At 33.4% G+C, this 144,179-nt stretch overlaps 3 protein-coding genes, 1 long non-coding RNA gene and 1 pseudogene across 5 annotated transcripts; 4 read left to right on the top strand and 1 right to left on the bottom strand.

The window, feature by feature from the left end:
• The first annotated feature begins 42,394 nt into the window (after positions 1-42,394).
• On the top strand, positions 42,395-44,847 carry LOC136980576 (uncharacterized). Its single transcript, XR_010881576.1, has 3 exons — positions 42,395-42,601; positions 42,693-42,784; positions 44,590-44,847. It is a non-coding gene; the product is annotated as an uncharacterized lncRNA (long non-coding RNA).
• A 2,831-nt stretch (positions 44,848-47,678) lies between these two features.
• Positions 47,679-58,222, top strand: LOC136980567 (zinc finger protein ZFP2-like). Its single transcript, XM_067276699.1, has 5 exons — positions 47,679-47,817; positions 51,260-51,419; positions 53,734-53,879; positions 55,685-55,856; positions 56,441-58,222. Exons 1-5 carry the CDS (start codon positions 47,734-47,736, stop codon positions 58,069-58,071), a joined length of 2,193 nt encoding a protein of 730 aa, XP_067132800.1. The 5' UTR covers positions 47,679-47,733; the 3' UTR covers positions 58,072-58,222.
• A 3,028-nt stretch (positions 58,223-61,250) lies between these two features.
• Positions 61,251-100,302, top strand: LOC136980570 (putative zinc finger protein 66). Of its 2 annotated transcripts, XM_067276705.1 has the most exons (7): positions 61,251-61,728; positions 66,868-67,338; positions 72,444-72,595; positions 89,621-89,777; positions 98,061-98,215; positions 98,297-98,441; positions 98,791-100,302. In XM_067276705.1, the coding sequence occupies exons 1-7, from the start codon at positions 61,335-61,337 to the stop codon at positions 100,005-100,007; spliced, it is 2,691 nt and encodes an 896-aa protein (XP_067132806.1). In that variant the 5' UTR covers positions 61,251-61,334; the 3' UTR covers positions 100,008-100,302. The 2 variants fall into 2 exon arrangements, with proteins under 2 accessions (XP_067132806.1, XP_067132807.1); XM_067276706.1 differs by lacking the exon at positions 66,868-67,338 and having other exon boundaries at positions 61,252-61,728.
• Positions 100,303-108,901: 8,599 nt separating this feature from the next.
• On the top strand, positions 108,902-138,768 carry LOC136980561 (uncharacterized). Its single transcript, XM_067276693.1, has 8 exons — positions 108,902-109,127; positions 121,728-121,768; positions 121,942-122,005; positions 124,834-124,870; positions 137,630-137,707; positions 137,769-137,828; positions 137,894-138,622; positions 138,703-138,768. The coding sequence occupies exons 5-8, from the start codon at positions 137,701-137,703 to the stop codon at positions 138,726-138,728; spliced, it is 822 nt and encodes a 273-aa protein (XP_067132794.1). The 5' UTR covers positions 108,902-109,127; positions 121,728-121,768; positions 121,942-122,005; positions 124,834-124,870; positions 137,630-137,700; the 3' UTR covers positions 138,729-138,768.
• On the bottom strand, positions 115,327-116,097 carry LOC136980566 (uncharacterized; annotated as a pseudogene).
• Positions 138,769-144,179: the final 5,411 nt, after the last annotated feature.

Raw genomic sequence — 144,179 nt, 5'->3', positions numbered from 1 at the left:
AAAAGACTTCACGCCCGAATGAACTTTCTGATGCACCAATAATGATGATCTCCATTTAAATGATTTGGTGCATAATTTGCATTGAAATTCTCTTATGTTGCTATGAATCTTCTGATGTTGTTTTAAGTAATATCTAGTTTTACATTGTTTTCCACAGAGTTCACATGAATGACGCATTTTATAGGAATGATACTCTTTGTGAATTCTCAAACAACTCTTTGTCTTAAAACTTTTTCCACAGATTTTGCATTCAAACGGCCTTTCATCAGAATGATACCTTAAATGGGTCCCAAAATAACTTCGACAATGAAATGCTTTCCCACAAATCTCACACAGAAATAGTCTACTTTTGGGATACCTCAGTTTTTTTGGCTTAACTTCCTTTACAGAATGTTTGCATGGGTCGTGGCCGACTTTCGAGCGACATTTAACTTTGAAATGATATTTCCTGTGCTTCGCTAGTTCGGACAAAAGTTTAAATTGCTTCTTGCATTTTGAACAAGAAAACGGAGTCCCTTCTATATGTGATTTTTTGTGTTCCTCGAAATAACATTTGAAGAAAAACTGTTTTTTACAGACATTACAGGGGTAAGTTCTTTTATTGGAATGTTCAAACAGATGATTGCCGTATAGTATACTATATGAAAATGTCCTTTTGCAAATATGACACTCCAGCCTCTTTCTCGACGAAATGAATAAATGCCTTTTCAAAACCCGATTTCTGGCTAATTTCAATTTAATAATAAATTTTGGATTTGAGTTACTAATTCTTTTGTAATTTTTCTTGAGATTGAGGTTATTATGATTACAACATTTCTTCGTACGAGTCCCTTTGTTGAGGTTATCGGTAAGGACATTCTTTATTCTTTCTTCATTTCCTGAAATGAAATATTTAAGTTATCAAAAATATTTCATCCCTATTTATTGAAAAATAGAGTAAGCAAAAAAAATCAGTTATGTATTTGATTTTGACACGATTTAAAAAATATTTTTATTCTATTTTTATTGTTGTACAGGCTGGCGCATAATCAATTAGGAATATCCCCACAGTCACATTGCTGCATAATTTCTGCAAATTTAGTGTTTATTCCAGGGCTGCACAGTCTGAGCTGTGGAGTTTCGGTGTTTTAGTCGGAGTCGTCAAAATCCCCCGACTCTGACTCCTTTTTACTTTCCCAACTTGTTATGTATATGTTACAGTAAAAATGCATTTTAACTAGTTGAAACTAGTTTTTACCGGATGTCATTGTTAAAACTAGAATTTACTGCTAGTCGAAAATGAATTTGAGTTAAAACTAGTTTTAACTAGACAAAACGGGTTTTAACAAAATGGCTTAGTAAAAACTGTTTCAACCAAGGTCATTCAGCTAACACGTTCCTATAGTGTATGATGAATTTCGTATCGCTTTAACCCTTTTCCCCCCTAACATCTCGTTTACGTTTATTTTGCGATTTCTCCTAAGGCAATATAGGTCAGTCAGGCGATATTATTTTAAAAGTTCACCAAAAATCAAATTATATCTATATGAAAAAAAAATCACTTACATTTATTAATATCTTTAGTTTTAAATTCGATATTTTTCAATGCATTTTATTAGAAAAAATTTATAAGATAATAAATAATATATATCAGAACTGACACATGAACTCCATAATTTGTAACATTTTGTGAAAATTAACATTGTCTAGTTACATAGTTGTTTGCTGGCACTGAGCCAGAAAGACGTACAATTTGATATAACACTTATGCACGTATGTTTATTCCTTGTGAAATTATCGCACATTATATCAAACATTTGTTTGAAACCAAAATTTTATACTGCTATCAACTAATATAATGAATTATTATGCTTTATTCACTTCGTATCGAACGAGATTATATCTGTTGTTAATAAATTTTACAAAAATCGATATTTACCAAAGTAATGATGAATCGGTACCCTCGAAGTTTTGCTTAAAAAGCCAGGGTACCGATCGATCGGTGCCTTCGGGAACAAAGAGTTAATTAATGTTAATAACACAGATGTGTGACCAATATTTTCAATAAATATCGTATTAAATAATACAAATGTTTTAATCCCAATCATCACTTTATTTATTTCCCCCAAACATATTTATGTAGCTAAAATTAGTTTTAACTAATGTTAAAAGTTAAAACTAGTTTTATCTAAAATCAAAACATGTACAGCAGTAAATTCTAGTTTTAACTAGACAAAATGGGTTATAACAATGACATCCAGTAAAAACTAGTTTCAACTAGTTAAAACGCGTTTTCAATAAAAACGGGTTTTTACTGTAACATATACGAAGAAATATTTGAATCGTGTCACATTTGACTCTGAGTTTTTCCAAATCTGTACATTTGGAGATCTCTCGAACCCAAAAAATGTCAAATAAAAGGGAAAATTTCGTGTGCGCATATGTTGACATCTAATTTGGTTAATTTCTTTATTCTGTTCTGAAATATTACACAATATCTCAGAATGAATAAAGTTTAAGAAACAAAATTTGGCACGGTAGCGTGTGTATAAAGGGCATTAATGCTATTAATTTTTGGTTCTTAATTAAAGGTCGACAGGGTAGAGATAGAAGGGGTCACGTCTCGTATCTCCAGTGTGGTCGGACTTAATGAATATTTTACTCGTTATTAGCATTTACAATCTTATAATATAATTGAGATGGAAATAAGAATAATAAGCTCAGAGTTCAAACAATTAGGAGTTTAAAGTTGACATTTGGTTTTTTCAAAATGATTTAGTTAGGATATGTCATAAGAATGTACGCTAAGAAGGGATTTTTCAAAATTCCTCTCACGGGGGAGATGGAGAGGGTTAAGGATTACCCCGAAGACCTCCATTTCTACTGTACTATTTTAGATGCAGTTTTTTGCAAAAAAATCGAACATACTTTTAGACCCATCTAAAAATTCCCTAATTAGTCTCGAAACAGGGGGGGCAACCTAATTCTTGCACCCGGCGAAAACAGGTAAGATCGGCTCTAATCTAATAATCTTAATCTTCGTTGTCGTTACTTTTTGCCCAAGCAACATCTGGCTCATCTGCTAGTTTTTTTTTTATAAAACTCGTCTCTACCCTCAAAATTAAGCTTGAGTTCTAATACGAGTACAGACAGAAAAAGAAATCTTACATAATTTGAAGATGATGTTTACCATGCACTAGAAAAAATAAATCACATTGACCACTCTTCACGTTTGGATGTTAAAATGGCAATATTGACTAAACAGACATTATCCAAGATACAGCATTGATTGTCACAGCATTGATTGTCACAGCATTGACACTAACCAAGTTTCAGTAGAGCGTTTATTTTCCGCTCTTGAAATGATTAAATACGATTAAAGAGCTTCAATGAATGCTGACATAATAGAAGTGATTTTTATTTTGTAAGGAGTAATTCAGTTTATAACAGAGATGAAAAATAATAAATTAATCAACGTGGCAAAATAAGCAACCTCTTTTTTACCTGTCTAAATGTTATATTTCTCATTCTTGATTTAGTTTAGTGTATCTATATACTTATATATTACCCAATATACTCATATATTATGTATGACATTTTTATTAAACTAATTTGTTTGTGTATGAATGTATTTACTATTTTTATTAACAGAGGCTTACCAAATATCATTGCCATCATCAAACAAGTCAATAAATGTGAATTTATATATTCAGTAGACATAATAAATAAATGTATACTTGCTTACTGAAGAATCAATATGATAAAATAAAAAACCATTCAAACTTCAGCACAACTTCTTTAATATTAAGAACGTTTTCAAACGCATTAAGCGTCCATCATCGTTTACTTTCCTTAAATCGAACGTGAAATTCGAACAAAAAATTACGTAAACAAATTTTTAAATAAACGGTTATACAATAGAAATTAATAAAAGCAATAAATACAAAATATTAATAAATGCGATACACAAAAAAATTACCGACGGGCTTAAAGAAAACAAAACAAAACGGGTCAATTTTACAATTATGCCAACCTGTCACAAAAAGACTTCCAAGCGAGATTCTTTTCCAGATTTTTACTCTTTTGGACTCGAGAAGCCGTGAAATGTAGAAAAGCGCAAAAGCATTCGGAGTTTTTCTGTATGCACGGACGTTTGAATGTGTACCAACCGATTTAGTTCAACCATTTTAAAGATTAATAACTCCTGTGTTAAACCGTCTGACTCCGATTCAAAATTGTGCCTCCCATACAGTTTAACATTTCTTGTATGTGCAGTACATACAAGAAAAAAACCTGAATCTTTTGCATATCTCTACATTTCGAGGTATCCTGAGTCCAAAAATGCAAAAATTTGGGGTAGGATCATTTTTTGACAGATCGCTACACTTTTCCTCTGTTATATATAATAGCCAGAAAAGTAAAAATTATCAAATACATATTTGTATATTGACTATGTCATTACTCAGAGAAGTATTTTAGCTTTGGAATAAAAAAATTTTTACATACTGTCTTTAATAGAACTATATATATATTGAAGTGTATATTCTGAGGTCACATAATGACATCAGAATTTTTGGCCTACTTTGTTAACAAGTCTGCCCCTAGTGGGAGTCGGATGGTAAGAAAAAGTTGAAAGTGGAGTCGTGTAAAAATCTGCCGACTCCACAGCCCTGGTTTATTCACATAAACGTAATGAGTCTATTCCGAAAGTTATGGCCTTAAGTTGCAAAACACACTTATATAAAAATGTATAAAGTAATTTTTGTTATTTTACCTCTAATTTCATTATTTGATGAAGACAACCTTGTAAGTTCTGTAAAATCAGAAGAATTACATAATTTATTATTGTTGACTGGATAAGAGAAATTATGACCTTTGTGATTCTTGATATTTGATAAATCAATTTCTTTCTGCCGCGACTAGAATTAGAAACAAAATAATTACATTTACAGTATATTTATTTACTCTTCATTTCCAAATTTCATTTTAATGCTACTAACCTTTAAAGCTTGTGCTTTTTCACTTTCAAAATTCACTTTTTCACAAATAACTTTGCATTGTAATTTTAATTTTGGGTCCAGCAGAATATCAGGATTATTATTATTCCACTGCAACTCTTTTGTAACGAGATAGCTTTCTTCCTCTTGTAAGTTTTCTAGAAAAATGAACGAATCTTAGAATTAATTTTACATACAAGTGTAATATTTTATTAATAAAAATATTTTACAATATGCAAAAACCTATGTACAAATAATAAATATTGGATTTATGGAAGACTCAAACACTTGAAAAACTTGACAATAACTTAAAGATATTTAAATATAGATAATATTTTTCTTTTAATATAAAATGCAAATTCATTTAGAATACATTTCACCCCATCTGACAACAGTACGCTAATATCTTATTTGTTTTTTTCAGTGGCATCAAAACATTATCAGAAATGGTTGAAACTCAATACAGCATACAACCAAATAAATAAACATGAGTGCTGCAACTTCATGCAGCACTCTTTCAGAGTTCTTTCTACCTATTCTTCCTCCTGCAAATGCACCCACATACAGGCAACAGAATGATCCATAGTGGAATTCATTATTGCTTGTTGTAAGTGCAGTTTATAGCAACAGAATGTAACTTCAAGAACAAACCACTGGCATATATTAAACATGTTGAATGAGGCACATGGTAAGTCAGATATAAATAATTGATATGTATGAATATGTAGGCACTTTTGTGCAAAGTAGAAACATTCAAAACATTGAAAAAGCTAACCCATGCCAAGTGGAGGAAAATGGCTTCTAGAGGTGCTTCGAGATGATGTACAAGCACTAGCAAGTGTGTTCTTGCTCAAGAGAAATATTTTCAAGGACTTGCTTAAATCTCCTTAGGTCTGTCCATAAATTACATCTGCATTTTTCATAAAACTTTTATTCTCCCTCCCTCTCTTGTCCCAGTTCCCACCATAAAGCCCTCTCCTCTTCACATGTCCATGAAAACTCAACTCCCCTTAAAACCGTTATCACTTTATGAATGCCAGATACCATAAGTAAAAACAAGACAAAAAATTTGAAAATAAATATAATCTTCTTTTGTAACATTTATCCCTCATTGGTGCAGGGTCCACTTGTTTACATGCATTCTCCATTTTACCCGATCTAGTGCATCATTTGGTGAAATTCCCATTGTTTCCATATCTTCTGTGATTTGGTGAAGTCACCGTTTTTTGGAGCGTCCACGAGGTCTAATTTCCCCTGGGTCATAATAAAGAATACTTTTAGCCATTGAGTTGTTATTGCTGCGCATAATGTGTCCATACCAGCTTAATCAAGTTTCTCGCATCTTGTCCATAACTGGTCGAACTCCTGGTTGTTTTCTGAAGTTGTTATTCATTATGTGATAAAAGCACATAAGACCCAATAATGATCTTAACATTCTCATTTCCATGATGTGTAATGCCTGTTCGTGCTTCTTTGTGACAGTCCAGCATTCTAACTCATATATTGCTACTGGTTGGACAAATGACTTATAAATTTTAGCTTTAAGATGCATTGGCATCTTTTTATTGCAAAGCACTCTGTTTACCTCTCTCTATTTCATCCAGGCAGCATCGATTCCTGCACAAACATCTGGTGTTGCATTTTGTCATCAGATGAGATAAAAGAGCCTAAGTATTTGAATTTTGTAGTCTTTGTAATTTCTTGGTAATCAATTAAGATTTTTCTATTTGTCTGAGTGTGACATTCTAAATATTCAGTTTTCTAAATGTTTATCGCAAACATTTTTTGCTCAGGCAATCTTTCAAGTCTTGTGCTTATTTTTCAAGGTTTTTTAAATTCTGGTCTGCAATTAAAATTGCAGATCAAAATGGTTGAAACAAATATAATAAAATGCATAAACTGCATAAAATTTAATGTAATAAATGGACATGCACTAAACCTCAACCCCTCCTCTTTATCTGACTTGTAATCCTCTCCCTCCATTCGAATATGGATGTCGTTAATGGACAGTCCCAATTTCAAAAATAAAAATTTCCATAAACTCCAAACAATCTGATGAATTAACAGGCTATATTAAGACTAATTTAATAACCTTATATAAAGTAATTATATCTAAGTATTAAATAAGCCCAATAATTTGGCAGATCATTAGGCATTACTTAAAAATTGGGCTAGTGTATTACTGTTTATTTCTGAGAATCTTTTGACACTGTTTGTATAAAAATGTGTTATCAATAAAATACTTTCTCTTTGTTATTTCAACATACCTTTATTCTTGTTCCCATTCACAGTAAACGTGTCATTCGTACAGTTGGGTTCGTCGTCAAATTCTTTTTTTAATTCGTATTTGAAATCCGCATAAATGTAGTTCTCTTGAAAATATGCACTGTTACCTTTATGTATCATCTCTTCTCTATTTCTAAACTGTTTTGAAAAATATTTCATTAAAGTATTATAACAATTGCTTTATAAAGGAAAGTACAATTGCTAAAATTTGTAACACGAAGGATGATTATAACAAATAATAGCATTAACTATTATAACAATATTTAAGCAGTGTTATAATACGAATATATACTTAATATTAATACTACATATATTCAATATGTATATGTATTGATCAATGGTTTAATGCTACGAGAATAGAGATGATGCCAGTTTATTTGGAGTATGTAAGACTAGAGTGGTGTATGCTGTTTTAATAGAATGTTTCTACTGTTTGTGTGGACTACATTCCTTATTCTTCAGATATTCAACATGTTCTTCGGGCAACCATACAGTTCTTATGTTTTCTTGCACTATCAGCCTTAACATATGGCCAATGACACACAATTATTAGCAATTATTGTTAAGATGGCTTCGTGCAGAAAGAGAGCCCACATGCAAGAAGAGGCCCGATCTAAATTACCTTTTCTCAGCAACTAAAAATTTATTTTTGAATTAAAGATGACAGACTTTCCTGGTTCTCCTAATAATTTCCATGACTTGACTGATATGAAAATATTATTGACAAAATGATATCCCTTGTTCAGGTATGAATCTCAAGCAGTTTTTCACTACTGTATAATTGAGACCAAATTTCTCGACATTGGCTTTGTTTTCTACTGACTTGGCTCCTCTATATGTGTAAAATGCCAAAGACTAGTTAGACAATGCATCGCACAACATCTAAAATTTAATCCCCCAACAGTAATGATATTTATTAGGCAAATACATGAGATTAGTTTTATTTTTTGTACCTACTATGCTTTTGACGACACTAATTTACCAACGTGGACTATAATGCTGCCTAAGCACCTTGTTGTCATGCTCCATAAGAGATTTATATTTCCCACAGGGATCGCAACTTTGTCCATAATGATAGTTTGTAAGACGAAAAAAGCACAAGTGGAAAACTGTGATTAAACATTGTGCCAAACCACGGGGTTCTCTTGTAAATGGAAAGTGGACTAATATGACAACTGTTGGCTTTCTGATTAGGCTTGCATTTATCATGCAGTCAAAAAGCCTTTTGCTTCTGCTATAGTAATTTTAGTCTAATTGCATTAAGGTTAAATATGCAATCTACTGTAAAGAACTTTCTGCATATACATATTTGATTCTGTCATCACAAAGGAGAGAATATGGTTATTAAAGAAAAGACAGAAGTAGAAAATAGGAGAAGAATCAGTAGGAAACGTATGTTTAGGGCTAGAAGGTTCTTTAAAATGGAAAGGATGCTCAGATAATAAAATTTTTCTACATTCTTTGTCATCCATATCATCTTCACTACCTGGCATAGGATGAGAATTGATGAGATTGAGATGTTTGTATACACTATGCCAAGGTGAAGCGATAGCCGGCTGAGTGCCATATACGTTGTGGGCATTGAAGTAGTCAACAGTTGACACCACAATCAACCAAGGATGATCATATCTAAAATTTAATATGTATGGAAGTGATAAATTGGATGGAAGTCAAGTTCGGGTAGTATAACTGGCAGTGCCTCCATACAGAATGAGAAGCTGGCGATATTGAATGATGCACATTGTCCTCTTTGCTAGAATTATAGCTATCATTCTGAAGACATCCAAATATTACTCATAATCATTTAAGTGAGAAGCCATTATTAAACTATTTCAAATGTACAGTATAAATATCACTTACAACATAGATTATTATATGTAATATAATGACTATAAAAGTTTTAAAAATATTATAATATATTCCTGTATTACAAAAGCAAAGTACCAATACTAAATATGTATATAGCAGACATGGGCAAATGCGGCTCTTTTTGAGTTACGTGCGGCTCTTGCTGAAAGTGTTAATTTCTGTTTATTATTATTATTTTTACAATTTTATTTTTATAATTTTGTGAAAATATGTTTTTAAAAAAAATTGAATATTTGTTTTATATTATATAATAAAATCGCGTGCCTTACCATACTATCTGCCACGACAGTACAGAACTGCGGCTCCCGTGCATTTTGCAAAACCAACATTTCGGCTCCCACTGAACTCTTGCTGCCCACCCCTGGTATATAGTATAGTAATGTATTCTGAAGTTAGAACAGCTGCTGTTAGAGAAAGGCAGATCAGCAAAGTTCAGCATGAATTTTCTATAGTACTATTGCATTTATTTTAATATTACAAAATTATATTCAACGAAACTTCGTGAATTATATGATATATTCTGTAAATGTGCACATTAATATACAAAAATACATAAAATTTAAAAACTTATAACAATATGCTTGTTAAAATTGAAAAATCATCATCACAGCATGCATTATAACAGTGTTCCGCAACTGGTACGCCATGACATACTGGTGTGCCGTCACAAGGTGAAAGGCGTGATGTGAACTTTTACATATTCTATTAACTTCAAGTTTTATTTATATATTTTTTATCACAGTTGCTGTGTTTCTTATGCTTGTATTTCATTCTCTGCCACAGCACTGATTAAATAAAATGTTTATTTTTTATTAGAATACATAAAAATGCATGGTTTGTAAGATATTAAATGTAAAATAAATTTATTAACTTAAACTCACAGAGGCTAATGTCTGTTTATAAATAATAATAACAATAATATAATATTATTATTATTATTATTATATTAAGTTAGCGGCATTACGTAATTCTATTAACAGGATCATATCATACGTTTTTGAGGACAATAACATTTTGGTGTCATGTCAAGTCATAGTGTGCCGCAAGTAGATAAAGGTTGCAGAACACTGCATTATAACTTAAATATAAATAATAAATTCCTTTATTATAATAAAATGTTTAAGAAAACCAGAGAAATATATATAAAATGTGAGTAGCAAACAGAACAAGATGGCAGTAGACCAGAAAACAATAAACAAAGGAATTTCAAATGCTTAAGTAAAATATTTCTTGCAAACAAAATCTAGTTGTCTGAGTAAAAACATTGAAAACAGATCTTTAGGAATCAAACAGTCAGGTGCCACACATTGAAGAAATTACTTAAATGAAAGGACATCAATTGAAGGCAGTTGATGGATCAGCCATAAGTGTTTCAGCAGTTACTATAGTGAGCATTCTATCAGCTGCATGAGCTTCTAAGTGTTAGTTAAACATGTGTTCTCAAGTGGCAACATTTATCTTCCTTTCATTCAATCAATATAAAATCAATCATTTATTAAAATAGTTTTTAATCTTTCACTTAACCCCTTTCTGTCCGCAATCGAACTCAGTTCGATCGGTTTACATAGCGTTACACAGAAAATGGTGTTTTAGACCCTCGGAGAAAAAAAATCGGCGAAAAAAAAATGTTTTTTTGGACTTTCGGATGTATTTTCAGTCCCCAAATTTTTTGAAAAATTTTTTCCCGCGCGAAAAAATTTTATTGCGATTTTAATTAACCCTTAATGACGGGCAATTAACGCTTAATTGTTTTTTTATGGGATTTTTTTATAGAACTTTATTTATCCTTCTAAACTTCTAGCGCACCGATTTTACTTCGGTAAAGTTATTTAAAGCTATTTTCTGATGTAAAAAACAACATCCAATAGTTTTTTAATTTTTTTAATTAATAGATTTTTTTATAATTACGTTTAATTAAGTCGGGGGGGTCGGAAATTTCAATAAAAATCGTAATTAAAAAAAAAAGTTTTGAAATATCCAGCCATCTAGTATTCACCCTAGTTTTTACCCTTCTCCTCCCGAGAGTTTCATGAGAATGTCCCGCGAAACACGACACCAGCTGTTCTCAAGGTCATCCAGCTGTGTAAACAATGACTCATCAGTGTCAAGTTTCGCGCTAAGGCGAGAAAAAGGAAATTGTACTTTGAAGTGTTTTCTTCAAAATTAACACATTTCTTTGGTTTTTTTTTAGTTTTGACTATTTTTAATTATAATTTAATTATTAATTATGATTTTTTTTAAAATTCGCGCGGACAAGAAGGGGTTAATGTATTCAGTTAGTCTAGTGAGATATTTTTCTTGATATCTTTTCATTCAACTAACTTGTTTATAAAATTACACAAAATAATGTGGGATTTTTATGAACACAGTTACTTATGTCAAAAATTCCAATCTCCATTGTATATCCATTTTAACTGAACATAAAAGACACATTCAACAGAAAACCAGAAAAGTGCCGTTGAAAGTTATGAGGATAAGCAATAGTGTAGTAATTCCGGCAAACAAAACTTTCAAATCATAGGCAATATTAACTGCAACTAAAAACAGTGTTGATGTGCAAGAATAGAAGACAACAGACTGATAAAATGGTGGCACCTCTTCAGCAGTGCACAAAGTAAAAGCGATGTAGTGTTGTCCGATTTTGAAAAACCAATCGACATCCATCGGCATGTGCAAATACTGTACAGTAAGGAGATGATTATGAGTTGTAGACAGATGTACAAGTAGTTCTAAGGTTCCAAAATCATCCACAGTTCCATGGACAATTCTCCATGGCCCTCACTGCAGTCAATAGCCACATTTTTGGCTATTGTTCTGGTATCAAGGAACCAGAACAGTCAAAAATGTATCTAATTAATTATAATTTTTAATTTCCTCATGAAAACACTATTTAATTTTTAATTACGTTTGATAATTATTTCTTGATTCAAATAACTTTTAAAATTTGATAAGCACAACTGATTATTAAAGTTATATTAATACTGTTTTATGAAAGAGAATAAATTCACAAAATTAGACTACTACAAAATAATAAATGTACTTACAGGCACATCATTCTCCATAGTGGTACTATTGTGCTCGGCTTTAATACTCGAGCTTTCAATTTCAAATTGCAAACAAGACAAATGATCAATGTTGGCATCAACATCCCATTCTGGTTCCTTTTTGATGACAATTTCGTCTTCGTTCACGATACCTAATAAAATAAAAATATATAAATTCCAAATATTATTTCCATCTTATTGACTAAAATCTTATTCAGATTGAACTAAATTAATATTTTTAAACATTTTTCATCCTGCAAACATGAAAAGAGCCTTTGTTCATATCTATTGTACACTTGACTCATCCTCGACCACCTTACCATTGCCACGGTGAAGCCAACAGTGGCAATGGTAAGGTGATCAGAGATGAGATCCGACATATCTGAGTCATATTATTTATAAAAAATTTCTGTTCGTAGTTACCCTAGATATCTCAGATCTTGGGTATCTGGTTGTCAAATGGAGAAAGCCAGTATGTCGTCATTGAATACTGGCTCTCATTGTGACATCTGTCCCTTTTGTCTTCAGTAAAGATGAATCTGAATTACATCAGTGACTATTCTTTAATTATGTGTACATGATTAAAGAATGAACCATTTTGACTCTTTCTGTTGTTTACAATAATATAGTATTGGCAAATCACCTCCCCACCAGTGGCCAAGTGGTTCCATTCCCTGAACATTGGTAGTTTGGTTGTGGGTCCATGCCTCACCAGGACAGGCTGGACGAGTAGATTTTTCCAGGTTTTCTCTACATCTTTAATGTGTAAATAAGAGCCAGTTACTCTTAAAAGACTCCAGAAGGCATCTTCACCTAGGCAGATTGCCCAAATGTTGCATTGCCGTAACTAACAAATCAGAAAGCAAATCACTTCCTTTTAATTTACATCTACAATAGTTCACAGATTGAAATATTGAAGAAATGACTTTAAAAAGCTGGTCCCTATTTAAGCATTAGACACAAGAAAAATCTTGGTAAACTCCATCGACTAGCCTATCAGTTTGGTTCAAACTCGTAATTAACTAAAGTTCAGTGGTTTTATCCAATTGGCCACTGACGGACCAGGGGAAGAACAGAAGGAGAACAATAACTGCATTTTCTCCAAATTCATTCCATCCTTAAGTACTTTATTTAACTAAAAACATAGAAATTTGTAAATATCCAGAAATTTATAGAAAATTCAAACGTTTCTAAATTATTCTGAATGAATAGAATGAATGAATCATTGGTAAATCAAATATTTTTCTAGTATTAATACCAGTACTCATGTTTCTGGTAAACAATAGAATTTAATAGTAAACAATAAAAAGCATACAACACATACCAAAACTTCAAAATGAAATAGATATAACCATAAATAGACTGTTTGATTGAAATACTGAGGGAGAAAAACAAATAGTAAATATTTGATGGTGTCAATTAATGGATACAGCAATGCAAAGCATTGATTTTCTGTCAAGGCAGACAACACCTGGACATTGTATGGAAAACTGACCTCTGTTTAGGTGGTAATTTGTTCAGTATAACTTGTTCAGTATAACTTGTTCAGTACAAAAAAAAAAAATAATAATTAAATGTAATGATATAACATTATATGCAGACTCACAGCTACCAACACTATATGACCTCGAATAAACACATCTTTTGCCAGCATATTAATGTTTCTTCTAGATAAAGCTAGATAGGGTTCTTTGAGTAAAAGAGTTATAATTGTAAGCAAGGATGGTGATAACATTCTTCTTTAATAACACAGACAGCAGGGATTGTTATTCATTATACAAATGGCAATTAATTGTGGTCCCACACCAATGTAATTAAGGCAACTGTTAATATGTACGAAGTCAAAAAGTTCCCTATTTTTTTTAATAGCATGCCTCCCCAGTTGGTTATTTTTTAATCTGCTTGGAAGAAACCTCTTAAGTAACCTCCTTCAATCTATTTGTTGATATCTTGTTTTGGTGATTAGGTATGGTCATTAATGAGAAGGGATGTTTGTGGGGTTTGGCAAAAAATCAGATTTGCAGTAACGAGCTTTTGAAGGAGCAGCGTTGTTCTGTGAAATTCTGTGTGAAACTTGGATATTCTTACACGGAAACTTTTGAGTTGATTATCAAGGCTTATGGTGAGGGTAGATAAAACATCCCACACCCCAAAAAAGCTCGACAAGTTCGCTCAAATGTTAAGGTGATGTTGACTGTTTTTTTTTATGCAAAGGGGATTGTGCATCACAAATACCTACCTACAGGTCAAACAGGGTTACGAAATGCCTAAGAGACAGAATCAGGCAAAAATGGACCGAAATTTGGAGAAACAGAAAATGGTTTTTTACCACAACAACACACCAGCTCATTCATCTCTCAGAACGCGTGAGTGTTTGGCCAAAAACAAGACTGCTGTGCTTTCCCACCCACCCTATTCACCTGACCTGGCCCAATGTGACTTTTTCCTGTTCCCCAAACTAAAAAACCCACTCAAGAAGAAAGATTTGCCACCATTCCAAAGATAAAGAAAATTTGACGGAGGAGCATATGAGCATTCCAAAAGAAGAGCTCAAGGACTGTTTTAAAAAGTGGAAACACCATTGGGATAAGTGTATACGTTGGAAAAGAGACTGCTTTCAAGGAGACCCGACAAATAAATTGTAAGTGAAGTATTTTTTTTGTAATAAATAAAGTTCGGAAACTTTTTGAACAGACCTCGTATACAGCAGAACCTTGTAACAAAGCTTACCAGCAAATAAACAAAAGATATGCATAGTAGCTAGCATAAAAATATGTTCTCTCCTGATCCATTATGCCAAAGGTAATGACATTTCTTTAACTGTTAAACATCTCCCCTCCATCATGCAATTACTACATACTGACAAAGAGAAGGTAAAACAAATAGATTTGGCAGGTATATGTATATAATCAAGGTTAATAAAGGAAAAGAGGATTTTCACCACATAGGATCAACATACTGTGGCAGCATCTTAAGGAGCATTAGGACTCTATACAGAATAATAAACAAAGTGCTGTGCATTGATGCAACAGACGCTAGGTAAGAAAGTCCAGGATTTTTGGAAAAGCCCTATAATTCACCAAAAGCTGGACTGATAAATATATGATCCAACTAATAGTGCAGTGCTACATATATCTTTTTGCATGCAAAATTAGAATAATTAGTGCCTTGACTTCTTTGTATTAGATAGTAGATGGCCTGCCATTCTAGACCCTTATGATTATAACATTTGTATTTACAAAATCCTTTCTTCCTTTATCTAGAAGAGGCATTAATATGTAGAGATGAGATGTTTGTTCAAAGTCAGAGTGTCAAAGAATAGGACTATGATTACTAATCAATTCAACTAGAGGTAGGCAGTAAAGCCATGTCTACCTCTAATTAATTTGACTAATCACATAGTCCAATAGCAGCCCAATAATTTTGGCAAGATAGTTTACAAATGAAGAGATATTTGTTTGAATGTATTTGTTCTCAAGCACTTCCCAGCTGTTCTTCCATGTCACAGCCTTGTGTACATTTTGTTTTTGTTGGTCAGTTGGTTTTGCGGTTCTTGGTAGGCAAAAGAATACCGAGTTTAGCCAGTTATGCATCTGTATGCCTTTTAGGTCTTATAATAAGCCATAAATCTTTCTGTTAGGTCATCTTAGAGTTCTGCATATAAATTTATTGCTTGCAGATATGCCAAAATAGGTGAATTTATCCATTGTCATCTAATAGTCTATGGAGCTTTGTCATCTGAGAGTATTTGTTGTTGAAGATAGTCTTCTCATGCTGTTTTGTATTGAGGAAAGGTAGTAGTGTGTCAGACTGTAAGTGAAATATGACAAGTTGAGCATACTAGTTGGATATCCCATTATTAGATAGTTACATTGTGAGTCGTGTGTGATGAGTTCTCAGTCGGGCAAGTATAATTTCTTCTCTCCAGTTTTTCTATTGGCTTAGCTGTCCATTTTATTAAATCTGGTTTTATAGTAGGTAGATTATTACTAAGCTGTTTGTCCCATTCCTCTTACCATTCACTGCATATATACCCTATTTACAGTTATACAAACCTTTATTGTATGGTTAGAATACTGTTGCTTGGCTTTTCTTTTTGTAATATAATTTTAAGTATGTTTTGAAATTTATAAAAAAATGACTCCAGAATAAATTGTGCAACTGGATATTTTCAGCCAAATCTATGATATAATATTTTAAAGCAATGTAGAAAAATTTAACAATAAATGTGAAAAACTGACTTCAGATACTATCTTGGTATAAACTCGTAGAAATAATAATACAAATATTTAAGTAGTTAATGGACTAAATATAGATGCTAAATAAATATGACATGAAAAATTCAAAGAGTTTACATATTTAATATGCTCCTTCTGCAGGTTATTCACATTTACCTGTTCTCCAGTACCTACAGGCTCCTCCCACTGGTCCTGTCTCTCGACAGCTTCTTTCAATTTCGCATCCAGATCCCAGTGTGGCAATTTCAACCTGTTCTACAGCCTCTGCAATGTCTTCGATGTATTTTTTTCGCGTGGCATTGTACTTCCTATTATTCTCCTTTTCTTTCTGAGAATAGTCTTTTTTGGCTCGATTACGTCTAACATAATTGCAATCTCGGGTACGCTTTCCAGTAACGATAAGGCATCTTTTTCTCCGCTTTCTTTGCCGTAAAGTATCCATGCCTAAAGCTTCTTTGTGCTCGATTTCTGGAACTATCTCAGATTCGATGTTGTTCACATGCCTTTGAGCTAGAATAAGTTCCATTTCGGTTGGCTGTCTAGACGTCGAGGGCTGCGGACTGTTGCTTCTTTTGTTCTTGTTCCTCGAAGCTAAATAAGAAAGCGAATGGTTAAATTAAAACTGGGTTGATTTTAATCTAATTAATATGTTAATTAACATAATTAGCTTAGTTTAAGGTAATTGTTGAAGTAAGTGTTAAAAATATTTAAAATTATTGATTATACAAGGAGATTAAATCAATACTTTGAATTTAAAAAAATATAAAAAATTTAAAGCATGCAAAAGATTAACTAAATTGACTGTTTATAACAGTCAACAATGTTGTTATACACTCTTAACACTAAGTCTATAGAAAAGCAAAAGTGATTCTTTCTACTGTATCTTAATACAGTAGAGCAGGGGTGGCGAACCTATGGCTCGCGTGCCCAAAGTGGCACGTAAGGAGAAATCATCTGGCACGAAATATATCATACGATTTCTGTCTTTTTCAATCATCCTTTCAGTTTTATCATCTGATCATATTTTTTTTCAATCAGCTTTGTTACAGTTATTCTAATTAAAGCGTATTCGTTTAATTTCTTTAAATATCGTTATTTGAAGTCTGAAACTTTGGCACACATTAACATCTTTAAAGTAAGTACGCTTACAGTATCGCATGCGAACACAAAAAGGTTCGCCATCCCTGTAGTAAAGCATCCATTTTCCGAAATAATTTGGAAATGGGGTTGTTTGGATAATCGATTTCTCAGATAACCGATTATGTACAAAAGATATATTAACCTATCCCATGTTAAAATTCGTTCAAATCCTGGCACATCATTAAGTACGCTCTCATGATCATGCCAGTGCTGCCAGCTAAAACACACACATCGACAAAAATAATATTGGAGTAGCCCAAGACATTGCCAAATATTGCACCGCCACAGCACTAGTAGAAATTTAAATTTGCTCGACTGGAACACTTTCGGTTAACTGATGTTTCGGTTCATCGATATTCGGATAACAATGCTCTACTATATATGTCGACCAGCGGAAGGGAAAAAACCATGCATAATTTTGCTCAATGTCCCAAACAACATTGTAAAGGAGGAAATAGTTGATGCTCTCTATGATCAAAACAACATCTGGGGTAATATCGACAAAGAAGAAGTACAACAGGAATGTAATGTGAGAACCATCTTAAGCAGAAATGCAAGAGAGAATTGTGGTCACGTGATCCTGTCGGTCTCCCCACGGGTTCGCAATATATTAATTACCCAAAAAGTCATTTCCCTAAGCTGGACCAACGTGAGAATTGATGATTATGTACCACTGTTACGATGTTACAAGTGCTGCGGTTATAGTCATCTGGCTAAAGATTGCTCTAACAGATTGAACTGCAGTCACTGCGGAAAGGAACACCGTTACGCGGACTGCACTAGAAGAGACAGGACATCCTCCTGCGTCAATTGCAGAGAACATAACAGACAACAACCAAGTGACAGGCAGTTACCAAAAAACCACAATGCTTTCAACGCTCAATGTCCGATAACACAGAGGCTTAAACGCCAAAATATACAGCAAACCGACTATGGCATTTAATCATCAAAATCATACACACTCTGAAACCCCTAATAACCCGGACCACAGCCAACAGGAGAAAAATACTCTAAATATGATCCAAATCAACTTACAAAGAAGTAAAGCTGCTTCCTCTCTGTTACTTAAAACGGTCAAGGACTGGAAGGCAGAGATCATTCTGATTCAAGAACCCTACCTGGTCAACAATAACATCACTAGGTTCGGACGTTGGAAGACCTACCCACCAAAGGATTATACCACAAACATCAAAACCGGTATCTTAGTCAGCAATAAAACCTTAAATGTTCAATTCAGCTCTGCAAATAGTACTGACAGAGCAACAACAGTGCTACTAACCTTGGGAAACTCCCGCATATATCTCACCTCGGTTTACTGCTCCCCCAATGAACCGATAGACAACCTGTTAAAAGATCTGGACAACATCAGTAACAACACTCAAGGAACCCCATGGATTCTAGGCGGAGATTTTAACTCTAAATCCCCCACGTGGCACAGTCCTGTAGGAGATCCAAGGGGCCACAAGGTGGAAGAGTTTCTGGCAAGAAATCATCTGACGTCACGAAATACCAGTAGCCTCCCCACCTACTTCACAACTCGTGGAGAGAGCTGGTTGGACTTAGGCATCATAAATGCCCAGGTTCAATCTTTGATAACATTTTGTGAGACCTCCTACATAATTACAGCAAGCGATCATAGGTATATTCGCTGGAAACTGCTCACCCCCCAAAATAATAATACCAAAAGTGAATACATAAAATCTACAAATTGGGACGTTTTCAAAGAATCCTTCAGTGTTAACTGGCTGGCTGCAGATCCATACAGGAAAGAGATAAACGATCTGGTGAACACCTTTTCGGATACAATAATGCAAGCATACCACACAGCTACAACCCATAAGGAATGCAAACGGAAAAATGCTCCCTGGTGGAACAGCGATTTAGAAAAACAACGCAAACAGGTTCGAAGGCTGCTTAAAAAATTCCAAAGAGAAAAAAACCCCACCCGAAAAATAGACAGAAAGAACGAATATCAACAACATTTTAATAGTTATAAAATATCAATCAATAAAGCTCGCACGGAAGGATGGAAATCTTATTGCACCCAGATGGGTAAACGTTCAGCTTGGACTGATCCCTATTACACGGTCTGTAAACCACGTAAGCATATCAGTATTCCAATCAATTTATACACTGATAATGGCGATTACACTAGAACCTACCAAGAAGCAATCAACCATTTAATGGACACCCACTTTCCAATTGATGACATCAGGACTGACTCCAACAAACACAGAAACATCCGGAACGACTCTACCACCTCCACTGAAGAAGACGACGACAAAGTCTTCACTTACCATGAAATTCATAAGGCAATCAAGTCCCTTAAAAACAAAAAAGCTCCCGGTTTAGATGGAATCTCACCTCTAATGTTAAAAAAGGCCTTCGAAGCTGTGCCTACAGCTCTCGTCATCATATACAATAAATGCCTAAAGCAGGGAATATTCCCAAAAAAGTGAAAGATAGCTAATATCAAATTTATCCCGAAAGGAGGGGTGGAAAACATCCAGACGGCTGAACAGCTACGTCCTATCAGCTTGCTGTCGGTCCCGGGTAAAGTGCTTGACGGCCTCATAATAAATAGAGTAAATCACTACCTTTATAGTAAAAACCTTCTACACAAGAATCAGTACGGCTTTATAAAAAATAAGTCAACTTATCATGCCATTCAAAGTGTCACAAATTATATCAATAATACTTGGAGTAAAGACGAACATGCTTTGCTCATTTCAATCGACTTTAAGAACGCCTTTAATACACTGTGGTGGCCTGCCCTGAGGCACCAGCTGAAGAAATTTAGATGCCCAGGGAACCTATTCAAGATTCTTAACAGTTATCTTTCTGAGCGGATCGCGGGAGTATACAGCAACAACGACTGTATCTCCCGCCCTATCTCAAGAGGTTGCCCTCAGGGATCTCATTCAGGGCCGGGTTTATGGAATATTGCGTATGATGGTCTTCTACAACTGAACAACAATGATAATCATCCCAGCTCATGGATGTTACAGGGATACGCTGACGATACCCTGCTGATGCTTGCAAATAAGAACAACGAAACACTCCAAAAACACGCAAATGAAATATTGGGAAAAATCAACGAGTGGTGCGATGAAAACAAGCTTCAGATAAATTATAAAAAATGCGAGTGTATGACATTTAGTAAAGGAAACCAACTCAAGAAACCCTTAAAGATCGTTATCAACAACAATAGGATTAAAAACACCACAAATCTAAAGTATTTAGGCATTATCTTTGATCAAAATATGAAGTGGACCACCCACATAAACAACATAATGAATCGGGCTTTAAAAATTTCTAATGCCCTTCAATGCATTTGCCACAAAGATTGGGGCCTTAACGATAAAGCGACAAAAATAATTTACACGGCCTGCATTGAAACTATTATCCTTTATGGTGCCCCGTTTTGGGCAGAAGTCGCAGATATTATAAGGACTAAAAAGAAACTAAACAAGGTCCAAAGGCTAACTCTTCTACGCCTTAGTAAAGCATACAAAACAGCCCCTACCTCTGCCCTCCAGGTTCTCCTAGGTATCCTTCCAATCCACATTAATGCAAAGGAAGAGATGTGGAAGTGGCATATTCTGAAAAATGGCTACATAGAAAATAACTGTGGTAACATCTACAAATATATTGATATAGGCTTCTTCCCAAACCTGGATAAAAAGTTCATGCACCAACTTACCTCCAGCATCAACATCATTAGGCAAATTAGAAATTACCATCCAAGCTACAAGAATAACATAACTATCCTGGACCTTAACGATCAACCAAACCCTTCCATTCAAATTTTTACCGACGGGTCAAAGTGCAACGATAAAGTGGGCTCCTCCTTCATCGTCAGGGACTGTAATACCAACGATTTTACTCATCATGCAAGCTTCCGCCTTGCTGGCCAGTGTACAATTACTCAAGCGGAACAATACGCCATTTATAAAGCTTTAAACTTCATCAACAAAAACAAAATTAAAAACCGTCATATAAGGATCTGCACCGACAGCCAAACGGCAATTAAAAAAGTCCATAATCATAGCGGCTCTATCTCTGAACTTATTTACGACGAGATCAACAAAAGCTACAACAACCTTATAGCTTTCTCTTGGGTACGTGGACACACGGGAGTTGAAGGTAACGAGAGGGCGGACAGCCTCGCAAAACAGGCGGCTGCCTCCTCTGCTACTGTCTGCTACTCAGAAATGTCTGACACCAGTGTGAAATCCGTTATCCATAACACTGCCATTCAGCTATGGCAGCAGGAATGGGAAAATAACAACACCGGTAGAACTACGTATCTGTTTTTCCCAGACATTCTTTCTAGACTGAACAATAAGTTCTTCCACACAGATTATTATATTACCCAGATTACGACAGGACATGGCAACCTCCGTCAATACCTTCATCGTTTCAAGCATAGTGACCAGCCATTTTGTGATTGCGACGATAACTCAATACAAGACATTACACATTTTATTTTTCATTGCCCAAATTTTGACAACTTCAGGGTAAATCTTGAACGGACTGTTCTCATTAAAGGACACAATTGGCCATGCCAACTAAACAAGCTCGTAGAAGATAAAGACATCTTCAGTGCCCTCGAAAATTTTATTATGATCACCAAAGCCTTGGAGCCATCATACCACTAAAATATTAACTGTCTTGCCTCTACGTGCCCGGAATGTGAAGAAACTGTGCAAGTTTTGTTAAAGATCTACTACAAGCTACCAACGGTTTTGCGCGCAATTGTAGTCATTGTATAATTGTTAATTGTAAACTAATAACGCATTTATTTATTTGTTTTTATTACCTATCTTATTGTAACCACAACGGGCAACTTTTCTTTTTTATTTGTTAATACCGTCCAATTCTAGTAATTGTCAACTGTAAAATTACAACGCATGTTACCATGGCAGTCAACATGATCCTGTTTCTTTGTAAACCGTCCAACTGTAGACATCTCATTGTATATTGTAATTATATAACGCGTTTTTCTGTTTAATCCTCTAAACTCTGCTGTAACCAAGACGGTAAATATTTTTGTACATTTGTCTTATGCGTTTTGTAATTCATGTTGTACTATGCTGTTCTGTATTTGTTTATTTGTCAATAAATGCGATGCGGACGCTCATGCTCTTTCCCCTTTTCCGGCCTTTCCTATCTCGCTTTACACTTCCCCTTAACCTCTTCTCTTATTTCTTTTACACCTCCTCATTTCCACACTCTGGCAATACCTCTGAGTGGTCCAGAGTTTTCATCTACTTTAATGCTACCAGTGTATTATTTAAATAGCGTAAGCATTTAAAATTATTAATGTTAAAAAATAATGCAAAAGTCTTTTAATTAATGCATAATTAACAAGAAGTTCAGAAATTCAGAGTACAGATGAGCAACAGATTGTTTTAATAGTTGAAAATGGAATTGCTAGATGGTTCACAAGAAGCTGACAAGTTTGTTTATTGCCTTCCAGTAGGCTTAACATTGTATCTTTGCCACTCCACCACACCTAACAGTTGTACCTTTCTCAAATCTCTCTTCAACAGCATCATGTACAGGGTAAGAGCTTTAATCTGATACCTGAACTATATTTTTAGTCCCAGCCATTTAATCAAACTACATCAGGCAAATCAAAACCCTCTTTCAATTAATTTATAGATTACAAGTGACAACTCAACACTTCATGTGCAATTACCTGCAATAAGATGGCAAACAAATTGCACCAAGGAGAATTAGCATCTCGACACACAACGGCAGCTATAATCTATCCACACTTCTATCTGGACTGTCCACATAGTGGTTTTGACAGTTTCGTCTTCTCCTCCAATCCGGCTATTCCCTACATAGAAACACTCATTGCATAAGAGAAAACCGTGATCTATAAATAACAGTATGGTCATGCCACTATGCTTTAAAATTGATAACGCGCCATTTTCTGGCAATAGATGACACTTTGATCCTGTTTAGTCCATTTTTCTCCTATCATGCCCTATTAATAAAGAACTGTATCTCTTTTTTTCAGAAAAGCAAAAGCAATTAACTACAAGAATTTATGAATTATTTGTTACTATTTTATCTTGTAGAATAAATGACAAAACAAAAATTATTATAAATAAAAACATAACAAACTTAATAATATTTAAACAAAATATCAAAGTATTATTATTTTGGGTGTAGTGGTTTATACTTTGTTGACACCAGTTGCTCTGTACTATGCAAGACCAGAGTCAAAGCATAATAACAAAAACAAGACAAAAATTAAATAAGTGTGTCAGTGTGTGTGTCTGTATTCAGGAATTTCCTAACAATATGAAATTTATTCAATATAATGGCCTTCTGTAATGTGATGCATGTGTTTGTATTCAATTGTAATGTTCCCAGGCTTTTGTATAGTGTGTGTGACACTTGTAGACAAGAGGACAACAGGAGTACAATAAGAACCTTATCCATCCTTCACAAATGCCTGATTTCCTGGGCAAGTTCTGTGTACTTGCCGATTTTTTCAGTGTGTGCGTTTTGTACATTGTGAGTGTTTGGAAAAGATATGTCTATAATTTTATTATTATTTTTATTAAACCAATGGCTTGGTTGATATAGGTGTTAGTTAAGAACAAAATAGCAAAAACAATAATTTTTAAATAAATTAATAACAAATAAAATAAAAGCACTTATTTTAAAATAACCTAACTCCAAAGATACAATTGAAAATGGTGCATATGTATTATTTGACAATCAAGCTTAATTGAGCCTTCAATTACACTAGCTGCAACTGTCCAACAATAGCTGTTTCCTGTTCCAATGCATACGTCACTCATCGTTCAGCAAATGTAACTACGTAACAGCTATCGATTGAAACAACTTTGCTCAGTTACAACTGTTGACTCTGCCGAATGCAACCAATAGCTCTATTGCTACACAACCGTGGCCTGCTTAAGCCACGATGAAAGTGGCATATTTCTACCTCTTCAAGCACTGCAATCGTTTTGCGGCATAAGTTTGGCTCAAGCATAGCCAGTCAGCTGTAAACATTCAAAAGTCTTTTTAAAGATAAAATTTTGAACATTATTTACACATAAATGTTGACATCATCACAGAATTCTATTAACCGTCACTTTCACAATTTTAGACTAATTTGATTCGTCAATTTGTTATATTTGTTGTTAACTTAGTTAACAAGAATCAAGCACGACATGGTTTCAAGTCATTAATTTGTTTTATTCTTCAATTTGTCAAAAATACAAAATAATGTGTAAGACATCTCAAATACTGTTTATCACTACTGAATCAAATAAAACTGTGTACTTTATGTAGTATTACAATTAATAAACTATTTGAAAAAAATACAGTTTGCTTTTATCTGAGTTAAATTTCTATGACTGCTTAAATACATTAGAGAATAAGCTATGGTTTTCCCAATTGTCATAGAGATACAATGAAAAATATAATATAGAATAATACAAATGCACAATTTAATAAACAGATACATTGTACAGAAACAGAAAATTATGTACAAAAGTTGAATATACAATATACAGCAATATAATTATCTCAGTTCTCAGCAATATTATTAAATTGAGATTAAAAAATTATCTCAATTTAAAACTGTAAATAAAAATTTTTAAATGTTAAAAATTACTAGGATATTATATAAACCATTTTATTTTAAATTATATTTATCCACATCTAAAAAGTTAGTATATGTTATATGTTATATATATGTATATGTATGATATAGTTGATTATGATAGTTGCATTTTTCATACTCATTTGAACAAGCAAGCTCAGAATTTCTAGCCCATACAAAAATGCAACCTACATACCACATAGAAATGTAAAAGAGTAGAAATTAAAGTACAGTTACGATTATTTTCAGTACATCAAGCAGTAAAGACTTAATTCATTCAAGAGTAATATTTCATCAACAATCAAAATAGGAAATTTTTATAATATTCAAGAACTTTTGATTTACAATTTTTTCTGCCTTTATACATTTAAGAGTTTGACTTTAAGGACTACGCAGCCTGCTATGTATTATATTCACAAATATACCTTTTGCAGTACAAATCATGGTCTCTAAGATCAGAGGTTAAATCACAAATATCAACATTTTCTTCAGGTTGTGATAATACTTTTTCAAGTGTAGCACTGAACTGCTGTTTCACAGTGCAGTTCTAGCAAAATCTTTTGAGATAATATCAGGTTCAACAGCACTTGTGATCCATCTTTGTTATAACAAGCAGAGGCATGTTTTGATGGATGCAGTAAACAACAGACACTCACCATTCGATATAAGTACAATAACTAAACGTTGGTTGGGTGTTTGTTGTGCCACTGCCTTGTCAGATCAAACCAAAGAAATGCTAAAATAATATATCAATGTTAATAAGAAGTTCCTACTGAACAAAAATGTTTCTGCTAAGAAAAATGAAACAAAGGTAAGTAAAAGGTTAATGTTAATTCTACAGGAAGACCACAAAAGCTTAACTTATGAAATCAGTATATTTACATTACGGTTGTATAAGTTTATATAAACTTATGCAATTGTTGCCTAGATATATAACTCCAGTGGATGTTGATTAAAAGATCAGTTAAAACATAATAAAAATTCTGTGACAAAAGCCTTTTGGACAGTTCCAGAATGCTGAACAATGTTAACCTCAGACTTTCATATGTCTGATTATTAAGAAAGCTTCCATTCTTTTTTCTTATATTGTTTTCAACAGCTGTTACATCTTCCCACTGATCAAGCCATTTAATTGCATCTTCCATCACTTTCGTAGAGAAATTTCATCAAAAAATTAGAAAATTATGACATTTCTTCTCAGGCATATCACTTAATTTTTCTTTTAATTACTTAGTCTCGATAATAAATCAGAATCAAATCCAAATTTAGCACCCAATTTACATATATATTTTCCTACAGTACTTGGGTGTGACAATGACAAAAACTTGTTTCTTTGAAGGAATTCATAGGCAGATGATGATCTTATCATCAAAAGCAACAAATCCAAAATCCACTTAGTGCCACAGGCATAGCTACCACAGCTGGAGCAGTTGGAGCAAACTGCTCCAGTGCACGAATCACGAGGGCGCCAAGATAGAAAGGACCACATAAAAACTTGTAAGAACATTTGTAAAAAAATTTTCGGATTTCATAATTAATCAATTAACTATTAGATTTGAATTTGTTCAACAATTATGTACACTTTTTAAGTGTTATCACCTGCATATCTTGTCGCACCATCTGATAAAAATATTCTGGAAGGATCAAAATTGTTACAATCGGCATATCTCTCCGACATTTCGCCTAGTTTTGGAACTCAACTGCTTCGGTTTAAAATGTGTTTTTATACTCAGTTAAAAGAAATTACTTATATACTGAAAGTTGCTGAACTACTATTTGTTCACACCGCAGCATCAAGAAGCTTCTCTAAAATTATTGCAGCATGCCACCTTTTTTTAACTTTACCTGCGACGACAGCGATAGCAGAATGAAGTTTTTGAAAACTAAAATTAATCGAAACTTATTTAAGAAGCAGCATGTCACAACACCGTTTTAGCTCTGACTACTATATCAATTGAAAAAACAATAGCTTGTCGACTCGATCTGGAGAGTGATTGAAAAATTTGCAAATGAAAACGCAAGAAAACAACAATCTAGAAGCGTTCTAATCTATTATTATGTATTTGTTATTAAACTAAACTTACATACAATTTGTCAATACAGTTTATATACTAAGTAGTAAATATTATTAAATATTCTGTACTTAAAAAATCTTTTTGTTTTATTATTATATTGGTATTTATTAAATCTTATTGTTGAAATACCTTAAATCTTAAATAAATTATCAAGTAAGGTTATAAGTGAGAAACAATGCTTGAAACGTCATCACCTCTTCTCGCTCGCTCATGTCTACATAGTTCAGTGGTGTAGTGAGGGGGGTGCAAGAGGATGTATCATGCACCAGGCACCCCTCTGTGAGTGGCACCCAAATGGTCTCCAAGACAAACTATATGTGTTTCTGGATGGAGAGGGATGCCAATAAAGTGTCGGGCGCCAGTTATGTTCGCTACGCCACTGACATAGTTGCACCTTACAACGACTGTACGAGAATAAGAAAAGACTCAAGAAATTACATTTTTTTCTGTATAATCTTCTAATTCTTCAATTTATTAACATATTTAAACAAAATTACCGCAAAGACATTTTACTTACTTGATAATACCTTTGCAACTTTTGAATTCTTACTTATGTTGGCAGTAGTTTTTCTATTCCTTGGAGACTGACGTAATTTAGGAACTTTAACTGATAAATATAACGGGCAATTGGAAAATTTCGTAGGATAAGCATCATGTGTCAGTTGCCATTTTCCACGTGGCATCTCGACTCTCTTACCCTCAATTATATGAACGTAATTCTTAATTATAAATCTTTCATCAAAATGCAAGTCACATATTTTCGATTTTGTCGAGAATTCTAAATCTTTTCTTCGAGGAATCAAACGTCTCCACTTATCTAACACGTTCGGATATGGCGTGAAAAAATGCCGCTTCTCGCGAGATTTGCGCTTTCCAGACTTACACCAGGACACAAAACACTTATTCGGCATGCTGCTGTTTCTCTTTCTCGTAGAAAAAGTATTACGAAAATGCCCGAAAACGACAAAATTGCTTAATAACCGATTGCATAAACCGACTTCTTCTTGCCGCAAAGCTACTGGAGCGCCAGCTATCGGCGACCTGACACATTGGGGTGTTCGTTAATATCCGTCCGATGACTACTGCCGGAGTATACGAACGTGTTCCGTAGGACTCGGAGGAATAAAAAAACGCACCTATAACTCTAGAACATAGCTGAGAGAACGCTCTGGTTGTATTTAAATTTATTTACAAATAAATTATTTTGTTTGTTTTAAAAAAGTATTTAAAATTTTAAAAAGAAAATTAAAATAAATTTATTTTATTTATTTATACATTTAACTACTTTTAAAAATGCAATTAAATTTATAAAATTGATAACGAATTGCATCCATGGTTACTAGATAGTCAAGTAACCAGTTATAATTTAGTAATTATGATTACAGCATATCGTTGGGAGAAATCCGGGATCGTATTCGGAATGGTCAAATAAACCTCGACATTTTTTTTTTTTTTTTTTTTTTTGAGTGATCTATCATAACATGCCGGGCTTTTAGGCCGGATGGCCGAGCGATAAAGGCGGCAGGCGCTGGCGGACACGGGATCAAATTTCTACGGGTCAAAAAGCCCTAAGTGTTTTTCAGGTGGTGTCCGTCTGGATATGTCAGGCCCTGTCCCTCACTATACGGCCGCCCCATTGTGGGCCTGGCCGAACCCATAATGAGCTTGCTACAAGAGACGCAAAAAGCAGAGAATTAAAAATGATGTGTATATGTATATATATATATGGTTCTATCCTTCATCAGTTGGCTTAGCAAAACTCATTATGGGCATCAGAAAAGAACCCTTTGTGCCCATGGAATTTGGTTTATTTTGTTACAACGTAACACATGGGACATCTTTCGAGGAGATGGCTCACGGGACTATCTAAGTTTGAATAAGTTTTATTATTATATAAACATATTTCCCTTTATTTTTCATATTAGCGAGGTTGAGGCCGAAGTTTTAAATTAAACGCGAAAACGTGTACGTCTGACGTTCAGCGCCGCTTTTCTGTAAGCGTAGATGTTTGACAATGGTGTTTGGAAAGTCAGTAAAATCACGCTCGACATTCCAAACGCCATTGCCAAACTTCTAGGCTTACAGGAAAGCGACGCCGAACGTCAGAAGTACACGTTTTCGCGTTTAAAACTTCGGCCTCAACCTCGCTATTATTTCTTAGATGTATTTTGAAGTTAATATATTTTTATTTTAAAATAAACTTTAAAATATCATAAAAACGTGGCTGTTTTTTCAAGAAGAGAAAAACATTTATGGAAAAGGTAAATTTTTTATTTACTCTTTCCGTCCTGCGGGCACTAAAAGGAACTAATTTAGTAAGCCCATTATGGGTTCGGCCATGCCCACAATGCGGTTGGTGAGCCACAGGGACTCACACATTCGAACGGATTACCCCCAATAAAAATCTCAATAATAAAAAGAAAGACAGAATTGTACATTTCTTAAATAATTTTTTAGAAAATATTGAAAAAAGAACAATGCAAAATTTCTTTGGTCGTAAAGAAATTTTGCGTTTTCGAAAGTTAAAAAGTCCATAAACCCCTAATATTGTTTTTTTTTTTTTTTGCGTCAAAGTGCAGAATTTTTGTATACAATAGGCCTGTTTCATTATTCGTATGATTAAATCTTAACTTTTTCGAACTACGTAGTAATAATAGAACAACATTTCCAACGGATTAATATTGCGCGCATTAATGCCCGACAATTTACGGGAAAATTTTGAGTCTTAAAGATATTCTGCAGCCATGATCATGGCTACGGTCCTTATTTAGATATTGGCTTTGTTTAGTTTGTTTATTTGGTTTCGGTAAGGCGACACGTGGGTCATCTTCTAGGGTAATGCCTCCCGAGAGGACTTTTATGGTCAACTGGCTTTTTGGGTGCTACAATCATAAAGTAAACCCCCGGAAACTCCGCGTGGCCAGCCCGTTGGCGAATCCACAACCAACTACCTATCAGGTTCAGTGGTTTTATTTGCTTCACCATAGGTATACTTCAGGTATTGGCTGACTTATTGATGGTTAGCAGGGCTTAAGTGAGTATTTAACGGAATAATAGCTGCTTCCATTAACTGATTTAATAACGATAATTTCCAAGTACGCAATGGTCATGCAGATGTCTAGCGTTATTGTTATCAAAACACGATATCATCTTTGCTATAATCTTAAATATTTGTATTTAAGAATACCTTACGAGGAAATACAGGCGAGGACCATTAATCGTGATCGTTGATGGTCCAAAAAGAGCCGGGATCAAGTAGACCCCAATGGTACCAGATCAAGGTTTAAAATGTTAACCTTTTAAAATATTTATCTGAACTGAATTTTAAACAGCGGTAAGTAAAAATTATTTAGTCCACCAGTGCCCGAGTGCATAAAACCATCGAACACTGATAGTTGGTCGTGAGTTCGCACCTCGCCAACGAACTGGCCACTTAGAGTTATCCGGGTTTTCTACGTTCGTAACACCTAAATAGAGGACTAGTTTCCCTTAGAAAGTACTTCCGAAAGTTATCGCCGACTTATTGCGTTGCCTCAAACAAACAATCAAATAGTGTTAAATATTAAAGTAATATGAGAGACAAGAAAAAGTATCAATACTTCAATCAAACTTAACAATTTTGTTATTTTAGTAATGTATGAAAAAATCATATCTTTAAAGTTTTTCTACCTGAGAGGTTACCTAGTTCGCCAATATGGCAGAGCCGGCCCTAAATGCTGACAGTTTCACTTTTAGAAATCTAGAAAGGAGAGTACAGCTTCACTTAAACTGGCGTCCGCTGGGATAAGCCGGTTTTTACCATACAGAAATACCTGATTTCATGATCTCCCTGGATAGACGGGCATGCCGATTATTCCGCAAAAATACGGTAATGTTATGGAGAATTGTTGAATATTAGCAAGAATCTACTCTATTCCAATAGGGGAAAAAAGTGATCACGTGACATAGGTGTCGCGCATATCGATACGGTTGTAAACAAGCTGTTCCGTTCGAAGGATAGCTTACTTTATAATAATGGAAGAACGAAGATATTTTTAGGAAGGTTAACAACGGTGCAATTAAAGGAAGAATTAAAAAAGTACAATGCCAAGTTAGCTGGTAGAAAAGCCGATTTAATAGAAAGGTAAGTTAAAATAATCTACATCTACATTTTTCTCGTTAATTATTACATTTATAATTTCAAGTCATTATAACTATTACATGATACGGTAACTTACCAGTAGATGAAAGTTTTAAGGATAAGATTTCACAAAATGCACATTTTTCGTCGATAAAAACATTTAAAGATCAGTAAAGTTGTTATTGATTCCTTTCACATTTGCCTAACCAATACATAAGGTCAAAACTTTAATTAAAATAAATTTTTTTTCCTTTGGAATATGGTCATGTACCGAGCCTGATATATTATAACCAATTTATACCAGTATCTGAAATGTTAACTGTACCAATAGGTTATCACTGTAATTTAGAACAACAATCAACACAAACAAAACTATTTTCTATGAAGTTCTAAGACAATATAAGAGATATATATCTTAATCTTTTACCAAGAGAAAACAATATTTGGAGTATTTAAAATAAATATAATCAAAATGTCTTTTTTATTGGTCACAAGTCTTCTTGTTTCAATAATTTAATGCAATAAGACTAATTTCTTCACCAGTAAACTTTATGTACAAGTGAATTTTTGCCCATTTTCTTTTACTAAATCTGTCATACACTATATATATGTCATATTTAGGTGCTTGTCAATACTGTTCAGTTACCTTATACTGTTTATTTTTATATTATATGTAATATATTAAAGTAAGAATATAATATATAATAATAATTTTTGCCTTTCCTGTCAATGAGACAGAAAAAACTAAATAAAATATTGGTGATCATATGTTAACTAGTTATTAAACTTGTTTACAATAATTTTCAGGTTACTGGCATATGAGAGGAATCAGGAAACTCATAATTTTTCTATATCCTGTGATAGCTCTCCTGAACTCAAACTTCCTGATTCATCTGAATATAAGGATCTCTCTCCAAGTTTACAAATACCAGTTTTGACTATAGAGACAAGTGATGCCTACATGGAGATGTCAGATCAAAGAATGCCACTGTCTGCTGTGCAGATGTATTTTAATGAATTCTTATTAATAATAAGAGGAACAAAAGAGAAACATTTTTTATATTTTAAAGGTAATGTAAAATCTGAATTAACCAAGGGGAACAGATTTACACAGATTTAGTAATTACAGACGATGGGGTTATAGAAAATGCAATATGTGAATGTACAGCAGGTAAAGGGCCTAAAGCGTATTGCAAACATGTATGTGTAACACTATTGGCAATAGAAGAATATGGAAGAACAGGCACATATAAGTGTCACAAAACATGCACACAGGTTCTGCAAACATTCCATCAGCCTACCTGCCAACATAAAGGTTCCCCAGTTAAGGCTAGTGAGCTTCCATTTCATTTATTTAAGAAGAAAGGAATGAAAAGAAAATGATTGGAAGACATAAAATTTGACCCCAGTCCATCTGGCAGTACAATCCCTGATTATACAAACTTTGTTATTAATTTGGCAATGAACATGCAAAGTGGTTGTGCAATACCGATATTGTAATTAAGGCAACCAGCAAACATGAGGGCTTTAGAGTCAGATCATGATTGCAAAAGCACAATGTCTGAAATGTGTTTAAGTGCTTTACATGTAACTGAAGCAAGTAGGGAGTACATAAAAAATTTGGAAAAAGAAACCAGATTACAATGAAAAAGTGCAGTTTGGAAGAAGGAACATTTGTTGCATTTGACATCTTCAAACTTTGGAAAAGTTTGTAAATTAAAATCAACAGACAGAGTAAAATTGTGTGGCTCATTACTGTCAAGTAGGCCAATAAAAAGTAAGGCAATTTCTCACGGCTTAAGGTATGAAAAAGAAGCAATTGAAACATATTCTTTTGTAAATACTCCTGTGAAAGAATGTGGCATGTTTCTTCATTCAAAATACCCATTCTTAGCTGCAAGTCCAGATGGGCTAGTGGATGATGATAAAATATTAGAAGTTAAATGTCCTTACTCCAGTTTTAAACTTCCTGTGAATGTGCTAAAGATACCATACTTGGAATGTACTGATGACAAAATTACTTTAAAATGGAATCATGATTATTTTCATCAAATCCAAGGACGATTAGCAGTGACAAATAGACAAGTTGCTCATCTGTTTATTTACACAAAAAGTGACTTCAAAGTTTGTATCATTCCAATAGATAATAAATTCATTGCAGACATGATTGAAACACTAATTATGTTTTTCCATGAGCATATTAAGCCAGTTCTTTTTTTAAAAAAAATGTTTTATAAACATTAAGTTTATAGAATAATTGAGCTAATTGTTATTTTACAATTTGAGTTTATGTAAAATTTTTCTAGATGGTGTATAGTGTGAATTTTTTTAAATAATAAAAAGAGATTTTGTTTTAAAGATTAAAATTCTTTTATTAGCTTACAAGTATTTATTCAACTATAGTACAAATTTTAAAACCACTATATTACTTTGAATTGAAGTTCCACAATGAAGACCTTACTGTGTATGATAGTATACATTCTTAATCTTAGAATTTATAAACAGACAAAAATTTAAAAATACTATAGATGGAAAACTTAAATTAGGCTAGGGTCTAGAATGGAAAAAAAAATTATATACGGTATTAATAGAGAGCTAGACTAACAGTGAAACAAATTAAGAATCTCTGCCAAAAATGCATGGTCTAAAATTGCATAACATAAAACATATAAATATAATTTCACTGCCAAGTTTGGTTACTGTCGGATGCATGTGTTGCTTCAAAATTTTATATGTACAGTACGAGCCATTCCTATAATACGTTCAATATGTATTCTTTTACTAGATATTTTTCTGTCTCGAGATGACAAACTGCTGCTCAGCTGTGCTTTTCCTCTCATAAAAGTGGGTATATTTACCACAACATCTTTAGTAATTAGTTATTCCTGAATGTTAAAACCTCTATCAGCCATTACCCAGTCTTAAAATAATTATTGGATTTTTGTTTAAAGAATTAACAAATCGTACTTTAGAACCGACAACGTATCGCTTAGTCTGTTTACAACCTCGTCGATACTAGCGCCGCGTGCGGAGTAGATTTCACTTTTTTCCCCTATTATATTAATTCGAAAATAATGACACGGCAATTTGGGGACTAACTTCAGCAGTTGTATTTACTGAGAATTCGCTGATTTGCCCAACAATTCTTCTTTTATATACTGAACAATAAAAGCCATAACCTATTTCCCGTTAGAATTTTTGCCTTGTATTTTCATTTCAGTGGGGAAACAGCAAAAAATGTTACGACAGCGATTAGCCAGTTTTAAGCAATTTAGTCTACTTTGTAATTACCATCTTATCCTGCTGTGACGTTTTCTGACTGCATCGCACAAAGTACGTAACACCTATCCACGACCCCCTTAATTGCACTAATACCCAACACTGTATATTGTACTTTACATCATTTTATTAACTACACGTTTAACGAACAAAACAGCGAATAACCCGTACCATTCGACACTCCAGAAGCATAAATTAATCACTTTTTTTGAACGAGTTCTAAATATTACGTAAAGTTCTTTTAAATACACCTTAACCTAGTAACAATTACTTGCACAACGACACACAACCCGTTACGTAATTTACGTGCAATTTCTTATTTTGATCGCTTGTTCTCGGAACTTAATTTTTTTTATTGATTTACTATTTTTAAAACGGAAATAATTAAACCTAAACTAAATGCGTTGTGACGTTTTCTGTGACAGTGAGATCTTTAAACAGTGACGTCACATATTCGATCGCTGTAATGAATTTCTCTGATCAATTAAACGACATTAATTGACTTTCGTAAATATTTCTTGAAATTCGATGTAACAAAATCGAAGGAAAATATGTAAATAAGAACAAATTTTCTCGAAAATATATTCAGAGAAGAAAATACTAAATTCTATTCGCTTGTGCCAACGATAGATCTGACACCTAGAGGTATTAGCGCGAACTACATAATGGCGGCTGCTATGGGTATAAAGTAGTTTGTTAGAATAGAAAGTGTTCACCCTTGCTAATATAGGCCAACGTCAGGTTTAATATTATAAATGTTCCAAAATGGAACGTACCGTTTTCGAATATTTTACATACTTAAAATTCAAAAAAGTAATTTAACTTTAAAATAAATTGAAAGAAGTGTGTATATTAAATAAATAAATAAACAAATAAAATATAGAAAACAAAGCTAAGTAGAAAGAAATGATTTAATTAAGGGTTTTTAAATGCCATTCTTTTTTCTATTATATATTTCCTCGCTGTTGGAAGCGCATTAGCATCCATAGCATTTAGGCAACGGTTTTTCATTTTACTTCTATAAATTTCCACCTTTTCCATCTCCAACGCAATGGATGGAGAGTGCACCGTTTAAATGACTTTAGCCTCTTCCCATTTTACAATCGCTCCTTCAGTCTGTGCCATAATTGATAATATTGTGTTGTGTCGTTTGTCAACATTGTATCAAATGCTCTTTTTTTTTTTTTATAAAAATCGAGAATGATCTATAAAAGAGCACCTAATATCTGTAGCTTGCTACGGAACGATAAACACAGCGTAAAAAAGGAAGGTAAAGCTGGGGTATATAAAATTCCATTTGAAAATCAACAGTTAGGAATCGAAAAAGATTATGTGGGTGTGACTAGAAAAAACCTGGCGGTACGTCTGCGAGAACATACATACAATTTTGACAAAGGACACAACACTATTAGCAATTATGGCACAGACTGAAGGAGCGATTGTAAAATGGGAAGAGGCTAAAGTCATTTAAACGGTGCACTCTCCATCCATTGCGTTGGAGATGGAAAAGATGGAAATTTATAGAAGTAAAATGAAAAACCGTTGCCTAAATGCTATGGATGCTAATGCGCTTCCAACAGCGAGGAAATATATAATAGAAAAAAAAATGGCATTTAAAAACCCTTAAATCATTTCTTTCTACTTAGCTTTGTTTTCTATATTTTATTTGTTTATTTATTTATTTAATATACACACTTCTTTCAATTTATTTTAAAGTTAAATTACTTTTTTGAATTTTAAATATGTAAAATATTCGAAAACGGTACGTTCCATTTTGGAACATTTATAATATTAAACCTGACGATGGCCTATATTAGATAGGGTGAAAACATTTGTATAAAAGAATTTTAAGCTCAGCAAAATTAGCTGTGGTGAAACTGCAAGTGAATTGTTTGCTGAGAAAGAGCTGGATAGATGCGGAGTTATCAGTTTTAGTATTTCCTCTCCTTCTGTAAGACATCTTTTTCGATCAGCCACATATTCTAAAATGTCACAAAGTGTAATCATCGTGACATAAACAACTACGAAATCAACTAGGATTAATGTCGGATACAAATGCGAATAAAACGTTTTGACTACAGAGAGAAAAGTTATTAAAAAGATAACACACAAGTAACTCTCGTACGTTGTCAAGCACGTTATACCCTTTGTGTCAGCCATTTTGGTCGACTCATACGCCCACCTATATTTACTGGCACAAGCGAATTGCAACACGGCAACAAACGAATGTTACATATTTTCTTCATAAGATTTAAAGTTTCTAACGAGAGAAAGTACTATTCTGAATAATTAAATATGTTTGCCATTACATAAATAAACTCATATTCTAACTAGCAGATGAGACTGGCGTTACTCGTGAAAAAGTAACGATAGCGAAGGTTAAGATTGTTACATTATAGCTAATCTTACCCGTTTTCACAGAATGCAAGAATTAGGTCCCCCTGTTTCCAGACTAATTAGAGAACTTTTAGATGGGTCTTTAACCCTTTCCGGGCGGCGATCTACAGAACATTTTTGAGTGGAATTCGTCTTACGGCGCATTTTTTTGCATTTTTTGGATAATTTTTAAATCGCGATATTTCGCTTCAAAATCGCTCTATGTTTAATCTGTTTTTTGTGTTTGATTAAAAACATACTACAGTTTACGATTGTTTAATTTATAGTTTAATACAAATTTAAAATAAAATTAAAATTTGAAGTTTACGACCAAAAGAAAAAAAAATTAAATTTACAGAGAATCGCTGAACTTTGTGCATCTATAGAAAGGTTTCATGTCATGTCGACATCACGAGTGACGTCATGAGCATGCGCAATTGTCCAGCGCCATCTTTGTGACTCTTTGTGACTTGTTTACGTTTTGTGTGTTCACGTGCGCTTTAACTGGAGTTCTTGTGTTATTTTTTTTCTTCGCGAATATCACTATGGTGATTTGTTGTGTAATTGGTGTAATGCTAGTTCACTCAAAAACAAAGGAACATCATTTTTTAAAATTCCCGGCATTATTTGTCATCAAGGATCCCAAACTGAGGAGCTTTCACGACGAAGGCAAACTGCATGGCTCTCGAGAATTAACCGGAAAAATTTCGTTACGAATAAAGTGAATATCAATACAAGAGTTTGTCAGAAACATTTCATTTCAATATTTACGTTAATAAACACTAAGTTATATTTTAAAACCTAAAAGAGTTTACTGATTTGCTTATATTAATTTAGTTAGGTATAGTGCATTTATAAACAGGGCCGGCCATCGGGGGGGTGCGGCGGATGCTACGCACCGGGGCCCCGCGATTGAGGGGGCCCCAACATTATCAAGAATGCAGTATTTTTAGTAATTTTTCTGAAGTAATTAATGTATTAGCAAGAACAAAATCACGCTTTAAATAAACATGCATTAATATATGTTCGTGTTTGTAAATTTTTTTATTTTAGAAAAACATTTGGGCCCAAATAGTTTCTTGCACCCGGGCCCCTTTATCGAGAAGGCCGGCCTTGTTTATAAACGAATAACTAATGTAATTTCAGGCTTTAGCTAGTGCAAACTTATAAACATTACACGTTAAAACTAAAAGCAAGTAGGCTTATTATATGCTAGTTTTAACTGGAAAATAAAGGTACTGAACAATTTGAATTAAAAAATTTCCACAGCTGTTTTTAATTAGACTTTTACTTTCAGACAAAAATTCTTAGTTAAGAAATACATAAAAACACGAGTTTAAACAAACAAAAGAAAACATATCTTTCCAAGCAATATTACTTCGCTGTTATTCATTACTTTTACATCAGGAGAAACCCAGCCACTTGTTAAATAGTTATGGGCCTCTAAAGATTTATAAGCTTTCATTTGTGACAGGGTGTAGAAATTTGTTGTCAAAACCGAATAGTTTATAATCTCACCAAATTCTACTTTCGGCCACAACTCTTGATCTACGACAAAGTCTGATAAACTGGCTTCGTATGGATCGCCTTGACATAACGAAATTCTCTCTTCGTACAGAGCTGCATCTCGTCCTGTTAGACTGCTAAAATAGCCCGCAAGAAAAGAATCTTTTTTAACTTAATCCATGATAATAGAATTGCAGTATTTTTGTACGTTTAAACTAAAAAATGACGTCGAATAACAGACCATGTGCAAGCTAAGCGAGCGAAAACTACCACAAAAATGGCGAATGGGCGGAGCAAACGTGTGTTTTATCACGTGACATGCGACCTCGAAACCTCTCTATTAAGTAGACACATCTGTCTTCTTTTAAACAAAACAAACCCCATCTCTAGCTAGAGCGGGGAAGAAGTTATTGCCATTATTTACACTATGTCTCTAATTACTTAGCAGGAAGAGGAGTCCATTGTTATCGTAAAGCGACAGATTCAAGTTTATCATCGTATATTTCTGCTTAAAATAGTGAATATTTGACACTTTTTATGTATTTTTCAATGTTTTATACAATAATACACTAAAATAAGCGATTAGTTAATTTTTCCTGCAATTACGCAATATTCGAAAGTAATTAGTTTCTCGGTAAATTTTTCAGCTAGACGCTTTTGATAAGAAATCTTCTTGTCTAAGTAGTCAAATAACATGAAAACTAGTAGAATTACGGCTCTAAAATGAAGAATACGGCTATTTTTTAACGTTTGTTTACATTCTGACTTTAATCACGTGGACTGGATCTTCGCGGGAAAATCCCGACCAGACGGTTCTAAAAAAAAACTCTCATTCGTTGAAGTTGATTCAGTCGTAATATAAATTACCGATTAGAGCGTAATAGGCGTAGAAACAAAAATTTTAAAGCCAATTAACAGCAAGAAGATCTTCCATAGACTTACTATAGGGAGGTGGAGTTTCCCGGTAATATTTATTGCTAGAAAGTTTTAAAAATATATTTATTCGCTTAAATATTGTCGAATTAGCTAATTTAATGTCTAAGTTCATTAAATTAGTTAATTAGATCTAAAAAACGATTTAAAAAGCGAATTTATTGCGATTGTTTACATTTTACTTGGAAGGTTGGAGGCGGGGCTTTACGCGGCAATTTTTTCCTTTCACAAGTCTGTAATTAGTTTAAAGTAATGTCAACAAAGACAGAAGATACCCATTTAAACTTTATTTATAAGGAGTTTCCCTTTGATTGTTTTCAGTCAACTGTGTAGTTAACCGCGAAGATTTGCTGTAGAATGGTAGGGGATCTTTTGTACCGAAATATTTATGGCCAGGGGTGGTAACGAAACACTTATTGGCTTAAACAAAGTCAATCGATCTAGCAAGGAAACAGTTGGACGCACGTTCTAACCTAACCTATTCTAATAATTTGGTTGCTAATAATTATGGTAATTTATTAGAATAAGTTAGGTTAGGTTAGAATGTGCATCCCACTGTTTCCTCGCTGGAATCAGAGATGAGCCGCCATTTTGTATACCTAGGGTAACATCAACCAAAAAGGTTAACCACTTCTGTCTCAGTACTTCATTCGATGGTATTTCATGAAATGTAAGTTTTAACCCTTTAGGAAAAGTTTTAGATCCAGCATACGATGTGCGAAAAGAACGCAACAATTTTCAGACATAATGTGTCTTTTCTATTATAACTATATAATAAACGTATTTATATCTATACACCAAGCTGCTGTTGAAGAGAAAGTCCCGTCAACCTTATATAACCCGCGAATAAGTATAACTATATACGACTATAACTTTACGTAACTATTACAGTTTCATAAAATAGTTACGACTCAACACGTGATTCTCACCGATAACTAGCGCCAAAATCTTTTGCAGCGGCGAAAAATGGAAACAGTGTGAACACGGCAATTTTCCTTACGGGGGGACGGCCTTACTAGCACTTCGATCAAGCGGCCTTTGCCGAAACATGGCGCTCAGTTTCTATATAGGGTGAAAATTATTGAAAATTACAGCTATATTAAGTAAACGAGAAGCCTAATTAGATAGCTTTATTATGTACCTTAAGCTAACTAATTAAAATACTAATTAATTAGGTGGTGATTAAATATCTTGTTTCGTGTTTTTACAGCAGCTCTACAGTTTTTTTTTCTTTTTTTTTTAACTGGGCCTTTAATTATATCTCAAGAGATAAAATGTTAGATATTGATTCACGAAATTTAGCTTGAAATCAAAAACACAACTTTAATTAATTATGATTTAATTAACAACCTCAATTCAGCGCAGTGAAGCAAAAACCTCTTTATAACACGACGTGACTCGCCTTTATTGCTTTCACTTCTATCAAACAGAACGGTTAGAAAATAATATAAATGTAATTAATAATTTTCGAAATATTAAATTAGCATACATTTAATTATCGAATGACCCGCTTAACAGTTAATGAAGCAAATTTCTTTAAAAAAAGAAAGAAAAATAAACATAGAAAGTGACGTTGTCGGTGCCAGAAATGGTGCATTTCAACAAAAATATGCCCTAAAAATTGGCTAATAACTTCTATAGAAGCGCAAGTTCATTAATGGGAGAGTGTCTGCATACTAAATCGATGATGCCCAATCTAATAAGGACCCTCCCAATGACCTTGACCTAATTTTGGGGATTGATCGGTCGATAATTTTTAACCGTTGAATATAGGGAAGAAATTCAAATCACAAAGTTATAGGGAAAGGTCGATTATACGTGAAACTCGTCTCTTGTCAGAGTTTTGAATTTTAAACAAAAGACATATGGCCGTCTAATTATCTGCGATGTATGCGACGACGACGCCGGCGGTCGCGCCTGTCGCAGTCTTTCACCAAGAGCAGCAATCGGAAACAGACCGACGCGCCTATTGCTGTTCTTCTTCCTGGTTTACGAAAGGAAATTGTTTTAAAAGTTACACTTGTAAGTAAGGATTAGAAAATATAGGGAACATAATAAGCTTTTTTTTAAAAAAATCTCTACAAAAAAAATAAATAAATAAAAGAAACCTAACAGTGGCTACCCCACTTCCTTTCATACATCATCCAACAGAGACAGGAACTGCGACACGTCTCCTGTAAATAGAGCGTCGCGACGCGTTAGACGCGTTGGCGTCAACTTGTCGCAGAAGTAAAAGCAGAGGTCATTCTCACAGATTTTCGTTCCTAATAGGGCGAGAGTTGTCTTAATGCATAATGAACTTCAATACACAATTTATTTTGGATTTCATTTTTGCTGTAACTCTAAAATCTCAGATGAGAGAAAGTCGTTATTATTGGATAAGGTATCGTCGATTTAGTGCTTAAAAACGCTTTTAATTCTCAATATTCACGTCTCTAGAAAATTTCGGACTCCCAGGACAGTTTATAGATAATGTTGAAACCGTTATAAGATTCAACAGATTAATAAAAATTTAAAAAAGCAGAAGTAATAATAATGTATGAAGCGAACTAGACGGCTAGCGTCGCGTCGCGTCGCGCCGTTAGTCGGCATACCGCACTAAAGCCACGCCCCGTCTCGACGCGCCTCGTCGGACGTGCGTGACGATTAGATTGTGCCCGGACGTGAAGTCGCTGGAACGTGAACGATTTTAGGAGGGGAAATCACTCACCATCCGCCTGTGACGTCAGTAGCGGGGTTGTGCCTTGCAGAGACGGATACGAGCGCGTCTCGGTTGCGTGGCTCTAAAAATGGATGCCGACGGTCACGTGACGCGGCTGCACCAATCGTCGATTGTCGATTTCGAAAAAACACGCCAATTCAATGGCCGAATTCGAAATCAATGGCATTTAAATCAATTAAAAGAATCAAAACACACGTCTCGTATGTATGTGCATGTATGTACGACTCGTGTATGTCGCGGCTGCGTGCTTTTTATGCATGCTGAATATGTTTTTTTCTGTTGCAGCTATGAATAATGAATGAATCAATAACCAGATCCTCCAGCATCTTAAAGAAACTCATGCTTTAAAAAAAGTTAAGAAAGAAAAAAAGAAGAGGTTTATCACGTTATGGAAAAAGCGAAAGGTTTGTCAGTTTAATCTTAAAGTTTCCATTCAAATCTAATAGAAATTTAATTAATTTACTCTTTAAATTGTATCCTCATCCATTCTTCCAGAGCATCTTCAGCTCCTGCAAGGCATGCTACACTCTTCATTCTGCAGTTAAAAATTAATTTTTCTGCAGAAATTATTTATTTTTTATTGAAAGGTAAGCAAAAAATAATTTAAATGTCAAAAATTTAAATCTTACAGTTAAAGTAAGGAGAGAAAAATTTATTCTAAAATTTCTAGAGCTCCTTTTTTGACAGAAACTTTCTTATATGAGGCTTTATAAACATTTATTACACATTCAAAAAATATATATATATTCTTTATTATCTTATAATTTTTTAATATTAATATACCGACAACCTCGGAAAAGTAAATGACCTGGGTAGGGCGGAACCGATAGATTAGGCAGAGAGACGACCGTATCGAGTGCCAAATTGGAAAGGATACTAAAAAAATAGCGTCGTAATGTTTATAGAGATATAAGATGTCGGTACCATTCTTAGATTACCTTGGACACAGGAATTATTTGGAATGGTCCCGCGCTCCGGCTTCTCTCGACCCGCAATCGGAGCAAAAGTCTTGGAATTTTTTAAATCCATATTCTTATATCCGAATTTAGTTAAGAATGTGGAGGTTTTTAAGTATTGTTATTATAATTAGTGCTTCTGAGAGCTTGTAAGGACCTGAGGTAGAGCAGGCCCCGTGTTTGTCTTAATGTGCCTCTTTTGCCACTTGTTTCGAACAAACGAATTATGTAGAATGTGTTTTTATTAATTAAAAGCAATCTTAAATATTTTATATTTTGTTAGTAAAGATAATAGAGGTTAAAATTGCTACAGGACCATAAGTTTACTCTGGGCCTGGAGAAAAATCCCCAGCACTCTCTCTCACAATCCTGATTATAATTATTAAGTATAGTGTAATATAATATATAGTTTTCTATTATACATGATGAATCTTCTAATTAGTGACAAGACCAAGAAGAGCACCTTCCTTTGTAAATAAATAAATAAATTGTTAAGTACAGGAAAAAAGATTTGAATATGATAAATGCTGCTGTACACATGTATATACAATATGTAAGGGTTTACTCTTTATCCACAGAGTTAGTGGTTATATACCCAATGGTGTTAGGGTGAATGTAAATTTGTACAATTATTATCCCAGATTGTCAGAGAAAGCTGGGATAATGACAATGAAAATTAACTCTTATACATACTGTTTTGAGAAACAAAAAATTGCATTACGGCTAATATTTTTCAGTGATGATACATTCATTATCAGAATACATTAGTGTATGACAAAGACTGTAAATGTACTTGAAAATATTAAATAGAATAAACTGTTGTCTTCCCAAAAGAAGTATTTCTGCCTTTTACTTATTTATTTATAATATAAGAAACAGAAATAACAATTTTCTGTATAATTTCATTGCTTTACTAACTATTCATTTGTTGTTTTCATTCAATAACTTATGTCTTGCCTGTCACGCTAGTGGCTGAGTGAATAAAGCCACCGAACACTTGTAGTTGGTTGTGGGCTTGTACCTCACTGACAGACTGGCCAGTTAGAGTTTTCCAGGTTTTCTTTGTGTATTTAACATCTAAATAAAGCCAATTTTCTGTAAAAAATTGTCTTGGGAGGCACTTCTCTGGTAGATTGCCGATGCATTGCTTTGCCTAATCCTACAATCCTCATGTCTTACCTAATTCTTTTCTTATTTATCACTCTCTTACCATTGGATTTACATTGGCTTTGGTTATTGTTAAAGCTACAACAACTCTTAAGGAGTGGAAAATTTAATTCTCTACATATGATAAACCCCAAAAAAGACATTATAATTAATATTAAATAAAAAAACAGAATTAAATTTTATCACTTTTATTAATTATAAGCTGTTTTTCTTTTTTAATTTTGTATAACTTGTTTGATTCTGAAGATAAGGAGATGTGTTTATTTCAGAACAAAAAAAAATTACCAGGTGTTTTACATTTATACTGCAAGTGGTTGATTAGACACGCTTCAAGAGCTGCAGTTCAGGAATCAACAATGGTAAGAACCTGTGATGTGTTAACGCAACATAATACTGTGATGTTAAGTGTATCATGACAAGGCTGTATCTTGATTATTATCAGTTGAGTTAAGTTTATTTACTTCCTGGACATTGATTTAATATGATTCATCCCTTTTAACAATACTTTCTATCATTTTTAAAAGTGTATAGTGATGTTATCTAAACTTCTCACTCAATCTCTGCGTGATATTTTCTGCATGAACTGCACTGCGTAAGCTGTGCTGCTAATGTCACTTGAATGTTGATAGCTGTTAATCCCATCAGACATGCAAACAATAACTCTCTACATTTATCTGTCGGTCTGGTTGATTTATTGATTTTATTGATCATTATTAATCATATTGTTGAATGACTTCTTTGTTGTATTACCTGTAATTGTGACGAAGAACATAAAGTCAGCTTACTTGCAGATTTCAGGAGGAATAGTACATTAGTAGATTAAATTTGGAATATAACATTACAAATATTGGATGAAATTTGTGCCACTATCATTCAATCTAATTCTATATTAGTATAATTTTATTATAAGGATCAACAGAGTGCTAAATATTTTATACAAACATAAAATTAATGCGTAAATCATTTGCGTATTCTGTAAACAAACAGTGGAAGAAAAGAGTTTTGAAGAAATTTTATCATTATAAGAATAACACTGTAACTTTCTTGGACTTCATTTAACAAATTTCAAAGCGAAATATGTTTCAAATTTGAAGATTTTATTAATATAGAGTGAGGTAGAAAATTGGAAAGAATTAAATTGAAAATAGTAATAGAAGTATTATGCTATTTTTATGCTAGTTTAGTCATTAGAGCACGAAAAGGGTCAAAAGTTTGTGCACCACGTCGAATAGAATTACATGTAATTAAAGACTGAAAAACTCAGGGAATTATATCAGGCAAATTCACAATAACAATACGTAAATACAGGATATATTGATCATTATAAATAATAAACATTCCACTAATATTAACTGTTTTAAAAAAGGGATCTAGAATCAAATTTTAGATAAAACTTTTACAACTTCATTATAGGAATTGGTGCACAAAATATTAAAATTTTCTTATATTTAAGATGGAATCACCTCATTGCTAACTTTTTGAAGTTGGATATAAATTATGCAAAAAGATAAAAATATTAAAATTTAATTAACTGTAAATGTTTTTAAAACATTTTATTTCTTCTTCAGTTACAAAAGCAAAATGGATTTAAATGACACTTAAACTGAAAGAAAAGACGAAGCTGAGATGTTTCAAAAATATTGAATGCAAGGTGTTCCCCTTGAACCTCCGTAGTTTTAAACTGCCGCAAAAAATCCATCCAATAATGTGACATCATCTTTTGAAGTATTTTCTTTGTGGGCATGCATGGACGTAGCCAGAAAGGGCATGGGTGGGCACGCCCCCCAGTTAACCTGGTGCCCCTCCCCAGAAAATTACAGCCTCTACTAGGCTCCCCATAACAAAACCCTGGCTACGCCAATGTGGGCATGTCAAGGATTGCAGGTATGCTATGAAAGTGCCAGAGATGAGAACACCATGTGGAAGAATCACAGATGCCATTAACAGTGTGATTTCTTCATGGCTTTGACATTGCCTGAAATCAAGTAAAGAACCGCATATTGTCATGTCAGGAGCATATGCGGAAATGTACTGATTTAATGCACTTTTCTCCCAAATTTAATCCACTAGATCAGAGATATTCGAGATGAACGCTGTAATTCCAACTACTATTATATCGAGGAAAATCCGATGCTCCATAATATTTTTTTTGGCAAGTAATACTTTCAAAATCTGAAACTATTTTTGTATCACTTTCTAACTGAAAGTGATACAAAAATAGTTTCAGATTTTGGATTAATTGTATTGAGAAGTAATAAAATTAAAGTGATAAACATGGTAAAAGTGTCCTAACTTAGTGTGATGATATACATGACCGTCCAAAAAAATTCTACCATTTTAAATTACTGTAATTACGTTAATTATTATCCGAGTAATAGGCAACATACACTAATCAATAGAGTAACTGTCTGAATTTCATCTCCCATCAGCATTCGACTATCTTATCATCTATTGTTTCTAGGAAGTGCCGTAAATGAAAATGGCAACTTTCAACAGAAAAGGCATTTTATGTTCTTCAGAGTGAAAGGTCAGAATCACTCGTCACTGCGCAACACACATAGTCTGCAAGAGGTGTAGAAATGTTGCTGCCATGGGAGGAGTGACATAGGAAGAAGTTGAGTATTGGCTGGATGTATTTTGCGTGGCATGAAGAGCACAAATTAACAAACTGTACCAGGCAAATTTGAAACTTCGACAGTTTTCTAATGTTTTAATGTGCATTACAACATTCTAGGATAATAATTAACGTAATTGCAACCATTTTAATTTATTGTATTCTTTTTGGATTACGGTGTATATCTATTCCAGATTTTCTCTGCTAGAACATTCTTAGGTAATTAATGATTAAAAATATAAAAATTAACTCATTAAAGTTGTAGTTAAACTGATTTTAAAAGCATATTGAATATTACTATGCCTGAAGATGGTTATACACTAATTCTAAATAGATATAATATTTATGAACATTAAATACTAATAGCTAAAATTACCAAAGGCCTTTCGGGTCTTTTTTTCGTGATTTTGGGGCCCCATGGGCCTATCGTTTTCCAGGGGCCCTGTGCGGACCGCACCTACCGCACCTCCTAGCTATGCCACTGGCCTGAAGACTATGTGCAATTAATAGACAGCCCCAATTAATGTGTCAGACCCCAAAATTACTATAATTCTAGTAATTAAAGAATCCATTGACCTATTATTCTGGTATTTTCTCATTAATACCTGAAGTTAGGAATGATATTACTTGGCGCGGAACGTCAATAAATCGCAGGATGTCTTAACGAATGAATTTTTAAAGAATAACACTTTATATATTATTTTAACAGAATTATTTTTATATTTCAGAATCATAAAGCAGAGTGAAATCCTGTTACACCTTCATATTTAGAAATGATTTTGAATCCGATTTATTAAATATGCAAGCAGACAGAATTGAAGTCTCTTCAAATATGTTAGATTCAAGTTATTTGAACTTTAATAATTCAAGAAATTTACAAAATGTAAGCAATTCTTATTTACGACAAAATAGTTTAGTTATTCTGTATGAAAGGATTGCGTAGTTTCTATCCTCAATGCTTAGTCTTCGTTAAGCATTGGGGATTGTGCTAACTTGAAAAACTATCTTTGTACCCTCAATGTGAACATGATGTGGGTATTACTTGAAGATGGCTCATATCACATGACAGATCAAACATGTTTGTGTTAAGATGAGGTATTAGATACAATACTTTTGAGCAGTGGGCACTCAGAATTTAATCTCTAGGAGCTGAGTCAAACAGATTAAAAAGATTTTTAATTCAAATTCAATAAAATTCCCACCTTATGTGACCATTAATTCATAAGTAGATATAACACAATGCAAATAAAACATTAATTTTAATTTAAAAAAGGTTTTTGGAAAATTTTCTAGTATTTGTTTTCCTTTCTCTTTGGAGGGTGCCAGGGTGTACCACTGCTCTTAAGTCATTTGTATTGCTACCGAAGCCACATTAATTTGTGGGAATTTCAGGATATGGCTTTACCATTTTAAAGCTGATCTCACTGCTCATTAATATATTTTTGTTCTGTATCCATATAATACCTTTAAGAAATTAGGTTGAGGACCAAAGATATATAAAACAGTCTCTGTTTTTACTTGTATAAATTGAGACTAAGTATCTCTTATTTTCTGTTCTAACTGCAGAAAATTATGAAGTAACAACATAGCATTAAAATGTGTATGTGTGAGAAAAATTAAACAAAAAGTTATTTATAAATACCATATATGTTTTGATACACCCAAAGCCACCTTACTTAAGTATTTAATGTGAAAATACTTACATGTAATTTGGCAAAAGCTGGATGGACATGTGATTAACATGGCAATCTACGATAATACTGTGGTGAATCTGGAATGGAATGTGGATGGGTCAAGAAACCCGGGATTTTTGGGAGCGTTCTGTCCAGATGTATCAGACCCCCATCTCTCATTACCTAGCCACTCCCATTTTGGGCCTGGTTGAACCCATAATTGGTTCCTAAAAATGCCCTCTTAGTGTCCACAAGAATGAGAGTTTAAAAAATGTAATTTGGCTCTAATTTTATGCTTAGATGCTTTCATATATATATATATATATATATTGTTATTTTTTAATATATCTCAATCGGATTGAATTTGCTGACTCAAACCTCTGGTGTATTATGAGTCTATGACAGATTTTTGTTTGACTGTCAAAGATGAGCTTGATGCATGTTGGATTCAGTCAAAATGAATGAGAAATTTTCTAAAAAGTCATGTTAATTATTCCTTCACTTTTATTTATGATGCTGCATGTTATTAATCTAGTCTAGATCATCATCTACAATGTAAGGCAATCAATAATTAGGTTAAAGTGTTCTTAATTTTATTAGACTTTATACAGAGTGCCTGAAAAGTTACTGTGCAGTGAAAAGTTAGTAATGACATTAAAATTATATGCAAGGCATTGTAAAAGACACCCATAAGTTATACCTTCCACATTTCTACTTTACGATAGATGGCATTATTGCTCACTCACTGATATTTCAGTTTTTGGCTTACGGTTTTTAAAGATTTCATTGCCAATCACAATCTCCCGAAGAACTGGTCCTCTGGGTCTCCAGACCTCAACCCCCCCCCAGATTTTGGGCCTCTGAAGGGCATTTCTGGCATTTCATATATGAGAAACTTCAATATCATATGTAAAACTTCACTTTTATTAAACATTTTCCACTGCACAGTAACTTTTCAGACACCCTGTAAAAGCAGTGTTAAAAACAAACATACCACTGAGCCTGTTACTGGTGTGCATCTTCTAATAAACAGACCATTACAAATGTTTAACTGCTGTAGATCTACAGCGGTTAAAGGGGTGCATGCCCGAATGACATTATCGATATCCACGTGATAGAGTTCTGACTGGTGTTCCAATTGAATTTAATTTGAATTGCATTCGTTTAGGAGTTATTTGTTACCTGAAGAAGTACCTGGGAGTTTGAAAACGTTTGCAATGGTCTGTTTATTAGAAGACGCACACCAGTAACAGGCTCAGTGATATGTTTGTTTTTACTTTATTCCGGTGTAGTATCACTGCTGTTGTTTGAGCAGTGTTAAAGGTATTGTCTTTCTTTCAGTTAAACTGGAACAATGTAAATGGTAATCACATCAGTAACCTTTGTTTTATTCCAGTATTTCTTAAAAACAACAAATGTCTTTGAACAGCTTGACCATCCTTCTTCAGGTCTGTTGTATGTTTCATTTAGATTGCTCATTCTATTATGGTCTACATTCAAACCTCATAGAAGAAACTAAACTTATCAAGATGTTGGAGATATTTAAAACAGCCTTGAAGAGAAAGTGCATTAATATACAAGGTGCAGATTCGTTATTATGCGCTTGGAAAGCTTTTTATGATAACTGCAAAAATAGATTATAATAATAACTCAATTAAACTATGAGGTGTTAATATAAAATTAAACAGAATACGTTACTTTTAAAATTTAATTCAGTAAATTTAAATTTCATAAATTTCAAATATAATTGAAATTTGGATTTGGTTTCAATGTAGAACATGATAGAATGAGCATTCTAAATGGAATGTGTACAATGGACCTGAAGCAGGGCGTTCAAGCTGTTCGAAAACATTTGTCATTTTAAGGAAATATTGGAATAAAACAAAGGTTACCGATGTGATTCTTTGTTTCTTTCAGTTGTATCTTTTGTAGATAAGATGATGATGAAAGTACATAGGGTGCATCAGAAATAGTAGGTCAATATTTGAAATACTGTGATATTACAAGCATTACTTTTATTGCAAAAGGGTTTTTTATATAAATTAGTTATCAACTTTGAACAGTTCCATCTCTTTGTCAATCTTTATTCCCAACAATGTTGATGCTTGCTTGGAGCTATGTTTGAGGCACTGTAGAGTGATTCAAACATTGTCCTACTACTACTAATCCTCCATTCTCTATATCAAAAAGAAAATAAGAATACAGTAGAGCATCGATTATCCGACTTAATTGGGGACTGGGGTTGGTCGGATAACCGAAAAGTATGAAAAAATACATTATTAGTATAGTGTATTAGGCCTGGTTTAAATACTAGCCTCCCTTTCATGGTCAAGCAGGTGCTGCCAGCTAAAAAATGCAAAAATTTAACAAAAATAATATTAAAGTAGCCAGGACATAACCAAATATTGTAATGCCACATCACTAGCGGACATTTGAATTTGCCAACTAGGACGCGGTCGGTTAATCGGGGGTCGGATAATCAATGCTCTACTGTAATTGAAGTTAGCAAAATTGTTATTGTGTTTTAATTTAAGTGAATTTTTAGAGATATTTTCTTCTGTTCAGAAAGATTGTAACATTATTTACTGAAATTATAGGAAAGTTCTTTAGAAATGTTGTAAAAATAATATAATATATATTTCATTTAAATAGTTTCATAATGCCAGGATTCATTATATGAATGATATTGACGATGATAGTGATGATGATGCCAATATTCTGTCTGCTCCAAATAAAAACAATACATTATCCATTCATTATAAAGGAAATGAAGCTTATGGTTTCCAAACAAGTTTTCCTGATTTCATTCAAAGTATGTAACAATACATTTTTATTCTTTTTTTTTTAAATAGTAGCACTTATACGTCTCAAACGATTGGCCCATGATTACTTTAAAGCTATAATAAGACTAATTAATAAATGATAAAACAATGTAATTTTGCTTAAAGGTGGTCTGTCAACCATCATCTTGTTCTAAGTTTACCTATTATAAATTGAATTTGAAAGTCTGGATATTTTAGGTCAAATGAAGCTGTTTATTCATCTATTAATTAGCTTATTATAGGCCAAATGTAATCTGGCTTTAGTTTGAATAATTAAAAGTTTCAGTTGGTTTAAATCTTCTGAACAGCTAAATGTAATTTGCTATAAATTTTAAGGACTTATTACACCACAGTTTTCAATTGGAAAGCTCACTGAGATTTTATTAAACTAATATGTATATTATAGACCATATACCCTACTTCAGTGGATTATAATTCAGGTATTTTTGTATTTTCCAATTAGCATTTAACATTAAATTTTAATTTACAATTGGTATCCAATGCAGATGATATCAATGCAGATTTTCACAAGTAGTTTATTTCACGTAGTACATATACAAGTTCTTAATAAGGATTTCAACGTCACATTGCCGTACAGAAATGCACCAAACATTACAGTACGATCACTGCCTTAACCACTCTAAACCGACATATATTACTCGCAACAATGTCTTTGGTATGGGTCTTAAAACTAATCCTATAAACTAAATTACAACTAAAAATATAAAAAGGATAGGTCATTAGGAAGTAAAGAGTAAGTTTTAGCAAAGATAAGAATACCTGGGATTTGTTCTGTATATATAATGGGTGAGATTCTACTTGAGACTTTTCACCAGGATTGATAAGTTCAGTTTTCCTATATCAAATTCTTCTCTTACTTTCTCTTCACAATCCTCAATTCTGTACTGACTTGTCGTCACCATGATAGGACAGGATTCCTTCCTCAGACTACATGATGATCTCCGGTCGTTGCTAATCTTGACTCGGAGTACTCAAATTCACGTCTGTGCACTTCCAGGTCTCCAAAAAGAATGATGTGCCTATCATCCTTTTTGCCACAGGATCTTACTCTCCCCTTTGTTTACACTAGTTCCTGGGACTGGTCATCTTACCCAAGGGAAAAGAGTTAGGGAGGAAAGTTCTGGAAGGAAGGAGAACAAAGGGCTACTATACTAAACTGATATTGATATATATAATACAATATGACTTGTAGCCACAACATAGTTTAATAAAATCTCAGTGAGTTTTCCAATTAAAAACTGTGGTGTGATAAGTTCTTAAAATTTATAGCAAATTACATATAGCTAGCTGTTCAGAAGATTTATTACAATATTGGACAAAAAGCAAATAATTATAATTTCAGTTGGTTGTTTGAATATATATACAGTATACTCTTGCTAATCCAGCTCTTAATAATCTGGCTTTCCAATTAGCCTGCATATCCAGCATTGTGATTGCCTAAGTACTTCTGTTTCCATGGAAATGTTAGTTATGTTACAAATCCTGTTCTCCTATTTACTCAAGATTCATCTTTGTGTATAGTATTGCATGTGAGCACACTATTATTTGCCCTCCTGCCTCTGAAAGGAATCAGTACTGAAGCACAATGGTTTTTATCATTGACTTTATACATTGGTGTAGCCAGGGTTTGTTATGGGGGGCCTAGTAGACGCTGTAATTTTCTAGAGAGGGGCACCAGGTTAACTGGAGGGCGGCCGTGCCCACCCATGCCCCTTCCTGGCTACGTCCATGACTATACAGGCTGTGGCAGCAGGCAACATGATACTGACCACCATTCAACTCATAGTGATGTCAAGCTAAGTCAATCTCATTCTCATCTGCAAGCTGTGTCATGTCCCCACTTCATGACACAATATATTTGTTATATGTGTTTTGTATATTCTACATAATTAGCAGATTTGAAGTAATAAATATCTGTGATTTTCTCAAAGAATATACTTAACCATTTCCCTGTTTTCCTATGACTACAACTACACACATGGACGAGAATATATTAATTATTGTGTACAGCTTAGCAGAGCCTCTGCTAATAATTAATATTTAATGACTGAGGCCTATACACTTCATAATCTGGCACACTCACTAATCTTGGCATCCCTCTGTTCCTGAAATGGCTGGATTAGCAAGTGTATTTGTCTAATCTCAGAAATTAGAGTTTAATGCAATGTTTAGAAGCTTATTATCACACCACAGAGTGTCATAGCAAGCTTTTAAAGGTGTCAATTTAATTACTTCACAGAAATGACACAAATGTAATTGGAATTTTTTAAATGGTTTTTCTAGAATCCTACTCAAAAATAAAAAGTATTGAAAAAGAATTGAAATTGAATGAGGAATTTAAAATCCGGCAAGATCCAAAATTGAAATTTGAATGCAAAGTTGTTTGTGAAAGATTGAACATTAAACTCGACGATGGGAAATGCACAAAGGTTAGTCAATGATGATAAAAATCTGTATTTTGTAAATGTATTTATTTTTGGTAACTTTCATAAATTTATTAAATTAAAATAACATAAATATAAGAAATCAAGCTATATCATATTTGCTAATCAAATAATGAAGCCAAATTTTTATTATAAGGCTACATTTTTGGCTGATCGAATATACAAATGCTATGTTATTTGGACTAAAGGAAAGTGATTAAGTCACCATCTTGTATTACATTCATTAATTAAAATTAAATAATTAATTTAGGAACTTCTGGAAAAAAAGAATAATCCAGAGCAGGACTTAAACCTTCAGTTTTCAGACTCATTTAGTCTGGAAATGAAAATTAGCATCCATCAGAATAATTGGCAAACACAGCCATAATAAGCAGAAGTCGAAGATGCTCCAGATTGGTCTTTTCTTCCAGAATATTCTAAATAGTTTATTTGATTTAAGATACTGATCTAGTTGACTACTTATAGTCCAAATTACATAGTTTTGTAACACAATAAACGACTTCTTCTAATAACACTGTAGTGCGTAACACAGAGACACAGACTAAAACCTTTCACAGTGTTGTATACAATAGAGAACCGACTAATGTTTTCGGCCTCCACCGAGGTCTTCTTCAGGTTGAGAACTAAAAGTCATCCCCATCAGACCGCCAGAATGGTGTTGCCCATAAAATAAACAACATACGTGTCGAGTTTCACCCCTCTGCCCAGCACCGTTCGAATTCTTCAAACAGGTACCTCCATGCATGTGCAACCGAGTCCCCATCCTTAAAGCCAGCATGCAGGTGCCTTTGATGCTGGCTTTAAGGATGGGGACTCGGTTGCACATGCATGGAGGTACCTGTTCGAAGAATTCGAACAGTACCAGGTGGAGGAGTGAAATGCGACACATATGTTGTTTATTTTACTGGCAACACCGTTCTGGCGGTCTGGTGGGGATGACTTTTAGTTCTCAACCTGAAGAAGGCCTCGGTGGAGGCCGAAAACATTAGTTGGTTCTCTATCGCATACAACACTGTGAAAGGTTTTAGTCTGTGTCTCTGTGTTACATAGCTTTGTATATTTAATTTGCCAAAAATGTATACTGATAATAAAAATTAGGCTCAATTATTTGATTAGTAATATGGTAATAAATTATTAATATCAGTATACCTAGTGCTTACCTTCACACTAAATTAATTTCTATTGATAATTGTTAATTAATCATGATAGAATCACAGTAGTCTGGTATTTGGAGATTTGATTACTGTATTTTATTCTAATATTGAAGATTTTGTAAGATTCTAACAAAATATAATATTTCTCACTCAAAAACTGGTCCAGAGAATTGTATCATGGGTCTAATTATTTGTAACAGGATTATATTGGATTAATGGGAGAAAGCAATGCAATGCATGGTGATTTACCAAGGCAATGCCTCCCAAGAAGACTTTATATGGAAAATTGGCCCATTCTTGAAGTTTCTAACACCTATTTAGTTATTATAAATGTGACAAAAACCTAGAAACTCTAAACCTTTTGTATTTTGTGCCATGTATTGTTCTTAATACAATTAAATGGTGGATTGAGGATGTGTGTTATGTAATTTTGAGAGGGTGTGTGTGAAGTTATTATGGAGCATTTTAGGGTAGGATTGTAGTTAAAAAGTATAAAAACAGCATTATATAATTTATGAACAATCCCTGATTTGGAAAGGGACTTCAATCTATCACTATTGCATAATCTGGATTATGTTTAATACTGATTTAACTCCTAGTTTATAACTATATTTACATACATCTGTTTTATTATAGATTCAAAGAAAAGAAGGAAATTTCATTTCAAATGAAGAGAATTACAGTACAGACAAAAACTTTTTTATTGGGCAGACTCTACCCGACATGAGTCACCTTTGGAATATAACGCATGCAATTACACAAATAGATTCACAGTTTTTGTTGAACAATAAAAACATCAATAATAAAGGTATTTATATTCGAAATTTGAATTTCAAATTGAAACAGATTGCAGCACTAAGAGGGTCTTTTTAATCATATCCATCAAAGGTTTGACCAGGCCCACAATGGGGCTGACTGAATAGTGAAGGGGAAGGTCTTACATATCTGGGACAGATGTAATTTGTTGTAATCTAATATGTTAAGCCTTGTCCTGGATGTATTGGGCCTTGTCTCTCATCACCTTGCAGCTTCCATTGTTGGTGTAGCTTGGCTCACAATAGCACTGGTGTAGCGAACATAAATGGCACCCGGAGCAAGATACTTTATTGGCGCCTCGTCCCCCCTTCAGAAACACATATAGTTTGTCTTGTCATTTGGGCGCCCCTCTGTGAGTGGCGCCTGGTGCATAATAGACCCCCTTGCACCTCCATCATTACGCCACTGCACAATAGTTATAGATAAAAAGAGTTCTTTTAGTGCCCACAAGACAAAAAGAATTAACTTTGATTTATTTTTTATGGGTAGTTGATAAATACTTTCTCATATAATTAAATAGTTGATGAAATCATATATACTGGCATTTTAAATTTTTTATTTTAATTTATTTTGTAGATTGTGAAAGAAGAATTGAAGCAGTAAATGGTGATTATAATATTAATGAAGCATTTAGAGGTGAGAGTAACATTGAGAACAATAGTGAAAGATCTAAGTACCTATCTATACTTAGATTTAGAAAAGAATGTGTGATTTGTAGAACTAATATGGTAAGGAAAAGTTTCGTTAGAAAGTACTTATTAACTCTTACTAAAAAGAGATATCACTGCAAGCTATGCAATAAGTATTTTTTCAGCAAATTTGTTTATGTGAATCATCTTTTTCTACACGTTGGAAAGAAAGCATTTGCTTGTAGTCTGTGCAAAGAAAATTCTTTCATACAATTCTATTTACAAAATCATGAAATTGCACATTTAAGAAAAATCCCTTTTCATTGCAAAGCATGCAGAAGGGAGTTTAAATTAGATTCAAATATCATATTTCAACAACGGAGTTACTCCAGAGCCAAACCTTATCAATGCAAACGTTGCGGAATGAAATATAAGATGAGAAAATACTTATTTTGGCACCAGAAATATCACGCCGAAGAAAAACTCTTCCAGTGTGAACTGTGTGAAAAGAGTTTCAAGATGAAATTGGCTTTGACGCTTCATCTGAAATCTCACTCTGGCAAAAAAGCTTATCAGTGTGAACTATGCAAAAAATATTTTGTGACTAAGTTAAGATTGATAATTCACTTGAAAAGTCACCCAATAGAAAGTGGGTTTAAATGCGAATTTTGTGAAAAACGCTTCTTGAGGAACGTACATTTAATGCTTCATCAGAAATGCCACTTTGAAGATAAACTTTATCAATGCGAGCTCTGCAAAGAGAGCTTTGGAATGAAATTAGCTTTAAGGCTCCATCAGAAATGCCACTCAGAAGAGAAATCTTATCAATGTGAAGTCTGTGAAAAGAGTTTTCACAAGAAACTAAATTTGATATTTCATCAAAGGAATCATTACGAAGAGAATTCTTTTCATTGTGAATTTTGCGGAGAAGGTTTCAAAGTGAAGAGCGTCTTACTGATTCACCAACAGATCTATCACAAAACTATAGATTTGCGTTGCAAATTTTGTGGTAGGATTTTTCATGTGAAAAGGATTTTAGAACATCACGAGAGGTATTATTGCAAGAACAAAACCTTTCAATGTGAATTATGCAATGAGAATTTCAAGAAGATTTCGACTTTGCGTTGGCATAAAAAGTTTTGTGGGCGTACGCCTATTCAATCTGACCTGTTCAAGATGTTCGAAAAGAATCTGAAATACATGACATGCGCAGAGAATAGTTACAAGGACACAATTTGCAAAATTTGCAATCAAAATTTCTTATCGAAAATAGGGTTAATAACCCACCAAAGGTCACATTTTCGTGAATCTTTGTTAAAAAGTGATGCAAAAGAGAACACTGTGAAAGAATATCATAAACTTGGGCATTACGAATGCAATTTATGCCAAATTAGTTACTCATCCAAGAAAGATTTTATGGAACATCAAAAATTTCATCAGTTGCAAAACTCCAATATGGCGTTATTTCTTCTACCCTTCGGCCAGATGAATTATAATTTATTATGGAACGGGTCGCGTGGTCTGATTCTTCCTCCGCCATGTTATGCAGACACTAATTTAGATCAAAATACATCATGAAAAGCATTGTTAAATATGCTTATAAGCTCTGTATATGGCAATAAATATTCCTATTGATAAAGTGTAAAACACTAAACATTCTCGTTGTATAATTTATAAAGTTTGATATAGAAACATCTTTAGTAAAGTTGTAAATAAATTTGATTTAAAATTATTTATATTTTTTGTCGCAAATATTTCGTCCCCTGAATTTCGATCTAACGAGGATTTCCTGTATTTATATCACGAGTGTGCCTAGCCCATAATGTGGTGTCCCGATGGGTTACAACCTGAACGCTATCATTACTGAAATAGAATCCTAGGCGTTAGAATTGATACCAAGAGAGTATTAAATACAAATATTTAAGATTATAGCAATGATGATCTCGTGTTTTGATAACAATAACACTAAACACCTGCATAACCAGTGGGTACTTGGAAATTATCGTTATTAAAGGCGGGCGGGAAACAGGTGTCGACCAGCCATTTTTAAATGCGTGTATTTTTTTAATTTATTAAATGCTGAAAAATAATGTCCTCAGTACCTTCCTTCAAAGTACTGAAGATCGTACTGAAAAAATTTGAAATTTGTACGAAATTTAATTTTTACACAAAACCACACCGAAGTTTCAGGGTAACTGTGGTACCCCGCGCGACTAACCGAGGGGGTGGAGCTGAGTTATGGTACTGAAAGAACGCTCATTGCTTGATATCGAGTCAGTCATGATAAAAGTAATGAGAGCATAGAAGGCGCAAAACGGGTTTTTTTAAAGCCAATTAACGGCAAGGTCTCCCATGGACTGTACTATTGAAAAGTTGAAAGGTGGAGTTTCTGGGGAGTATTTATTGCTAAACGGTTTTTTTTTTTTTTTTTTTGTAACTCTTTCCGCCCACTGGGCACTAAGAGGGCCTCTTATAGCAAGCCCATTATGGGTTCGGCCAGGCCCACAATGGGGCGGCCGGGTGGTGAGGGACGGGGACCGACATATCCGGACGGACCACCCCCCGAAAAATTCCTGGGGATTTCTCGACCCGTCCGGATTCGATCCGGGTCCCCCAGGGCGGTAGGCTGCTAACCTTGACCGCTCGGCCATCCGGCCTCGTTAAAAAAAAAAAATAAAACTAAAAAAAAATAAAAATATATTAACTTCAAAATACATGTAATAAGAAATAATATGAAAAAATGAAGGGAAATATGTTTATAAAATAGTAATAATAATAAAATTTATTTATCTGTTTAATCGAGACAATTCAAAAACTGATTTTAAACGCAATTTATTAATTTGTAAATTTCTCGTGTGGGAACAAGTGAATTATATATGTTTTATGGTGTCCTCCTTCCCCTGGTTCCTTCCCACCCGTAAACCAAATAAACATAAAGAAATGCAGAATTTAATCATAATCTGCGTGCACTATAGTTACGGCCATGTCATCTCCCATCTCCAATCTCGAAAAACATGACCAACAAAAGCGTTTTTCTTTTAAAATTTTTAAATATATATTAGAATAATTTGTTTCCTTTTAAAGTTCCATTCACTCCTCAGGACGCGTTTTTTAATGCAGCGCTCGAGAAGAGCTTTACAGTTAATCTTCTGAAACCCGTTTCTAAATGGCCAACGCTGCTCGTGACGTCATTTCGTTACACTTTCGCTGCATAAAAAAAACGCGCCCTCACCATCGGGCTGGCCACGTGAAAATTTTCTTCAGTTTCCCGTATATAGTCTCCGTGAGCCATCTCTTCGGCAGATCGTCCACGTTTTACGTTGTTGTAACAAAATAAACAAGTTTTATGGGCACAAAGGGGTCTTTACTAATGCCCATAGATAGTTGTGCAAGTCAAGTGATGAAGGATAGAGACATACACATATATTTTTTTAAATTTTCCGTCCTGTAAGCCTCTTTTAGCAAGTCCATTTTGGGTTCAGTCAGGCCCACAATGAGGCGGACGGGTGGTGAGAAATTCCCCCGAACGGTATGCTGTAATTGTTGTTACTAAATCATAACTGGTTACTTGATTATCTAATAACCATGTCTGTTTGAGGTCGGATGGCCTAGAGCAGGGATGGCGAACCTTTTTGAGTCCGCGTGCCATATTGAAAGCATACTTAGCTTTAAAGATGTTAATGCGTGCCAATGTATTAGACTTCGAATAATGAATGATATTTAAAGAAATTAAACGAATACGCTTTAATTCGAATAAATGTAAAAAATCTGATTGAAAAAAAGATGATTGGGTAATAAACAGAAAGGATGATTGAAAAAGACAGAAATCATATGATACATTACGTGCCAGATGATTTCTCTTACGTGCCACTTTGGGTACGCGTGCCATAGGTTCGCCACCCCCTGGCCTAGAGTACCTAGATATCAGAGTAGCGACATACGAGTCATCTCCGCCATGTTCTGTCGACTGTCATCACGTGGTCTATGGGTTTACATTAAAAAATGGCAATTTTTTAGTTTAATAAAGCATTTTATTCGTAAAAATCCTTTATTAAACTAAAAAAAAATCGTCATTTCTTAATGTAAACCCATAGACCACGTGATGACAGTCGACAGAACATGGCGGCGATGACTCGTTTGTCGCTACTTTGATATCTAGGTACTCTAGAATGGCCGAGCGGTGAACGGTACCACTCTGAGGGACCCGGGATCGAATCCGGACGGGTCGAAAAATCCCCAAGAATTTTTGGGGGGTGGTCCGTTCGGATATGTCGGACCCCTTCCCTCGCCATCCGGCCGCCTCCTTTTGCGCCTCGCCGAACCCATAATGGGCTTGCTTAAAACAGGCCCTCTTAGTGCCCAAGGGGTAAAAAAAGTTTAAAAAAAACCATAGCTGTAATTTGTTAATGTACCTTCCGATATGACGTCATCGCTTCAATTTTAAGAATGATAAATAAATAAATAAAAATTATTCTAATTTTCTATTTAAAATTTTAAATATATATTTTTTAAAACATCCATTACGAAATAATTTATTTGTAAATAAATTTAAATACAACCAGAGTCCGTTGTCTCAGCTATGTTCTAGAGTTAACAGATGCGTTCGTTTATTCCTCCGAGTAACTCCGCGCGTTCAAAAATTTCCGCGGAAAGCGTTCATATATTCCGGCAGCCGTCATCGGCGGTTATTTTAACTAACGCGCTCAATGTGTCATGTTGCCGATAGCCGGCGCTCCGGTAGCATTGCGGCAAGAAGTCGCTCTGGGCAGTCGGTTATTAAGCGGTTTTGTCGATTTCGAGCATTTTCCTAACATATTTCTACGTGAAAAAGAAACAGCAGCATGCCGTATAGGTGTTTTGTGACTTGGTGTAAGTCTGGCAAGTGCAAATCTCGTGAGAAGCGGCATTTTTTCACGGCACATCCGAACCTGTTAGATAAATGGAGACGTTTAATTCCTCGAAGAAAAAATTTAGAATTCTCGGCAAAATCGCGAATATGTGACTTGCATTTCGATGAAAGATTTATACTTAAGAATTATGTGCATATAATTGAGGGTAAGAGAGTCGAGATACCACGTGGAATATGGCACCTAACACGTGGTGCTTATCCTACGAAATTTTTCAATTGCCCGTCATGTTTGTCGGTTAAAGTTCCTAAATTACGTCAGTCTCCAAGGAATAGGAAAACTACTGCCAACATAAGTAAGAATTCAAAAGTTGCAAAGGTATTATCAAGTAAGTAAAATGTCTTTGTGGTAATTTTGTTTAAATATGTTAATAAATTGAAGAATTAGAAGATTATACAGAAAAAAATGTAATTTCTTGAGTCTTTTCTTATTCTTGTACAGATGCCAGTGAGCGAGAATATGTGACGAGGAGAGGGAACGTCGTGTTACGCTCTGTTTCTCACTCTTGTTTATTACAATCACACGGATGAGAGTGAGAAACAGAGAGCGTGAAACTTTGCCATCGTTTCTTGCCACGTATTCTCGTTTGCTCGTGTCTGCGTAGTCGCGCTCTTAGAGTTGATGGCAAAAAACGGCTCGAAGATGTAACAAAATCTTCGTAAACAATCAACAACCTTTGAAATCCGGTAACAAAATTTTAATACAAACATCTAAAGAATGTTTTCGACCTTCACCGAAGTCTGTTTCGGGTTTAGAAACCTACAAATAACTATGAATACTCGAAAGAACCGTCTGAGGGTTTCGAGCAGTAAAATTTAGAATCTATAAAGTACGTCGATGAGACACGGTAGATATCGTGAAAAATTTTTATTAAATGTTTTTATTGTGAAAGTGCCGAATCCTATGATAAAAGGTTGGTGTTTTGATCATTTTTAACTTGTGTCATTTTTTAATAATCTACAGTTTGTGTTTTTAATGAAGACTTTGTTATAATTTTTATATTATTTGATATTTCTAAATAACATTAACCGACGGTGAAGATCCGTCAAATTTGTTTTTCGATGTGTCGTCGTTAGGTATAGTGTGTGTTATGTATAAATAGCGTAAATAAGTAGTAATTGTTTCAGATATTGTGCTGCAGTCATGCTGTACAGGGAGAAATCTATTAAGTGATCGACAAATTTCACAAAGTAATGTTGCTTATTGTATTAATGATGCACAAGAGTTAAGATCAACAAGATGGCAACTGCGTAGGTTACAGACTGCTAAGTACTGTACATATATATCAGAAAATTGTAAACTGAAGAAGATTGCAGCTCTTGAAAATAAAGATATAGCAAATGAAAAGAATATAAAAAATCTTTCTGAAAGGGAAAAGACAGTTATTGAACGTATCTTGCAGTCAAACAAATCTCAGTCAGCAAAACGGTATAGTGGTAAGTGGATTTTGGATTCATTTGCCTATAAATTCCTTGAAAGAAACAAGTTCTTGTGATTACCCCATTACCACATCCAAGTACTGTAGGATAATATATATGTAAATTTGATGCTAAATTTGGATTTTATTCTGAGTAATTAAGATAAATTAATTAAAAGAAAAATTAAGTGATATGCCTGAGAAGAAATGTCATGATTGTCTAATTTTTGATGAAATCTCTCTAAAAAAGTGATGGAAGATGCAATTAAATGGCTTGACCAGTGGGAAAATGTAACAGCTGTTAAAAACAATATAAGAAAAAGAATGGAAGCTTTCTTAATAAGCAGACATTTGAAAGTTTGAGGTTAACATTGTTCAGCATTCTGGAATTGTCCAAGTGGCTTTTGTCACAGAACATTTATTGTGTTTTAACTGATCTTTTAATCAACATCCACTGGAGTTATATATCTAGGCAACAATTGCATAAGTTTATATAAACTTATACAACCTTAATGTAAATATATTGATTTCATAAGTTAAGCTTTTATGGTCTTCCTCTAGAGTTAACATTAACCTTTTACTTATCTCTGTTTCATTTTTCTTAGCAGAAACAGTTTTGTGCAGTAGGAACTTCTTATTAACATTGATATATTATTTTAGCATTTCTTTGGTTTGATCTGACAAGGCAGTGGCACAACAAACACCCAACCAACGTTTAGTTATTGTACTTATATCGAATGGTGAGTGTCTGTTGTTTACTGCATCCATCAAAACATGCCTCTGCTTGTTATAACAAAGATGGATCACAAGTGCTGTTGAACCTGATATTATCTCAAAAGATTTTGCTAGAACTGCACTGTGAAACAGCAGTTCAGTGCTACACTTGAAAAAGTATTATCACAACCTGAAGAAAATGTTGATATTTGTGATTTAACCTCTGATCTTAGAGACCATGATTTGTACTGCAAAAGGTATATTTGTGAATATAATACATAGCAGGCTGCGTAGTCCTTAAAGTCAAACTCTTAAATGTATAAAGGCAGAAAAAATTGTAAATCAAAAGTTCTTGAATATTACAAAAATTTCCTATTTTGATTGTTGATGAAATATTACTCTTGAATGAATTAAGTCTTTACTGCTTGATGTACTGAAAATAATCGTAAATGTACTTTAATTTCTACTCTTTTACATTTCTATGTGGTATGTAGGCTGCATTTTTGTATGGGCTAGAAATTCTGAGCTTGCTTGTTCAAATGAGTATGAAAAATGCAACTATCATAATCAACTATATCATGCATATACATATATATAACATATAACATATACTAACTTTTTAGATGTGGATAAATATAATTTAAAATAAAATGGTTTATATAATATCCTAGTAATTTTTAACATTTAAAAATTTTTATTTACAGTTTTAAATTGAGATAATTTTTTAATCTCAATTTAATAATATTGCTGAGAACTGAAATAATTATATTGCTGTATATTGTATATTCAACTTTTGTACATAATTTTCTGTTTCTGTACAGTGTATCTGTTTATTAAATTGTGCATTTGTATTATTCTATATTATATTTTTCATTGTATCTCTATGACAATTGGGAAAACCATAGCTTATTCTCTAATGTATTTAAGCAGTCATAGAAATTTAACTCAGATAAAAGCAAACTGTATTTTTTTCAAATAGTTTATTAATTGTAATACTACATAAAGTACACAGTTTTATTTGATTCAGTAGTGATAAACAGTATTTGAGATGTCTTACACATTATTTTGTATTTTTGACAAACTGAAGAATATAGCAAATTGACGAATCAAATTAGTCTAAAATTGTGAAAGTGACGGTTAATAGAATTCTGTGATGATATTGACATTTATGTGTAAATAATGTTCAAAATTTTATTTTTAAAAAGACTTTTGAATGTTTACAGCTGACTGGCTATGCTTGAGCGAAACTTATGCCGCAAAACGATTGCAGTGCTTGAAGAGGTAGAAATATGCCACTTTCATTGTGGCTTAAGCAGGCCACGGTTTTGTAGCAATAGAGCTATTGGTTGCATTCGGCAGAGTCAACAGTTGTAACTGAGCAAAGTTGTTTCAATCGATAGCTGTTACGTAGTTACATTTGCTGAACGATGAGTGACGTATGCATTGAAACAGGAAACAGCTATTGTTGGACAGTTGCAGCTAGTGTAATTGAAGGCTCAATTAAGCTTGATTGTCAAATAATACATATGCACCATTTTCAATTGTATCTTTGGAGTTAGGTTATTTTAAAATAAGTGCTTTTATTTTATTTGTTATTAATTTATTTAAAAATTATTGTTTTTGCTATTTTGTTCTTAACTAACACCTATATCAACCAAGCCATTGGTTTAATAAAAATAATAATAAAATTATAGACATATCTTTTCCAAACACTCACAATGTACAAAACGCACACACTGAAAAAATCGGCAAGTACACAGAACTTGCTCAGGAAATCAGGCATTTGTGAAGGATGGATAAGGTTCTTATTGTACTCCTGTTGTCCTCTTGTCTACAAGTGTCACACACACTATACAAAAGCCTGGGAACATTACAATTGAATACAAACACATGCATCACATTACAGAAGGCCATTATATTGAATAAATTTCATATTGTTAGGAAATTCCTGAATACAGACACACACACTGACACACTTATTTAATTTTTGTCTTGTTTTTGTTGTTATGCTTTGACTCTGGTCTTGCATAGTACAGAGCAACTGGTGTCAACAAAGTATAAACCACTACACCCAAAATAATAATACTTTGATATTTTGTTTAAATATTATTAAGTTTGTTATGTTTTTATTTATAATAATTTTTGTTTTGTCATTTATTCTACAAGATAAAATAGTAACAAATAATTCATAAATTCTTGTAGTTAATTGCTTTTGCTTTTCTGAAAAAAAGAGATACAGCTCTTTATTAATAGGGCATGATAGGAGAAAAATGGACTAAACAGGATCAAAGTGTCATCTATTGCCAGAAAATGGCGCGTTATCAATTTTAAAGCATAGTGGCATGACCATACTGTTATTTATAGATCACGGTTTTTTCTTATGCAATGAGAGTGTTTCTATGTAGGGAATAGCCGGATTGGAGGAGAAGACGAAACTGTCAAAACCACCATGTGGACAGTCCAGATAGAAGTGTGGATAGATTATAGCTGCCGTTGTGTGTCGAGATGCTAATTCTCCTTGGTGCAATTTGTTTGCCATCTTATTGCAGGTAATTGCACATGAAGTGTTGAGTTGTCACTTGTAATCTATAAATTAATTGAAAGAGGGTTTTGATTTGCCTGATGTAGTTTGATTAAATGGCTGGGACTAAAAATATAGTTCAGGTATCAGATTAAAGCTCTTACCCTGTACATGATGCTGTTGAAGAGAGATTTGAGAAAGGTACAACTGTTAGGTGTGGTGGAGTGGCAAAGATACAATGTTAAGCCTACTGGAAGGCAATAAACAAACTTGTCAGCTTCTTGTGAACCATCTAGCAATTCCGTTTTCAACTATTAAAACAATCTGATGCTCATCTGTACTCTGAATTTCTGAACTTTTTGTTAATTATGCATTAATTAAAAGACTTTTGCATTATTTTTTAACATTAATAAATTTAAATGCTTATCTCTTCTTTGAAACTAAATAAAGATGGAAATAAAGCCAAGTGTTTATTTTAAAACTCAATTTAGGGTCCATAGTCCATTAAATGTTTATGCTAACTATTTAAATAATATTAAGAATCACTTTTACTTTTCTATAGACTTGGTGTTAGGGTTGTATAACATTGTTGACTGTTGTAAACAGTCAATTTAGTTAATCTTTTCCATGATTTATAATTTTTCTACTTTTTTAATTTAAACTATTGATTTAATCTTGTCATATAATCAAAAATTTTAAATATTTTTAATGTTTACTTTAACAGTTATCTTAAATTAAGCTAATTATGTTAATAAACATACTAAATAGACTAAAATCAGCCTATTTTTAATTTAACCATTCGTTTTCTTATTTAGCGTCGAGGAACAAGAACAAAAGAAGCAACAGTTTGCAGCCCTCGACGTCTAGACAGCCAACTGAATTGGAACTTATTCTTGCTCAAAGGCATGTGAACAGCATCGTATCTGAGATAGTTCCAGAAATCGAGCACAAGGAAGCTTCAGGCATGGATACTTCGCGGCAAAGAAAGCGGAGAAAAACAAGCCTTATCGTTACTAGAGAATGCACCCCAGATCGCAACTATGTTACACGTAACCGAGCCAAAAAAGACTATTCTCAGAAAGAAAAAGAGAATAATAGGAAGTACAAAGCCATGCGAAGAAAATGCATCAAAGAAGTCGTTGATTCTTCTCGAGAAATTCAAATTCTTGATAGTGGAGAGGCTGTAGAACTGGTCGAAATTGCCACACTGGGATCTGGATGCGAAATTGAAAGAAGCTGTCAAGAAAGAGGAGCAGTGGGAGGAGCCTCTTGGTACTGGAGAACAGGTAGAAATGTTGCTCAACTTTTCTTTTTATAAAATAACATTCTAACCATACTATAAAGATATGTATAGCTTTAAAAATAAGTATGAATGCAGCAAATGGCAAAAAGAATGGGACAAAAAGCTTAATAATAATCTACCTACTATAAAACCAGATTTAATAAAATGGACAGCTAAGCCAATAGAAAAACTGGAGAGAAGAAATTATACTTGCCCAACTGAGAACTCATCACACACGACTCACAATGTAACTATCTAATAATGGGATATCCAACTAGTATGCTCAACTTGTCATATTTCACTTACAGTCTGACATATTACTACCTTTTCCTCAATACGAAACAGCATGAGAAGACTAACTTCGACAACAAATACTCTCAGACGACAAAGCTCCATAGATTATATTAGATGACAATGGATAAATTCACCTATTTTGGCATATCTGCAAGCAATAAATTTATGTGCAGAACTCTAAGATGACCTAACAGAAAGATTTATGGCTTATTATAAGACCTAAAGGGCATACAGATACATAACTGGCTAAACTCGACATAAATAGACATAACTGGCTAAACTCTGGCTAAACTTTTGCCTACCAAGAACCCCAAAATAACCAACCAACAAAAACAAAATGAACACAAGGCTGTGCACATGAAGATTTAACAGAAATAACATTTGGAATTTTTACCAGGTTTAAAATGATGAGAAAAAATGCTAAATTAATTCAGTGTGAAGATCACGAATGTGGTACACAAAGAAACTGGTATAAATATTTACAACAGGATCTTTTATTCGCGTATATAGATACAGGAAGGGTTGTGGGATGCCAGCTATAATATCTCTATCTCCAACACAGGTAGTATTAGTACGGAACCCGACAAAAATATAATGATATAAGCCTCAGGTCTCGTGACGACTATTCCGATACATAGATAATTATTTTACAAAGGGCGATTACAAACGTATATAGACCTTAATTCTAAACTTATAATTAATTACAACTAATGAAGAATGATAGAAGAATTTATGACAATAAAATAACTGATAGGAGAAGAAAAAAAAAGGAATGGGTACCCAACTATTTTGGTGCTAATGCAATGAGGTGCACATAACGGTACATATAACGGTGTAGATGACGAATCTCTTCTTAATCACGAGAAAAAAAAACAGTCAACACTTTCACTACACATAAAGTTCTCTTTGTCTTCACCCACATGGTCTCGAAGACGTATTCGGGAGCTTTCTCGTTCTCGTCTTTTCTCCTTCAGCTCTGACTCAAAAGTGACTCTTTGTCTTGGTTCTACCCCTGAGGGCTGCATACAGTCCTATTGTCCATAATGGGGTCACCTATTGTTAAGCCGTTAAGCACCGGTCAGGGAAGGGTTCCAGGAAGTAAAGATAATATGAATAGGAAAGAGAAGGAAAAATATATTCTAAGTTAAAATAAAATATAACTATATATTACACAAATGGCATTTAGCCACATCAGAAAACAAATTTTCTTTTTATTCAGAGCATTTCCATTCTTTTAAGAGAACAACAACAGCTGGGAAGTGGTTGAGAAGAAATATCTTTTGAACTTTTAAAAATTTTAAATTACAAGAAAATTATAATTATACAAAAATTAAATAATAATAATAAAAAAATTAAGTAAGATCAAAATAAAACAGAAAATAAACAAAAGGGGAAAAATTATAACAATATAATGTTATGTGCATACTCATGGCTATATATACGCACACGCTATATGACCATACAAACAACTCGTAATCCAATTTTAATTAAAACCTAAATTATCTTGCCAAAATCATCAGACTACTATTGTACAATGTAATTAGTCAAATTAATTAGTAATTAATTAGAGGTACATATGGCTTTACTGCCTATCTTTAGTTGAATTGATTATCATAAGGGTCTAGAATGGCAGGCCATCTACTATCTAATACAAAGTCGAGGCACTAATTATTCTAATTTTTCATGCGAAAAGATATATGTAGCATACAGTATTAGTTTGATCATATATTTATCAGTCCAGCTTTTAATGATTATAGGGCTTTTTCAAAAATCCCTATCTAGCGTCTGTTGCATCTGTCACAGCAGTTTGCTTATTATTCTGTATAGAGTCGTAATGCTCCTTAAGATGCTGCCACAATATGTCAAGCCTACGTGGTGAAAATCCTCTTTTCCTTTATTAAACTTGATTATATATATACCTGCCAAATCCATTTGTTTTACCTTCTCTTTGTCAGTATGTAGTAATTGCATGATGGAGGGAGATGTTTAACAGTTAAAACATTGTGATTGTCCCTGGCATAACGGATCATGAGAGAACATATCTTTATGCTAGCTACTATATATATCTTCTGTTTAGTTGCTGGTCAGCTTTGTTACCATCTTCTCTAGGTCCTGCTGTATACATATTAACAGTTGCCTTAATTACTTTGGTGTGGGAGCCACGATTATTTGCCATTTGTATAATGAATAACAATCCCTGCTGTCTGTGTTATTAAAGAAGAATGTTATCACCGTCCTTACAATTATAACTCTTTTACTCAAAGTACCTTTTCTAGCTTTATCTGGAAGAAATATTGATATGCAAGCAAGAGATGTTCATGATCATATAATGTTGGTAGCTGTGATTCTACATATAATGTTATATCAGTATATTTAATTCTTTTTTTCTTTTTTGTACTGAACATGTTTTGTATTTTAATAAAAAAAATGTTAATGCAAAGCTATAGGAATGAGTCAAGCTGAGACTGGACCACTGTTTTTTTCTTCTCTATGGACTTGTAAAGTGTTTAAACAGAGTTAACTGTTTAAAAATCAGTTTCTTTAAAAAAAATTTTTCTTTTTTAAAGAAATTGATTTTTAAACAATATAAAGAAGCCGCACCATCGATATAATACATATCTGTTACTTATAGTAGAGTTAACTGTTTTAGTACACCAAAAGTAATCTGATAGAATGTATAGGATTTCACTTAATCACAATAGTAACGTAAGATAAAACTATAATTAAATTACGATTATTTTTATTTAATATAAACATCAATAAATTGCTTACTGTAAGGGTACGACTATGCAGATGTGAATTTAGAAGTGAGCGAAAGTTTTCGAGCGATATAGTTCTTGTAAAGGAAAACCATGCACAAGCGAGAAATATGGCTGGCCAGATCAAATTTCTGGTTCTCGCATATATCTGAGAGGATTTGATATTTATCGTGTCTCGCCTCTTCTCGCCACGTATTCTCGTTCTCTCAGAAAATTCGCTCGCTTGCGTCTGCATAGTTGCATCCTAAATGTAGATAGATAGAAATAAGAAACTGCAAAAATTTTTGGCTTGTCAATTAATTGCAGTCCTCTTGAAAAAATGCAAAGATCATTGGTGAGCCAGAAAGATTTCTGTGATCAAGTGGATAAAACCAGTGAACAATAGTTAGTTGTTGGTTCACATATCATTGATAGACTGGTCATAAACATGTAAAGAAAACTTCATAACACCTAAACAGGGCCAGTTCCCATACAAGGTCCAGGAGTTGTCTCCGTTGGCAGATCATATATGCTTTGCATTGCCATATCCATTAAACAACACCATCAAATATTTACTTTGTTTTTCCCCCGTAGTATTTTAAGTAAACAGTCTAATTCTGGTTATATCTATTTCATTTTTGAAGCCTTGGTATATGTTATATGCTATTTATTGTTTACTATTAAATTTTATTATTTACCAGAAAAATATATAGAAAAATATTTATGATTTACCAATGAGAAATTTGGAGAAAATGTGGATGCTGCTGTTTTTCCTTTGGTCCACCAGTGGCCAATTGGATAAAATCACTGAACTTTAATTAATTATAGGTTTGTGTCTAACCAATGGGCTTGTCAATGGAGTTTACAGAGCTTTTTCTTGTGTCTAATGCTTAAATAGGGACCAGTTTCCCATATTAAACCCTCCTCTTGGAAGATTGCATATGTGTTGCATTGCCATATCCCATGAAACCATATCTATCTTACTCTAGTAGAAGAAAAACATTTTATTTTTTAAATTATTTAAGGCAAATGTTGTCTTTTGATAAGTTGCAATGTATTTAATATAACCATGATTTTCAAAGCACGTTTGCAAAACAAGACTAAAACTTTCTAATGAGAGACCATCCATTTATTACTTATACAGTTTGTGGAAATTATATCATTGTACACTGTGAGAAGGGTCTGTGGTATTGTTTACATGGATTTCTTATAGTGGTATTAGTGGCTTAGGAATATGTTTTTATAAGTCAACTTACTAGTCATGTGAATAAACTATCAGTCAGAAAGTATTTGCAAAATTTTTTAAAGTCATTCCTTCAATATTGCAATCTGTGAAATATTGTAAGTGTAAATTAAAAGGAGGTGATTTGCTTGTTGATTTGTTAGATACGGCAATGTAACACGTGGGCAATCTGTCTAGGTGGATGCCTTCTGGAGTCTTTTAAGTGTAATTGGATCCTATTTAGGCATTAAAGATGTAGAGAAAACCTGGAAAACTTCACTTGTCCAGCCTGTCCTGGTGAGGCACGAACCCAAAACCAAACTACCAGTGTTCAGGGAATGGAACTGCTTGGCCACTGATGGGGAGGTGATTTGCCAATACTATATTATTGTACTCAACAGATAGAAGTCAAAATGGTTCAAAAAATGTACACATAATTAAAGAATGGTCACTAATATAATTTAGATTTCTCTTTACTGAAGACAAAAGGGACAGAAGTCACAATGAGAGCCAGTATTCAATCACAACATAGTGGCTTTCTCCAATTGACAACCAGATATCCAACATCTGAGATATGTAGGGTAACTATGAACCAGCTTTTCAGAAATTTTTCATAAATAATATGACTTGGATATGTCAGATCTTATTTCTGACCACCTTACCATTGCCACTGTTGGCATTCACTGTGGCAATCATATGGTGGTCGAGGATGTATGATAGATATGAAGAAAAACTCCTTTCATGTTTGCAGGATGAAAAATATTTAAAAATATTACAGTTTAATTCAATTTGAGTAAGATTTTAGTAAATAAGATGGAAATAATATTTGGAATTTATATATTTCTATTTTATTAGGTATCAAGAATGAAGATGAAACTGTCATCAAAAAGGAACCAGAATGGAATGTTGATGCCAACATTGATCATTTGTCTTGTTTGCAATTTGAAATCGAAAGCTTGAGTATTAAAGCCGAGCACAATAGTACCACTGTGGAGAATGATGTGCCTGTAAGTACATTTATTATTTTGTAGTAGTCTAATTTTGTGAATTTATTCTCTTCTAAAGTAAAACATCAACCGCACACCGTGATAAATAAACGATAATGTCCACAAAAAACCAAAAACAGTGCATTATCTCATATAAATAAAATTGTTACAAATGTTTTCGAATATAAAAGTTCTTCATCAGGTGAAAAATGGACAAATTGCAAAAAACGTTTGATGGAACAGTTTTTGAAAGAGCTGTGCAAAAGATTTGAAACAAAACTCATGTGGATGTTGTCATCGTTGCGCATGGGCGGAAGTAGAAACTTTTCTGTAATGTCATCCATCGTACATGAGCATTTGCCATGCGACGGATATCGATAACTCCTCTTTGCTGTTAATACATTTCTTATCTCAAGTGGTTTTGTGTATATAAATAGCCTCCATTCATCTCAAATAGTGTGTAAGGGGTGTGGTGTGGATGATCTTGGCCTGGTCAAACATTGACTGGATATCCGGATCTGTGGTGTAACATGCCAAAGAGGTAGTAAATCTCTGGTGGCGGATGTCCGCTTCATGTTCTTTAATTCTTGCTCCTAAAGATCGCTTTGTGGAGCCGATGTACAATAAATCTTCCTCACATCTATAATCTTTCAGTGGGATGGCATACACTCCAGATAGCTTGTCTTGGTTGGGGCATCCTTCGCATTATGTAGCAGCTGATATATATTAGGGCATCTTTTATAGGTGATGCTGATTTGCCTCTTCCTGGCAATCTCCAAATAAAGCTTCCTTAAAAGTTTCTACTTCCGCCCATGCGCAACGATGACGACATCCGCATGAGTTTCGTTTCAAATCTTTCGCACAGCTCTTTCGAAAACTGTTCCATCGAATGTTTTTTGCATTTTGTCCGTTTTTCACCTGATGAAGAACTTTTATGTTCGAAAACATTTGTGACAATTTTATTTATATGAGATAACGCAGTGTTTTTGGTTTTTTGTGGACATTATCGTTTATTTATCACGGTGTGTGGTTGATGTTTTACTTTGGTAGTGATGCCGGCTACTCCTTATTATAGAATGCTCATAAAGCTAGTTAAAGCTAGGGCAAAATTTGATTTTTTGAAAGAGTATAATGATTTGGGAGTACTCCCGATGTCGTTCTATCACATTCGACTCCCACCAGGAAGTCAGCCTCTCCTCGATAAAGTGAAGCAAATGTGCCTAAACAGAGCTATTCATGCCACACGGAAAAGAGTTTATTCCATTTTAACGGAGCTGGTAAATGTCTAAACAGAACTGTTCAGTATACATCCCAGTGTTTTAACACAAGAAAACGCCAAGCTTGTTCCGTATTATGATTTTATAAATGGTAAATGCAAAGAGCGGTACCACAAAAAGCTCCAATGGATATTGAGATTCCAAACACCAAAGGGTCGAGTACACCCTACCTTCCCCTTTATCTTGTGGGATGATAGTCAATTGCCGGATTTTGTCACTGAGGTTTTACAATACGGTCCGAAGTTCGCACCACCACCTCCAACTGGGAATTTAGGCTTCGTCCCGGATTTAGAATTCCTACTGCAAGGTTTTCCAGATAGGACTAAGGAATATTACAGATGGATGGCAGTAAACAAAATTTTAAGGGCTAAAACCAATTTGGAATCAAAGCGTTTACAAACGAAGTTAACATGGGCCAGCAGATGGATGAGGAACAATGGACTCATGTTCGTCAGGGCTGACAAGGCGAAAACTATGGTACTTATGAAACAGCAGACTTATGACCAATTATTATTGGATTATATCAATCTTACCCAATGTGAAAAGGTAGATACTAACACTGTGGAAAGATTACATGCAAGGCTCAAGCGATTCTCCAACACTAAATTGGCTAAGAGGTTAGCAATTAAGAACATTGTAATGGACTCGCCTGACACACCCAGGCTATTCGGTTTTGCCAAAACACATAAACAAGACCAACAGATTCACCCAGTAGTTGATAAGGTAAGAGCACCAACACATAAATTAGAGAAACTCACGCACTGTCTGATCACTCCACACTTAGAAGACTACCAGTTCACGGTAACCAACAGTGAATGCCTCATAGAACTACTCAAGCAGATTGGCACCTTCCCGCAATTCCTTACAGTACTCGACTTTAAATCATTGTACTCGTCGATACTGCTACCACCAGCATTTTCTGCCATCAGAGATCTACTGTTCAAAATAGTCGGTGATGCTAACCTCCACCAGCAAATATTAGAGATGGTGCACTTACTATGCTACAACTCATTCTTTCAGATCAGAGGCACAGTCTACAAGCGAGGAAGGGGTGTACCAATGGGGAGCCCGGTAGTGGGAGATTTGTGCGAACTGGTAATACGGCAACTAGAAGATAAAATCCTTCCTACCCACCTCCACAATATAATTTTCTATAAGAGATATGTGGATGATATACTCATCTTATGGAAGACTAAGCTAGACATTGCAGCATTCGTTGACTCATTCAATAACAACAGCTACAGTGTAACTCTGGCCCTCGAACAGGCGAGTGACACTCATGCTCATTTCCTTGATGTTAATATCATAGTTAAAGGAATGTCGATCATCACAGAGGTATACAGGAAACCACTTGCAGACCAATTGTACATACCCATAGGCTCTTGTGACCCTGTACAGTACAAACTAGCAGCATTCAACATCTTAGTAAAACGGGCGTATACCCAATCCTCAACAAGGCATGCTCTTAAAAACGAGATTAACACTTTATCCAATATTGCTCAATGCCATGGTTACTATAACCTTATAACTAAATTATCCAAAAGATTGCGTCATCCCCAACTGTCAACGCAAACCAATCCGCAGGAGCAAGTAACAACGGATCATAAAGACACTATTCCACTCACCTATAATCCGTATTTAAGGAAGCTTTATTTGGAGATTGCCAGGAAGAGGCAAATCAGCATCACCTATAAAAGATGCCCTAATATATATCAGCTGCTACGTAATGCGAAGGATGCCCCCAACCAAGACAAGCTATCTGGAGTGTATGCCATCCCACTGAAAGATTATAGATGCGAGGAAGATTTATTGTACATCGGCTCCACAAAGCGATCTTTAGGAGTGAGAATTAAAGAACATAAAGCGGACATCTGCCACCAGAGATTTACTACTGCTTTGGCACGTTACGCCACAGATCCGGATATCCAGCCAACGTTTGACCAGGCCAAGATCATCCACACCACACCCCTTACACACCATTTGAGATGGATGGAGGCTATTTATATACACAAAACCGCCTGAGATAAGAAATGTATTAACAGCAAAGAGGAGTTATCGATATCCGTCGCATGGCAAATGCTCATATACGATGGATGACATTACAGAAAAGTTTCTACTTCTGCCCAGGTGCAATGATGACGACATCCACAGGAGTTTCGTTTTGAATCTTTTGCACAGCTCTTTCGAAAACTGTTCCCTTGAACGTTCTTTGCAATTTGTCCGTTTTTCACCTGATGAAGAACTTTTATGTTTGAAAACGTTTGTGACAATTTTATTTATGAGATAACGTGCCGTTTTTGGTTTTTTGTGGACAATATCATTTATTCTCTTCCATAAAACAGTATTAATATAACTAATAATCAGTTGTGTTTATCGAATTTTAAAACTTACTTGAATCAAGAAATAATTATCAAATGTAATTAAAAATTAAATAGCATTTACATGAGGAAATTAAAAATTATAATTAATTAGACACATTTTTGACTGTTGTTCTGATTCCTTGATACCAGAACAATAGCCAAAAATGTGGCTATTGACTGCAGTGAGTGCCATGAAGAATCTTCCATGGAACTGTGGATGATTTTAGAACCTTAGAACTACTTGTACATCTGTGTACAACTCATAATCATCTCCTTACTGTACAGTATTTGCACATGCTGATGGATGTCGATTGGTTTTTCAAAATCGGACAACACTACGTCGCTTTTACTTTGTGCACTGCTGAAGTAGTGCCACCATTTTATCAGTCTGTTATCTTCTATTCTTGCACATCAACAATGCTTCCAGTTGCAGTTAATAATGCCTATGATTTGGAAGTTTTGTTTGCCGGAATTACTACACTATTGCTTATCCTCCTAACTTTCAATGGCACTTTTCTGTTTTTTACTGAATGTGCCTTGTATGGTTAATTAGAATGGATATATGATGGAGATTGGAATTTTTAACATAAGTAAAACTGTGTTCATAAAAATCCCACATTATTTTGTGTAATTTTATAAACAAGTTAGTTGAATGAAAAGATATCAAGAAAAATATCTCACTAGACTAACTGAATACATTAACCCCTTCTTGTCCGCGCGAATTTTAAAAAAAATCATAATTAATAATTAAATTATTATATTGATTGAATGAAAGTGTGAACTCCGCAAGCACGTGGTTTGCGGGTTTGAAAGAAAGTGGAAATGAATAGTCGGTAGAAGCGTATAGATGAACAAAGGTTTATTAATTACACACACAAAAAAAAAAGAGGGGATTGATTGCCTGATTTAAACAGGCAAACAGCATTCTTATCAAAAATAATGATGACAATAATTCTATGATTACACTAGTAGTTATTCACGAGACTAAAACTAATACGCGATTAAAACTTAAAAAACTATACAAACATTTACAAGTTGGTAGATACAGTTGCCGTATTTCGTGGGACACGTTGTTACAAATGAGATTCCTCTTGTTAGTAACACGTGGCTCTTCACTCGTCCCGAATTGTAAATACGTTGAATCTTAAAGTAATAACTAGCTTACTCATGAACAAGGTGCTCGTATGCTCTTCTTCAATATTTGTCTAATCTGGAGGGCAGAACAGATCGCTGGATGAAATTGGATTCCCTCTCACTGGTTCTTGTTCCCTCTCTTCCTGATCGGCTGCTCCGCTTCGAATCCTTTCTCTAGTCTCTTCACCGCTCCAGATCTCCGATCCAAAAAAAGTCTCGACACGTGGAAGTCACCCGTTTTTATGTCCCGCCATCCGGGAGCTTTTTCTTTTCCTCACATGTGGTCCTTCACATAGCCAATCAAAAACCGCGGCACAGCAATGACAACAACAGGCGGTACGGTACACGACAAATGGCTGTGCGTTACAACTAAAACCCAATACAAAGACATATACGCGACGCGACATAAACGAAAAACAAACATATAAAATAAAACAAATGCACAAAAAAAATACAAAAATATATACATATAGTTAATAGTGGCGAAGCGCTACAAAAGGAAGATAAATTTTACCACTTGAGAACACATGTTTAACTAACACTTAGAAGCTCATGCAGCTGATAGAATGTTCACTATACTAGCTGCTGAAACACTTTTGGCTGATCCATCAATGGCCTTTATATGATGCTGTTGATTATCCGATGGATCTAAGTCCACGGATGTAATAAGGATGTATGTTAAGGACTCAAGTAATGACCAATTACACGTGCACGAATTTGGCGAAACAACAGTAATTTATTCTAACAGTACAATAACCGCGAGATGCTTCCTAACCCTCAAGTTTACACGATACACGACTTAAAACTAACGAAATTTACAATACTCTATATACATATATACATACACATTTTCCTTCTATACAATAATTGCATATATTAGCCTTCGACGAATCACGGTATTATGTTAAGTAAATGCAACACGATCTCGAGTTCCAAGCGTTCCTTTTCTTTACGTTAATTCACAAAACTAATAGTTCTTTCCGATACCTGAACGTAATTTACGTCACCAGAAGTACGTCCCTCGTTGATACTTCTCAATTACACTACGATGGAAACGGATTGTGCTTCCCGACTGAAAGTGGTCGCCCTTTCTAGACTCCTGTTCTCCCGGTCTAACTCCGACGTCCTTGCTGACCCTTCCTCGGCAACCTTCCTCGACGAATCCAAAAGCAGCCAAAAAGTGTCCTCAATCGTGAGAGTCCCTCAATTTATATTTCCCGCTCTCCGGAAGTCCGCTTCACTTATTGTCCCACTCTGGACCAATCAGAAAGCTTCTCACGTATCCTAAGGTGACATCATAAGAAAATTCCACGCGACACGGTACAAACCAAGAAAACCCGATACATACAAAAAGGAAACCGAGAAAATAATTAATAATAATAATAATAACAATAATACATAGTTGCGTAGCACTACATATCTCCCCCCCCAAGCGACTCACTTCCCGTAGTGCAAACTACGGAAATCAATTTTGCGTTCACGTAGGTTATAAGGTTTCTTACGCACCTCAAGGTCAGTGCACTTCTGCACACCACTTGTGTCAACACCTTGCGTGTTAGTGACCACCCCACGTCTCCTCACCAACCGATCATCCAGGACTTCATCATCATCCTCCAGTACAATTCCTCTATCCTCCCTCTTTTTTTTCTTATTACAAATCGGATAGCCATAGCAAGGTTTTAGGCGATCGACATGGACAGTCTCCTGATCCTTCATATTGCAACCCTCCACACGATACGTAGTTGGGTTTATCACCTTGGTGATCCGAAAGGGTCCTTTATAATTATAAGAAAACTTATTCCCTTTAACACCTTTCTTTCTCACCCAAACCCTCTGCCCTTCCGAAAAACTTACTAATGTTCTCCCTTTGCTTCGATAATCCCTTCCTTTCTTGTTGTAATTTCGCGCATGGATACTCGCATTTTCCCGTAATGCACGGAGTTTCGTGACCAGGAATGCCCTACGCTCATCGGTAGACATATCATCAGGCAGGTATTCGATATTAGGGGTACGGGGATCAACACCATACAAGAGGAAGGCAGGTGACTCATTTATGGCAGTGTGGTGCGAATTGTTATAGGCAAAACATGCAGAAGGTATCATTTCATCCCATTCGACTCTCCCATCGTCAGAGGATTTAGTTATCATTTCGACTAACGATCTGTTCACCCGTTCGCACGTGCCATTCGCACAAGGTCGATAAGCGGTAGTAATGTTCCTCCTAATTCCTAACCACTTGCAACAGTCCGAGAATAAAGATGATAGAAAGTTGGTACCTCTATCGGAAATAATTACTTCTGGGGCACCGTACCTACAAACGATTTCATTAAATATTGTATTACTCACAGACCATGCAGTTTGGTCCTTCAAAGGGTGTGCTTCGACGAAACGAGTGAAAATATCTACTATTACAAGGATGAATCGGTTACCGCTGCTCGATGTGCGGATAGGTCCTACTATATCCACAGCAATCTTTTGGAAAGGTGCCTCAGCCGTCTCGTTTTCTTGGAAAGGAGCCTTTCCTTTGTGTACATTATGCCTCTGGCACCTTTCACACGTCTTAATGACACCTTCGACCTTCTCTCTCAAATTCCGAATATAATAGTGTTTCTCAATGTTAATTATAGTTTTTCGCACGCCCCAATGCCCCGACAGATTGTTTTCGTGAACAGCCTTAATCACTTCCCTAGCAAGATCCTCCCCTACGCATAATTGGCTAACATACTTGTCACGGGACTTCAAGAGGCTTCTTCTATACAGGCATTCGCTTATTACTACATACTGGTGCATATAGCTCCCAATATTTCTATTCCCGGGGCTTCTCAGTAAATCCCTTTTTATGGGGCCAAAAGTTTCATCGCGATCCTGTGATAAACCAATCTCGTATCTATTAGGGATTACAGCCCTTGTAGATTCAACATCGAAGTGATGAACCCCGTTAACGTTCCTCGAAAGGAAGTCCGCTACTTTATTGTCAACGCCTTTCACATGTTGGACTTCTATATGGTAGTCCATAATCTCCATTATCCAACGAGTCAGACGCTTGCTCCCATTTTGAATGTTGCTAAGGAACACAAGGGGTTTATGGTCAGAGAGTATTATCGTTTTTTGGCCTAGAATTAAAAATTTGAAGTGTCTTAAGGCTAAAACAATTGCTAGACATTCTTTCTCAATTGTGGAATAATTGATTTCTGCCCCTTGAAATCTCCTACTAAAATAGCCTATCGGAGCCAGTCCCTTTTCGTGCCGTTGTTCGAGCACCGCAGCTGCCGCGTTGTCAGATGCGTCAGTGTGCAAATAGAATGGTCTATCAAAATCCGGGTGAGCTAGAATTGGTGGGCTTGCTATTGCCTCTTTTAACTTTTCAAAACCTCTCTGACATTCTGGGCTCCATAAAAATCTCTTCCCTTTCTTGGTGAGTTCTGTTAATGGAGCAGCGATATCGGAAAACGACGGGATAAAATTCCGAAAAAATCCAACCACACCGAGAAAACTGCGGACCTCTTTTACACTACGAGGTGTTTCCACTTTCTTGATCGACTCAACATTGTTGGGATCAGGTCGCACACCCTCGCTATTAATAATATGTCCTAAATATCTCACCTCCTTTGCTAATATTTGGCATTTACTCGGATTTAATTTTAGGCCCTCATCCCTTAATGTACTAATTACTCGATCGACAAGCTCAAGATGATCCTCCAAACTTTGTGAAAATAATACAATATCATCTTGAAACACAAAGCAGCTATTTCCGACAAATTTTGCTAAGATCTTCGTCATAATGTATTGGAAAAACCTCCCACTATTCTTCCCACCCTGAGGCATCCTACAAAGTTGGTATTTTCCCCATGGTGTGGAGAACGCAAATATGTGTCTTACCTTGGGATCTAGAGGAATCTGGAAATACCCTGCTTTTAAGTCCAATACCGAGAAATATCTGTTCCCATTAAGTTGGGATAAGATGTCGTCTATTCGAGCCATCGGGAATATTTGGGGTTCTGTTATATCATTAATTTTTCGCAGGTCCAAAGTGATACGAATCTCACCAGAGCTTTTAGGAACAACATGTATAGGAGAGTTCCACTCCGATGAGCTCTCCTCACATATACCTGCTTTTATCAGCTCACTAACTTGCTTCTTAAGGCCAGGTAAGTAACTGTACGGAATTCGGTACTGTCTAACGTTGACCGGACGTTCCGACGTCAGGCTAACAGAGTGCATATGTCTGCTAGTGCCAGATAACTCGGCAATTTCGCTAGCAATAGCGTCCGGATACTTTCTCAAAATATTTATTATTTTCCTCTTAACCGGTTCATCTAGGTGATCCAATCTCCACACCTCTCTTTCTACCTCTGCCACCCCTACCTCACTATTTATATTAATACAAAATCTCCCTTCACGACCTTGCTTATCTGCCTTAACCACTGATTCGATCCCCACCAACAGCCCAGGGTGCTGGCAAATAATGTCCATCCCGATGATCATCTCGTAACCTGCCCTTTCAGGAAACCCAACACTTGGTGTTGTCGTGCATACCTTTTTCCCATCGTGGAAACAGCACTCGATTGCTACGGCCTCATCACTGTTTATGAGTGCTCCCGACATCCCACTAATACATGAATTGTTTGGGACCACCCAATTCCTATTTTCACGCCTGATATATTCAGTCAATTCATTCTTAATTACGGTCCTTTCTGCACCTGTATCTACTAGACCAGCAATTTCACGTCCTAGGATTACACCTCTTACAATCGGTAACCCCCGGTCTGACAAGTGGATCTTTCTGGTCAGTTCTAATTTAACTAACCGGTCATTCGCCTGACCTTTCAAATGACCTCTGACTAGTTTAAACCTCTTCTCTTGTTGCATTTTCTCGAAATATGGCCTATTTCACCACACGTGTAACAACGGCGCTCTTTTCCCCACCTCTCGCGGTTATTGTTCCCCTTCATGTGCTCGAGTAAAGATGCCATGGACTCGGTCAAACTCCTTATTTGAGTCTCCAACTCCTCTACACGCTTACCCAATTGTACTTCCCTTCTCTCCAACCCCCTTTCATGCTCAACATTTGCGCATACCTCACTTATCCCACCTCGTTTGTTGCAGGCCGATTCGATTTCCTCTTCTTCTTCGGCCTTTACTATCGCCTCATCCAAGGTGTCCGGCCGCCTCTGCATCACCTGCCTCCTAATCTCCGCTAGTAGTCCTTTTATAAAGCATTCCTTAACAGCATTGTCGCGAAGCGTCGCTAAATTAGAATTGCGCGTCACCGCTCGTGAAAACAACGACTTAATCCTAATCCCGTATTCGCAAACCCTCTCCCCTCTTCTCTGGGAGATCTTTAATACCTGATCAAACGGGTCCTGTTCTTTTTCTTTACGACCAAAGCACTTTATAAGAGCCCTCCTTATTTCATCATAGCTCATGACGCCCTGGTCCCTTAAATCGAAAAATAAAGACAAGGGCTCACCTTTTAGGCGGGCTTGAACTACGGTGACCTTCACAGTCTCATCCCAGCTTGCCAACGACGCGACGTTCTCGACGGTTTGGAAAAACCTACTCACATCTAAAATATCTCCGGGCAGGTTCGAAAAACATGGGATCATGCCCATAAATCCCGTTACAATAGGCACATTGCCCAATTCCCCTGCCCCTGAAGATCCGCTGGTAATTTGTTCATCCATAGTTTACCGAAACCTTTTGGTTTTACAATAATATAATTTACAATTCCAATGGCTATAATTACAGATATAAGCGGCAGTAGGATGAGGGGTTAATACAAGATGCACGTTTGGTCGGTCCTTTTACAACAAACAACCCGATCAATATCCTGTCGCGGACGCCAATGTTGATTATCCGATGGATCTAAGTCCACGGATGTAATAAGGATGTATGTTAAGGACTCAAGTAATGACCAATTACACGTGCACGAATTTGGCGAAACAACAGTAATTTATTCTAACAGTACAATAACCGCGAGATGCTTCCTAACCCTCAAGTTTACACGATACACGACTTAAAACTAACGAAATTTACAATACTCTATATACATATATACATACACATTTTCCTTCTATACAATAATTGCATATATTAGCCTTCGACGAATCACGGTATTATGTTAAGTAAATGCAACACGATCTCGAGTTCCAAGCGTTCCTTTTCTTTACGTTAATTCACAAAACTAATAGTTCTTTCCGATACCTGAACGTAATTTACGTCACCAGAAGTACGTCCCTCGTTGATACTTCTCAATTACACTACGATGGAAACGGATTGTGCTTCCCGACTGAAAGTGGTCGCCCTTTCTAGACTCCTGTTCTCCCGGTCTAACTCCGACGTCCTTGCTGACCCTTCCTCGGCAACCTTCCTCGACGAATCCAAAAGCAGCCAAAAAGTGTCCTCAATCGTGAGAGTCCCTCAATTTATATTTCCCGCTCTCCGGAAGTCCGCTTCACTTATTGTCCCACTCTGGACCAATCAGAAAGCTTCTCACGTATCCTAAGGTGACATCATAAGAAAATTCCACGCGACACGGTACAAACCAAGAAAACCCGATACATACAAAAAGGAAACCGAGAAAATAATTAATAATAATAATAATAACAATAATACATAGTTGCGTAGCACTACAATGCCCTTTCATTCAAATAATTTCTTCAGTGTGGAGGCACCTGATTGTGTTTGATTCCTAAAGATCTATTTTCAATGTTTTTACTCAGACAACTAGATTTTGTTGCAAGAAATATTTTATTTAAGCATTTGAAATTCCATTGTTTGTTCATTGTTTTCTGGTTTATTGCCATCTTGGTCTGATTACTACTCACTTTTTATATACCTTTCTATGATTTTCTTAAACGTTTTGTCATTATAACAAAGGAATGTATTATTTATATCAATATACTTAATCTATGATTCAACTACTTATAATGCATGCTGTGATAATGATTTTTCAATTTTACATTGACATATTGTTATAAATTTTTAAATTTTATGTATTTTTGTATATTAATGTGCACCTTTACAGTATATATCATGTAATTTGAGAATTTTTGTTGAATATAATTTTGCTGTATGAAAATAAATGTGATAGTACTATAGAAAATTTCATGCTGAACTTTGCTGATCTGCCTTTCTATACATCCACAAGAGCCGAATTATCGGGCTAGAGTCGGCTATAATAAATAAATAATTAATAAGACAATTTGGCACTAGAGCTTGGCGTTAGGCGCCATCTCTTACTAAACTTAATAATTATAATTAAATTAAATAAATAATTTTAATAATTTGGAACTGGAGGAAAAGAAATTGGCCCGAAGCGGGACTCGAACCCGCAACTTCTGCTATCTGTGCAGACACGTTACCAGTTACGCTACCCGGACCTTCAGTCCAATCGCCTCCTCCAGTATATATAACAGTGGCGTGCCGTCATTGAAGCGATGGAAGCGCCGATTCCACCTTCCAATGACCTTCCCTTGTATTTTATAAAATATAAATTTTCATATATTTAACGTACTTTGAATTAATTAAAATGAATATTTTATTATAACTGCATTATGTATCTTTTACAAATTTCTATACTACGTGTGAAAAAAAAACGATAAGATTGCTATTGTATATTCGAATAATTCGTTGGCGAAAGAGTGTCGAAACCGGGTCAGTTTCTAATCAGCCAGATTATATAGGCATTAGCACATGCGGTTTACAGTGCACCAACCTCACCCGGTTTAGCTGGTAGAAGCGAGCACAGCGCGTACGGAGTCCAACTTTATAACCCGGACCGGTTCTGAGCTGTTAGCCAGCCCTGCCTGTCAACTTCCAAGCAGCCAGATTATAGGCATTGGCGCATGCGTTTTACAGAGCACCAACGTCACGGTTTAGCTGGTAGAAGCGACACACGCGTAAAGAGTACGCGATTATATATCCCGGAGCGGTTGTGGGCTGTTAGCCGCCTGCTAGATATTCGGGCCCACCCTCGCCCGATTATGTGAATCAACGAGCAGACTAGATCGACGGCGGGCCAACCTGCGGGCCAGCTACGGCTGGCGAAAAGTTTCTATCCGGCCCGCGAGATCTTTAATAGATTATTAAATTGGAAAAATAAACTAATTAATAGTTATTTTTCCAATTCTTTGTAATTTTCGAAAACGATAAGAGAAATAAATGTAGTAATAACTTTTTATTTATTTATTTCATATTTGCAGACTAAAAAAATTACGAGTCACAAAGGCATCATTTACAACCAAATTTAATGAATGAGACGTACAGTACATACAATGGTACATAAAAAATAGCTCTAGAATTTATTTTCCTTAAATTTACGATTTATATATCCGTTGTCATAAAAAATTTGTCTTTCCACTGTTTTCCCAAGACTACAGATATTCAGGTACAAAGTAACTGGTTTCGACTTATTTCTACTTAAGAAGTGACTAAATAATTAAGAGATTAGGGAATGGGGACATAAATAAAACCCTGTTGAAAGAGCCAGAATTTTACTTCAACAAAAGCTTAACAGAACCAATCACTCGCTCAGTACAGTGGGAAAACTGATTTCCGTGTATAACCTGGTATTAAAACGAATTAGTTAGATTTTTACAGCTACGGTGAAAAATGTTTTAAAATTTACAACAGCCCTGTGGCGTCCTTTGAGATATACTAGTGATGCGACAAAAGAGGCATTTGACATTGACCGGTATCGGCACCTCGGGATTGGCACGCACACACTCACTACACACCTACCTGGACCGTCACTAGTTCCATCCATTAGCTACTCGTATCAAGATATTTGACTAAGTGGATTGTTTTAAGATTTAAAAAGTAAAGAATATTTTATGTTATTTTTATGTACGTTTCTTTACAAAGCTATATTTTAATTATAATTTTCTTTAAAAGTATATTAATACAATCGAACAATACATTGTACCAGGTATGTATATCCACCACACATTTTATTTCACCGAGTAAGTTTTTATAATTTATTTTTAATTTTAGCCCTTATATCGTGGCTAGCGATTCAGAATGTAATTGTGATATTAAAAATACATTTAGAGAAGTCTACAGTTTTTACTGGCTTATCGAACAAATGAATACGAATGGACCCTAGACCAGTGATTCTTAACAGGGGGGCCGCGGCCCCTGGGGGTCCGTAAGAAGTTTGCCGGGGGCCGCCAAATTATGCAAAATTTCCTTCGGAATATAATAAAAAGAAAATTGATGTATAATCGAATATCGTATTGAAAAGTGAAATAAGAAAGATAAAGTTTAACTAATTAGATTTTATTTATTTATTTTGTATTTCTTCCTACATACAACTTTGTTAGTACAGAAGAAATAAATGTAAATATGCTACTTACACCGCAGTATTTACTTCTTTTATTCCAAAGCAATTTTAAGAAACTATTAATGCTTGGAATTTTAAAAATAATTAGGAAAAATAGTAGGCTTTGAAAATTTAAAATATTTTTTGCAAAAGTTATGCAAAATCCTTACCACAATTGGGCGTTTTAGTTTAGTTTTAGCATCGACATTGGATCGATTTATCGACATGTTTCTTATTTTATTTTCTGTTAAAAATTAATGAGTTTTCGTGTTTAATTGTGAAGTTTGAATGTTATTTAAATAGATAATGAAATAATAAAATTATGATTTACATTTATTATATAAAAAATAAAGCAATAATAAAACAAATCAATTTATTATAGATAAATTATCAAATATAAATTATTATTAAAAAATGGAGGTCACAAAAAATTATGAAATATTTGGTGGGCGGAGAGTATAAAAAGGTTAAGAAACCACTGCCCTAGACCATCACTGACGCGCATTTAACTGATTGCCCCTGGAAGTCGGCTTCTTACAGAAACACAGCTTCCCTGTCATCAAATGTCACGGCACGCCACTGATATATAAGCTAACACGACGACCATCATACTGGAGGAGGCAAATCGACTGAAGGTCCGGGTAGCGTAACTGGTAACGTGTCTGCACGGATAGCAGAAGTTGCGGGTTAGAGTCCCGCTTTCGGGCCGATTTCTTTTCTTCCAGTTCCAAATTATTAAAATTATTTATTTAATTTAATTATAATTATCAAGTTTAGTAAGAGATGGCGCCTAACGCCAAGCTCTAGTGCCAAATTGTCTTATTAATTATTTATTTATTATAGCCAACTCTAGCCTGATAGTTGAGTGCCTTTGGGAGGACGTGGGCAATTAATGTGTCCCCAGCCGGCATTGTAATGACCGTCGATGGTCATACGGTAATGTTCTAGCCCGATAATTCGGCTCTTGTGGATGTATAGCTTTGTAACAGGTTAGTCGTTGTTTGTTGATCTGCCTTTCTCTAACAGCACCTGTTCTAACTTCAAAATACATTACTATACTATATACATACTTAGTATTGGTATTTTGCTTCTGTAATACAGGCTTACATTATAATATTTTTAAAACTTTTATAGTCATTATATTACATATAATAATCTACATTGTAATTGATATTTATAATGTACATTTTAAATAGTTTTAATAATGGCTTCTCACTTGAATGATTATGAGTAACATATTTCGATGCTCTTCAGAACGACAGCTATAATTCTAGCAAAGAGGACAGTGTGCATCATTCAATACCGCTAGCTTCTCATTCTGTATGGATGCATTGCCAGTTATACTACCTGGACTTGACTTCCATCCAATCTATCACTTCCATACATATTAAATTTTAGATACAACCATCCTCGGTTACTTAGGTGTCGACTGGAGACAACTTCAGTGCCCACGGCCTGTAATCATCCACTACAGCACTCAGCCAGCCATTACTTCACCCTGGCATAGCATATATATATGCATATGAACATCTCAATCTCATCAATTCTCATCCTATGTCAGGTAGTGAAGATGATATGGATGACAAAAAATATAGAAAAATTTTATTATCTGAGAATCCTTTTCCTCTTCCTTTCCATTTTAAAGAACTTTCTAGCTCTAAACATATGCATCCTACTGATTATTCTATTTCCTACTGCTATCTTTTCTTCACTAATCATCTCCCCTTCATGATGACAGAATCAAATATGTATTCACAGAAAGTCCGTCACAGTACATTGCATAATATTTCACCTCTATGGAGAAATTAGACTAAAATTACTGTAGCAGAAACAAAAGGCTTTTTGGCTACATGATAAATGCAGGCCTGATCAGAAAGCCAACAGTTGTCATATTGGTTACTTTCTGTTCACAAGAGACCTCTGTGATTTGGGAAAATGTTTAATCGCAGTTTCCCACCTGTGCTTTTTTTGTCTTGTTGATAATGCACGTTTTAATGGATAGTTTGTAAAGTCCAAGACAACCTGGTTGTGATCCCTGTATAAAATATAAACCTCTTCTGGAGCATGCTAACAAGGTGCTTAGGCAACATTATACTCTATGTTGGTAAATTAGTGTCATCAAAAGCATAGTTACAAAAAATAAAACTAATCTCGTGTATTTGCCTAATAAACATCGTTACTGTTGGGGGATTAAATTTTAGATGTTGTGCGATGCATTGTCTAACTAGTCTTTGGCATTTTACACATATAGAGGAGCCAAGTCAGTAGAAAACAAAGCCAATGTCCAGAAATTTGGTCTCAATTATACAGTAGTGAAAAACTGCTTGAGATTGGTACCTGAACAAGGGATATCATTTTTTTGTCAAAAATTTCTTCATATCTGTGCTGTTTGATGTCATTGTCACCAAATAAGCACATAGATCATGGAAACAATCAGGACTACAAGGAAATTATGGCATTTTTAATTCAAAAATAGATTTTTAGTTGCTGAGAAAGTTGCTGGGCCTCTTCTTGCATGGGCTTTCTGCAAGAAGAAGCCATCTTAACAATAATTGCTAATAACTGTATGTCATTGGCAACATGTTGGGGCTGATAGTGCAAGAAAACATAAGAAATGTATGTTTGTCCAGAGAACATGTTGAATATCTGAAGAATAAGGAATGTAATCCACACAAACAGTAGGAACATTCTTAAAAACAGCATACACCACTCTAGTCTTACATACTCCAAATAAACTGGCATCATCTCTATTCTCGTAGCATTAAACCATTGATCAATACATATACATATTGAATATATGTAGTATTAATAGTTATAACACTGCTTAAATATTGTTATAATAGTTAATGCTATCATTTGTTATAATCATCCTTCGTGTTACAAATTTTAGCAATTCTACTTTCCTTTATAAATCAATTGTTATAATACTTTAATGAAATTTTTTCCAAAACAGTTGAAAAATGGAGAAGAGATGATACATAAAGGTAACAGTGCATATTTTCAAGAGAACTACATTTATGCGGATTTCAAATACGAAATAAAAAAAGAATTTGACGACGAACCCAACTGTACGAATGACACGTTTACTGTGAATGTGAACGAGAATAAAGGTATGTTGAAATAACAAAGAGAAAGTATTTTATTCCTAACAGATTTTTATAAAAATAGTGTCAAAAGGTTCTTAGAAATAAACAGTAATACACTAGCCCAATTTTTAAGTAATGCCTAATGATCTGCCAAATTATTGGGCTTATTTAATAATTAGATATAATTACTTTATATAAGGTTATTAAATTCATCTTAATATAGCCTGTTAATTCATCAGATTGTTTGGAGTTCATGGAAATTTTTATTTTTGAAATTGGGACTGTCCATTAACGACATCCATATTCGAATGGAGGGAGAGGATTACAAGTCAGATAAAGAGGAGGGGTTGAGGTTTAGTGCATGTCCATTTATTACATTAAATTTTATGCAGTTTATGCATTTTATTATATTTGTTTCAACCATTTTGATCTGCAATTTTAATTGCAGACCAGAATTTAAAAAACCTTGAAAAATAAGCACAAGACTTGAAAGATTGCCTGAGCAAAAAATGTTTGCGATAAACATTTAGAAAACTGAATATTTAGAATGTAGCACTCAGATAAATAGAAAAATTTTAATATATTACTAAGAAATTATAAAAACTACAAATTCAAATACTTAGGCTCCTTTATCTTGGAAATCTCGAATGTGATACAAACTGCCAGGATGAAATAGAGAGAGGTAACTGGAGTGCTTTGCAATAAAAAGATGCCAATGCATCTTAAAGCCCTGGTCACACTATGTGATTTCCAGTCGCGTGAGCGACTACAACCGCAACTAGAAACAAAAAGTTTGTTCTACTTGCGACGGTTGCGAACACGCATCCAATCAGAAAACGTCTTTGTGACATGTCATACTTTGTGTTGTGTATTTGTAAACATATCTTGATTATATCATTTGTATTAACTCAGTTTCAGTACATTTAAATGCTATATTTGATATAAATCCAGTGGTGATATTCGAAATAGTTAACAAAGGGTTTCTAGTAGAAAATTTTTCCCTGACAATCACCGACAAACGAAATGGAAGTTTTGGCTAGAAATAAATACAATACCTTTTCTTGTGATATATCTAATAATCAGTGGCGTATTTGGAACGTAAGGGCCTCTGGGCGAAGACCAGGTAACAATAGTATATTACTGCTGTCAAACTTTTTTTTTCTTTTTTTTTTTTTAGGCAGAGAAATTTTTCACTCCGAATGGCACTGCTGATAATAGACAGATGTCATCATCTCTCGAAATGCAATATCCTTTTTATTTTGCTGTCCATAGCCCAACACGTGTTCCACAGCCATCTTGTATTATCTCGCACGCGTGAGATTGTGGGATCTCTCTTATGACTGGATCTAGTTTCAAGAACTCTCGAGTTGATCGCGATTAAACCTTGTTTCGGTCGAGATTGAAACGGTCGAAAGAGATCGCGCCAAGACATAGTCCCCGACTTTGCTCACAATCTAGATTGAAATGCTTGGTGTGAACAGGGTATAAGGGTCTAGTTTAGTAGTATTACACATTATAATACGTATATTTTAATATATTTTTTAAAAAAAAACAAAACTACTGAGAAATGTTCTGTGTGTTTAACAAGGTTTGGAAAACTGAAAATTTTAACAACGGGTTCGGCCGAACCCGTTGTTAAAATTTTCGGCCGAACCCGTGCGAACCCGCTGAATATCACCACTGTATAAATCAAATCTGAATTTATAAAAGTTATTGTTAGATTTATTTTAAAAAGTTTGAATACTTTTAATAATACTGTATACAATTGAATAAAATAAATGCTTATCCCTTTCCCGGCCAGGGTACCGATCTATCGTTACCCTGTTAAAAATCGATTTTTATAAAATCTATCGACAACAGATGTCAGCACTTGACGGTATCGTCTTGTTTATCGTCTGTTTCACATATTTTTGTCCAGGTGGTGTTTTGTCGATGTAAAAAATTTTAATTATCGATGTTTTTTCCTTAATTTTTCATTTTCTGATAATTTTTTATTTCATTTTTAGCATATTCATGCAATAATATTACTATAATAAGTTCATTCGGCTATAACATGTTAATGCATCATAAATATTCAAGTTATGACCTTCAGTTCCAATATTTTATATATTTTTTTAATTTTTAATTATTTTTTAAATCAGCGAATGTTACATCTATTGCTACTGGTAATCATATGTTTATTACGAAAATAAATAATCTTGTTTGATATAAAATGAATAAAGTATATTAGTTCATTCACAGCCTACAATAAGAAACAGCCTAGTCATTTGCTCCGAACACGTGTGTCGTTTCCTGAGGCGGTTTGCACATAGTCCTCACTAGGAGCGCTGATGACCGGACTATTCGATCAAGTGATCAATGCTAATTCTGTTGTAAAGACGTGGTTATAATATATTTAAAAAATTCAAAATTTTGAAAATATTTTACATCAAGATATTGGTAAATTTTTATAAAGTTTGATTTAAAATGGTTCATTGCTCTGTGCCGTTTTGTACATCAAATAAATCAAAAAAAGATGGAACAAGTTTTCACGAATATCCAGCGGAAGAGAGTTTACGTTTAAAAAGGATAAAAGCTGTCAGTAGAAAAGGTAAGATTTATTTAATACTCCATAATTAAATAATGTAGGAAAAACGAATAATTTTATAACATCTATGCTACTTGCCATTGATGCTACACTTTTGCAATTATTTTATTATATGCTGTAAGGGTTCGTGCAAAAACCGACGTGTCCCATATTTCCAAATCTTACTTCCCTTCCATTCTCTCTCAATCCTGCCCGAAACGACGACCTCTCTCGCAGAAAGGATGTTTTATTTGTAATGCTAAAGGCCACCAAGTGATAAATTGTCCTAACAAAATCAGATCACAAATAACATGCAAAATATGTAAAAAAGGTAACCACACTGACAAAGACTGTTACTTCAGGGCAAGATCTAAGTGGTGTGGTGTGTGTAAGAAGAACAACCATGCTGAAGAGGACTGTTATTTTAGACCTAAAATTGACCATAATACATTCAACAGAAGAAGTAGCCAAGAGAAAGTGTCCTTCTTAGCACAGTCAAATAGAATCCTAAGAGATAAAGAATTTGTGGTTGATTCAGGTTGTACAACACACATGACAAATGACATCTCTTTGTTGAAAGGTTTTTCCAAAAATACACAAAGTGTGATGGTAGCAAAGGACTGTGAATCAATGAAGGCATATGGAGTAGGAAGAATTGAAGGTGAAGACTTTATACTCGAAAAGACATTATATGTGCCTGATTTATGTACAGACTTGTTGTCAGTTAATGCTGTCACTGAAAATGATGGTGAAGTCACATTTACCAAAGATAAAGTTATTATCACAAAAGATGATGATATTATCTGTGAAGGTGTAAAGCAGGAAAATGGACTTTACACAGTTGCCCTAAAAACGACAAGTAAGGATAGCTCTATGATAGTCCAAAGCAAGACTAAAGCAAACAGTAACAGAAGTATACCAAAAAAAACTGAAGCTCAACTTTGGCATGCAAGATTGGGACATCCTGGAATTAGCAGCATAAAGAAAACGATTAACCTAGTCAATGGAATGAACATATCAGGGAGAGATTGCGAGGAACTGGATCATACATGCCAAACTTGCATCAAAGCCAAACAAACGCGACTACCTTTTGTTAAGGAAAGACAAAGGGCAGAACGAGCTCTGCAAATCCTGCATACTGATGTGTGTGGCCCTGTAGAACCTGAAACATGGGATGAAAAGAAATACTTCTTAACAATTATGGATGACTACACCCATTATGCAGTGATATATCTACTAAAAAACAAATTTGAAGCCTCTGAATACATTAAAGAATTTGTACTGGAAGCAGAAGCTCTTCAAAATCTAAAAGTGTCAAAATTGAGATGTGACAATGGAGGAGAATACTCCAGTAATGAGTTTAAGAATTGGTGCAAAAACAAAGGAATTGTCCTTGACTATAGCATTCCCCATACACCTCAACAGAATGGAAAATCGGAAAGGCTCAATCGAACAATTATGGAGAAAGCCAGAGCACTACTGTATGAATCAGGGGCTGAAGAGAGGCTCTGGGGAGAGGCTGTTAGAAGCTCAGCTTATCTTCTTAATCGTTGCCATTCAGACACAGTAGAAGTGACACCTGCTGAAAAATGGTATAAAAGAAGGCCAGACGTGTCAAACATAAAAGTATTTGGTTGTGAAGCTTACGCCAAAGTGCTAGGACACATAAAAAAACTCGAGTCTAGGAGTAAAAGACTGATTTTCATAGGATATGCTCCAAATGGTTTCCGTCTGTGGGATCCAGAGAAAGAGAAAGTAATTATTGCTAGAGATGTAGTGTTTAATGAACACAGAAGAGAAAGAGCCGAAGAAAAAAATAAAGAGGTGTACATAAGATTAAGGGAGGAAGCAGAAAATAAAGAAGGACAAGATACAGAGGAAGTGCAGGAAACGCAAGAACCGACAGAAGATGATGAAATTGAAGAGGAAATCCCTGAACAAATAGAAGTTGAAGAGAGCAAGACAAAAAGAGTAAGAAAAATTCCCAGCAAGTATCATGATTATGTTCTGATGACGTATCAAGAAGCAATTGCTGGAGATGAAAAAGAAAAATGGATTGCAGCAATCAAGGAAGAAAAGGAATCACTAAATAAAAACAATACTTGGGAACTAGTTAATGAAAATGAAGCCAAAGGAAAACGAATCTTAACAAACAAATGGATATTTAGACAAAAAGAAGATGGACGATACAAAGCAAGGTTAGTAGTTCGAGGGTGTGAGCAAAAGAACACTCTAGATATTGAAGAAATATTTAGTCCTGTAGTGAATGCGAGCTCTCTCAGAGTTATCTTTGCATTAGCAGCCCAGAAAAATTACTCAATGATCAAATTTGATGTCAAGACTGCTTTCCTGTATGGTGAAATTCGTGAAGAGGTATTTATGAAAGTACCTCAAGGCTATAATGAACGAGGAAAGATCTGCAAGTTGAACAAAGCATTGTATGGTCTCAAACAAGCACCTGTAACTTGGAACAGAAAATTTACCTCAGTTATGAAAACTAAAGGATTGATGCCAATAACTACAGAAAAATGCATCTTTAAGAATAACAATGGTTCTATTATATTAGCAATATATGTTGATGATGGAATAGTAATAGGAAAAGACATCTCTGAGTTAAGAGACCTAGTGAAAAGTCTTGAAGAAGAATTTGAAATTAAAAAAGACGATGATCCAACAACCTTTCTGGGAATGGAAATACATAAAAATGAACATGGAATAAGATTGACTCAGACCAAATACTTAAAAACGACACTGGAAAAATTCAACATGGAAAATGCAAAAATAGTGAACACTCCAGGATTGAAAAATATTGATAGAGGCATAGAACCAGAAAAGAAGTTCCCATACAGAGAAGCTGTTGGAAGTTTGCTCTATCTTGCTACCAGAACACGTCCTGACATTGCTCATTCAGTTAACATAGCAAGTAGATACATTGAAAATCCCACAAAGGAAGATGTAATTGCTTTAAAAAGAATAATGAAATATTTGATAGGGACAACAGAAAAGGGAATACAATATAATCGAGAACATGATGCAGAAACAATTAAAGCCTTTTGTGATGCTGATTATGCTGGAGATGATGAAACAAGAAGAAGCACTACTGGATTTGTAGTAATGTATGCAGGAGGACCAATCAGCTGGTGCTCAAGGCGTCAACCTATTGTTGCATTATCATCCACGGAAGCTGAGTACATTGCAGCTGCAGACTGCTGCAAAGAAGTGCTATACCTAAAATCCCTCATCCAAGAACTTATATGCAGGGAAGTAAAAGTTGAATTAAACATAGATAATCAGAGCTCAATCCATTTAATAAAGACTGGAATAATAAACAGACGCAGCAAGCACATTGATGTACGCTATCACTTCATTCATGAAAAGTTTCTGAGTGGTGAGGTGGATGTGAAGTTTTGTCCCACTGAAGCTCAGATTGCAGATGCACTCACTAAACCCCTTGGTAAGACTAAATTTGAGACACAAATATCAGCAATAGTCAACTGAAGAATTAAAAAACTCTAAAATTAGGGGAAAGTGTAAAGATAGTAAAAAAGGGGGATAATAATTATTATTGTTGTTGTTGTTGCTACTGTTATTATTATCATTGTTACTGTTGTGATCTAGGTAATTTTAATGTTCTTTAATTCTGCTATTTGTGTTGTGGGTATTTCCCCACAGATGGCGCTCTGGTTCTATGTATAAAAACAGAACCCTTTGTTGTAGCTGACCCCTTTTTTCCTTTGTGTGTAAAAGAAGACATGTGTTAAATAAAAGTGTTATACTAAAGTGATAAAATCTAGTTCTTTGTCCCTAAAGCATTAAAAACTTGAACAATATATAAGTATAAATTATATTCATATGGATATATCCCCTATATCCTTCGACATTCGAAAGCCTTAATTCATTCATCAGCTGGTGAAAGCATGATTGTTTAGCCCGTCGATTTTCATTTTGCCAAGTTTTAACCCAGCATGAATGTTTTTTTTTATTTTTCTCTTCGTATATTCTCACCAGATCTAACAAAATTATTGTCCTTTTTCTATTATTTATTCCAGAAAAGGAACTGCTTGCTATTTTAATAAGAAAAGTAGCTAAAATTCTATAAATACTTTGAAGTAGAATGTAAAATGTCTGTAAACTCACGAAAGTAGACAAAAACAAGCTACTGTAATTTTATTGGTTTATTATAGGGTCGTGTGTTCCGAGTTGCAACGTCAATGAACAATGTGTGACCACGAGAAGATGCGCGTGACTCGCGCTTGTCGCGGTTGCAGTCACCTGCGTGGCTGCAGATCGCATAGTGTGACCAGGGCTTAAGGCAAAAATTCATAAGTCATTTGTCCAACCAGTAGCAATGTACGGGTCGGGATGCTGGAATGTCACAAAGAAGCACGAACAGGCACTAAACATCATGGAAATGAGAATGTTAAGATCATTATTGAGTCTTGTGTGCTTTCATCACGTAACGAACAACTTCAGAAAACAACCAGGAGTTCGACCAGTTATGGACAAGATGCGAGAAACTTGATTAAGCTGGCACGGACATGTTATGCACAGCAATGACAACTCAATGGGTAAAAGTATTCTCTATTATGACCGAGGGAAATTAGACCTCGTGGACGCTCCAAAAAACGGTGACTTCACCAAATCACAGAAGATACGGAAACAATGGGAATTTCACCAAATGATGCACTAGATCGGGTAAAATGGAGGAATACATGTAAACAAGTGGACCCTGCACCAATGAGGGATAAATGTTAGAAAAGAAGATTATATTTATTTTCAAATTTTTTGTCTTGTTTTTACTTATGGTATCTGGCATTCATAAAGTGATAACGGTTTTAAGGGGAGTTGAGTTTTCTTGGACATGTGAAGAGGAGAGGGCTTTATGGTGGAAACTGGGACAAGAGAGAGAGAGAGAATAAAAGTTTTATGAAGAATGCAGATGTAATTTATGGACAGCCCCTAAGGAGATTTAAGCAAGCCCTTCAAAGTATTTCTCTTGAGCAAGAACACACTTGCTAGTGCTTGTACAGTACATCATCTCGAAGCACCTCTAGAAGCCATTTTCCTCCACTTGGCATGGGTTAGCTTTTTCAATGTTCTGAATGTTCCTACTTTTCACATAAGTGCTTACATATTCATACATATTAATTAATTATTTCTGACTTACCATGTGCCTCATTCAACATGTTTAATATATGCCAGTGTTTTGTTCTGGAAGTTACATTCTGTTGCTAAACTGCGCTCACAACAGGCAATAATAAATTCCACCATGGATCATTCTGCTGCCTGTATGTGGGTGCATTTGCAGGAGCAAGAATAAGTTGAAAGAGTGCTGCATGAAGTTGCAGCTCTCTTCATGTTTACTTATTTGGTTGTACGCTATATTGAGTTTCAACCATTTCTGAGAATGTTTTGATGCCACTAATAAAAACAAATAAGATATTAGCCTACTGTTATCAGATGGGTTGAAATCTTAATTAATTTACATTTTATATTAAAAGAAAAATATTATCTATATTTAAATATCTTTAAGTTATTGTCAAGTTTTTCAAGTGTTTGAGTTTTCCATAAATCCAATATTTATTATTTTGTACATAGGTTTTTGCATATTGTAAAGCATTTCATTAATAAAATATTACACTTGTATATAAAATGATGTGATTCAGAATTCAGTAACTTTATTTACAGCAAGTTTTTAGATTTCGTGTAAAACTAATTCTAAGCTTTATTTATTTTTCTAGAAAACTTACAAGAGGAAGAAAGATATCTCGTTACAAAAGAGTTGCAGTGGAATAATAATAATCCTGATATTCTGCTGGACCCAAAATTAAAATTACAATGCAAAGTTATTTGTGAAAAAGTGAATTTTGAAAGTGAAAAAGCACAAGCTTTAAAGGTTAGTAGCATTAAAATGAAATATGGAAATGAAGAGTAAATAAATATACTGTAAATGTAATTATTTTGTTTCTAATTCTAGTCGCGGCAGAAAGAAATTGATGTATCAAATATCAAGAACCACGAAGGTTGTAATTTCTCTTATCCAGTCAACAATAATAAATTATGTGATTCTTCTGATTGTACAGAAATTACAAAGTTGTCTTCATCAGATAAGGAAATTGGAGGTAACAGATATTACTTTATTCATTTTTATATACAGTGTGTTTAGCAATGTAAGGCCATAACATTGGGAATAGACTCATTATGTTTATGTAAATAATCACTAAATTTGCAAAAGTTATGCAGCAACTTGTAAAACTAATAAGAATAAAATAAAAATATCTTTTGAATCATGTTGAAATGAAATACATAATTGAGTGTTTTACTTGTTTTAATTTTCAATAAATGGAAATTAAATATTTAAGTTATTGAAGATATTTCATCTCAAATTTCATTTTTATTTTGATATTTTAGAAAGAAGTTTACATTTAATTAACTGAAATTTCGAATTTTATTTCATTTTTCTCCTTTCAGGAAATGAAGAAACGAGAAAGAATGTTTTTACTGATAACCTCAACAAAGGGACTCATACGAAGAACTGTTGTAATCGTATTAACCTCAATCTCATGAAAAATTACAAAAGAATTAGTAACTCAAATCCAAAATTTATTATTAAATTGAAATTAGCCAGAAATCGGGTTTTGAAAAGGCATTTATTCATTTCGTCAAGAAAGAGGCTGGAGTGTTATATTTGCAAGAAGACATTTTCATATAGTATACTATATGGCAATCATCTGTTTGAACATTCCAATAGAAGAACTTATGCTTGTAATGTCTGTAAAAAACAGTTTTTCTTCAAATGTTATTTCGAGGAACACAAAAAGTCACATATAGAAGGGACTCCGTTTTCTTGTTCAAAATGCAAGAAGCAATTTAAACTTTTGTCCGAACTAGCGAAGCACAGGAAATATCATTACAAAGTTAAACGTCGCTCGAAAGTCTGCCACGACCCGTGCAAACGTGCTGTAAAGAAAGTTAAGCCGAAGAAACTGATGTATCCTGAAAATAAACTATTTCTGTGTGAGATTTGTGGGAAAATATATCATGATCGAATTTATTTTGGGACCCATTTAAGGTATCATTCTGATGAAAGGCTATTTGAATGTGAAATCTGCAGAAAAAGTTTTAAGACAAAGACTGGTTTGAAAGTACACAAACAGTATCATTCCTATAAAATGCGTCGTTCATGCAATTGTAAACTCTGTGGAAAACAATTTAAGAGTAGATATTCCTTACAACAACATCAGAAGATTCATAGCAACATAAGAGAATTTCAATGCAAATTATGCACCAAATCATTTAAATGGAGATCATCATTATTGGTGCATCAGAAAGTTCATTCGGGCGTGAAGTCTTTTTTGTGTGAAATCTGTGGTAAAGCATTTAAGGCCAAACGGAGTTTAACACATCATCAGATATGTCATAGCAAAGAAAGATCTTTTCAATGCAAATTCTGCACCAAATCATTTAGTTTCAGATCAGCTTTATTGGCACATCAGAATCATCATTTGGATGTAATGCCTTTCTCTTGCGAAATTTGTGGAAAAGCTTTCAAATCACTGTTGTTACTAATTGAACACAACGTGCGTCATGTCGACAGCAAACCTTTTGAATGCGAAATTTGTCTCGAGCATTTCAAAGTGAAATCAGCTTTAATATCACACATTAGAATGCATGTTACAATAGCCTAAAGATCTTGCGTGCGACATCTGCAGAAAGAAATTTTAGCAGAAAGCAAAGTTAAAAGATGCATAGAAGAACCCATTCTAAGAAAAGGTATGAATTCTATGAAAGGTATTTTAAGGCACCAAGTGATTTAACTATGCACGAAAGAACTTGTTTAAAAGAAAGACTTCAGACAGATGGTTGATAAACAATCTTAATTTGTAAATTCCTGTTTTATTGAAGTTTAAAATTAAAACAATGCATACATTTTAATTTGGGTATGAAATGTTAAATTAAAATATTACATTTATCTGACTCTGGAGGTGCCTAGTTGCAGCTGTGGAAAAGTTGTTTGTAACTCAAAATATTTTTACTTAGCGTTATTTCAAATGAATTTTTGTCACTTTGTAATTTGTACTTGTGTATAAATGGCTGAACAGACAAACCGATTAAGACGTTTTTAGCTGCTGTTAAGAACCTCTGTTCAAATCAAATTATAATCCTCACAAGTTATCAAGGATGAACATTTTGATTCAGATGTATTGGGCCTTATTAAGACACTCCATTGTTTGTCTGGCTGAACTCTTAATATGAAGAAAGGTCTTTTAATATGTAGAGAGCAGTAATGTTAAATAATAAGTACGTCCTTGCCACGAGATTAGTTATAAAGTTTGGTTTTTCTTTTTTGTTATTTCAGTTCTTTTGCTTTAGTTGTTAACTTTTAATTAAATCCATCAAACAGTTCATTGTTTTTTTTAGAAATTGCAAGGTATCTTCATAAAAATTAATTAAAAATCCCTAGAGATACTGATTCAAGTAGTAAAGAGTCTGTGTATTTTTTTTTTACAGATCAGTATGCTCTATAATAAATTTTTCTATATAAATATGTTATTTACATATGACTGGAGATGATAGCTCCTAGAGTCATCTGGATGATTTTTTTTTAACACATCAGCAAACTGTTGTGAGAGATCCAAATTTGAATCTAATCTGTTGTGTAATTTTTTCTGGATATTTCGAGTTGGGCTATTATTCTTGAATACAGGTGAGAGAGATCAGACTATCTGAGATAAGACTATCAGATAATGAATTTGATTGTCGACACAATCTTCTATGCACTGGTGCCTTGCATTTACAAATTTTGTATAGGCTCTAAAGCATGTTTTAATTCTAAACTCCAATAAAGAATGCTGAAAGATGCTGCAAAATATTTAAAATTTTCTGCTGTAATTCAAGTTTTCCAGTAAAGAGATGGAAGGAAGTAAAGTGACAAGAAAAGTCAGCAGTGCAGCCAACTGCTTGCCAGTATTTTGTTTTTTCAAGTGACATCCAGTTTGTTGGGCTACTGCTTAGTTTTATTTTCTGCTATACGAATCTGGAAACCAGATGGCAGAGGCCAAAGAATACAGGTTCGAACACAAGCTGACTCGCAAACATTCACGAGTGGTCTGGCCGGATAGGTCGCATCCTGTACTTCGGCAAGGAGGTAAACACTTGGGGAGAAGTGTTTAAAGTGCTTTGGAATTATTAAATTTCATTAAATCATCCTTTCGTTAACAGAAGACTCATTTGATATGAAGCTTTTTGAGAAAAAGTTACATTTCATCATCATTAGCAAGTTATTCTGATTAAAGAAACAAAATGTAAAAAGAGAACTGAATATGAAATTGAGCTGTGAATAAGAATAATTATTATTATTCAGTTTCATATCAGTTCATGTTTTTCTATTTATGTAAGAATTAAAATTACATATAATAAAATAATATTTTTCTCCACTTTTTGTTGTATTCACATTAGCAATTACAGTAAAAGGATTTCAAATAACCAATTACAGTATTAATATTTCCAGGTTATAACTATGTTTGAATTTCAGTTTTCTATGAATATTGCGTGTTAATTGGGTGTTTGTGAGAGTGGATTTCCGAGCACACCTTTTTCCATCCAACAATGTAGTGCCATGGTACTACGTCCACCTCATTTGGGATCTGCCTAAAAGTAAATATATAGTACTTAATCATTTTCATGAAATCCATAAATTACAATTGGGTTTGACATTTTTGACACATCAAACTGTAGTAGAAACTCTGCATTTGAAGGTTTATATTTTACAAAATATCACAAATGCGGAGTACAGAAATCTACAGAAAAAATAAGATTATGGGTTTAAAAATCTAAATTGTTCCTTCACTTTACTCAAAGTGAAAGTTAAAAATAGTTGTTATTGCTTTCATTTATTTATTCCTGCTTTGTGTATAGAACCGCTCAAAAGGGTGAGACTGATCTTCAGTCTTGCTTTTAAGGCTTTACCCATATTTTTATGGTCAGATCTTTGACAATGCTCAAAATTTTTGCATGTTAAGAATAAAACAATGGTACTCCAATCTAATCTAACCTTTATATTAATGAAAAGAGGGTTTGAGACTGTAAGACTTCGTTTGAGAAAAGGGCTGGGGCTAAAAGTACAGTACAGGTATCAAATTAAAGCTCTTACCTTGTAGATGATGCCTCTGAAGAATGATTTGAGAAAGGTACAATGGTTCAGGTGTGCGGAAATGGCAAAAGTGCATTGTTAAGTCTATGGAAAAGCAAGCACACTTTCCTGCAATGTAATAATTTAGTTTTTTAACTATTAGAGCAACCTGTTGCTTGCTCTACTCTGAATTCTTGCTTATTTTGCATTAATTAAGACTTTTTCCATTACTTTTAAACACTAATCTATCTACTTAACTAATAAAATTGAAAATCACTTTTATTTTTGAACTATTTTAACTTTTTAGAATATAATAGACAAGTATGTATTATATACAGTGGTGCTAATCCAAACTAATTGAACCAGTAGTTAGGATTAACAGTAGTATGATAGTAAGGATATAATGTTCACATTTTGAGTCCATTTTCTACTGTTATAAGATACTTTATAGCATCAAAAAGAGGTCTGAGTTGCCAAAGTGGTCTATATAACATTATTGGGGGGTCGATTATCGAGCTTAAGCTAAGGATAAGGGGAGGTAAGGATCAAGCTTATCCATCTCATTGATTGTCAGTTACAAAAATTATTATTAACAAATGTACAATAAATGAAAAAACATGCAAAATTAAATATATTAAAACGGTAAGTGCTTTTTTGTTTGTAACACACACTTTTTGGTGGGGGTCGATGTGAGGTTTCGAAAACTTGTAGAGGGTCGACGATCAAAAAAGTTTGCCGACCCTTGTTCTGGGCTATATCGCCCATGGTAAAGTGTGACATAATTGTCTTGTAATAGTAGTTGTATGCATTTATGATGGTTGTTACGCCGGGAATAATGCATTCCGGGTGGTCTTTTAAGGGTAACTGGCACCTATTCAGGTATTTGACGTGGAAGAAACCCGGGAAACACGTGGCCAGCAAGTTGGCGAGGCGCGAACCGACGATTTTATCCTCTCGCCCACTGATGGACAGAAATCCAAATAGTGTGAAGTGTTTGGTAATGCGACACCCTGTGAAAACTAACCGATAATATAAATTGAAACATTATTTAGTTTGAAACTTTACTGACTCATAAATTAAAATTAATAAATAGTATTATTAAAAACAGAAAGGCTGCTTGAACATTTCTTGTTTCTTGCCATCACTCCACTCAATTGTACCAAAGAAGAGAAAATGGAATACAGTGCACTCAACACCTACAAGAAGAATGTTATGTAGTAAAAATCTATAAAGTAATTATAATAAGTCGCACTTACTCTGATTAAGAAGTTTCGCTTTACAAAGAAGAAATCGGCAGCGGAGATTCCCATAGGCTGGCCTTTAAATCTTTTCATGAAACCAGTTATCTGTGCAGAAATATAAAATATTATTATGAACTTCAATATAAATATAGTCTTAACATGAAATAATAATGAAGTGTACAAAGTTACCTTGAACTTGAATTGTGGAGACAAATCAGCAGAACATAATTTTATAATGGAACTGAAATCGTCGTAGATCTAAAATTTTAAGGTAATCGTGAAATAATGAACACATGTACAGTATCTTGAAAATTTTAAAAGATGTTCAAGAAATATTTATCATAAAACCTTATTGTAACCCTATATCATAAAACCTTATTGTAAGTAATTAGTTAAATGTAAGCTTTCAGTAAGAACACATTACTGTACTTCTATGAAGCAGATGGCTCACCATGCAATTTTAAATGATTTTGCCTGGAAAGCTAAGTCACTCGTTTAATTTTTCTTCTTTGAATTGTAAAGGCAGTTGTTTCTCTTATTTCTTCCGACTCGTAAATTCATGCAATATCCGAAAAATGCTAATTATTGTAATTTTTGTGGACAATCCAATCCGTTCATTAATATTAAATGCAGAAAGGCTGCTTGAACATCCGTTTGTGAATTTGACGAACACGAAGTTTTATCTTGTGTCTCTTAAATTACCTTACTACTGTAAAATGTTAAATGCTGTGATATGTTATTACAACATCAGCTCTAAGTGACGTTCACTACTTTCATGCAGCTTTCCAGGCGCGTTTACTTCTTCACCCCTGTTTACATTACACTCAATTAAAGTTTACTTAAATAATTAAAAACAGTTTCTACAAAAGCTATTCTAATAACACAATTGCGATCTAACAATATTTATTACAAGTTTCTTATAGATTATAGTCTCTTTATTAACGAAATACGCAGAAACGTTAAATAGTTTCCAAGTCATTCTTTGAACGCTATTATTTTATATTTCAAAATATTCTTTGAAATACTTACCAGTAACGTTGCATTTGATAATAACCAGGCTACAAGAATAACTCCGAAACCGGACATTATAGAAAATATTCCAATAAATATTCGAACATTGAAATTCATTTTCCCAAATATACTTCCATAAGTAAAGAAGCAGGTAATATAGAGGAAATGAATATAAATTAAAGGAATCAGGCAATAAAAAGTTTCGTTGACCATTTGATAAGCTTCCCACAGTTCCGTGTGTTTTTCCATAATGATTTGTAATCGAGTTTTCAACAATCCCATTCGAATGTTTGTCCCTTGTAATTCTTGGGATAAATTCGCAAATCTTTTCGACCATACAAATATACATAAACCAAAAATCAATAGGAGAGACGCGATATGTCCTACTACATACAGAAACCATATTGTATGATTAATAGAACATGTCGTTGCTTCAAAATCGCTTCCGTTTTGTATCTTTATTTCCGCGTATAGTATTAACGTGGACGTTAAGCACAGTACTAACGAAACAAGAAAAAGCAAAGACAAACTTGCAACTAATGACATTTGTATACGATTTGCAATTTTGTATTCTTCTTCGTAATTAAATTTCGAGTAATGCAAATTGACGTTTTTTCTTTTGAAAATGCTAAACTGTAGAGCAATATACACTGCAATAAATAAAAGAGTTATCGAAGCTAGAGTCGATTGTTCCTTATATATCTTCATTACTCGAAGGCAATAATAGTCTGGTCTTGGAATCTGCAGAAAAAATTCGAGCGCCTTCAGCCAGAGATATACTTCGAGGAAATTTGAATAAAATTTAAAACACTTGAACGGAGAATATTTCCTTTTTGTTTTGTTCTTCTGCTCGAGACATTCGCAAGAATCCAGTAAATCTATTCCGAATACTTTTACAGAAGAGAAAATAGGTTCGTATAAGTACAATGGACAATACTTCATGTTATTTTTTTACTATTGGTAATATAATTGCAACCAGAAAATTATGGTCTTTTTTTATTCCTGTTCGAAGTTTGTAAGTTACTCAGAATATCATTGAGATAAAACTACTTTGTATTTATGTCTTAAAAATTTTCAAATTGTTGCTGTTTTGTGATTATTCGTTTTTAAAATGTGAATTTATCAGCAAAAGCACTAAGCATGGCACCAACGCAAGTATCAAGACAAGGTAAAATCAAAAGCTGAACAGAGTTTACGCAATATTCTATAATTAGAAAATAAAATGCCTTTATACATGTACAGCAATCAGGAAAGTATGCGTATTCTATCAAAGCCGAGCGACTCTCAGGGTCTTGTTATTTCATATACTCGGCTAACACTGCACTTCACTCTACTAATTATATAATTATATTTATATAATTTTGTACTTTTTTAAAATAAAATAAGCTTACAAGATGCAAGAGTTTTATAGTAATTAGTACTACTATAAAACTCTTGCATCTTTTAAGCTTATTTTATAAAAAAAGTACAAAATTTCCCAGAGTGATACCCCGCTTTTTATTTCTTCTTCGATATGACACACTAGTAAATTGATATTACCATTTTATCAATTTATTATTATAAGGGCCGAACGACTTATTTCGGGATTGATTAAATTGATTGATTTTATTGTTAACAGAAACACTACGATGTACAAGGACAAGACACTGCTAAAGTTGATAGCAATGTGATGTTGTCACGATAAACGACTGCTTGTTACTTCTGTTATTCCTACGTGTATTGACTTATTTTCAACCCTTCTTATAATAGCAAATTAAACCGAAACGCAACTCTTCGCTTGTCTTTCGTTATTTCCGAACGAATGGCAACCAGAATTCACCACGAAGAGGTGGCTGCGTGAGAGTTTCACTGAGAGTTGGAAAGAATTCAACTCCACACGTGATTAACATCACCTGCGCAGTTTCATTCGTCCTAACTCGCACATGAACGTTGATTAAATAGTTTAATAATAATATAAATTGTAGATTTAATACGTACGAATATTCGTACAATAAACGTACGGTGTTATATCTATATAAACTAAAGCATGCACTATTTTAACTAGCAACAATGAAAGTCAGTAACGATACCTTACCAAAATGAAACATAACGAATGTTGCTAATGAAATATAATTCGCTTTGAACACTTCTCGAACCATTTTCGAAATACAGAGTAAAAATAGAAAATGATAATACTCAATAAGCATATCAAGTACATAATTAATTGCTATTGCCCAAATATGCGATAGTCAAAGAAGTCTCTGACTACCTCGGTGTCAGGGACTGTTATGACGTTCCCAGAGAAAAGGAGGAAAAACACCTTTCACCCCTACGTGTCTTCATTCTTGGACCTACGCGAGAGACTGTTGTGTATATTGATGTGATTAAAAGAAATTCCTTTAGTCCTCACTAGGAGCGCTGATGACCGGACTATTCGATCAAGTGATCAATGCTAATTCTCTTGCAAAGACGTGCTTATGAGAGATTTAAAAAATTGAAAATTTCAAAAATACTTTATATTAAGATACTGGTAAATTTTTAAAAGGTTTGATTTAAAATGGTTCATTGCTTTATGCCATTTTGTACATCAAACAAATCGAAAAAAAAAAAGATGGAACAAGTTTTCACGAATATCTCCGTGGAAGAGAATTTACGTTGAAAATGGATAAAAGCTGTCAGCAGAAAAGGTAAGATATATTTAATACTCCATAATTAACCCTACGTGAGTCGAATTGGTCTCACATATCCGGCGCGATCTTTAGTTAACATTTTTTAATATTTAATATATATTTTGTTTTAAATCTGAAAAAATTAATATTCCTCTAACATCATTACTCGATTAACATGATGTTAAAACTTTTTGTATAGCAACGCTTCCTTTTATTGAATTTCTCTGATATTTCAAAAACGGTAGAAAGACATCGCTAAAAATCACATGGGTGTATTTGAAAAGCGCTTAATTTCAGCTTTTTAAATACAAATTAAATACATATACTCTTTCCTTAATGAGTACAAGTACGGTTTTTGCACGATCCCTAACTGCAATGAGATTAGGCTAGATTGCAGTTGCATTTTAAACTTTTGTACAATTATCTATTTATGCATACAAATTATTTATAGGTAGCTTATACAGTAAATCTATTAGTTATACTATCTATTTTTAAAATTTACAGATGAAAACAGTTCAAAACTTTGGAAGCCAAGTGACTGGTCAGTTGTCTGCAGTACGCACTTTCTGGAATCAGATTATAAACCAGGATTGAAAAAGACAACTGTGAACGACACATAAATTCGGGAGAATCGTAGACCCCAAACTTCAAATAATAAACCTTTATCACGAAAAATAATAAAAGTGTCACCTCTATAAACATGGAGTGACCAACTGGTACACAGGTGGGCCAGAACTGGTACAGGCATGGAGAAAACTGGTGATTTTTGTAATATTTTTAAAAAAATTTAAATTTTGTTTATAAAATGTTAAAATTAATAAAAATTAATGTAATAAAGTAAAAGAGAACATGTTTTTGCATTAATTTTACTGTTTCACTGCTTTAAAAAAATGTAAGAATATAAAAATATTTATCAAAGTTGAAAATTGTCTTAATGTGGCCAGAATAGGTACAGTACATCTACCCTATTAATTATTATTGCATTAAACCGTGTAGATAATTATTGATAACATGTCTATTGTTTTAGATTGTTCTGCAGAAATCCGGGCAAAATCTTAATTAAAAAAAAATCAATAATTTGCTATATCCTATTTAAATTACTGTTTTATTTTACGAACACATGACAGCATGTAGCTAGGATAATCAGTGTGTGTTGTTATGGTCCGTTGTGTCGCTCCATCTATCGGGAGAAAATATTTTCGCTTAAACACAACTCAATGGGATTTCCCCCATTTGACTAGGCTGTTCTTATTGTAGGCTGTGGTTCTACTAGGAGCTCGGGACGCTCCCTAGTGGGCGTTTTTTACAAATTTCATGATAATTAAAAATCATCATTTAGTGTTATTAAACATTCTATAAATACTTTAAAATAGTTTAATTTGTTTATTTACCTTCGCTGGTAACATTTGCTAGGGCGCCCCTAGTGGGTGTTAATTTAAATAATAATTTATATTGTTAATTTAAATGTTTGAAATATGACAAACGATAGGGGCGCCTCTAGTGCGCGTTTTTGGCATACCTTTACGCGGACGGACGGACGGATGGCCGGACAGGCACGCGTTTAATGGGTTATATATATAGATTTCTCCGCCACGTGGACGTAAGTTTGATTCTTATTCCTGGGCCTAAGGTAGCTGAATACGTCTACATTTCTTGGAAGAGATAAGGAATTGGACACGATTTCATTATAAATGATTCTTAGAGATTTTGCCTAATTTTAAACAAGGATTCGGAATTAAGCCTACTCGGGAATAGGAAGGAGCAAGAAAGCACGAGGTATCTAAATTTTGATTTTTCAATCCACCTGCATCGGTTCGATATTCGTTTCAAGAATAATTTTGTCTTCTCTTATAGACTGATTAATATTAATTATAAATAAATTAAAAGTTAGTTTTGCTTAATTACGTTCGTGCAATTTAGTATTAAATGGATTTTTCCTTGCAGAATTGGTATAACTTGCTAAACATATCGTCATTTACTACAGTACTCTTGCTAATTTAAAATCTGCTTAATTAGAACTAAGTTTATAATAATGATTTTTGTTGTTTAAATTATGTGAACTTTGACTTTTAGGTATTATACCGTAATTACTTTGAAGTAGTGACGGTGCAATATATGTTATGTTGTATACTTTTAATTTTAGAAAGGCACAGATTAGCTCCAGGAATGAGTTTTAAATCATTTTTGGCGTTCCCTTTCTGTGCATAGAAATGTTTGGATCGTTATATATTATTGTCTACTTTATGTGGCAATGACACGCAATCCAACAACAGTATAAACCAGTTATTTGCGGAGTCTCCCATTGGAGTAACCGGTTTTTGTTAAACTGCTGTGCAGTACTCCAGTTGGAGTAAGTGTCAATTTTTTTTTTATAATTAACTAGTTGGTGGCGATTTAAGCACTGATTCGCTTTTACCTACAAAGACTAAGTCTGTTTCAATGAATAAGATATTTGTTACCGCCCCGTATTTTTAAATTTACTAACAAAACTTCTCTCCATGTTAAGTCTATGGGAGACCCTTCTTTTTTTCATTTGACAATAAAATCCTAGTTAGCATGCCCATTGGGCTCTAATTTGTATGTTATAACTAAATGACTATCCTGTAACCAATAAGCATCGACTTGGGTTTGTGGGGTGGAAATTTTCTTGGAAAAAGTTATACCAACTCAGAGCTACATTGTCAGTTACAAACATAAACAATTATAAATCATTATTCTCATCTATTTTTAGCTTGAATTTAATAAATTTTTATGTATATTTATCCTATTTAACAAATAAGCATGTTTTTTAAACCATTCAGCCATAAATCTTTTTTAGTAGACAACGGTCTACTAAAAAAACATCGCATTTGCCAAAACGGACGTTGTACGAGAGGAAATGTGATGCGACTGGAAGAAACGGACAAAACAGACAGGTTAATTTGGTGATGTTCAGCAGGTAGGACTTGCAGAAAGAAGATTTCTATACGCAAGGACTCGTTTTTTGAGCATAGCCATTTACAGATATCAAAGATTATACAATTGGCATACATGTGGGCGTTTGAGATTGATAAACAGGACTTCATCAAGAGAGAACTACGGATTTCTTCTGCCCACACAATTGTGGACTGGAAGCAATTCTGTCGTGACATATGTCACGAGTGGTTTATCCAAAATCCTATTGTTATTGGAGGGCCTGGCCATATTGTAGAAATTGACGAAAGTTGTTTTGTTTGTCGAAAGTATGATCGGGGTCGTCTCGTTGGAGAACAGTGGGTGTTCGGTGGATACGACGTGCACACCAAAGAAAGTTTTATGGTCGTAGTCGATCAACGGAATGCATCCACTCTGCTACCCATTCTACAGCAGTTTGTTTTACCGGGAACTACTGTAGTTTCAGATTTGTGGGGTGCGTATAACACCATGGGTAACATGGGGTACCAACATCTCACTGTAAATCATTCAGTGAACTTTGTTAACCCCGTTACCCAGGCGACCACAAATCATGTGGAATGCATTTGGCAGAAGGCCAAGGAAAGAAATAAGAAACGATATGGCACTCGTCGTGCAATGTTAGATAATTACTTAGCTGAATTTTTGTGGAGGCAGAGATTCCAAACGGACTAGTTTCACAATTTTGTTTGTCACGTGCGTCAGGTTTATCCTAACGCAGCTAATTAGTTGTAATAGTTTTATATTTGTAACGTATAGTTGTAATATAGTTGTAATGTATATTTGTATAGTTGTAATAATCATCTTATTTAAGAAGTGATTACAATAAAGTGTTTGATAAATAAAATAAAAAAATAATACAGAATTAATGTGTTGTATTAGACATTATCATCCATTACGAGGAGAAAATACCTAATATAACAAATTTTACAATCTACAAAAATATAACTATAATTATCAACCCATCTCGATTATAAGATTCTTAACTTAAAACGTAAAAAGAAAAATACAATTTTTCTCGATACAACTCTTTTATATTCAAATAGAATTTCAATCCAGTTATTTGAGAAATTTGCAGTTCTTTTAATTTTATTAAACAAGTCTAATAGAGATTGATTAGATAAACTTTTAAAACATTGTATTCTAATCTGATCTATACCCGGTACCCTATTACATTTAAATTTAGCTACTACATTTTTTAATCCTTAAAAAACAATATCAGAGTCCAAAATCTCATATTACAGGGTGCGATACTTAACATATTTAAGGATCATTCCGTATTAGTATATAATTTTTAAATGATTGTTAGAAAGCCATCGTTAATAGAAATATTAACAATGACTTTGTAACAAATCCTTTGAAACAGGAACCTTTTCGAATAATTTAAATAATATGGTCATACCAATATACAAAAATAAAGGGTCTAAAAGGGACATAGAAAATTACCGTCCGATTATCATCATCCTCTCTAATATCTACTGAAATGACCTATTTGAAGTGATATCTCAGAGTTTTGATAAATGATAAACTCAAATACAATAGACATATCGAAAATTTAACAAAAACTGTCACCAAGTTTACTGGCATAATCAGAAAAATACAGGATTTCCTAAACATAAATACGATAAAACGACTATATCACATCTGTACAGAACCGAAAATTCTATACGGTATGACTATATGGGGAACTACATCCGATTATATCGTTAACCTGTCTGCAAACACAACAAAATCACCTAATGAGAGCCATCATCAAATTAAACTACTACGAATCAACTTCCAATTGTTATCAACAAGAAAAAATCGACAACATAAAAACTTTATACGTAAAGCAAACTATACTTTTCTCCTTTCAATTTATAAAACTTAAAACGCATAACAGTTATCTTCTAAGCATTTTCGAAAATCATCGCAGGAAGGAAAACTACTGCCATCGTCTAAATTATAACTTCTTAAAACCCTCAACAAAACTTTCAATTGGACGAACTGACCCAGTCTTTCAAATGATAAAATACTGGAACTTGTTACATAGAAATTTTCAAGAAATAACTAACAAGAATAAATTTAACCCAAACATAAGAAAAACCCTCTCAGTCAGATCTTCAAAGTAAGAACGTTCTAACCGAAAACAAGAAAGAAAAAAAAACCAATGATTCTGCTGATCAAAAACTTTTTCCTGCATTATCAATTCTAACAATTGATATACACCAAAAAGAAAAGAGGGAAGAAGGGCGAAGTAAATTTTCCGAAGGGTTTTTGGCTACAACGGATGGATCACTTATGCCTTTTCTGTTTTAATGCAGGAAATTACTTTGTTCACTTTTTTTTTTGTTAATTTTCTGTTTGGTTTGTTTTGTATTTTTGTGGCACTTGAAAAAGGCCAAATGGCCACAGTGTCTTTTGAGATTAATCTCAAACATCATTCTATTTTAAATATGGATTAAAATCAACATGTAACAATGTACGATAATTCGATAAATAACTAATAATTTTACTCTGCTTTTAAATAGTCTAATCTCTTTCATGTCTTAAGAAAAAAATAGAGTTCAGATAAATATATATAAGACATTAGACATCTTTTGTTGCATCTGACTAATATTTATCATCATAATATATATCATATTAGTAATAATGTATATAAAATTATAATAAATATTGTAATTTGAAACACTCATTATTATGTCACTGGCCATATTAAATGAGTTGATGATAAAATAATAGAATAATTAATTTTTGTATTTATTATTTTTGACTATACGTTCTGCAACGTAACTGTCGTAACCTGTATAGGTTCATTTTATTCATTTTGAACGTGATTTCTCATGTTTTTTCATTCTAACAAGTGAATTTCTCTGATATCATTTGGAACTTTCGAAAATATTATGAAAGTACTAAAATTAATTGTACATTATTTTACGATAAAGTGTTGACACTGAGTACCACTAATACACTAATACACGTTTCATCTATTGTTTTAATGAAAACATTTTATTTCCAAACAAAAGTCTTTATATGGAATTAGTCACACATCTTACATAAATTATATGTATAATATTGTTATATAACTTTAGTGAAAAAATAAAATCATATTTTTTTTGTAAATTTAGATAACTTTATAATTATTTAATAATTTAGGGACTACAGGCATTTCATCTGAATTTTAAAGTAATTCGATCATTTATTACTTTAGTTTTTAAAAATTGACTTGGGAGATTTGTTGTAGAACGTTACGGTATTACCGGAAACGTAACTAATGCAAAGTTTATCAACCTGTAGTCCGGGGACTGCTTCAAAGGCTCGGTTAAATTGCGTGATAGGAATATGACGTCACTGATACATCACGTGAAGTCTCCAAAGTTTAGCTAATTCCTCTGCGAGAAGATTAAGTTATCAGGAAACACGTCAGATGCGAGGCGTGGCCGAGACGAGTGAGTAGTCACGTGACCGAAGGGAACTGAGAAATGTCACGTGACATGCTTCGTACGCGTCCGCCATCTAATGTACCGCTCCGCAACAACATTGTGCTTAAGCAATGGAGTCTTCGAACGGGGTACACTCTGTAAGTATTCCGACAATTTTTTGTTTCTAGAATATTTTATATTGCTAATTTCCAACAAATTATATGTGTTTTGGACATGATTGAGTCAAATTAGTCTAGAAATTAATTTTATGGAAGAAAACCTTTGAAATAGCCGTATCCCCTAATCTGCACAAGTGCCCAAAAAACAAAGTACTTCCGGTTATTGTGGTACTTCTGTAATACAATAGAGCGTCGATAAGTGGAACCAATTGGGGACTGGGGTCCTTCCAGTTAATGATTTGTTCCAGTTTCCGACTTTGTACGAAAAAATACATTAACCTGTCCGATGTTCAAATTTTTCTCCGTTGCGTATCGCTTCCTGTTGAATTTTTCTCCGTTGCGTGTCGCTTCCTGTTGAATTTTCGTCGATTTTAAGCCTAATGAAAATTTTTATAATAATCATCGAGGCTATCGTATCGTTAAAAATTATTTCTGCATTTTGTACAAACAAAATAAATATATTAAAGAATATAAAAAACATGAAAATTATACTTTAGAAGTAAATTTAGTATCAAAAACGTTCGATTCAGCACGACACAGTCCGACTGAAAATCGTTCCACTTTCCGGCCATTCCACTTACCGACGTTCCACTTATCGACGCTATACTGTACTTAAGAAATATACGTATAGTGGTTAATTCATGTAAATTGAAATCAAATCAAAACATATTATTTGGGAAGTTGCGGATAAAGTACTTGTTGGTCTTGATTGATTCGGTTAGGCCTATACTTCATACAAAGTTGAGTTTCTATTTATAGAGTCAGAGCGCAAGTTACTCGCGCACCGCTCTGGTGGCAAATATTTACATAACACATAGGAGTTTGCTAAAGAGTGCATATGCGTTATATCTGAGACATTTCGAAAACCGTACCTAGTTCAGTAAATCGCTTATTGTTTTTTAATTTAGCTTTTAGTTTAATTTCGAGTAAGCTAAACTAAAACGCCTTTACACGTGTAAAGATTTTTAAAAAAATTGTTGATTTCGAGACAAATGAGATATTTGTAAAATATTTAGAGTTTAAAAGTTCTAAACTTTTAAATAAAGAAAATAGCATATATTATACACAAATTCAATTAGCTTTATATGTAACAAATATTCAATTTTCTTATTTATTTATCTATAATGATGTACTGTACAAAATGTAATACTTAAAGTGGAAAAAGATGAGACGTTCATTTATTCACTATTAGAGAAGATGCAAATGTTCTACTTTAATTATTTTTTACCTGCAATTGTAAATAGTATTAAGTTTCAGTGTTTTCACAATAAAAAAATTTCACTCATAATTGGTGGCTGCAGATTTACTATTACTGCACAAACAAACATTACCCATTTCACTTCTTCCATATGTAGATAAAATAATCTACAGTTCAATATTTCAAAAATTTTAATTCTACCAATGGTTCTCTCAACGTGAATTCTTGCATGGGCAATTTTGTATGTTTCGTCCATTTCATTAGCACTAAACTGATTTTGATTTGGTTTTGAAAAAAGAAGGCATAATTAAAACAGAATTTTTATTTTCGACACCCAATTTAATTTGAGGAAACCCTCTATCAGCTATAACAATATCTCCCTCCTTCAGTTTTTGTAGAATATCACAATCATTTGTTATAAACGAATCTGTACTTCTTCCTCCATACCCACTAGAAAGAAAAGTTATGTCCTGATGGGGCAATTCCAACTAAATATTTTACAGTATAAGCAGATTTATAGTAGGAATAAAACTGAATTTGATGTTGAACTGATGATGGCTTCTCAGTTTTAATTTCTGTACAATCGATGATTACTCTTGTTTCAGGATCATTTTCTTTAAATGATTGAGGTAATGTAGCCTTAATAGATAATTTTGTTGGACAAATAATCCAATCTTCTGTTGCAACAAAAATAATTTCTAAAATTTGTAACATCTATGTTTTAATGGTGGTTCTATGAATTCCAAACAATGCACCTAATGCTGAATAGCACAAACCCAACTTTAACTTCATTAGAAAAATTAGTAACTTATTTTCCCAAGACAATTCATAAATTCTAACAGGACTGTTTGGAAGCGTGTCTAAAAGTAAATTGAAAACATCGAATCCTACTGATATTAGATCTTTTAAAGATTGATCATCATGAAAATTTGCTACACCACTAAAATGACATGACCTATGATTTTCTCCACATTCTTTTGAAATCATTTTAATATGGGAAACTTGAGTTTCAGAAACATTGTTACTAGTCATGCAAATAAAAAATTTTTAAGTCTCCAAACCGTTCGTTTGTAACCTCTGTTTGAGTTCCAAAATCACGTTTTTGTTTTTGTTTAGGGTCTAAAAAATTGTTTTCAATTGCTACATCAAAGATGTCTTCCTGCTTCTTCAAATAAAATATTCCTTCTGTTCATTAGGTGTTTATATCTCTTCATTGACTGTTCGTGTCGACAATTTTCTTCATTGCTTCTTTTTTCAGGATAGATTGTTGGATTATAATTTGGACATCTTGGATCTTCACTTTTTTCCCCATCTATAAAATGCATACTGCATATCCGTGCTGATTTAGAGGGTAGCCACTGTGATCCGTTTTTACTAAATTTACAAGGATATTTTTATAAAATTATTCGTGTCAATTTTTTAAAAATTAACAATAAATTTTGTATTTCTTCCTTTTGTCTTTTAGCAAAATTTATCTAAATTTGGCGCTTCTGTTTAGAATGTAGACCTGCCAGAAAACAATAAAATGAAACTTTCGGCGTTACATGTTGTGTGTTTGCTAGTGTATTAGAACGTCCAAACACAACAATTTATATTTGATTTACCCATTTTTAATATTATAACTCAAATACAAATTAAAAAACAATAAGCGATTTACTGAACTAGGTACGGTTTTCGAAATGTCTCAGATATAACGCATATGCATTATTTAGCGAACTCCTATATGTTATGTAAATATTTGCCATTAGGGCGGCGCGCGAGTAACTTGCACTCGGACTCTATAGCACTTCTTTATAAAGAGGTAGTTTCGGTTTTGGCAGTGACAAAACATTTTGTTTCTAATTAATATGTAAAATATATAGAGTAGATATAGATAAAGTATTCAAAGCACAAAGCAAGATTCTAGTTAATTAAGAGTGTTCTTGTTACAAATCAACAAAGGGTAGGTATAATCTGGGAAAATTGAAATGGCGTGTTAAACAGTGATAAAAGATGGATTTGTATACTTTTACATGCGAAGATATATGAAATTGTGTTCAGGGAATCTAAACAAATTACAAAAAATTCCATTGTCCGATAATTCCTCATATTTGTTAAATTAACGTTGTAATGATGTTGCTTCTTATTCATCTGCAGGAAAAAGTTCCTCGTTATTTATGAAATCATTAATAAAATATTATTACTTATTCTATTTGAAATCTGTTTATTTCAGATTTATTAATTTATTTTTAAATCAATATTTACACATCTTGAAGCATTAAAAAAATAAACAGTTTCTTTTCGCGCTCATAAATTATATTTTCTGCTGTTTATTACCAACAAAATCAAACAATAAGAGTTGTTAATTTTATTTCAAATTACTATAATAGTCACATCACAAAAATGGAAAATTTATATACAAATAAAATTTGAAATATTTTAAACTATTGAATTGTAAATATATTTTGTGTAGATCTAAATAATATACATTTAATGTTAATTTTTGGCGAATTATATATATTTAAATGATCAAATAAAATTGATAAAATATGCAAAAAATAATTTTTTTAGTATTGCTTTATTTTATTGGTAATTTTTTTATTCTTCTGTTATATTTTAACATGTGCAGAGAAGTGACGGATCACATGGTCAACACGTGTTTACCAACTTCCGATTTGTGATTGACCAATAAAAATCTCTAGTGGAATGATACTGACAAACTGTTGGTTTATAGCAAGTTCCAAGTTCGAGTCTAGATGATGGATATTATGGTTTGAATCTACTCAATATGACATCATCAAAGTGCAAATTCCAAAATGATTGGTTGAAACAAAAGAAGAAGGCAGATTGTACAGTAGGATTATGGACAACTGTATTCAGACACCAATGTATTTTGCAAAGTATGTAATTGAATAATACAAGTGAAAAAAGGTTTCCAAGCCCTTTTTGATCATGGAGGTACTGCCAAACACAGACAAAAATTTACCTGTGCTTATGGTTCAAGACAGTGACACCTGACATTGGTTGGACCAGGTGATAGTTTTCCAGGCCCATCAAAAAATGATCAAATAATACTGATAATGGGACTGGAGAAGGATCAGCAACTGTGAGTTTATATAAGAGAGGCTGCATACCATGCAGAACTTGTACGAGCCATGAAAACAATAGGTAGTAATTTCTCATTTGCTGCTTCTAATAATATGGTTCCAACACTACAAGCAATGCTTCCAAAAACTAAACTTCTTGAAGGAATATCAATAAATGAGAAGAAATCGTGCTATTTAAAATAATAACTGAAGCATTGGCTCCTTACTTCCATAAAAAAAAATGCTAGAAGCAGTGTAATCAAACTGGTGAAATCAGCATTGATTGTGAAGGAGGGACTAAATATGTATGAGCAAGATCCTTTGTAATAGGTAAGTACAAGATGTGCTTACCTATTACAAAGGAGCTACTGAAATTAGCTGCCTCAGCACAGAAATTATTAAGAACAATTGGAAAATGAAAAGAAGTTAAAAGAAGAAGAGAAACAGAAAAAAAGCAGAAGAGGAAGAACAGAAACGTTTTGAAGAACATCAAAAGAAAGCTGTTCATGACAAGAAAAAGATTATGGCACTGCAGCAGAGTTCAAAAGAAGAAAGTGAAATGGACCAGACAGGCCAAGTTTTGTTAGAAGAAGGAAAAAATCTTGGAGAATGCCATTAATAGCAAGAACATGAATGCAATATGGTCAGCACATTTCATGTCTGTTATTGTTAAAAGCAAGAGGAATCAAAAAAGAAGGAAGCTGAAAACATCCAGAAAAATCTTAATAAAAAAAACCATCTTTTATGACTGATTATTTACGCAAGCCAAAGACTTAAGTATTTATGGTTTACTGGAAATGTTGCAGTATATACAGAAAGTTTTAAAATGTATTTAACCATAACAAAGAAAAACACTTTTACTACTATTTTGCTGAGTTTTCCTTCTATGTTTTCACTTTGTTTTGTGACTATTGTACTCACATTTTACTTACTTTTTCTGTATTTCAATTTACTTTTCTCACTTTTTCAGAGGGAAAATGGCACTCTGAGGCCTGAAAATTGCTATTTTAATGAGAAAAGACTTTAAGAGCCTGATTTTAATTACAAAATCGATAAGTTTGTTTTAGCATTTACTTTGAAGTTGTGTTGGTCAAATGATAATATTTAATCAAGTGTTATGATAAAATGTTTCATGCGTAAGGTGTTTTATAGATTTATGGTGACTTTATTTAAACGTAGTGAGAAGTTTTAAGAATTTATATATTTTTTTTCTTTTGTAGTTTTTGACGGGTAAGGTAGAATCTCATCCTCAACTTGTATCTAACTACATGAGCAATTTAGGTATACAGTTTAGTTGCTTTCAACACCACATGTACAACCTAAAAATTGGCATCTAAATGATATACATCATTAATTTAGATGCTTGTGCTGTTTATATTATTTCATTGTGGTAATCTGATGCAGCCAATCATTATCTGATTAGTTTCTCTTTTTTTTTCTGACGGATATACTAAGGACGAAACAGTTAATGTCACCAATGCAATTCACATGAAAGTTGTGGTTATGTATAATACTAACTTGGGGATTATATAGATCATTCCCTATGGAATTTCAGGACTTTGAGTATATATTTGAACTCGGGACCAAGACGAGTTCCACGATACACTACTTTTGGACACCGGAGATCAAAAATAAGAAAGTTATCACATTTGCAATTTCTTGCCTTTAACAATGCATTCTATGTTGTTTTAGAGTTTGCAGCCCTAACTTGGCAGGGAAAGTGTTGTGTGGATACCCAGTTTTATATGTGGACAGTATTTTAACAGAAGTTTGAAATAATCTGAACTATATTTAACCTTTCGACAGTGGGTGCTATCCCAAAGTAGTGGAGAATAAATGTGGGAAATTTTTAAAGTATTTTTTCACGCGTGTTTTTTTTCCTCATTACCCTTTTAGAAAAAGATTTTGTAAACAGTTATGTCTAGTAAAGAAAAGTCGTCTTTTATCGTTACGTAATTCATTTTATGTGAATTTTTTTCGGTGGTAGTTTTTGGCGATACCCCAAAAGAATTTAGCAGATATATCTGTCCCTCACCACTGCCACATGGTTGCTCTTGACGGGATATATCTGTCGGTCACTGCAGAGTGGTTAATCATAAATTCTTGTGGTAACTCCCTTCTTCACATATTTCATTTTTGAAAGAAACAATTTTCTTTTATAGCTTTATTGTATTTACATAAATTCTCATTGTTTAGTTTTTAATATAAATGGTATTTTGTTAACGATATACAGTAAATATGTACAAATGGCATAAAAATGTCTAATCATATTTAACCTTCAATTATTTATCATAGTTATGCAAACTTAAGATGCACCTTACTTTCTACATGCTCGCCTACAGATTTTGTTTTTTTAAGTAGATGACTTGAGACAACAAATACTGATGAAATAGACTTTGTTCAGTATTTATTTTAAGTTATATTACAATTAATACAAAGTAATATATATTTTTTAAAAGTATTAAAACAGTTCAAGACAGTAATTATATGTATAAAAAAATATATTACAATATTTTGAAGAAGAACTGCATCTTTATTTTTGAAGAAATGCTTTGCTATCTGTCCTCAAATCTTCAGGAACAGTCTCTACAGGTGGAATTGACCTTTTTATTGAGGCTTCTTTCTTCAAAGCATTTCTTCAAAATATTGTTTTATGTATATTATATATTGCTATTTTCTATAGTATCCAAGTCTAAAACCTCTAAACATGCCTTGTTAGGCATGTTATTTAGTTTTAGAAAACTCAAACTGATTGATAGCACTGCCATTGCCAGTAATAAATGTTACCAAGTTGGTGGATTTTGCTAAATTTATTGGAAAATTGAAGCAGCTATGGGAGGTTTTGGGAAATTTCATAGGGATGACTTTTAGATTTATACAGTATTGTGTTATTAGATGCCATAGCTTTTTGGTCCAGCCTAAGATGACAAGCTTAACAATCTTTAATATTGTATCCAAGTTTGGGATTGATATTGTGCCATGTTTAGTGGGAAGGTGTCTAAGATTTGGTGGAGACTGGAATGTGAATATATGGGAAGTTCTGTGACTGCAATATGCCAGTGATATGAGAGTTGACAAAAGTGTTGAACTAATGAACAGCCTGATTATCCAGATTGCATTGTGTATTTAAAAAAATGTGCCAACTAATATTTTTACAATTAATTCTTTTAGGTGATTAGCAAATATAGCTCTAAGGATAAAATAATAATCTTATTGCAATGTCCAAACTAGTTTTTAAGGTTGGTTCTCATTTAAGATGGCTTACTATCACAAGCTGTATGTTTGTCTCATTACTGCAGCGTGCTGCTGAATGACATAGCCACGTGGTATGTGTTGATGGTTGGATTGGTGTTCGGTGTCATCAGTGTAAATGATTCTTTTGCATTGGTCAATACATAATTTTTCTATCTGCTGTTGGAATTGAGCTAGATTCAACTTGTGAACACAGCACTTCTCTATACCTGATCTGTGACAGCTACTATGTGGCTTTGCCTTTTGCTATCACAGGTTCCATCTTAGTGAGAACCAGCCTTTACAATATTGTACTAAGAACTGTAAATCAAGAAATGCCTTTTTCTTAAACTGAAATTTTATTTTTTCAGATATGAAGCACAGTGTAAGGGTTATCTATGAACTCAAAATGGTAAGCTTATATAATTTACTATGTCATTTAAACATTTGATATTGTGATGATTTATTTTTAACCATCTTTCGCCTGATTAATATTTGATGAGAAACCTTTCCTGATTTTTAATTAATAATTATCTGTAGCTTTATCTTCAGTGATTTGTTACAGAAATTTATTTTTATTTTCAGAAAACAAAATTGAAAGAAGAAATGAGATTAAATAGGAGTGCCAAAATTTCTCAACTTGCATTTGGTAAGAGAATTTAAGAAAATATTAATTTAAAAAAAGGGGGGAAGCAATTTAAATGACACATGGAGTATTTAGACTGATTGTTGGGTGTTATATCCGATTCAGGTTGATCTAAGTAATTTTGAAGACAGTCTGAATCTGAGAGTGATGTGATCTCTCCAAGCTTCTCTTTCTTGTGGCACATTCTATTAGTGGCAATAGAACTTTCTGTCATCTTCCATTTTATCATTCTCCTCCTTTTCCTTTCCTAGAACTCTTTGATTCCATGTACCTCATCTCTTTTTCATTACTACATCTTTTCCTTATGATTGAGTCCAACTGGTATGTCAAGTAATAAATGGCATGGAGTAATGTTCCTTCTTATCTTAAAAATGAAAGCAAAATGTATTCCAGAGTGGAAGATGTTTTTGAATGTGAGAATAATCAAAAAGCCAAATATAGCATTTTGTCTCCCAGCCATTCTCACTACAATTCTTCCATCTTGTTGATAACAGTAAGTTACCTGCCTTGGAAAATCCTTGTGCTAAGACCCAGCATCTAGTGTAAACACTGTACAAACGTTTTTATACTCTACATCAGAGATGTGTTGATTTAAAATTTTGGTAGATACAACAAATTTAACCAGTCTGCCACAGTATTTGACAAACTCAACTCCTTGAGCCTTATTCTTTAATCCCTAATGGCACTTGGAAATCCTCTAAGAAATTTATTTTTTTATATTTAATAATTATTTCCACTGAAATGCGAATCTAACATTAAAAAAATTTTCAGGAAATAATTTTTGCAAAATAAACACCTTCTTCAAAAAGTGTTTTTACAGAAAAACTATATAAAAAAGTTAAAAGCATTTTTTAAAGATTATTTTTATTTGATAAATATAGTTGCAGGGAGTGTTATTTCATGTAACAAGGCATAAAATTTCACATGTGCAGTCTACATTGTTTACAAACCGGTTGATGTTGAGAACAGCTGGTGTCAGCTTTCCTGGGTAGTTCTCATGTACGCTTCAGGGGAATATTGGTTTAAAGCTGGAGAGGAGCTAACTTACCACATCTGTTAAATATAACACAATATTTTCAATTTTTATGCTATTAAAATATGAGGGGACTAAAAAAATGGTATGGGAAAAAATTTTACTGAATAAAAAACAAAAAAACCTGATGATGTCATAAAACACATCCAATAGTGTTTTAAAAATTTTACAGAAGTCAAATAGAAGTTTAGGATGATTTAAGTAATTTGATAAACTCCCATAAAAAATAATAGCGCGATTAATTATCTAATTAAAAAATTGTCATAAAATATTTTCGCAGCAAAAATAATTCATGAAATTTACAGAGTTCATAGATAACAATGTATATATGCTGATCCATACAGTTTTGGAAAAGTTATTTATGTCAAGGCGCTTTTTCTTTGAGGCCCCTTAAGGCCTATGCCCGAGTTATCTTGGGTTAAGTTCTGCACATTTGCACGCGCAACTTGAGATATCTCGCATTAAGGGGTTATTAAGTTAATAGGAATGGCATGTATATTTTTCCGAATATAGCATTCAGAATAACGAACACCAACAACATCAAGTTAGAGAAGTGACTCCTACGGTTGCTGATGAAAGTGCAGCGGCAGCCTATAGAAAGCATGATTCGGGGAGTAAAAAATTACGACAGAAGTGGAAAACAGACACCCTGATCATGGCTGTGATGCCACAAGGAGCTGAGCTCCCATAGGAGTTAAGGTCAGACATCTCGCTCAGCAGATGTGGGTCACATTGACTGGAATATCTCGAAGATCGGTGGTGCAAGCAATGGTACCCCGACTTGAAGAGGGGATTCTGCTTTTAATTTTAATGTCAGAGCAGGACCATGTCGGTCTCCACTAGAATCTTCGGAAGAAGAAATAATACACTAACTACTTCGGAAGAAGAAATAATTGGGAACATCAGGCGTCTGTTTACTAGGAGGAACACCTTCGGAAGAAGAAATAATTGATTTTTTTTCCTCCCAAAAGACATTGCTAACAACTCAGTTTTTCATCACAAAATATAAATACATATTTTATATTTATAATATTTGTTTTTTCGTGTATAGGCAGTTAAATTTAATACTACCATTTCTTTTTCAGATTCAATAAAACATTTCTTTTTAAGTTATAAAATAGTTTTTTAATAGAGTAAACTAGTACTACATTGATTACATTTAATTTTTATATTAGACAGTAATTGGACAAAATGGAAATTTTTGCATGCAAAAATAGTTACAAAAGCGTCTTTGAAATGTTTAGTGTTAGGCTGTAATTCTCTTAAATCTTGATTTCTTGTTATTCTATAGAGGAAAAAATAGACAAAAGTAACCACATGTAAAACTGAACGGTCTTCGTAATATTTTTCGATTCCAACATACTGACAAATAAATTTTATAATCAATGGAATTTTCGGAGGTAGTCCATAGGAATCAAAATAATGACAGGTTAGTTCATCTGTTCAAATCGGAATAGAAAAATTGTTGCAAACAGGCGTCATAAAAATGCCATTTTGAAGAACTGATATAAAGGTTTTTACTTTAAGTAGTGGAGTACAGTCTACCAATATCTCAAATGCCGTAATTGGTCAATTACCTTATAGAATGACGATCGGTTTAGTTTCTAATTTGGCATTTAATGGAAATGTAAAATACTTTTGTATAAATATTAGTCAGAATTTAGAAGTTTTCAATATCGACTTGAAAAGTTTACATTTTTAAACATTACAACTCATTTTAAATTAAGTTGAAACTTTTTTATAAGTATATTTTTCATATATTATATATTTATATATTTTAAAAAATTTTTAATTACAGCTTCTGTCTGGTTCAATTACTGCTTCCTTATCATGATGTAAGTAGTTTATCTGGATTTTCTTTGAATAATATATATATATTACTTGATATATTTTAATATAAATTAGATTTCAACTCTCAAAACCACCAGAATGGTGTGTGTTTAAATTATTTTAAATAAAATTAATTACTTTAAATGAAATATATGATACAGGTACGCCTCACTTTACGACCTATCTGCTTAACGACCACTCGCAGTTACGACCGATCGAGTTTCAACCTGCAATTCGGGGATCCCCTTTCTCAGCTTGAGTGTCGATCAGTGGGGAATGGTGACATGCGCACTAAGCATACTGTGATAGGCTTGTGCGTACTATAATTGTCTTATAGTACTATAATAGGCTAATAGTGTACTATAATAGTCTTTTTATGAATAAATTTGAAGTTTGTTGCATAATTTGTATAATTTTACAACGATCCTATGTTCCCGGCGCAAACTTCTTGCTTATCGACCAATTCGCTTACCGACATAGTCGTCGGAACAGAATTTGGTCATAAAGTGAGGAGTACCTGTTACAATATAGGTGTTATAATTGAAATCAATGGATTTCAAATTTGGGGCCAATTCTTACCTTGCGATACATTAGTGAGTTTTGTAGCACTGCATGAGGACACATTTGGGAAGATATATTTTTTAAAATAAATAAATTACTTTTCAAAAATTATCTGCCAGGGATAAATATGGGGTTAAAATCGGAAATTATTTAGTATATATCTGGCTTATAAAAAACAAAAATTAGGACAATGGGAAGAGAATTTTAAAATTTTTGATATTTTATTTGATCTTAATAAGAAATATTAAATCATTTATTTTAGGGGGAAAATTGTATAAAATTTTTTAAAACTAACATCAGAATTATATGATACTCAAATTAATTATTATAATACAGAAAAATCGGGGGGTACCGGACATATTTTCTTTTCCTGAAATGCTCTAAGTGCCGTGCCACCATCATGTAAAAATATTCCATACGAAAATAGTATAGATTATTTCAACAAGTTTTTTGAAAAGAATGTTATATTTGGGTGTACAAGTTGTTAAAAAATCCTTTTTATGTATATATATTAGTCGGAATCGATTATACAATCTAGTTTTGATTTCGTTACCAATTTAATTCCCAAGATGTTGAGGTGATGCAATCTAGTTTTGGTTTTGTAGTTATTTAGGTCCATTTAGTTTTTCTGGGTAAAATTTTTAAATTTGTTGATCAAGTTTTAAAAATAAGGTCATGCAGCTGCTATAATCTAATTTCTTTAGATAAAATTAAATTCTTGTGCAGGTCAACTTCTTGATACTAACTGTCACAATCCAGTTAGTTATTATTTCAGTTAAATTGGGTCAACTCGGCCTGGCAAGGGCGTGTTTTATTTAATAAATTTCGGCTTATTGTTAAAATATGTGTTTAATTTACTTTGATTTTAATTTGCATTAATAATTTTTAAAATAAAGCATTTACGATTAACACATCGTAACAAGACATTCTAAAAATCGATAGATTCACCAATTATATCATGAGAAATAAAATTACAAACGTTTATCAAATAAATAAAATAACGGATAAAATATACATATAAGAAAGTAAAAATTAAATATAAATAACAAAAATATATAAAAAATATGTATAGGTTAAATAATAAACTACACGAAACTCTAATAAATGCAAGAAGTGCATTTATCAATAAATTATACGAAATTCTGACAAATACAAGATATGCAGTGATAACAAAATCAAGGCATTAAATTAAGAGCTATCAAACCTCTTAATTAAATATTTCCATGCCGAAGGCAACCCTTCGGCATCCCTGGCATTAATGCAGGCATTATGTAATCTGCTCTTAAATATTTCAATTTTTTCGGCGCAAAACGCTAAAGTCGGTGAGTGTACAGGTTTAATGATGTCTGCTTCACCCCACTTGACTACCGAGCCTTCAACCTGTGCCATCTGAGATAGAATTGTGGCGTTAGATCTTTTGCTGATGTTGTATTTGTGCTCCCTCAATCTGATCCCTAAGCTTCTATTAGTAACTCCAATGTAGTTTTTATTAATGCCTAGTTCTTGGTTTTCATAAGGAATTTTGTACACTCCAGCCATTCTTTCTTTATCAATACGGTCTTTGTCGTTCCTTAATAATTTGTACAAGTTGGGAGCCCTCTTGAAAATTAACTTGGTATTTTTGCGAGCTGAGATTTCCTTCATGATAGCTTCTTTCTTTCTGTCATACGTGAACTTTGTGAATTTGCGGAAATCCCTTCCTTGAGCTTTTGTTTTGTTATTCTTGTAGTTTTTGATTAGTGTGGTTATCATATCCGCCCTGTACCCTAGAGTTCTAGCGATATGCGATATCCTGTAGATTTCTTTTTGTCTATCAACCACACTACTGCAGTAGAGAAAAGCCCTGCGAACAAGGGCACGGAAAGCAGCCATTTTGTATTGGTAAGGATCATTCGAACGCGATGGAATGTACAAAGGGCTATGCGTTGGTTTTACGTACACTTTAGTAATCAAATGTCCTTCCTTGAATTCGATGTCAATGTCTAAAAAATGTATCCGTGAGGAACACGTCTGTTCAATCTTTAGCATGAGGCCGTCATCGTTGTTGTTGATTCTATTAATAAATTCCTCGATTTTCCGGTCATTTTTCCATATTACAAGGACATCGTCTACGTATCTTTTAAAATACATAATGTCATTCATGAAGCCACAAATAACACTCTTTTCTAACCTTCTCAATACAAGTTCACACAACAATCCTGACATAGGACTTCCCATTGGGACTCCCCTTTTTTGTTTGTATTGACGGCCATTAAAAGCGAAAAAAGATTCATAGCAGACAAGGTTAGCTAGCTCTATCAAATCATTACTGTAATTTGCCAAACCTGGGCTTTTGCTGTGCATGAAATCCAAAAGCGCTACCTTGCATGACTCAATTTTTATAGAGGGGTATAAGCTCTCGTAGTCCATTACGGTTCCAACCTCATTATCCATTAAAATTAGATCTTGTATCTCATTAACCACATCCCTAGGATCCTTTGCCACATATACGTTATTCTCGAGCTGAGAGGTGAGAAACCTATGTAATCTCTTTTCAAGAAAAAAGGTTGGTCCTCTGCATCTTTCAACTATGGGTCTTACTTCCTTGCCCTCTTTATGGGTTTTGGCAAACGCAAATAATCTCGGCATACCTGGCCTAGGATTCCGACAATTTTTGAGAAAAGGTAATAAATTAGTGATTTTAGCTTTTTCAAGTTTCTTAACTCTTCTGTCGACGCTATCGATAATCTTTTCGTCAACACGCTCGCATTCGGTTTTCTTAATATAATCATCCAAAGCGTCATTATACGTTTGCCTTTTCATGATGACTAATGTTTTGCTCTTGTCCGCTCTAGTAGTAACCAAATCGTTTTCTCTAAGCCAGCATTTAGTAAGTTTGATGTATTTACCGGCATCACATCCTTTCCTCCAAGCCATCCGGTCTTTAATGACAGTTTTCCATCGGAGGTATTCTTTTTCTAAAGGATCTAGCCCAGATATTCCTCTTTCTATTTCTTGAATTGACGCGTCCCAAGAGTTTGAACTTTCAGGGACATAGTTCGGTCCCCACTTTAGAAACTCCATGATCTTCATCGGGACTTCTACCTTGTCCCATAATACGAATGTCGAAGGATTATCCTTAGTTGCTCTTGATGCCTGTTTTTTAAGGATCCATTTCATTTTCTTAATGTACTTATTCGTTAAATTCACATGTACCGCATCCGTTAACTTAACTATTCCTCGGTTGATATTTACCAACATTTCAGGATCCTCATTGTATATAACATTTTCTAGATTGATGAGCTCATCAGATCTAGCTCCTCTCAGCTCGAGAATAACGTATATGTGGCAAAGGATCCTAGGGATGTGGTTAATGAGATACAAGATCTAATTTTAATGGATAATGAGGTTGGAACCGTAATGGACTACGAGAGCTTATACCCCTCTATAAAAATTGAGTCATGCAAGGTAGCGCTTTTGGATTTCATGCACAGCAAAAGCCCAGGTTTGGCAAATTACAGTAATGATTTGATAGAGCTAGCTAACCTTGTCTGCTATGAATCTTTTTTCGCTTTTAATGGCCGTCAATACAAACAAAAAAGGGGAGTCCCAATGGGAAGTCCTATGTCAGGATTGTTGTGTGAACTTGTATTGAGAAGGTTAGAAAAGAGTGTTATTTGTGGCTTCATGAATGACATTATGTATTTTAAAAGATACGTAGACGATGTCCTTGTAATATGGAAAAATGACCGGAAAATCGAGGAATTTATTAATAGAATCAACAACAACGATGACGGCCTCATGCTAAAGATTGAACAGACGTGTTCCTCACGGATACATTTTTTAGACATTGACATCGAATTCAAGGAAGGACATTTGATTACTAAAGTGTACGTAAAACCAACGCATAGCCCTTTGTACATTCCATCGCGTTCGAATGATCCTTACCAATACAAAATGGCTGCTTTCCGTGCCCTTGTTCGCAGGGCTTTTCTCTACTGCAGTAGTGTGGTTGATAGACAAAAAGAAATCTACAGGATATCGCATATCGCTAGAACTCTAGGGTACAGGGCGGATATGATAACCACACTAATCAAAAACTACAAGAATAACAAAACAAAAGCTCAAGGAAGGGATTTCCGCAAATTCACAAAGTTCACGTATGACAGAAAGAAAGAAGCTATCATGAAGGAAATCTCAGCTCGCAAAAATACCAAGTTAATTTTCAAGAGGGCTCCCAACTTGTACAAATTATTAAGGAACGACAAAGACCGTATTGATAAAGAAAGAATGGCTGGAGTGTACAAAATTCCTTATGAAAACCAAGAACTAGGCATTAATAAAAACTACATTGGAGTTACTAATAGAAGCTTAGGGATCAGATTGAGGGAGCACAAATACAACATCAGCAAAAGATCTAACGCCACAATTCTATCTCAGATGGCACAGGTTGAAGGCTCGGTAGTCAAGTGGGGTGAAGCAGACATCATTAAACCTGTACACTCACCGACTTTAGCGTTTTGCGCCGAAAAAATTGAAATATTTAAGAGCAGATTACATAATGCCTGCATTAATGCCAGGGATGCCGAAGGGTTGCCTTCGGCATGGAAATATTTAATTAAGAGGTTTGATAGCTCTTAATTTAATGCCTTGATTTTGTTATCACTGCATATCTTGTATTTGTCAGAATTTCGTATAATTTATTGATAAATGCACTTCTTGCATTTATTAGAGTTTCGTGTAGTTTATTATTTAACCTATACATATTTTTTATATATTTTTGTTATTTATATTTAATTTTTACTTTCTTATATGTATATTTTATCCGTTATTTTATTTATTTGTATTTAAATTTTTTGTTCCATTTTGTGTTTGCATTCGAATTTGTTTAACCTGATGATGGCCAACAGATTTGGCTGAAAACGTTTGTTATTTATTAAATTTCTCAGCAACTAAGGTGTTATTATTTCAGTTAAATTGGGTCAACTCGGCCTGGCAAGGGCGTGTTTTATTTAATAAATTTCGGCTTATTGTTAAAATATGTGTTTAATTTACTTTGATTTTAATTTGCATTAATAATTTTTAAAATAAAGCATTTACGATTAACACATCGTAACAAGACATTCTAAAAATCGATAGATTCACCAATTATATCATGAGAAATAAAATTACAAATTCGTTTTCTGGGAGTTTATACACTCAGTAATATAAATTTAAGTGTATAGAAATTAATTAAAATACATTACTTTATTATTGACAATAATTGAAGTGAGTTGAGTTTAATATTTTTAAATTCTCCTCTTAATTATAGTTAAATATTATTTCAAATGTCTTCCAAAGGGGGTATTTTTAGAAATAATATTCATTTTATAAAACAAACAATTGAAAACTAAATTTCAGATGAGAAAATATAATTATTAAAGCCAGAACAGCTATCACTCAAATAATTTTTGAAAAATATGTATCCGACTCTTATAGAAAAAGGGTTTGGAGAATGCTGTATACACTTAATATATGTACTCAATTTAAATCTGTATTCAATTCAAATAATGATTTCTAATATGAAAAATTATTTCTTTATAGCCAATACTCAACCCCCTTTGACTGGGAAACGTTTGTCTTTGCCATTAGAAGAATGTACTATTCGTTATTTTAAAAATTATGTTGTAGAGGCAGACCACCAGTTAAAATATTATTGGGAACTGAACAGACCCATTAGAGTTGGCACCCATGTTAAGAAACAATTAATTCAGGCGATTGCAGTTCAATGATATAAGAAATAAAAATCAAACATCCTTACTAAACCTGATATGTATCGGGTGTAATAAGGATGTTTGATTATTTATATGCCTTGCCAGGGTTTGCGATGGCCAGTTGAGTGCCTTGGGAGTTGCATGTCATGGGTGCTGAATGTGTCCCCAGCTGGCATTGTAATAACCGATGGTTATATTGTTAGCTTAAATATGCTGGAAGAGGAGATCAGACAAGGTCCAGGTAGCGTAATTGGCAACGCAAGTAGTAGTCAAATGGGCCACTCTAATCACAAAATTCCCATAGGATAACATGTATGTCCCACTCTAATCACAAAATTCCCATAGGATAACATGTATGTCCCACTCTAATCACAAAATTGTCGAGTAAATAATTTTTTAAATTATTTTGTTAAGTTAATATAAGGTAGTTGATATAAAATTAAGTAAATTATCAAGTAAATTATTTTTATCAAGTTGAAATAATTTAATACTGAAATTATTTTAAAAGATTTTTATTTTTACTTTGCATTACAGAGTTAATAATTGTATCTTTCTTTCAGTTTTTCTAAACAGAGACATATTTCTGACATTAGGTACAGGAATAAATTTTCGCGATTGCTAACAATGTATTCCTTGGTTAAATTTTGATATTATATAATGTAAGACCATGATAATTTAGTTTGGAACGCGTCGATGAAGTCTTGATCGAGTTTTTGATAACGAGAAACAAAAATCCAGTTTAAGTGATTTTTTATTTTACGTAAAGTTGATGTTTTTAATTGTTGGTGTTTTAATAGTTTTTTTATATCAAATTTATGTATGAAGAGGATAATAAAATCATCTGAGAGAGTTTGAAATTCAGCGACTTTATTCCAATCAAGATGGTCTGAATAATTTGTAAGGAAAAGATCATTTAATTGTTGATATTGGCAAATTAAATCCCATTTTGCATAATTAAGATGGGTTGAAATAAATGTGGTTGAAAATTTGTAATTTTCCCATATGTGTTCCCAATCTAATTAATTTATCCGCGAATTCCGAAATAAATTGGAGAGATAAATCGCGTCGTCGACTAATTGCGTCCCAGGGGGTCTTGAAATTGTGTTATTGTGTATTCGTCTGTAGAAGATGAGAAAATTTTCCAGTCAATTGCGGGTGGTTCTTTGTCTACAAAGAAATAAACATTTTAATATTATTTGTTGCTTTATTTGAGTACAAAATAATTGAGTATATTACAATCACCAAAAATAATTGAGTATATTACAATCACTAATATATGAGTACAAAAATAATTGAGTATATACCTAAACCATTACAATTTTCTTTACTTTTTGTCTCCAGAATCGGGTAAGCTAGAGGTTTCTGAATTATCATCATTATTTTTTTCATCATTTTTTTCACATGAGTCTTCAGAAATAAGAATTTCGTCACAGTCATCAAATCTTACTTTCTGAGAATAGTTATATTCGCCAAACCCCATTTCACTTCTGTCACTATCACTTAACGACTCCTTTTCTAAAAAAGTAGGATGCATTATTTTCTCGAATATTATTTGGGCTATTGGCGATCCAGGTGCAAAAATAACAGTCTCAGGTCCAAAGTTATACATCATTACACTGATGTTTCCGCGATAATCGGAGTCAATAACTCCCTGTTTATTATTATATTATTTAACGATAATAATGATTTTGGAGCAATTCTAGCATAGCAGTTACTATTTGACATTTTAATGGCAAGGTCTACGAATACAACTTTAAGTTCATTGGGTTTAAGGTCAAAGCAGTTAACACAAAAAATATCATAACCAGCCGCCCCTGCAGAACTTTTTTTCGGGATTTTTGCAGTTTCGGATAATTTTTTAAAATATACAATTTCTAAAAATAAAATATTTAATTATTACATTTCATACAATCACAATTTATAAAATATTTGTTAAATGTCGGTAATGTTATTTTATCATTAATTACAAAAAATTTACACATATATGTTTTATTATTCGGTAATTTTAGAGATGCCGCTTTAATACATGCTTGTTTTAAACAAGGGTAAGTTTTACTACATATACTGTGTATTACATAAGTATATTTTCTTTTCTATACTATTAAAAAGCCATATTGTGGAGATGATGATGATAGATCTGTAAATTAAAAGTAGAAACTGTAGTGACCAAATGATAGCACGTCTATTCCATTATCTAAAATAAATTTTTTATCGTAAAAAGGAGAAAGTGAAATTTTATTTTGTAGATATGTTGTTACTACATGATTTTTGCTTTTAATTCCATATTGCTGGTGTCTTAATAATTCTGTATTAAACAAAACTTCTTTATATTTATCGTGATTAAATGTTTTTATAACAGATTTTTTAATACCTTTAGCAGTTTTTTTATTTTGTTTATCGAAAATATAAGAATACATTTTTGGTTTTAGGGAGCAAAATTCAATTATTGGTTTTGATTGAGTTTCGTCTTTAAAATAACCCAGTTTGTTTTTGTTCGTTTCGTTATATAATTTGTGAGTTTTAGGATAATTACTAAAGTCAAAAATATCAGGAAATGATTTAAAATCTTCGTATACGTCGTTTGTAAATATTTGAAGCGTGAGAGAATCTGTGTCAGTGTATAATAATCGTACGTTTTCACCATATCTATTTTTAAATATTTTATAAAATGTTTGGTAAATATGCAATTTACTTAATTCTAATACACAAAAACCTATATAAATTGGTTTATCTAAAATTAAATTTGGTTTTTTCATTTTAAAAATTGCAAGATTGTCATTTATAATTTGAAACTTTTCTACGGACGGTTTAGACAGATATCTACGATATTGATTTAATGTTGTAGCTGCTTTTAAATTAATACGCTTTCTTACATTTTGACAGGTTTTTCCAAAAAAACTATTATTCATTAATTTAAAAAATGATTTGTCAAAATCATTAGTTGATTCTTGTCTTTTTTTATTATTAAAATGAATATATTTTCTAAGCCATGGACTTTGACAAAATGCCAATACTCTATGAATTTTAGTTATTATCAAACCCTCTTCTAGATAAAATTTTAAATTTCTATAATGAACTACATAGTTTGTTTTATCGAAAAGAGTAGGAGTTAATTTTTTATTAGTATTGACATACTTTAAATTTAATTTTTTTAATACTGTTTTTTGATAATTAGATAATAAATCGTACGGGATCGAAATATGCTCTGGGGCAAGCGGTAAGTCATCGTGTCTATCATGAAGAGTTTCGGGATATTTTAAATCGACTTCTAAGATATATCCTATGCTATTTTTATCGGATATATTAGGTATGTCTAAAGCGTCTATTTCGTCTTTGTGTAGCCATCTAAAATTATTTACGGGTAAGTATGCGCTCATCACAAACCCGTAAAGATTATTTGCATCTATCGACAGAATATAATTATGAGGCAGATTTTTATCATATGTTTGCGGTATTAGCGGATTATTAGCTCGCGCAAATCTTTTCCCTGCCAAACTAATTCCTCCTCTGCATGGCTTGTTCGATAAATAAATACTTTTCGACAGTCACTGAATAATTCTAATTGGATTTTTGTCATTTTTAAACCGCAATTCCATGTTAAATCAGGTGCAGTTATAAAATATACGGGATCTAAATTATAATACGTTAAACTTAATTTTCTGAAATTCTGGAATATATCTGCCAATAATATAGTATCGACATATTGGTATAATTTTAAATAGTCTTTAAAAGTTTTACAGTTAAATTTTTCCCAAACTAATTGGGCGTGATCGTAATCTTCGTCAGTAATATTTTCTTGCGATAACTCGTTATAAAAACATTCTTTAGGAGGCAATTGTTTTTCGTCTAATATTCGCTTATTTTTAAAATAGGAATATGGAAAAATTCCCTTTCTTAATAATAATTCTCTATATGTACAGCGACGAAAAAAACGATTAAAAATTGGGAAATTATAATTCGCATTTTTTAAGTTCTCGGTTAAAACGGCGAGGCTAGAATTTAAAAACTGGAAACTGTCAATGAATTTATAATAATCTAATGAAAATGTTGTAAATTTTTCGGAATTTATGGGGATAATTTTAATTTTCGAAAATAATTTGGAAGGAATATTTTTAAAAATTAAATGCGAATCATAACCCGAAAAATTATGAAGTATAATCGGGATAAATGTTTTTAATCGATAATTCAAATTGCATCGATTATGGGCATATCCGCGGATATCACCTGTCTGGTGATTGTGATCCAATACGCGCAGATCATCATCATTAAATTTTTCCTTACAAATATGGCATATATGTTTCGAAATATTAGAAATACTATTTAAATTAATTTCGACGTTGCGATTTATTATATCTAATAAATTACTTAGCTGGTTTTGGATATCAATTAGAAAATTATTAACGGCGTTATCACCCAAATAAAAATTGCTATATATTATCTTATCTTCGTTTTCGATAATTATAATAGAATAACATATAGGTTTATGAATTTCGATATTTTTAGTAAAACTAACACTCGGATCTATTTCATCGGAAGAAACCTCTTCCAAAATTGATTCAAAGTCGCAATAACACGCTACGGGAAAGAATAATTCCTTTTCTATCGCCCGGAATTTTACAATCGCATTCTCACCTTTTGGGGTTGATACTTTTTGATATTTATGATTAGAACAAAATTTAACGTGATCATTTAAAGTACACTCTCTTTTGAATCCGTTTAGACATTTTTTACAGTATTTTCTAGAAAAAAATTTATCGGACATTAATTTATTAAAGTTCCTAATCAAGAAATAGTGTGACTTATATAGCAATAAATTTATCTCTTTTTCAAATTGAAATTTACTTATATAGATAGGATAAATTAATTTCTTTTCGTAGCCATAAACATTAATAGTCAGACAATTATTTTTTTCAAATATAGGAATATTTTTCACGATTACAGGAAATTTTAAACGATTTGTATTTAAATATTTTAAATATTTTCTATATAAATATACAGAATTTCTGTTACTACCAGTTGCGGGATACAAATGTGCAATTATACAATATAGAAAACATTGATTGTCCGAACATTTTATATTTAATACGCAACGTTTATTAACTAAAGATTTAGGAAGAATAATATTACCGCAGCCGCCACTTTCATTTTTATATATGCCAATATTAATATCTATGAATATAATTTCATTTAGTATCCATCCCGATCCATACTTAATAAATTCGTCGATATAATTTAGAATTGTATCGAAAGCATTAGTTAATTTATCGTTAATCATATACGAGGATAAAATATGCTCAACATGGCTGGAAAAATATACATCTTGATATTCTGCAATATCATCCTCTAAATATTTTAAAAATTTAGTTTTTAAATTTATCAAAAATTTTCTTCTACACACAAAATTATCGCTAGCTAAAATATTATAAACAGTCGGCGTTATTTTTTCAAAAAAGACTGCAGGATCAACATTTTCTGCAATAAACGCTCTATATGTTTTCGCATATCCTCTAAAAGCTTTCTTTCTTAATATAAAATTAAACATTTTCGTCTAAATGTTCGCCCATTGCATCGAAAGCCTTCTTATATAATTTAAAATCCTTAACATTAATATTGTATTTGTTGGGCGGATAGTTTCCTTTTGTCTTTGTCAACGAAATATATGCAGTAGATTGAAATTCTGTAACCTCCATTATCTGATTTTCACATATTTTGATTGTAAATGGCCGAATTTTCAAAGATTTAGTATTATGCACGCTTAGGTCTAAGTCAAATTTTTGCTTTTTCATCTGCTGATCTTCGGTATTTTTTGGTTTTGGACCTCTCTTTTTAACGACATTCTGTTTTACGTTAAAATCAAATTCATTTTTTAAATTAAAAATTACATACTATTTAATAAAAATATTTTTAAAATAATAAAAAATAATAAATTCTTACCAGCATCTGACGACATGTTTTCTTAGTTGTGATTGGAGATACTTGTAGTAGACAAGATGTGTCGGACGGTCTCCTGGTCCTAGTATATATAGCAGTTAATCTAACCGGATTGTACCGGTTAGAACTGGAAAGTCAACGGCTCTCTATCAGGAAACTGGGTCGCAGAACTAATTTCGTAAGGCTTTTGGCGAATTTTTGTCCCAGAAAAATCTAATTTAGTAAACCCTTTAGCCCCTAGTCTATCAGGAAACTGTGTCGCAGAACTAATTTCGTAAGGCTTTTGGCGAATTTTTGTCCCAGAAAAATCTAATTTCTGACGCGGAAAAAGTGACAAACTAATTTTGTAATTTATTTTTGATCGGGAAACTGCGTCGTGTTAGCATTTTCGACAGGAAAAAATAATCTAACTGTGTCATTCATAACCCCTTCAGCAACCTGTCGGCACAGATTATAACCCTTTAATTTATTTTTGACGTCTCTAGAAAGTTTAAGGAAATGATCTCGGTTGCTAGAAAGTTTAAGGTTTTTTTTTTATAGCCTCGAATTTTGTATAAATACCGCTCGGAACCCAGAAGTTTCTGTCAAACTTAAAGCATCTTAGCTAGAAGATGGCTTGTAAGTATATTTTTTATATATCTACATTTAATTAATATATTTTAAAAAAGAAATATTTTAGATTTAGACAATGTAAATTCTGGTATACCGGCGGTCCGCGATGGATCTTGCGATTTTAAATGTGAGTACTAAAATAAAAACAAGGTTTTCTTTATTCTTTATATAATATATATTTATATAAATTAGATTACGACTGGATAGACTCGCATCCTGCGTGGATGATCATGGATCCACACCGTTTATATACAAGGGAGGAGGAGAAATGTAATATAGGAGTAATTATAGATTTTGAGGCGTTTACAATCAAGGATATGGGTCTTGCGTTCGATACATTATGTCGTCAGGTCGGGTATGTGGCTCACAATTGGAACGAATTCGGTAAAATTGATTTTTATAATGAAAATATTATCTTCGACTGGTTGAATTATTCTAATAAAATAAATGTAAGATTCGGCAACCATTTACACGGTCTTTATTTAGCATATGAAGAAGGGCCTTTTGGTGAGTGGGAGAAAAGTGAAAATGTTTGTCGAATTTTATATGATTTATTTTTAAAATATAAAATTTTTTATTATAAGGGAGGGGAAATTGAAAAAAATTTTTTAGATTTAACGAGTGAAATTTATAACGTGTATATACCATATTTCGATCTGGAAGATTTCGGCGTGCCGAAATCTTCCGACATAAGGGTTCCATGCCCAAACCACCTAAAAAAATACCCTCACAACTGCCCTCCTCCCAAAAAACGGACGAAGGAAACGGTGTGTAATATTCACAGGATGGGTTATCCGCATGAATGTCGTCGGCCGCAGGATGGTGCCGCACTATTAAACATCTGTACGGACCTTACCCGTTTTATCGCCCACTGTCCTCTGTGCAATGTTTTTTCGTATAAGACATACATGTTTAAACACAGTAAATATATGTTATTCTTATATAAAAATCGGTAAATAATATTATATTTATTTTTTAATTTTGGGTTTTTTTATTTACAGATATATGGCAATACCCCCACCTGTAATTTATTTTTGAAAAAATAAATCAATTTTTTACACTTTAAATGCTTTTATTATTTTTCATTGAATTACAGCATTGATTATACGTTACAGTAAGAGAGCGCGCTAAATACAAACGGTGTTTAACAAAGTTTTGTACAAATTCGTCGTTATAGACTTTATCCGTTTTACTTAATTCGTTTAAACATTGGTTTCTATTCATTTTATATAGAAAATACAAACAAAAATAGCCGCAATTCGTCGAATATAAACTCTGATGAACGTTATTATTCCAGCAACAAGTTTTAGAATTTCGTGTTATAAAATCTATTATATTCTGTTTCGATGGCTTAATCCCGTAACTATCGTAGTAAAAACAGATTTTTCCGTCAAAGAATACCGATATCCAGTGACTTCCGGGTTTATTTCTTTCGTCTAAGTTAATTATATACGATTTATACTTAGCGATGCAAACAGGTAAATCATCCGATGCAAAAACTCCTCCAAAAGTTTCTTTTATTTTCGGATCGCTGGATGCGAGCCTCCACAGTGTGACGGTGTTCATTAGTAATCGACAAAAACAGTCCTCGAAGCATCGATTTCTAGAGTATTATTGTATTCGAGTAAACAAATAACGTTTACAGTTTCTAGTAATGCCGTTGCGAACTTAAATTCGATTGAGATGTTTCCTATTTGATTTATACTCTTATGTGATTCGGAGGCGGCTCGATCCTGTGTTAAGTCGAAACTGTAGAGAGTGTATCCGTCTTTATACTCTTTGTAAGATATGTTAGTATATTTATGGTGATTAATACATCCTATATCTTCGAATAATGATATAAAATTTTTTCCACAAGCGTCGCTTCCATAATCCGGACAATATGGTTGAGGTGGCAACATTTGGTTGTCTTTTAATAAACATATATAATTTAAATTGTAATTTTTAAAATTGAAAGGATTATATTTTACATTTCCATTAAATGCAGTATTAGAAACTAGACCGATAGTCATTCTGTAAGGCAGCTGGCCGATTACGGCGTTTGAGATATTAGTAGATTGTATTCCGCTACTTAGGGTAAAAACTTTTACATCGGTTCTTCGAAACGGCATTTTTATGATGCCTGTTTGCAGCGCTTTTTCTATTCCAATTTGAACAGACAAACTAACGTCTACTTTATTAATTTTTAGAGACGCGTTTTTTATAATTATTTTATAATTATTGCTGGTAGACATTAGAGCAAAATTGTCTTTAGATCTTTTTAATTTAATTCTTAAATCAACGTTATTAATTAACAATTTAGGTTGATTAGACAAATCGGTATGAAGCCTTCCGATTAAATCTATTAATTTACTTTGTTTAGCAATATTAAATCTTTTAGCCAATCCTTCATTATTATCGTCTAACGAGTCCATATATTGCGCAGTATCTTTATAAAATAATGCGCTCGTTAAAAAAGTTTCCTGCGCATCTTTTGAATAAAATAATAATGCTTCTAAAATAGATCGGTAGCAGTAATTAGTCTGCGAAATTATTTGTTTATCATTTAAAAACACGCTGCATTGAGAAAATAAACTATTTAAAAAATAATTAACAGGTGCGACCTTTTCTTCGGCAGAAACGTCCGTTCCGTCGCTTTTAATAATTTTTGCTTGAACGTGGAGATAAATCGAATGCAAGTCGATATAATTTTCGCCAGAACCGGATATGTAAAATTCTATCGGGGCACGGCTATCCGATATTGTTGCTACGGGATGAACAATAACTTCTGTAGTATTGTCGATGGCCAGTTGCGTCGAAACGGTGCTAAATAAGTCGAGTTCGCTTTTGGTGCAGGGGCAGGAATTCGGGTCCATTTTCTTATTCCGAAAATATATCGTGTACTTTCCGTCTTTTGTTCTGCGTCTGCTTCAGTCTCTTCGGTCGCTTTCGTTTTATACTTGATCCACCTTTTACTTTTTAAACTACATTGTCTTTAATTTCAGAGCCAATATCTTTTAGATGTGATTTTGCCGATACTTTAAACGATTTCCCTGCAGTTACGTCCGATCCAACACCTGATGCGAAATTTAATGCTTTACATCCCAGATATTTTCCTAATTTGCCCAAAATCAGTATGGATTTGCAAAACAGATCTCCGAAAAGTTTTTCACTTAATTTCCTGATTATTTTTTTATATTTTCGTAATTTATGAACATTAGCAGGTATATTTCCTCTCTGCAAATTATCGCTTATTTCGCACAAAACTTTAACTTGATTGGGATAATATCTTTCAATATCGGTCTTCATTGAGAGGGAGTAGGTTTGGCTAAAAGCGCCAGCATATGATAATTTTTCTTTATATTCTTCATTTTATCAGTAAATATATCCAATAAATACCTTGCTCATCTGGAAAACACGAATCTTGCACCGAAAGTTTTTTGTCTGTTTTCGGGTGAAAATCCAGTAACAAATAACCAAAATCCTTTTCTGTCACTTTTTTATACGCATCCATAAAAAAATTACAAATTGCAAAGACCTGCCGTCCCAAACAACTTGACTTTCATCACGATTATTTTTAAACAAAATCAAATAATGTGTATTTAAAGTAATATCTTTTGTAATTCTATTTTTTGGAAACAGATTTTGCATTATTAGGATCATGCTTTCATTATAATGGTGAACTCTGTCGTAAACAGAAATGCAGTTTTTGAACTGAGTTTGTGCATCAAATCATCAATTATTACTAAATCCTATTCTTGCACAGATTCAGGTAAGTTGTACATAAATGTAATACCTTTCTCATTTGGAAAAAACGGCAAACATACAGAATAACACCATAAAACTTTCTTTAATGGCTTATCATATATTTTACAACGAATAATTTTTCTTACTAACATAGTCTTTCTACATTGCAATGGTTTGGCGATTATACAGTTACTCGGATGCTCAAAATACATATCAATAGAAATTTTAAGGACTTTAGTAAATTTATAATGTTTCAATCTGCAATTTATCTTTCTAAATATTAATATATTCTTTTTATTCTTTTCAACGTAAACTTCCTTCATAACATTTGAACAATCTTCAAACGAATAATATAATTTATTACTAACTTCGTTAATTCTTCCGTCTTCATCAATAATTATAAAACCGAAATTTCCATCTCCTTTCCATATATCTCCGTTAAGTTTGAAATAACGCAAAACAATAGGATAATTATCAGGAATATCGAGTGAAAAATTTACCGCAGCTATGCAGCTATCCAGAGACTTGTACAAAGCTTGTACAAACAAGGAGAAACAGAATAATTTCTGTCGCTGTTGTAGGTAAAATAAAACCGTATGCTTCCATGTTCGATCCTGACATTAAAATAAATTCTAACATATGTTTAAATTTTATTTATATCAACAATCAGCCAATCACATTTTTCAATTCAAGTATGACAAAAGGTATTAATAAATTATTTGTAATACTTTATAAACAAAATAAAATTTATTTTCACAATTTTGTTATTAGAATGGCCCAAACCACTACTACTTATAGTATCAACATATTGGTATAATTTTAAATAGTCGTTAAAAGTTTTTTAGTTAAATGTTTTCCAAATTAATTGAGCATGATTGTAATCATCATCTGTAATATTTTCTCTTAGTAATTCATTATAAAAACACTTTAGGGGGGAGTCGTGGTTTTATCTAATATTCGCTTATTTTTAAAATAAGAATATGGAAAAACTTCTTTTTAATAATTCTCTATTTGTTGGTGCAAAAAAATGATTAAAAATTGGAAAATCATAATTTGCATTTTTTAGGTTTTCTGTTAAAACAGAGAGCGAAGAATTTAACAATTGATAACTATCAATAAATTTAAAATAATCTAATGAAAATCTTGTGAATTTTTCTGAATTTATTGGAATAATTCTAATTTTTGAAAATAATTCAGAAGGAATATTTTTAAAAATTAAATGTGAGTCATAACCTGAAAAATTGTGCAGTATAATTGGAATAAACATTTTTAGTCAAAAATTTAAATTGCAGCTGTTATAAGCCTACCCATGAAAATGACCTGTTTGATGATCGTGATCCATCACACACAAATCATCAGCAGCAAATTTTTCATTGCAAATATGGCATAAATGTTTCGAAGTATTGGAAACAGTATTTAAATTAATTTTAACATAACGATATATTTTATCTAAGAAATTATTTAGTTGCTTTTGGATATCAATTAAAAACTCATTAACGACATTATCACTACAATAATAATTACTATATATTATTGTATCTTCGTTTTTAATAATTATAATCAAATAACATAAAGGTTTATGAATTTCAACAATTTTAGTAGAACTTACTTCAGGATCTATTTCATCAAAAAAAATTTCTTCCAAAATTGATTCAAAATCTGCATAAATACAGATCGGGTGGAATAGTGATTTTTCATAAGAGTGAAATTTTACAATTGCATCGTTTCCTTTGGGGGCAAATACTTTTTGATATTTATGATTAGAACAAAATTTTACATGATTATTTAAGGTACTTTTTCTTTTAAAACCGTTTAAACATCGTTTACAAAATTTTCTTGCTGAAGACTTGTCAGACATTAATTTATTAAAATTTCTGATTAAAAAATAATGAGATTTATATAAGAACAAATTTACTTTTTTTTCAAATTGAAATTTACTTATATAAATTGGATAAATTAGTTTGTTTTCGTATCCATATACATGAGTATTTACACAATTATTTTTTTCAAATATTGGGATATTTTTTACACTTACAAGAAATTTTAAGCGATTTACATTTAAATATTTTAAATATTTTCTATATAAATATATAGAATTTTTGTTAGTGCTAATTGTTGGATACATATCCGCAATTACACAATATAAAAAACATTGATAATCTGAACATTTTATATTTAATACACAACGTTTATTAATTAAAAGTTTAGGAAGAATAATATTACTACATTCTCCAATTTCATTTTTATATATTCCTATATTGACATCTATAAATATAATTTCTTTTAATATTTACCTCGATCCGTATTTTATAAACTCATCAATATAATTTAAAATTGTATCAAATGCATTCATTAATTTCTCATCAATCATATATGAAGACAAAATATGGTCAACATGGCTAGAAAAATATACATCCTGATACACAGTAATATCATCCTCTTTATATTTTAAAAATTTCGTTTTTAAAGTGATTAAAAATTTTCTTATACAAGCAAGATTATCATTAGCTAAAATATTATGAACACTGATTGTTATATTTTCAAAAAAGACGGCAGGATCAATATTTTCTACAATAAATGCTCTATATGTTTCAGCATATCCCTTAAAAGCCTTTTTCCTTAATATATAATTAAACATTTTCGTCTAAATGTTCATTCATTGCATCAAAAGCCTTCTTATATAATTTAAAGTTCTTAACATTAATATTGTATTTGTTAGGTGGATAGTTTCCTTTCATTTTTGTCAACGAAA

This window comes from Centruroides vittatus, unplaced genomic scaffold (genome assembly GCF_030686945.1).
Source record: "Centruroides vittatus isolate TY-2023 unplaced genomic scaffold, ASM3068694v2 contig_711, whole genome shotgun sequence".
NCBI classification, from domain to species: Eukaryota; Metazoa; Arthropoda; class Arachnida; order Scorpiones; family Buthidae; genus Centruroides; species Centruroides vittatus.
Note: the sequence above shows the minus strand (reverse complement) of the source record. Positions and strands in the feature narration are given on the sequence as shown.

What these genes read in the sequence shown, in the direction of transcription:
- LOC136980567 (XM_067276699.1), top strand. Translation starts at nt 47,734, where the DNA reads ATGCAAGCAGACAGAATTGAAGTCTCTTCAAATATGTTAGATTCAAGT. An exon ending in ATTCAAGAAATTTACAAAAT is followed by an intron (nt 47,818 to 51,259) that starts GTAAGCAATTCT and finishes TCATTTAAATAG; the next exon opens with TTTCATAATGCCAGGATTCA. An exon ending in ACGATGGGAAATGCACAAAG is followed by an intron (nt 53,880 to 55,684) that starts GTTAGTCAATGA and finishes GTTTTATTATAG; the next exon opens with ATTCAAAGAAAAGAAGGAAA.
- LOC136980561 (XM_067276693.1), top strand. An exon ending in TGGATCTTGCGATTTTAAAT is followed by an intron (nt 137,829 to 137,893) that starts GTGAGTACTAAA and finishes TATATAAATTAG; the next exon opens with ATTACGACTGGATAGACTCG. An exon ending in GACATACATGTTTAAACACA is followed by an intron (nt 138,623 to 138,702) that starts GTAAATATATGT and finishes TTTTATTTACAG; the next exon opens with ATATATGGCAATACCCCCAC.
- LOC136980570 (XM_067276705.1), top strand. Translation starts at nt 61,335, where the DNA reads ATGCCGTATAGGTGTTTTGTGACTTGGTGTAAGTCTGGCAAGTGCAAA. An exon ending in GAATGTGAACGAGAATAAAG is followed by an intron (nt 89,778 to 98,060) that starts GTATGTTGAAAT and finishes TTATTTTTCTAG; the next exon opens with AAAACTTACAAGAGGAAGAA. An exon ending in ATCAGATAAGGAAATTGGAG is followed by an intron (nt 98,442 to 98,790) that starts GTAACAGATATT and finishes TTCTCCTTTCAG; the next exon opens with GAAATGAAGAAACGAGAAAG.